Here is a 144,179-nt window from a genome sequence, read left to right as displayed (position 1 = left end):
TGGACAAGGGGGTCACTCCGTCCGCACCCCCTCCTCTCGCCGACTAGCACAGCCGCATCAACGGTGTTCGGTCCGGGGCGAGCCATCTCCCTCAAGTCGCCCCCATCGCGGGTGAGGCCGTGGCGCACGAGCTTCCTCCCGAGCGAGCCAACCAGGCCGCTCCGCTCGACGGAGCCGCCGGTCTTCAAGCAACACCACCGCGCGACCCCGCTACGCCGGTGGTCACCCCACCGCAGCGTGGACGCGCCGCCGTCGCCGCCACTAATACGTCTCCAACGTATCTATAATTTCTGATTGTTCCATGCTACTATATTATCCATCTTGGATGTTTTATATGCTATTTTATATGATTTTGGGGACTAACCTAGAGCGCAGTGCCAGTTTCTGTTTTTTCCTTGTTTTTGAGTTCTACAAGAAAGGAATACCAAATGGAGTCTAATTGACATGCCATTTTTTGATGATTTTTATGGACCAAAAGGAGCCCCTGGAGTAAAATAGTTGTGCCAGAAGAGTCCCGAGCCATCCACGAGGGTGGAGGGCACGCCCCCTGCCTCGTGGATGACTCGGAGAACCCCCCTGACTTGAGACTGACGCCAAAAATTCCTATAAATACAGAAACCCCCAAAAATAAACCTAGATTGGGAGTTCCGCCACCGCAAGCCTTTGTAGCCACCAAACACTAATCGAGACCCTGTTCCGGCAACCTGCCGGAGGGGGGAATCATCACCGCTGGCCATCTTCATCAACCCGACCCTCTCCATGATGAGGAGGGAGTAGTTCACCCTCGGGGCTGAGGTTATGTACCAATAGCTATGTGTTTGATCTCTCTCTCTCTCTCTCTCGTGTTCTTGATGTGGCATGATCTTGATGTAACGCGAGCTTTGCTACTATAGTTGATCTTATGATGTTTCTCCCCCTCTATCTCCTTGTGATGAATTGAGTTTTCCCTTTGAAGTTATCATATCGGATTGAGTATTTAAGGATTTGAGGACACTTGATGTATGTCTTGTGTGGGAACCTGTGGTGACAATGGGGTATTCTATTGGTTCACTTGATGTATGTTTTGGTGACCAACTTGCGGGTTCCGTGACCTTGGAAATTTATGCATTAGGGTTGGCACACGTTTTCGTCTTGACTCTCCGGTAGAAACTTTGGGGAACTCTTTGAAGCTATTTGTGTTTTTTGAATAGATGAATCTGACATTGTGTGATGCATATCGTATAATCATACCCGCAGATACTTGTGGTGACATTGGAGTATCTCAGTGACATTAGGGTTTTGGTTGATTCGTGTCTTAAGGTGTTATTTTACTACGAACTCTAGGGCTGTTTGTGACACTTATAGGAATAGCCCAATGGATTGATCGGAAAGAATAACTTTGAGGTGGTTTCGTACCCTACAATTATCTCTTCGTTTGTTCTCCGCTATTAGTGACTTTGGAGTGACTCTTTGTTGCATGTTGAGGGATTGTTATATGATCTAATTATGTTATTATTATTGAGATAAATTGCACTAGTGAAAGTATGAACCCTAGGCCTTGTTTCAATGCATTGAAATACCGTTTTCACTCACTTTTATCATTAGTTACCTTGTTGTTTTTATAATTTCAGATTATAAAAACCTATATCTACCATCCATATTGCACTTGTATCACCATCTCTTCGCCGAACTAGTGCACCTATACAATTTATCATTGTATTGGGTGTGTTGGGGACACAAGAGACTCTTTGTTATTTGGTTGCAGGGTTGTTTGAGAGAGGCCATCTTCATCCTACGTCTCCCATGGATTGATAAACCTTAGGTCATCCACTTGAGGGAAATTTGCTACTGTCCTACAAACCTCTGCACTTGGAGGCCCAACAACGTCTACAAGAAGAAGGTTGTGTAGTAGATGTCAAGCTCTTTTCTGGCGCCGTTGCCGGGGAGGTTAGTGCTTGAAGGTATATCTTTAGATCTTGCAATTGAATCTTTTAGTTTCTTTTTCTATCACTAGTTTAGTTTATAAAAGACAAGTACAAAAAAATGGAATTGAGGGTGCCTCATATGCTTCATCTTTTTAATATCTTTCGTGAAAATAAGGATTCCAATAATTGTGCCAAAATGTTAGAAGAAGAATGCAATAAAATGTTTGGCATACAATCTTTGAACGATGAGCATGATTACAATGTTGTTATTATGAACTCTTTGAATATCCTTAGTACTAATGATGATAGCACTAGTCATGATGAAAATGCCACTTATAAGCATGTCAATTTTTAGGAGTGCATAGAGTTTGCAAGTACACACCAAATAGGGAAGATAGATATTCCAAGAGGCATAAGTATTTAGAAACTAAATGGTTGCAAGAGAGGCTAGATGCTTGTGCTGAAAATTTAAATTTTTTTGCCATCCTTGTGAACTTTGCAATGAACGTGATCATTTAAATCTCCAATGCAAATTGTTTCATGATCGTATCGTGTCCCAAAATTGTGATGACTTGATTTCCCTTGCGCATCATAATGAACTTAGTTTGCTTGTGGGTTATGAAGAAATGAAACGTTTAACTAAGGATATTCCAGAATTTTTCCTTGATAAAGTTCTTGATTTTGATCTAGAGGAAATTTTTATGTATTATGCAGTGAATTGCATTGAAAATCCTTATATTTCCAATTACATAAAGACAAGAAAACGAATAGAAGATGAAGAGAATACTAATGAAAGGGAAGAGATTTCACAATATACTCCTATTCTTTCTTATGATGAATCATGTAACGAGGAGCCTTCTATTCAACCAATCTCATTAATAATGAGCTCCAAAAACAGGATTAAACCCATACTTAATGTGAAGAAGAAAAAGAAAAGACGGAGAAGCAAAGGTAAAATGGTATCCCTCCCAAATGATGTTGCTCCTATTACTCATTGTGATGATGATAATTGCTATACTACTGGTGCTATCCATACTATTAGTGATGAGAGTGATTATGCTTATGATATGAAAAGGCCCAAGCTTGGGGATGCTATGTTTAATGAAGGTGATATTTTTAGTCTCCCAAGTTTTGATGAGCAAATTTATTATGATGATAGCATGCCTCCTATTTATGATGATTATATTGATGAAAGTGGGTTTGGAAGAGTGTCAACTATAGGAAGTAATGATCCCACTATTTTGGAGGATGTTGAATCTTATTGTGATAATTATAAAAGTGGATTTGGAGAGTTCATGACTTTATTTAGTAATGATTCCACTATCTTGGAAGAGGTTTCAATTGATTATGATGAGAACAAAGTTGCTACATATGATGATTATTGTGATGATACTTATGTTATAAAAAGTAGTGATGATTATATTTACAAAACATGTTGTGATTATGATTACCCTTTTTCTGAACATTACTCTTTTAGTGTGGAAACAATTTATAGTATTCGAATTTCTTATGATACTCCCACTATTCCGAATGAGAAGAATTTTGCTTATGTGGAGAGTAGTAGTTTTCTATGCTTGTAGATCATGAAAAGAATGCTTTATGTGATGGTTATATTGTTGAATTTATTCATGATGCTACTAAAAATTATTATGAGGGAGGAATATATGCTTGTAGGAATTGCAATAATATCAAGTTTCCTCTCGATGTGTTAAAAGTTTTTTGAAGTTATGCTTGTTTTGTCTTCCTATACTAGTTGAGTCTTGTTCCCATAAATTGTTTGCTCATAAAATCCCTATGCATAGGAAGTGGGTTAGGCTTAAATGTGTTAGTCATATTCTTCATGATGCTCTCTTTATGTTTCAATTTTTATCTTTTATGTGAGCATCATTGAAATCGTCATGCCTAGCTAAAAATGCATTAAAGAAAAGCGCTTGTTGGGAGACAACCCAATATTTACCCATACTGTTTTTGTGTGTCCACATGATTAAGCTACTATATTAATCATGTTTTATAGCTTTTGTTTCAATAAAGTGCCATGTAGAACCTTTGGGAAGACTTGGGTGAAAGTTAATGTGATCTTGCTGTAAAAAACAGAAACTTTGCGCTCACGAGATCAGCTGTCATTCTTTACAGAAGAGAGATTTTAAGTTGATTGTTTTTGCATAATATTAATAGAAAAATTCCTCACGTCCACCAATTTATTTAAGAATTTTTGGAGCTACAGCAATATTCGAGAGTTACATATTACTACATACTGTTCTATTTTTGACAGATTCTGTTTTCTATGTGTTGTTTGCTTATTTTGATGAATCTATGAGTAGTATCGGAGGGTATGAACCATAGAGAAGTTGGAATACATTAGATATTACACCAATATAAATAAAGAATGAGTTCACAACAGTACCAAAAGTGGTGATTTTATTTCCTTATACTAACGGAGCTTACGAGTTTTCTGTTGAGTTTTGTGTTGTGAAGTTTTCAAGTTTTGGTTAAAGATTTGATGGACTATGGAATGAGGAGTGGAAAGAGCCTAAGATTGGGGATTCCCAAGGCACCCCAAGGTAATATTCAAGGACAACCAAGAGCCTAAGCTTGGGGATGCCCCAGAAGGCATCCCCTCTTTCGTCTTTGTTCATCGGGCACAAAGGCCCTGGCGTGAGCTCAGTTGTTAATAAGGTTCCCGCTAGTGGCCGAGCAGATGGATGAGTGGCGTGCCACCATCCAGAGTCTGCTCGGTTTCTCCGAGGCTGGGGGCTCACGATGAGCTTGCCCACGGTAATCTTCCCAAGCAACAGCCACCGCCCGCGCTGCTAGTCGTACGAAGGGGGCCGTCCCCACGGTTCAGTTCCCGCCATGGCAGCCGGCGAGGGCGCAGCAGGATCAAGACCCCGACGATGTCTCGATGGCCTCTTTTGACCCTCGAGCATGTCCAGGCAAATGACGAACCTCAAAAGATAGGCAATGGGGGGATGTGCGCGTCCTCGCCGAACGACGCCACAACAACCCCCGCCAGGCCGACGGGTGTGACGGCCTCAACGTCGACGAGCCTGCACTCGGTGTTGGCGGGTGTCTACCCTTCGTGGTTGGCTGCCCTTCCTTTACACGAGAGCTGTGGCAAGTCCGTTGGCCGTCCGTTCGCATGTTTAAGCCAGAGATACCTGAGAAGTACGATGGGAGCCTGAACCCGGCAGAGTTCCTGAGCATCTACACCATCACTGTTCAGGCTGCCGGGGGAAGAGATGAGAAGGTTTCGCCAACTACTTCCTTTTGGCCTCATGTCCAATGTGAGGTCTTGGCTGATGCACCTACCAGAGAACTCCATTTCATCATGGGTGGACCTATGCCATGAGTTCATCGGTGCCTTCACCGGTGGCCACCAAGAGCCCGGCAGACCCAGCGACCTGCAACTTCTCCAGCAGAAGGAAGAAGAAACTCTGCGTAAGTATTTGCAGAGATTCAGTAAAGTTCATAGAAATATTCTGAATATCCATCCGGCTGCTATTATAGCAGCTTCCCAGTCAAATGTGCGCAACTGCCACATTCGTTCCAAAATGAACGTGTGGTTGCCCAAGACTGTGAAAGAACTATATACCCTAGTGGATAAATGTGCCTGCATGGAAGAAGGAAAGAAGATGCCTGGAGAGGAAGGTTGCATTAATGTTGATTTAGAGGATGAGGATGAATCAACCAATCAGAGGAAGGGCAAGAAGGGTAGTTAGAAGCCAAGGGATAAGGCAGTGAAGACTGTGGAAGGTTCGGGCACACCTAGTACCGACAAGAAGGCCAAGGCTGAGGCCCCCGGTAAGGAAGTTGCTGCATGCACTGCCTGCTAGGAGGCTGCTGCCGTGAAAAAAGTTGGGAAAGGTGATGGGTCGTACTGTAAGGTCCATCGGATCAAAGGCCACGACCTTCAGGAGTGTTATCAGGTTGAGCAACTCGTTAAGAGACAAAGGGAAGAATATGATAAGTGTGAGAAGGCGAAAGGTCAAAATGCAGCTGGTGGTAAGTGCTGAGGTGGTGATGCAAATCGCCCCGGCAAGCCCCTTCGAAACCAAGGAAATCCCGCCAGAGGCCGAGAGAAGGAAGCCTATGATGATGCTAGTGATGGAGGGGATGAAGAGAAAACTAGTGAGCAGGAATTTCAGAAAGCCACTGACGCCCTATGCATTGATGGAGGTGCGTCTTTGCACAACTCTCATCGCCAACTCAAGCGATGGGCACGAGAGGTCAATGCGGTGGAAGTAGCGCCAGAGGCCCGGAAGCCGCTCAGGTGGTCCCACACGCCCATCACCTTTGATGAGAAGGATCACCCTTGCCACACCATGGAGGTAAGGTGCTTGCTGTTGTTGGTCTCCCCAACAATCTGCAACCTCAAGGTCACAAAGATGTTAGTGGATGATGGGGCCGGGTTGAATCTAATTTCCCAGCAGTTATATGCAAGCTTCAGATAGGACAAGAGGAGCTAGAAACCACCGGCACGTTTCAAGGAGTTAACCTGGCAGGAGTCGTCCTGAAGGGAAGATCACGTTGCCGGTGATGTTTGGGGGAGAGCTAAACTTTCGGACTTATAAGATTGTGTTTGATGTGGTTGATCTCCCCCTGCCATACACTGGGATTATTGGATGACCAGCGTTGGCCAAGTTCATGGCAGCATCCCACTATGCTTACAACACCCTGAAAATGCCCGGGCCATTGGGAGTCCTCACTATCCCGTCAGATGAGAAGGATGCAATTATCTATGCGGACAAGATGTATCAGGATGCAGTTGCGGCAGAGGCTGCGGCAGCAGTAGTTCCTGCCAAGGAAAGCAGAGGAAAGAAGAGGGACTATAGGACCTCTGGCAAGGAGTTCGGGAAGAGTGGCCCCTCCGAGTGCATGGCACCCGTTGACGACGTGCTAGACTGTTCCAATAGCATGAGATCCAAGGTTGCTGCACCACAAGTGAAGAAGGTCCCGGAAGGGCTGGCTGGCGTTGATGGTACTTTCATTATCGGCACCATCCTCGATGACAAATAGGAAAGCGCGCCCGTTGCCTTCCTGCAGGGGAATGTCGATGTGTTGCTTGGCAACCATCTGATATTCCCGGTGTTCCCAGGGAGGTAATTAAGCACCACCTTGTTGTCTGCCCACATGCCCGACCTGTCAAGCAGAAAGTATGGAAGCAGGCCTTGGAGAGGCAGCAGTTTATTGCCAAAGAGATCAAGAAGTTGGAAGCAGCTGGTTTGGTCAGAGGAGTACTTCATCCTACATGGTTGGCAAATCCAGTAGTGGTCCAAAAAGCTAATGGGAAGTCGAAGCTTTGCATTGACTTCACAGACCTCAACAAAGTTTGCCCGAAGGACCCATTTCCCTTGCCGCACATCGACCAGATCATGGATTCTACTTCGGGATGTGATTTGCTGTCCTTTCTGGATGCATACTCAGGATATCATCAGATCTTCAGGTCCAAGGAAGATGAAGACATCATTCATCACTCCATGTGGTACGTACTGCTTTGCCCGCATGATGTTCGAATTAAAGAGTGCCGGGTCCACTTTTGCAAGGCAGTCCAGATTGGCTTTGAGCCACAATTGCATAGAAATATAGAAGCCTATATGGATGATATTGTGATCAAAACCAAGGATAAGGCCACCCTTATCCAGTATTTCGAAGAGACATTTGCCAATCTGCGCAAGATCAATCAAAAGCTTAACCCGGAGAAATGTGTTTTTGGTGTTCCCTCCGGGAAGCTGCTTGGGTTCTTCGTGGGATCGAAGCCAAACCTGACAAGATCAAGGCCATTGAGCAGATCCAAGCGCCAAGGACAGTTAAGGATGTGAGGCGCTTGACGGGATGTGTTGCCGCGCCAAGAAGATTCATCTCCAAGTCTACCGAGCGTGCCCTACCATTCTTCAAAGTTTTGAAGAAGGCACGACCTATGAAGTGGACCCCAGAAGCGGATGTAGCTCTGCGAGAATTGAAAGCCTACCTATCATCTTTGCCTACCCTGGTTGCACCCAGACCCCAAGAACCATTGTTACTATACTTAGCGGCAACCATTCAAGTGGTCAGTGCAGCTTTGGTAGCGCGGTGAGAGGTGGATAAAGAAGAAAGAGGCCAGGTCACGACAGAGTCAGAAAAGGATCAGGACAGCAGTGAGCACGACAACTAGAACAACCCCAAGGATGCGACAAGGAAGAAAGTGGTGCAACGCCCAGTGTACTTCGTCAGCTCCTTATAGCAGGGGCCTAGATCGAGGTACTCTCGCGTGCAAAAGTTGATCTTTGGTCTCATTATGGCCTCAAGGAAACTGTGCCACTACTTCCAAGCCCATGAGATCACGTTTGTCACTCATTTTCCATTTCAAAGGATACTCCGAAACCCTGAGGCAACTGGCAGAATAGTGGAATGGGCTTTGGAGTTATCCAGTTTTGTTTTGAAGTTTGAGAGCACTTCAACTATTCAGAGCAGGGCATTGGCAGAGTTTATTGCAGAATGGACGCCAACCCCTGATGAGGAAAGGATAGAGACAGCTCTCCCCAGCTAGGAATCCCCCCAAGAATGGATTATGTATTTTGATGGTGCTTTTTCCCTACAAGGTGCAGGGGATGGCGTGCTCCTTGTTGACCCCTCCGGGGAGAAATTGAAGTATGTCATCCAGATGCACTTTTCCCAGGAAGAAGCCACCAACAATACATCAGAGTAAGAAGGGCTCCTTGCCGGGCTCAGGATTGCAACATAATTAGGAATTAAGAAGCTGATCATTTGAGGAGATTCACAGCTCGTGGTGAGACAAGTCTACAAGTATTGCCAAAGCCCATTCATGGAAGCATACATTGAGGAAGTGAGGAGATTGGAGGAGCACTTTGATAGGCTGCGAACAGAGCACGTACCCCGTGCAGAAAACAACATAGATGATCACCTACCAAAGTGTGCTGCGCAGAAGCTTCCTGTGGAACCAGGAACTTTTTTTCTCCATCTCTCTCAACCATCCGTATCACTAGCCACAATGGCCCAGAAAAGGAGAAAGATGGACTATGGTAAGCCTCTGCCGGCAGAGCCATGCGCTCCTGGCAGAGACCCTACGGAAACAAATCCTCACAGCCTGTCAGACCGCCCCCTCCATCCGGGCCTATGGACCCCGCGAACAAGGCTGGTGCTCCCACAGCCGAGGAGGTGCCGCTAGTCCTCCTAGGCGAGCCTCAGGCTCCCACTTGGGCAAGGCACATTGTCTGCTTCCTCCAAACCGAAGAACTCCCTGGCAATCACGATGAAGCTGAAAGAGTAGCCCGGAGGGCCAGTATGTATCATTTTGTCGATGACACTCTGTACAGAAGGAGGCTCAACGGAGTGAAATTGAAGTGTGTTTTCCGGGAGGATGGAAAGGAACTGCTGGCTGAGATTCACAGAGGAATGTGTGGCTCACACATTGGATCAAGGGCATTAGTTGGGAAAGTATTCCGACAAGGATTCTATTGGCCCACAGCCCTCCAAGATGTAGTTGAGCTCATCACGAAATGTAAAGCCTGTCAGTTCCATTCCAAAAGAACACACCTGCCTGCCCCCGATATCCTCGGGCCCTTCCACCTGCCAGTTTCAGACAATCCCTCTATCATGGCCATTTTCGGTGTGGGAGCTCGATATCATCGGCCCCTTCCCCCGAGCAATCGGGGGCTTTGATTCTTGTTCGTTGCCATTGACAAGTTTACAAAGTGACCGGAAGTGACTGCCGTGAGAAAGGTGACTGCTTAGTTAGCTATCAAGTTCTTGAAAGAATTGGTGTGTCGTTTCAGAGTTTCGCCAAGGATCATCACGGACAACGGCACCCAGTTTGTGAGCCATGCCTTCATGCAATATGTTCGCACCCTCGGATGCAAAATCTCATTCGCTTGTGTGGCACACCCCCGGAGCACTAGAAAAGCTGAGAGGGCGAACACTGAAGTGCTTCATGGACTCAAGACAAGAACTTTCGATATGTTGTAGAAGCATGACAGGCGGTGGATCAAGGAGCTGCCGATAGTTCTCTGGTCCCTCAGAACGACACCTAACCGAGCTACCGAGCAGACTCCCTTCTCCCAGGTCTACGGGGCAGAAGCAGTTAGCCCCACGGAACTCATTATGGGTCCCCTCAAGTACTTGCCTACGATGAAGTAGTGCAAGATCAGCACTGGTATGACGACGCTATGCTACTTGAGGAGAACCGTCTCCGAGCTGCTACGCGTGCTCCACGCTACCAGCAAGCCCTGCGTCGCTATCATGGTCGCAGGGTTCATGCCTGGTGTTTTGAGGAAGGTGACCTTGTCCTTAGGCGCGTTCAGTCCACTAAGGGTACAAACAAGTTATCACCGAAGTGGGAAGGCCCTTACCAGATGGTACGAGTCACCAGACCTGGCACAGTCCATCTGGAGACCGGAGATGGCACCCAGTTGCAAAACTCATGGAATATTGTGCATCTCCGTAAGTTCTACTCGTAAGGCACAAAGGCTGTCGGGCCCTGCCCCACAGCCACCCATTGTACATGGCCTTTCCGAAGTTGCATGTAACCCCCTGTACAAGCCAGGGCGATGACCTCGTGCGAGATAAAATAAAGAAGCGCTGTAGGGGCCCCCAACTAAGATTGCATGCATGCACAAGCATACCCAGATCATTGCATAAGCATTTCATGAGCATTTGCATATGCATATAGATAGGACTACATCCTGCATTCATTCTCATCTACATGGAGTTGCAGGTTCCTGCTGTGAACTTGGCTCCGACAAGGGACGATAAGATTGCACGTCACCATGGTCCCCGACAAGCCAAATAGATAAGTTCACCTCTTGTCCATTAGTGTTCTGTAAGCTATAACTTGTGCATAGAGAAACCTCGCCGCTCTCTTGAAACTAGGGTGCTCCCATCCTTGGCTAGAACGTTGCTTCGGCCCGGATGGTCGCAGTGGCCCTTGATGAAAAGGGAGTGAGCGGGGGGCTGGAGCCTCGGTTCCCCGACAGACGAAAAGGGTCCTGGCAGGATATCCTACCGTGAAAACTCGTTTAACTAAAATAAAGAGGCACTTTAGCTCTGCATGGACATATACATGCACGAGTTCTCAGCAAGGTTTATTTCTTTCATTGACATGCAAATACGAGTACAAGCATTATAGAACACAAAGATGGACTCAGGAGATTACATTATTTGAATTAAAATTTGGCAATTGCCTACAAGTTTAAGATTAAAAAAGGATAAGTGCTACGTAAACTCCTCTCCCTGTCCCTCTTATCCAATGTATTGTGGTGGGAAGAGAAGAGGATGGGTGCCGCGCCGGTACCATGCCACCCCAACCCTTGTCAGGAGCTGGCAACCCTATCCTGACAAGGTCGGGAGTGGCGAGGTTGTGAAGGAGGAAGACGTGCGGGGCACTGCGACGGCCCCCAGGTCACCACCCCAGAACCGGGAGGGGGGCTCCAGCACAGGCACTGGCTGAAGAAGACGCCGGCGCCCAGTCAGAAGGCCCCAAAAGGAAGTGGGAGCACCAGGGGAATGAGCCTTTTGCCGGCATCCGGAAGAAATGGTGATGATGGTGCCGGGAAAAGGGGGGAAGAGCCAGGCCGACAAGTAGCAGGTCCCCAGTACGACACGAACACGTCAGTGCGGTCGTGCTCCTACTAGGCGGCCTGCCTCCCGTCTTCTCCTTATCACCATGCTTCTTCTCCATCAACACCGCTCCGGGGGAAGGCCGAGGCCCCAATCTAGCACCCCCGACAGAGAAACAACAAGCAGCCAGGACGGCCAGGGAGCTCGAGGTGTGTCGTGCCCCACCTTGGCGGGCAGGAAGGCACGCCTGCTATCAACATCAACTCCAGGACCTCCGGGAGGGGTGATGCTGGGATTACCAATGATCTCCAGCCCTTCCTCCTGGACGAGCATTAAGGGGACCGAAAGATTCACTGCGCTAAGGACCAGGCTCACTCCTTGGGCATCAGCACAAGCATGGGGATGCCCCGAGCAAGGGCCTGGGGGCTGGCCCCAGGCTTCCTTTCAAGCATGACCATCAAAAGCGGAAGACAGGGAGAAGAGGACCACGGAAATGGATGACTCCGCCCTCCTCCGCTCACCCTTTTTATAGGCCAAGCGGGGAGGGCAGCGACTCCATGCACGGAAGATCACTACCCTCCTCCGCCAATTCAAGGCAGGCGGGCCCTTCCCTAGATACTCTCCTGTGACACGCACCTCCGTTACCTACCCCACACGATGCATCTTGCATACGTGGCTAAGGATAAGGGCCGTTGTGGGAAGAGTAAATTGGCAGTTTCTACCCCGTGCATTAAAGTCATTCACGGGCCATTACTGGAGCAACCCCACCACTATTGGCTTTATGTCGCACGTGGGAAAACCGGAAACTGGCCCGAAATCAAGGCTGAAGAAGCAGCAACGGAAAACTCAAGGGGCCAACCCCTTCAGCAACCTTGCCTATGCACTTATTAGGCCCTACCCCGACGATGCTCAGTAGCGCATTTGGGGCAGGCCCGGTGGCTTCTGTCGGTGCAACAAACCCCTGGGTCTGCTGACCAACCGTGCACATGCACAAGATCAAGATTGAAGCACTAGCTTAAGACACAGATTGGAAGACCAAGAGATTTGAAGAACCAACATGCAGCTCAGGAGAACCAAGACTGAGCCTAGGAAGCAAGATATCGGCAAGAGAAGGGCCTCCCTTGCCGGGCAGGCGAGCCCGACAAGGGGCGAGGCCACCACCAGAAGCAAAACAACCAAGGCTCCCGACAGAGCCTGCCGGGGCTAGTGGGGGCTGAACTGCCCCACCAACCACTCAAGCATGACTCATGTTGTCAATCAATGCGGTGTCAAGCCGCAAGATGATTAAGTGCAAGCCATTCGCCACATGGCCGCCATTTCCTACAGAGAAGCCTACAGATGCCAACCTTCCTATGACATGTCAAGAGAATAGCAGCGGAGATGGCAAGATAGCCCGACAGGCCTTACCAGGCGCCGAGTGATGTGACACTAAGCGGTGCATTTAATGCACCCTGTCAGCCCACAGAGTTAGGTATGATAGCACTGTTTGCTATCATATCAGTGGATAATGACCACTTTGCCACTATGATGACCCCTTAATCTATAAAAGGAGGCCCATGGCAGTCGTAGGAGGGGTTAGAAGGTTGGAAAGTTGACAACCCCAAGCCACCACATACACGTAGTTGCCACTGGCAAACCTTGCCGGGAAAGTGTACTATGCACCACCGCATCCATTCTTCCATTAATCCACTAAAGCAGGAGTAGGGTCTTACGCCTCACGGCGGCCTGAACCTGGGTAAATCTATTGTGTGCTCTCGGCCACGCGGTCGTACACTGGTCTACTCTTTGTGCAACACACCATCCCCCTGCCGAACCAGCAAGGGTCCACCCGGTCCCATATGTGGCCGCGGAAATCCCACGACACAATTAAACATCATGTGCAACGTATGAACTAACATAAACATTGCATATTTCAGATTCTATAATGAAATGCACATGTATTATGTTATGTTATGTATGATGCCTAAATGTACACTATAGAAGGCAGGAGTGATTCATCATTCCACGCACAATTGAATTGCAGGTTAAGGGCTAGTTCTATCCGCCTTTTCAGAGCTTTTTGTCAACATAAGCCATAAAAGATGTAAAGAAGTCATATTTGAGTTATGGGCTTGGACTTAACTTATTTCGCTTTGGAGGGGGGCGCTTCCGGTAGAAGCTCACTAAAAGTTGAAGGGAAGGGCAATAGTGAAATAACTCTGTTGTCTACCTATATTACACTCAAAATGCCACTTCTCACACTCGCGTCACACCTGACCGTCAAGTAAAAATAAACACGCAAGTGTTCATTTCCCTGCCCGCTTGCATCTCCTCTCCCCTTTCTCTCTACCTTGATCCCCTGCCTGTAGCGCTAGGGTTCCTCCAGGGAGCCATCACCACTGGTCCCATCTGGCTTGGTCATCGACGATGCTCTGTCCACATAGGATACATCGCCGGCAGGTAGGACCAAATATCCCTGGTTGCTCCTCCCTCTGGCGCCGCCCCACATTCTCATGGTCTCCAACAGTTGCTCCAATGTGGTACATCCAAGGCACTACTCCGGCGGTCGCCGCACAACTACGGCCAATGCCCCACTCCGGCAGAAGGAACCTTGTTCCCCTCCCCTCCTCCCAGGCCGTGGCCTTGAGGTGCTTTCGAAGGACGAGCTCATCCAATAAGGTGAGGATCTCCTCTGGTTTTTTGCAAAATTTTCATTCTGATCCGCTATACGATGAATTGCTATGAGCTGTTGCGCTTCTGCTTTATGATGCGTTGCTATGAGCTGCTCCTGTTGCAGTTATATGATGAATTGCTATGAGCTGCTGCTGCTATATGATGAATTGCTATGAGCTGCTGCTATATGATGAGTTTCTATAAGCTGCTCCTGTTGCTGCTATTTGATGGATTGCTATGAGCTGCTCCTGCTGCTGCTCTATGATGAATTGCTATGAGCTACTTCTAGTATATGACAAATTGCTAGCTGTTGCTGCTGCTGTATGATGAGTTGCTATGAGCTACTGCTGCTATATGATGCTTTCAGGTGGTGCTGCTATATGATAATAACCAGCCACTTGGAGCATCGAATCTCGATAAATAATGGTTCTTCATTTAAATTTAGGTCATGCATTCTTCATTTAAATTAGGCATTGGGATCTCTATGGAAGACATTGACCAAAGTAGACTGTGCCAAGTAGATGGTATCTTTGTATTTGCATTTTGAACAAATATTGATGGTCTGTTTTGCTATCATATTAATTACTACACTGGGTTTAATTTGTGATGTTTGCAAGTCAAATTAATTTTCATATGGGCAGGAAAATGACAAAAATATAATACAATCTAGACTTTTCACTGATCATACCACAAATAAGCTAAAAAGGCTAGCAATGAAGGAACTGGTTGGCTTATTATCTGGAGCTTATATTCAAAGGTGCTTATTTTCATAGGATAACTCAAAATAACTGTCCCTAAGAAACTTGGCCAACAGCACTGACATACAAATAACATGTCACAATGATTTTAATGGAGGCCCTATTCTTTTGCCAGATTCTCCCAGAATCTGACCCATACCCAGATTCTCCCAGAATCTTTGAGCCCCATTTGTTTTACAATCCCATCTAGTTAGGGTCTAATTAGTTAGGATTGTAAAACAAATGGGGGTAAAAGATTCTGGGAGAAGCTAGAGAGGGGCAGATTCTGGGAGAATCCTGCAAAAGAACTGGGTCGGAGTGACCTACCATAGCACACTATATAGGCCCACCGCCGCCTCTCCTTTTTTGCCATGTTCCATGAAATTGCAACATACATCTTGTACTTTTATTGTGTAATCCTATCTGCAAGTTGACATGGCGAATTTCCGATATCTCTACATGATAATACATTGCATATCCCTTGCGCATATTTAAACCACCAATTAACGATTGTGTGCGTAGCATAAACTAGCCATGACTCTGTGTACTGGACTAGCAGGCACTCTAAGGGAGCCTAATGTAGTGCACTGGAATTCCTACATGCCTCCTACGATTTTGGGTAATGTACAACCTTTGTTCCTAAATATATGTCTTTGTAGAGATTCTAGTATGGACCACATACAGATGTATATAGATGCATTTTCGAGTGTAGATTCACTCATTATGCTCTGTATGTAGTCTATAGTGGAATTTCTAGAAAGACTTATATTTAGGAATGGATGGAGTATCATGTATAGCATTAGCATCTACATCTCAAATTTAGCAGCGAGTAGTAGAAATCATTGTCTGCACAAAGGGATTACTGGTTGAAAATCCTAGCAAAGCACGCTGGCAGGCACACAACAATAAAAGAGAGAGAGAGAGACGTGCTTACAAGATCATAGCAATGCCTCAGTCTAGGATCTCGGTTGGCCAAGCTGTTAGATCCAGAAGAACATCGACCTTGTAGTTTTTGCTAGCTGCGTAACATGTAACAGCTACCTATTAGTATATTGGAAGTACATCAGGTAGGTGCTGATGGATGGGTTTAAAGGTGACAAGTACCTAACCCGTGGCAGGTGCTTGGCATCTTGACAAACAGTGGGAATGAGGTTAGAAACATCAAGGGTGATGATGTTGCGCTGGCTGTCGTGGTCCGGTAAGGAGATCTAGAACCATGGAGTAGCGTGTTTGTGGAGCAGCTCCGGTAGGGTGGACTATGGTGTGGGCGAAGCGGATATGAGGCCGTGGACGAGGGTGTCGGTGAAGTTTCTCCGGTTGTTGGGTTCAGGATGGTGTCGATGATGCGGATCTGCGGCCATGCACTAGGCGTCAGAAGCTGCTCCGATAGGTCTGACGAGGGTGCGACAAAGTGGATGTGAGGCCGTGGACTTGGGCATTGGAAAAGCGGCTCCGGTAGGGTTGAGAATGGTATAGGCGAAGCTATTTCGGTAGGGTAGAGGATGGTGTAGGTGAAGTAGCTCCGGTAGGGTTGAGGAAGGTGTCGGCAAAGAGGATCATAGGCCGTCAACGAGGGCGTCGGTGGGGCGGCTCCGGGGGTGTGGACGAAGCGTCTTCGGTTGGGAGTACAAAGGAGCCGCTGTAGATGCACTACGGTTGACAAGAGTACCGATGCAGCAGATCTGACGCCATAGACAAGGCCGAAGTTGAATGGGTTGTTGTATAGTGGTGAATGAGTAGTCTACTTGTTTCTAGGGGAGGTGGGAGGGGTAGATGCGGCTGTAGAAGCATATCCACCAAGGTGGACGCCCTTGGTAGTGAATGGGCTCTGGTATGCCAGTGGATGAGCAGCCTAGGGTTTCGAGAGGGGAGGGGTAGAAAGGCCAATGAAGTATGGACTACGTGATGTAGGATGCTCTGGTGCTCTGGAGTAGTCATTTTTTGCACGTGCGGGGGGGGGGGGGGTAATGGGGGTGCGTGTGGTTAGGGGAATCGGAAGTTACCCAAGCAGCCTTGATTTATTATGTAAATGAGGTCCATATTGTAACTATTGTTCTCCGTGCATGAAGGACAAAATGGGAATTTCGCATGCTAAAGACAAGGTGGCGGAAATTTTAGAAGGACGCTGGAGATTTTGCCACCCGCGGGATTGTTGGTATCTAGTTTCAACTAATTTTGGACAGTGCTAGTGGGAAGGTCATGCTAGACTGTGTACACGGGGGCACACGTTAGCAGTTAATAACTGGTATAAAGACCACCCCAGAAAAATACAATAACTCTGGATGGTGCACCGATAACTTGGACGTTCACACAAGCACGGCCAATTGTACGAGTGTAGAGGCGCGTTCACAAAAAACGGATCAAATGCTCAACCTATGTATTTCTCGTTAAATATATAATTTAGTGCCATTGGTTATTTTCTTTAAACATAATGCATTGACGTGTTATTGTGCAGGCGCACAAAAAGAAATGGATACTGTAGTCCCACAAAAGAAATGGGTATTGTAGTCCGCTACTTAAAAGTGTTACCACATATGATTACATGGCCTCCATTTCATAAATTGCGTACCAGTTGTATTAATATATGAATATTACATATATTACTTCATAATAGAACCTTAAATCATCCAAGACTAATGAATTTGAATGCAAAACTAACAATGGTGCATGTACATGATAGCTACAATGGTTGTTTGAAGAAACATCACTGTAACTTTGGCCTACACAATTGAAAAGGATTATTTATAAAAATGTGATATGTGAGTGTCCAATCTTTATAGCATTGGTTCGATTTTGTATCTTTGGGCACGATACGAAGTAGATATTGATTTATGTTCAAGCGATGCATGTCCACGATCGCTACATAGTGATATGTGAATGAATTGTGCAATCTCTTTCACACACATACATAATCTCATTTCTCAGCGGGCATCGGAATCACACACATGCACTTCGTGTGTTTCTGTCCCTCCGTCAAGGTTTGAATTTGTCTTTCTACCCCGTCCTACAAGTCTCTCACACAGAAACACACATGTTCTCTTTGTCAAACACGCCCACCCATTTAATGCCGCCAACCCACCACCTCTAATGTTTCAAAGTATAACTATGTCTCGCACACATATGCCTATGGTTAACTCGAGTCTCGAAACCATATGAATACATACAATGGGATTCCAGCGGAGCTCCTTTTATTTTGAGATTTCGCTCACACACACGCGTGCGCGCACGCAGACATTGTTTCTCTCTTCATTTTTTCCGGCACTTGCATCCACACTGCTTGTTTATCTCCGTGATGCTTTAAGTATGTCTCGCACACATGATATCTACATATCCCTTAATATAGATATGTATCACACAAACTCCTTCTCCCTATATCTAAGTGTCATTGCCCAACCCCCCACACACCCACACACACACTTCCCGACACTGAAGGAGTAAGGTGACACCTCGATCTTGAAACTAATCTATCTACTGGCTTCTCTCTCAAACACACACGCACACATTAGCTGACACCGAAGGAGTAGGGTGACAGCTCGATCTTGATACTTATCTATCTACTAGATTCTCTCTCAAACACACACACATGCACACACACACACTCGCTAGTTGTGCCTCTATGCCTACCGCGTCCACACTCTCGATACGCCTTTCTCTCCCCCCCCTCCCCACGCCCCAACAATGACAGCAGAAGAGTGACAACTCGATCTTGATTTTAATCTATCAATTGGCTTCTCTCTCAAACACACACATACACACACTACAAAACAATACACTTCCGTGATGATATGTTTTTGTCACAGTAGGTCACGTTCTCTGTCATGCATGTACATCCATGACGATTTTATGACAGAATCAAGATAGGCATACCTGTGCTGTCGTATAAGTGTTCCATGACATTACCAAAATTATCATCATGGAAGTGTCCACTTCCATGACGATAAATCACACGTCATAGAAGTGCTTTCGTCAAGGGTGACCGACACGTGGCATCCACCGTAAAGGGTCGCCGTTAAGCTATCGGGTTCGGTTTTGGATCTGATAACCCGTTAACGGCCCGGACCAATGAAGATTTTCCATGTGTAAAATTGTCATTGGCTGGAGGAAACACGTGTTGGCTCACCGTTGGGACAGATGTCATCCATTCATTGGACATGAGGCGCCTATGATACTTCGACATGTAGCACGGCCCAACAGAGGCCCATTCCGGTGAAAATGCCGGCCCTTTTGAGTTGCTCAAAATGTAACGGGCTGGCCAATGGAAAGCCTGTTAGTGGTCTTTTCGTATATAGCCCATGTGTGGCCCACTAACTCACGCCCCGTTATGGCCTATCGGAATTAAGCCCAGTAGCTTCTTCTGGGCCGTCCAATACGATTCCATCCCATTGTAACTTCAGGCCCATGTACGGCCCATGATGGCTTTCTGCCCATACAAGGCCATTTGTAACTCTTGCCCATTAACGACCCGTGGAGAATCTGGCCCACAATGAATAGTGTACCGCTTTATACCCATTAACGGCCCATTATTCCATTGGGCCGTTTCCAAACCGTGTTATCTTTTGTCCTTCTCAGGGCCCATTTATTCTTGGGCTTATTTCCAGCATTCAGTTACTTACGACCCGTTACTGGCCTTTTCTACTTGTGGGCCAAACTCAGCCCGTGGTTACAATCAGCCCGTTTGCGGCCCGTTAATCCGTTGGGCCATCTTCATAGCGTCATCAAATACGACCGATTAATGACGGACCGTTATGGTCGGCCCATGAACAGGCGGTTCCAAATCTAGCACGTTTACGGCCCATAATGCGGTATGTTATTGGCCCATGTTTGGCCAATCGATCATACGGCGCGTAGAAGGCCCATTGATGCTATGACCCGTAGAAGGCCCATTTTCTATACGGCGCTTAGAAGGCCCATTGTTTCTATGACCAGTAGGAGGCCCATGGTAACCACAGTAAATATGTAGCCCATGGCTATTGTGGCCTAGTTTTAAAAAATAGGTTATTGTGGCCACTAGCAAACTGCGGAAAAAGAACTGCACTGACTACAAGCAAACAAATAAACAAGACAACAAGGAAATAAATAAGCAAGCAACTTACGCTAGGCTATCACGGCTATTAGACATATTACATCCACTGGGCATCAAAGTTTGCCACTAGTACAAATATAGGTAACAAAGCTGCATATCATATACACTGGTTGTTAAAGTTGCCGACCAGTGCAAATAAATGTCGCAGCAAAACAAGTCTAGAACTGAAAGCACTTCATAAGAGCTCAAGAAACAATATATTCGGTACCCATAATGCTGGCAAGATTCTTAGCAAGATTATTAACTTTCTCTTGTTTGGTGCTTAAATCCTCTAGCGCTTCATGTTGCACCAGAAAGTATGCATCTGAATTCTGCAAGGACTTCCTCAGTCCTTCAGCTTCCTGTCGTAGCACATCTAATCTATGTCTTTAAACTTGAAGTTGAGACTCAAGAAGACGAACTAATTTAGGTAGCAAATTTGAAGAGCTTGTGCCAGCAGTAGTGGCCAGTAACTCGAACACTACATCAAGACATGACTTTTGGGTTTTCTCACTATCGTCAAGATAGTTTTTATCAGCTTTCTTGGAGACCAACAGGGATGCCTCACTATCTTGAACCTTATCTGCATTACTTCCTTTACCATTGCATAATGGGGTACTATTCTCCAATATTTTGTCCACATTCTAAAAGAGAAACAAGCAGACACATCATAGGTTTACCATGTTGTATATGAAACTCATTTTGGTAAATCGGTTCAGTAGTAAAATGGACAGGATTACAACATGAAACAAACATATATCTATGTACCATGGTCACTTTATGGTCTATATCATTCTAGTTTTTGTTGCCAAATCAAGATAGAGACACAGTTCAAATAATATTTGTTCAAGAAAAAGCAGAATAGACAGAACATAAGTGTGGGAAACTATAGAGCAATACCAACACTTGTAATGTGCATGACATGACAACATAACTGTTTATTCAATTGAAACTGAAATCAACATAGAGCAAGCTACAACAACAAACCAGTTAAAGAAACAGGTATAAAACATACATGTTGCACCATTGGAGTTTCAATTCCATCCTTCAAATTTGAAAATAGTTGGCATGAGTAAATACAGTGATGCAAGAGCAAAGGAGTATGAACCATAGCTACAGAACCCGACCTGAGGACAATTCTTCTTCTCCTTTAAGCGTTGAGTTGGGATTCGGAGTGGTGCTCCTCGTGCTTTGGGCACTGCAGTTCCCTTACTAACTGCTTGTGTTTGGGTGCTCTATGGTGGAGATAGTGTTGTGTCAACTGGAACTGGGTTACTATCTGCTAGGGTTGGGGTTAGAAGGGGTGTAGCTGGTTCTCTGTCCAACTGGGTAGGGGTACAATCTGCGGGAGTCTGGGTTATGTCTGGTGGACCTAGTTCTTGGTCAAGTACAACATTGGTTCTATCTGCATCCACTGGTAGCACTATTTTTTTCTGAAGACCGTGTTGTTACTCTCTTAGATACTACCATCACCCTCTCCAATTCAAATGGCTGATAAACAAGATAAGTAATTGAATGTACAGACATTGTATGATAGACAGGTGCAATGGATAGTGGGGAATAAAAGAGGGCATGAAATAATTCACAGTTATGTCGTCTAACCAAACATGATAGCATGACATAATTTCACATATATGATGCCTAACTAAACAGGACATCATGACACAATTGCACATTATGATGGCTAACTAAAAAAGATGAAAAGATATAGTTCAAAATATGAAGACTATGTAAACAGGATGACATGATATAACTATATAATGTGTTTATTAATTAGGTTGGCATGCCATAATTCACATACATGCCGACTATGGAAACATGATAGCATGATATAATTCACGGATAGAATGACATGATTCAAAATATGATGGCTGTAAACACTAAACATGATGACATGATATAACTATATGATGTCTTTATTAAATGGGTTCCCATGCCATAATTCAGATAGATGCTGTGTATGTAAACATGATGGCATGATATAATTCAAATATATGATTTATATAATAAGCAAGTAGGTAGATGGAAATCCATATATGATGTAAAAACTAAGCAATGCAAGAGAACATGCATGACATGGGTAATATAACCCTGCAAAGTTTGAGCATAAAACTCAGGGGGGAAATAGGACTGGTTATCAGTCTCTGAATCGTCCTATGAGGAGCTCTCTGTAACCCGCAAGATGTCTGCTTTAGCAGGTAGCACCGTCTGCTCTTAATACCTTGTTTTCACTCCAGATACTTCCATCACTGCTTCAAATGGCTGATGCACAAGAAGAGTAGTTGAATATACAAACATTGTCGACAAATGGAACACATAATACAAAAAAACTGATAGCATGATATAATTCACATACATGATGATTGGCTAAACAACATGGCATTGCATAATTCACATATTTAATGCATTTGCAACAAGATAGCGTTGCATAATTCACATATATAATGTCTTGCAACAAGATGACAATGCATAATTCACATATATGGTAATTAGACACTAAACTGGTGGCCTTCACATAAAGCATGTCTAAACTGATCAAATGACATAGCAATGCAAGACACCATACGCACGATATGAGCAACATAACCCTGCCAAGTTAGAGCATACACCTGGGGGGGGATAGGACTGGTCATCTATCTTTGAATCCTCCTCTGAGGAGCTATATGTAACCAGCGAGATATGCGCTTCGTCAGATAGCATAGTCTGCTCTGAAGACCTTGTTTTCACTCCAGAATTTTCCATCACCGTGTCAAATAGCTGATGCACATGAAGAGTAGTTGAATGTACTAACATTGTTGACAAATGTAATATGTAACGGAAAAAAGGATGGCCTGATATAATTCACATATAAGATGACTGGCTAAGAAGGATGGCATTGCAAAATTCACATATATGATGCTTGGCTAAACAAGATGGCGTTGCATAATTCAAATAAACGATGAATAAACTAAACAGATGGCATTCACACAAAGCATGTCCAACTAAGCAGATGACATATTTGATGTATAAAGTAAGCAATGCAAGGAACCATATGCATGATATAACCAACATCAGCATGCCAAGTTAGAGTGAAGACCTCAGGGGGTAAATAGGAGTGGTCTTCTCCTTCTGAATCCCCCTCAGAATAGATACCTTCCTCTCGATTACAATCTGAAATGGGTGGAGGGAGGGCTGCCTTTGCGCCTACCATGGAGCGACGTCTGCATGAAATTTTATTGCAGCACAAGGCTCGTCTCTTTTGCTCTACATGTTCAGTTCCATTGTGTACAATAACTGACATGCATAGGAATTAAACATAGAGAGATTATGTAAGGACTGCATGCAGAAATCCGGAGTGATGGTAGCAACCTGTGGATAGACCCAAAACCAATGATAGCAGGCAAATAATGGTTTCAGTAAAAAATACAAATAATGGCTTCTTTACTATTTGTTTCCCACCCAACATGAAACTCATAGTAGACACCAGAGATTAACCAGATAGTAGATAGATACTATTGATTGCGGCCCCGATATGTACCCCACAACCATTTAAAAACTCAAGTTTGACCATTAGTTTGGAGCTGACTCAGATTCTAATCGGTGAACAGGATGATAAAGTAGCATGTAATATTAAGCGATGCATAACGTAAGCAGACACGAAAGAGTGCGACCTCTCTTGCGGACCCGTGTAGTCCTCGAGGTCATCTGCTCGGTTGATGATTGTAATGCAGTTGTCATGGCTGCCAGCGGCGGGGAAGATGATCTAAGGCGGCAAAAGATAGTCTGGAGGCCGGATCCCTACTGTGCGGGACCCTTCTATCATTGGAGCAGCTGAGCAGGGATGGACGACGGCGCAGCAGGAGCGGGACAAACCACACAAGGTTTTCTTTAACAACTATCTATAAGAGAAGTAATTCTGTAAGGGCTCATTTGAATTGGAGGATTCTAACAACGCAGGGATAGGAAATACACAGCAATAGGATAGGAATGCACGTGCAAAATAGAAAATTTGAAAACACAAGATTTCTGCCAATCTGGGTGTTTGGTTGACAAGAATTGGAAAATCACAGGATGCAAAGAAGCATCGTGAGATTAAGTCAAACCACAAGAAAATGTATAGTCATAATGCTATTATTCTACTATCTCTTAGTCTTGTGCTTCATGAATAGGAATTTTAAAAGGAGGACAAGTGGATATTATAATTCCTACGGTTTTTCTTTCAAGGAGAAACTAAAGGAACAAATCCTACAGTTCTCCTTTGCTCCCTTACTTTGAACCAAATGCATGAATAGTAGTACCATAGGAAACCTTCCAATTCCTATGTTTTTCCTTCACTTTTCCTTTCAAGCACTGGTGATTCTAGTAGGCAGGCCTGTGCAAGGAAAAGCCTACACTCAAAAAATATTTTTGTGCAACTTCTACTACTTTGGACCCAGGCCACTGCCCTACTAGCTCAACTCCCAGGCCCATCGAAAAATGCATAGCTCAAAAGCGCAGAGATAAATAATGATGACGTCCAAGAGAGTCCATCACGGATAGCTAAGTTTCCTCGTACCTCACTGCTTGTCTTATAGTAGGAGAAACTAATCGTATTTCACGTTACTACGTGTGCTCAGTGGACAATATATATAACATGTAGTGTAAAAAATAGATGCAACAAGTGTACAACCTCTTTGGCGAAGCCATGTCGATCTCAATGTGATTGGGTTGGTCAATGAGGATGATCCGGCTGACTTGGCTTTCGGAGAAGTGGAAGAAGATCTTATGCATCTTGAGATGGAGCCTGGGGTACTGCTCCACTGTGATGGAGGGTTTCGTCGTTGGAGTAGCTCCGGTGAGTTGTACGACACCGAGGCTGAAGAAGGACAAGAGAGACAACGTTAACCTGAGTAGAATTCTAATAGCATCTCCAATAGAAGACATAAAAAACATAACCACAAAGTGCTAGATGTAAAATACATCAGCCGTGTAACACCCTTGATGCGGCTATATCTCCCACGTGTCGAAGCACGACTTAGAGGTATAACCGCATTGAAAGCAATGTCGCAAATGAGGTAATCTTCACACAACCCATGTAATACATAAGGGAAAGAGATACATAGTTGGCTTACAATCGCCACTTCACACAAATACATGAATAAAACATTACATCATCCAAATACAGTCAAGGTCCGACTACGGAACCAAAATAAAAGAAGAACCCCAAGAGCGACAAAGGTCCCCGATCGACCCGACTGGGCTCCACTACTGATCAACTAGAACAAAACAACACAGAGGACAAAATCTTCATCGAGCTCCTCCTTGAGCTTGGTTGCGTCATCTGCATGGTTCAACGGCACCTGCAAGCTGGTTTTGGAAGTATCTGTGAGCCACGGGGACTCAGCAATCTCGGACCCTCGCGATCAAGACTATTTAAGCTTATGGGTAGGGAAAAAGGTATGAGGTGGAGCTGCAGTAGGCGACTAGCATATATGGTGGCTAACATGTACGCAAAAGAGAGCGAGAAGAGAAGGCAAAGCACGATCGTGAAACTATGATCAAGAAGTGATCCTAGAACAACCTACGTCAAGCATAACTCCAACACTGTGTTCACTTCCCAGACTCCGCCGGAAAGAGACCATCACGGTTACACACGCGGTTGATGTATTTTAATTAAGGTCAACTTCAGGTTTTGTACAACCAGACGTTAACAAAATCCCATCTGCCCATAACCGCTAGCACGGCTTTCGAAAGTTCAAATCCCTGCAGGGGTGTCCCAACTTAGCCCATGATAAGCTCTCACGGTCAACAAAGGAATAGACCTCCTCCCGAGACATTCCGATCAGACTCGGTATCCCGGTTCTACAAGACATCCTCGACAATGGTAAAACAAGTCCAGCAAGACCACCCGATGCGCCGACATCCCGATAGGAGCTGCACATATCTCGTTCTCAGGGTAACACCGGATAAGCAATCCATACAACTAAAACCAGCCCTCGAATTTCCCCGAGGTGGCGCTTCAAGGGGCTCTAGTTTGGACCAACACTTAGACAAGCACTGGCCCAGGGGGGTTAAAATAAAGATGACCCTCGGGATGCGCGACTCCCAAGGGAAAAAGGCTAGGTGGCGAATGGTAAAACCAAGGTTGGGCCTTGCTGGAGGAGTTTTATTCAAAGCGAACTATCAAGGGGTTCCCATTATAACCCAACCGCGTAAGGAACGCAAAATCTGGGAACATAACACCGATATGACGGAAACTAGGGCGGCAAGAGTGGAACAAAACACCAGGCATAAGGCCGAGCCTTCCACCCTTTACCAAGTATATAGATGCATTAATTAAATAAGATATATAGTGATATCCTGACAAGTTAACATGTTCCAACAAGGAACAACATCTCCATGTTCCAACAAGGAACAAACTTCAATCTTCACCTGCATCTAACAACGCTATAAGAGGGGCTGAGCAAAGAGGTAACATAGCCAAACAACGGTTTGTTAGGACAAGGTGGGTTAGAGGCTTGGTTCAACAATATGGGAGGCATGATAAGCAAGTGGTAGGTATCGCAGCATAGGCATAGCAAAAGAGCGAGCAACTAGCAAGCAAAGATAGAAGTGATTTCGAGGGTATGGTCATCTTGCCTGAGATCCCGCAAGGAAGAAGATCGAGTCCATGAATAAGACAAACGGACGAAGAGAACGGGTCCTCACAAACGCGACGTTATCGGAACCAACCCGAAGAAGCAAACACCGGAAAGAAGCACACAACATAGTAAACAACCACCACATAATCATGGCATGATGCACAACCAAGTATGATGCATGTCCGGTTTAAATATGCATGGCATGGCAAAGTGCACAAACAATCCTACAAATTAAGTGGAGCTCAGTATGCAACGGAGTTGCATATTGAAGAAAACACCACATGACTTATTTAGTTATCTCTCATTTATGTACCCAACAAGATTAAATGTTGTTAGCATGGAAAGAGGGTGAAGCAAATGAAAACTACATATCTAGTGAAGTTTAAATGAGGCCGGAACAACATACAATAAGTCCGGAGACAAACCTCATGTGCAATTTAAGGATTTGGTACTGTTCTGCCCTAAACACAATTTTAGAGTTGTTAAACATGCAAAGTAAAACCACCAAGTTAAACTAGGCATTTTTCTACCCCATTTACATATAAATTTTATTAAATTTGGAGCTACGGTTATTTAGTTATGAATTAAAGCATTTTAGCATGGCATAGGATCAAATTTAAACAAACAACATTTTAAACATAGATGAAAGTTGCATATTATTGAACTAGACAATATTCTAAGCAACTTTCATATATAATTCATTTTAATCCGATGCACCAATTGTGAGTTATTATATGCATGATCCACAAGGGCTTTTCTGCAAAACTGTTGTCTCTAGAATAAAAGAGAAATTCGCTGAAGAGGAAAAAACACAATCGGGCTGAATCTGGGATCTGGGCTGGGGAGCTGCTCACATTGGGCCTGCAGGCGCGCGCGGAGCTGGGCCGCGCGGGCGAAGGGAGCTGGGACTGCGCCTTGGTGCTGGGCCGGACTTGCTGGAGGAAGCTCTGGGCCGGGGCGAGGGAAGATGAGGCCCACGCGCGGTCGCTGTGGCATCGTGCCCGGTCAACGCGAGGGCAGCCCGAGCAAACAGAGGCAGAGGCGTTCTCCTCCCTATTCGAGCGAAGCAGAGGTGAGGCCTGGCCAAAGACGGCGCAGCGGCAGGGAATTGGGCGGAGGACGGGGAGCATGGCGTATCCAGTCCAGGACGTGGGCGGCGGATCTGGCAATGCAGTCAACGGCACGACGCTGCTCGTCCTTCTCTGGAGCAGGGACGAGGCGGATGCAGGCGAGCAAGGCAGAGGAGCTTGGTGCGCGGCTTCAATGGCTGGCCGGTGATGCTTGGCACAGAGGAAGGAGGTCCGATGGGGCCCGAGGGCATAGGGTGTCGGGGTGGCCGGGTCAGGTCGCGGGAGATCGCCGGGGTCCCTTTCCCTGCCGGATCAAAGAGGAGGCGAGCCGGTGGACATGGAGCTCCATGGCGCGGGTGCTGAAGATGGCGGGGTTGAGGAGGAACCCGGGCGCCATGGACGCCATGTGAGGGAGCTCGGGGAAGCAGCTGCAACGGGAGGCGGTGACGCGAGGTGGTTGAGAAGGCTGGCGTTGGGGAAGAACTCGAGGCCATCCATGGAGTCGGGTGCTCTCCTGTTCATACCTGGTACAGAGACAAAGAGGGAGTTGACAGAGAGGAGGAGAAGGAAACGGGAAGGAGGAAGGGGAGCAGAAGAGGTCGGTCCTGGCAGGGGTGGTCTCCGACGAAGCCGGCCGGCGACGAGGTAAGGCGGAGGCGCTCGGGAGGAGCTCGTCTCCCTGGTCGACGAAGGAGAGCGAGGAGGAAGAGGATCGATGGGCTTGGGTGGATCGAGGGGAAGCAGAGGCTGGCGCTGGTTGGCTGGATTGGATCGGGGAAAAGAAGCTGGTTGGTGGAAGGATCCCGAGGGGGATTAGGTGGAATGGCGGCGGCGGCTGGGAGGATGGGACATCTCTCCTCAAATTTAGGGTTGGACTATATATATAAACATTAAGTGGATTAGGTTAGGGGCTACCTCATCCCTACGATCGTAATCGGACGGTCGCGAATAAAATAGTTAGGGAGCCCAATTAACAAAACGGAGATGTTTTGTAGATGTTTGGGGATGATCCGGACACAACGGTGGCGACACCTCGGGTCGGGTCCGGGACAACTTTCGGACGCTCACGTGAGGGGTTCGATGCACTGTGCAGAGAGGGTTTCGGACCGTGCGGTCGCATCGGACAACTCCAGAAGCGAAGAGGGGAAGGAGGATGCACTAGGTGGGCTGTGGCGAGACTGCGAGGGGGAGAAGAGAGAGAGAGGGCCCGACGTCTGTTTCCGGAGACCGAAAACGTCCGACGTTAGACAGGCTATAATGCCGCTATAGTTATCCGTTGGGGCATCAAACGATCTCCGAATGCGATGAAACTTGACAGACGGTCTATCTACACTATAATAAGACCACACGTCAACTCTCATCCCATTCCGAGAACATTTTCCGGCCACTTATAAAATAATATTTCGGACATGCCGCGGGCGCGTGCAAGTGTGTCTGGGCTCAGAACAGACAACGAAGAGAACGAGGAGGCCGGGACGGATGCAAGTTTTGAAAACATGATGATGCAATGCACATGATGACATGATGAAATGCAACATGCAAGCAAATGACATGGCAACACCGGCGAACAACTGGAAGACACCTGGCACATCGGTCTCAGGGCGTCACAACACTCCACCACTACGAGAGGATCTCGTCCCGAGATCTAGAATGGCACCGGAGGGACAACGGAAGAGAAAAAGGAGAGGTGAACTAAGTTGCTTCTTTGACAAACGAGTGAGACCAAAGAACCTTGAAAAGGTTAAGCCATATCGAGAAAAGAATACAACGGAGATGACGAAGTTGAAAACACTCCGTTAGAAAAGAGGAACAAGGAAGAACAACTTCGGCCAGCACTCCGATTGTAAAGAAAATGAATTGAATAAGAACTTGGTAAGATGAGAAGATACTTGATGAAATCACAACACACTGCCTCTGGAACTATTGAATGAATGGAACAAGGGGTAAGAAAGATCTCAGACAGCACTCTGGTTGAAAAGAGATGCAAGGCTTGATAAGGCGAAAAGAACTTGAGCAAAAGGGCACAACACTTCGGTTAAATGGATAAGCATGAAAAGAAGATGATCTTTGACAAAACGAGATGATGGGTTGAAAAGAGCAACATGACAATGCCCTGGAACAAAAGAATAGAAGATAGATAATTGAGATAGGAGAATGGAGAAGAAAATGCCAACTTCTGCTACAAAAGAGCTTGAAAAGGTATCCCTAGGAGAAGGGTCGAATGGAGTTGTTGGGAAAACCAACAACAAAGAGAGTAAGCTTGTAGTGGGCTTATGGAGAACAACTCAAAACTATGAGGTGAAATTCTGCCACTCACGAAAAAAAAGAATTGGATTGATATGAACAAGAAGACGGGAAAACTTGTTCACGGAAGGATAAAAGAAGAAATTGGATCATTTATAAGCACCATAGATAGCAAGAATCCTTAGGGAAGGCTTTAGGTGAAATATAACCCCAGATAACTCCAATGACGAGATGATGGATTTAAAATATCCCATTCTTAACAACATGGGAATCATGAGACATGAACTCAAATTATCAAGAATGACAAAATACCACCTCGAATGGTACGGTTGAAAGAATTGCACTCCAGATTGCAAGATGAAGAATGCTTGAGCTCCTCTGAAAATAATCTCGATGGACACTTCGAGAAGGAATTATGTCCCTGATGAACCAACATGTAGAGCCTCCATGACGAACTCCGGTTATAAAAGAAATGATCAAACGGAATGAAAGAGAAGTTGAAACACAAGGTGAAGACTTGCAATGATTGGATGGATCTTCATGATGAGAAAAATTGAGAGAGCCTGGAACTCCGGGAAAAGGAAAGATAAGGCATTTCGAACCGAGAATGTGATAAGATGAACCTCCGGAATAAGGAATTAATCCCTTGGATGAAACAAGAATAAGAATTACATTATGCTTATCCTTCACCAATTAAATTGATGACAGTCAATGGATTTGACATATTACTTATTCTCGTAGAAAAGATTAAGAGAGATATAACATAAACTTGAGAAGGTCTTCAATGAACCACCGGTGGAATCGAAACAACGAATGAATTGGTATGATAAAGAAGAAAGAGAAATCTTGCACGAACCACCGTAAGAATTGGAGATGAACGAAATAAAGGGGTGAATCACCGGGTAAGAATTGACAAATGAACGAAGATACATGAGAGAATTCAGATCCATGAGAACGGAGGGATCACGAACTGATTAGAGATCACTTGAATGAAGCCTCGGTAAGATTTTGAAGAACGAGAGCTGGAGCTGAAATGGATAATCTTCGATGATGGGCTCCAGATAATCAAACTTAACAGAATCTTGAATTGCTCTGGAAGGGTGAAAAGAATTCTCACAACCGAAAAATAATTATGAGAGGATGGTGACAAGATAGAATAATGAATCCTCAAGAGAACGGATAAGGATTTAAGACGAACTCTTCTTCGGTCTTCAAATCCGAGAATGACGACGAGAAACCCCACCATGAATTGTTGAGGCACTCCGGAAGAATCAAAATGAAGAGGTTGAGCCAACGATGAAAAGAATTTGCAAGATCTTGGAGAAGTACATTTGACTGATGATAATTCATTCTTACGTCAAACTTTGAAAAGAAATTTGAGGATATCATCGGGAAAATAAGAAGAGTCAGGTAAGATCCTGGGAAAAGACATGTGGGTTAGGGCCCACTCAAATAAACACCGTTGAAGTGATTTAAAAGAGAGGTTGCACCGGTAGAATTAAATGGCTTGAATGAGATACCAATCTCGAAAGAGCTTGAACGAATGCAGAGTGGAAACACGAATCTTCGAGATATCTTGAGCACTCCGGAACAATTAAATAGCGAGAAGTGAATGAATATGAGGTGCACCGGCATGAGAAGGTATTTGAAACGAGGAAAAAAAAGGATATGATCAACACCAAAGCTTGATTTGCATTCATCAGATAAAAGAGAACAAAGAATGATGAACTAGAAGATCTGTTAGCATCTTCCTGAGAATCACCGGATAAGAACATTGCCGGAAAAGAATAGAGACTTCATATGAATAAAAGGATACTTGATTAAGAATTTTGAGTCCTCGAAGAAAAAGGGGGGGGGGGGGGGGGGGAAAAAAACAAAGGCAGCTTGGGACGAATGAAACAAACAACGTCGAGAAGAAATGATAATTGATCTTGCTGATGGGGAGAAAGATGGGATCATCTCAAAGAGAAGCGCATCGATTGGAAAAAGGATTGACATGACAATCTCGATTATCAAGAAGGATTAGTATTCACATAGAAGTATGAGAACACCACTTGGAAAAGGTATGGAATCAACATTTGACTTCGAAGCAACTCGAATACCACAACTCAAAACAAAACAGAGGATTGGCTTGCAAAATAAGCCAGAACAAACATATGATAGAGATTTCGTCCGAAGTTTTCGTGGTGGGGCCTACACGGGCTCGACCGTACAACACCATCATGTACAAGGCAGTGCACATGACATACGAAGCGTCCCCGAGTCGGCATAGCCAAGGACTCTTTAAGACACAATGAGACCACTGTAAAACCAACCATGGATAGGCGGACCACTAGACGTCGAACCCCAATTTCATATCATACATCTATCGGAAAGATATCCTAAGAGCTACCTGAATTCCCACCTATGAAACTCCCGAATCTTTCCAGTTATGCAATCAGGTGTTGGGGATACAGGGGAAGCATAATATCTCACCCAAAACTAACAAATCCTACATCCAGCTGTATCCATCCTTCAACACATAACAAAGAAACCTTCGGAAATCATCTACCTCAACCTTCGAAAAGCATCTGTTATACAAGTTATGGCGATACTCCCGAACTCCCGCCCCAGTACTGGGTGGTGTCGAGGTTATCTCACCAACGAACTGCATAAAAGAGATTTTCGATGTCGGCGTACTAAACTCAGGTATTCCAGAACTGCAACGATAAAATTATGACGACAAAACCTCGGAGTTCAACTCCCTGGGACACTGCCACAGAACCCCTGACAGGAGGCACCAAGACAATGTTCTCGTCACAAAACCATCGAAACGATTCCAAGATACCCGCGTGATCCTAAATTTTTTTTAGTGAAATTTGAGAAGAGAAGAGTCAAAACTCTACGTCAGGATGCCTTACCAGAGCGATGAAGGGACTGGGGAGTAAAAAGAATTCCTAAACTCTCCGATATATAATTCCTAAATGATTCAAAACATTTTTCTAGACTCAACAACGGCTGCTAAAAACGATCAAGCAATGGGGGCTCCTAAGGTCGGGGAAGGCTCTGATTACCAACTTGTAACGCCCTCGATGCGGCTATATCTCCCACGTGTCGAAGCACGACTTAGAGGCATAACCGCATTGAAAGCAATGTCGCAAATGAGGTAATCTTCACACAACCCATGTAATACATAAGGGAAAGAGATACATAGTTGGCTTACAATCGCCACTTCACACAAATACATGAATAAAACATTACATCATCCAAATACAGTCAAGGTCCGACTACGGAACCAAAATAAAAGAAGAACCCCAAGAGCGACAAAGGTCCCCGATCGACCCGACTGGGCTCCACTACTGATCAACTAGAACGAAACAACACAGAGGACAAGATCTTCATCAAGCTCCTCCTTGAGCTTGGTTGCATCATCTGCACGGTTCAACGGCACCTGCAAGCTGGTTTTGGAAGTATCTGTGAGCCACAGGGACTCAGCAATCTCGCACCCTCGCGATCAAGACTATTTAAGCTTATGGGTAGGTTAAAAGTTATGAGGTGGAGCTGCGGCAGGCGACTAGCATATATGGTGGCTAACATGTACGCAAAGAGAGCGAGAAGATAAGGCAAAGCACGGTCGTGAAACTATGATCAAGAAGTGATCCTAGAACAACCTACGTCAAGCATAACTCCAACACCATGTTCACTTCCCGGACTCCGCCGGAAAGAGACCATCACGGTTACACACGTGGTTGATGTATTTTAATTAAGGTCAAGTTCAGGTTTTCTACAACCGGACGTTAACAAAATCCCATCTGCCCATAACCGCAGGCACGGCTTTCGAAAGTTCAAATCCCTGCAGGGGTGTCCCAACTTAGCCCATGACAAGCTCTCACGGTCAACGAAGGAATAGACCTCCTCCCGAGACATTCCAATCAGACTCGGTATCCCGGTTCTACAAGACATCCTCGACAATGGTAAAACAAGTCCAGCAAGACCACCCGATGCGCCGACATCCCGATAGGAGCTGCACATATCTTGTTCTCAAGGCAACACCGGATAAGCAATCCGTACAACTAAAACCAGCCCTCGAGTTTCCCCGAGGTGGCGCTGCAAGGGGCTCTAGTTTGGACCAACACTTAGACAAGTACTGGCCCAGGGGGGTTAAAATAAAGATGACACTCGGGATGCGCGACTCCCAAGGGAAAAAGGCTAGGTGGCGAATGGTAAAACCAAGGTTGGGCCTTGCTGGAGGAGTTTTATTCAAAGCAAACTGTCAAGGGGTTCCCATTATAACCCAACCGCGTAAGGAACGCAAAATCTGGGAACATAACACCGATATGACAGAAACTAGGGCGGCAAGAGTGGAACAAAACACCAGGCATAAGGCCGAGCCTTCCACCCTTTACCAAGTATATAGATGCATTAATTAAATAAGATATATAGTGATATCCCGACAATTTAACATGTTCCAACAAGGAACAACATCTCCATGTTCCAACAAGGAACAAACTTCAATCTTCACCTGCATCTAACAACGCTATAAGAGCGGCTGAGCAAAGAGGTAACATAGCCAAACAACAGTTTGCTAGGACAAGGTGGGTTAGAGGCTTGGTTCAACAATATGGGAGGCATGATAAGCAAGTGGTAGGTATCGCAGCATAGGCATAGCAAAAGAGCGAGCAACTAGCAAGCAAAGATAGAAGTGATTTCGAGGGTATGGTCATCTTGCCTGAGATCCCGCAAGGAAGAAGATCGAGTCCATGAAGAAGACAAACGGACGAAGACGAACGGGTCCTCACAAAGGCGACGTTACCGGAACCAACCCGAAGAAGCAAACACCGAAAAGAAGCACACAACATAGTAAACAACCACCACATAATCATGGCATGATGCACAACCAAGTATGATGCAGGTCCGGTTTAAATATGCTTGGCATGGCAAAGTGCACAAACAATCCTACAAATTAAGTGGAGCTCATGAAAACACCACATGACTTATTTAGTTCTCTCTCATTTATGTACCCAACAAGATTAAATGTTGTTAGCATGGAAAGAGGGTGAAGCAAATGAAAACTACATATCTAGTGAAGTTTAAATGAGGCCAGAACAACATACTACAAGTCCGGAGACAAACCTCATGTGCAATTTAAGGATTTGGTACTGTTCTGCCCTAAACACAATTTTAGAGTTGTTAAACATGCAAAGTAAAACTACCATGTTAAACTAGGCATTTTTCTACCCCATTTACATATAAAGTTCATTAAATTTGGAGCTACGGTTATTTAGTTATGAATTAAAGCATTTTAGCATGGCATAGGATCAAATTTAAACAAACAACATTTTAAACATAGACGAAAGTTGCATATTATTAAACTAGACAAAATTCTAAGCTACTTTCATATATAATTCATTTTAATCCGATGCACCAATTGTGAGTTATTATATGCATGATCCACTAGGGCTTTTTTGCAAAACTGTTGTCTCTAGAATAAAAGAGAAATTCGCTGAAGAGGAAAAAACACAATCGGGCTGAATCTGGGATCTGGGCTGGGGAGCTGCTCACATTGGGCCTGCAGGCGCGCGCAGAGCTGGGCCTCGCGGGCGAAGGGAGCTGGGACTGCGCCTTGGTGCTGGGCCGGACTTGCTGGAGGAAGCTCTGGGCCGGGGCGAGGGAAGATGAGGCCCACACGCGGTCGCTGTGGCATCGTGCCCGGTCAACGCGAGGGCGGCCCGAGCGAACAGAGGCAGAGGCGTTCTCCTCCCTGTTCGAGCGAAGCAGAGGTGAGGCCCGGCCAACGGCGGTGCAGCGGCAGGGAATTGGGCGGAGGACGGGGAGCATGCCGTATCCAGTCGAGGACGTGGGCGGCGGATCTGGCGACGCAGTCAACGGCACGGCGCTGCTCGTCCTTCTCTGGAGCAGGGACGAGGCGGATGCAGGTGAGCGAGGCAGAGGAGCTTGGCTCGCGGCTTCGATGGCTGGCCGGCGATGCTTGGCATAGAGGAAGGAGGTCCGATGGGGCCCGAGGGCATAGGGCGTCGGGGTGGCCGGGTCCGGTCGCGGGAGATCGCCGGGGTCCCTTTCCCTGCCGGATCGAAGCAGAGGCGAGCCGGTGGACATGGAGCTCCATGGCGTGGGTGTTGAAGATGGCGGGGTTGAGGAGGAACCTGGGCGCCATGGACGCCATGTGAGGGAGATCAAGGAAGCAACTGCAACGGGAGGCGGTGACGCGAGGTGGTTGAGAAGGCTGGTGTTGGGGAAGAACTCGAGGCCATCCATGGAGTCGGGTGCTCTCCTGTTCATACCTGGTACAGAGACGGAGAGGGAGTTGAGAGAGAGGAGGAGAAGGAAATGGGAAGGAGGAAGGGGAGTAGAAGAGGTCGGTCCTGGCAGGGGTGGTCTCCGACGAAGCCGGCCGACGACGAGGTAATGCGGAGGCGCTCGGGAGGAGCTCGTCTCCTTGGTCGACGAAGGAGAGCAAGGAGGAAGAGGATCGATGGGCTTGGGTGGATCGAGGGGAAGCAGAGGCTGGCGCTGGTTGGCTGGATTGGATTGGGGAAAAGAAGCTGGTTGGTGGAAGGATCCTGAGGGGGATTTGGTGGAATGGCGGCGGCGGCTGGGAGGATGGGACATCTCTCCTCAGATTTAGGGTTGGACTATATATATAAACATTAAGTGGATTAGGTTAGGGGCTACCTCATCCCTACAATCGTAATCGGACGGTCGCGAATAAAATAGTTAGGGAGCCCAATTAACAAAACGGAGATGTTTTGTAGATGTTTGGGGATGATCCGGACACAACGGTGGCGACACCTCGTGTCGGGTCCGGGACAACTTTCGGACGCTCACGTGAGGGGTTCGATGCACTTTGCAGAGAGGGTTTCGGACCGTGGGGTCGCATCGGACAACTCCGGAAGCGAAGAGGGGAAGGAGGATGGACTAGGTGGGCTGTGGCGAGACTGCGAGGGGGAGAAGAGAGAGAGGGCCCGGCGTCTATTTCCGGAGACCGAAAACGTCCGACGTTAGACCGGCTATAATGCCGCTATAGTTATCCGTTGGGGCATCAAACGATCTCCGAATGCGATGAAACTTGGCAGATGGTCTATCTACACTATAATAAGACCACACGTCAACTCTCATCCCATTCCGAGAACATTTTCTGGCCACTTATAAAATAATATTTCGGACATGCCGCGGAAGCGTGCAAGTGTGTCTGGGCTCAGAACGGACAACGGAGAGAACGAGGAAGCCGGGACGGATGCAAGTTTTGAAAACATGATGATGCAATGCACATGATGACATGATGAAATGCAACATGCAAGCAAATGACATGGCAACACCGGCGAACAATTAGAAGACACCTGGCACATTGGTCTCGGGGCATCACAAGCCGCTCATCTCTGAACTTAACTGTAGAAACTGAATTTAACTGTTGAAACTAAACTTAACTGTCGAAACTGAATTTTGCTGTCGAAACTGAACACACTAGTAGCAGAAAAGTAGCAGCAGGAGCGCGTGCGAGAGCCGGGGCAGCTAGTCGTGTAGCAGTTCATCTTCAACCTCCACCCCCCTGAGCCGCCAGCCACCACGGGCCAAACCGCCGCCCCCCGCCGCCCGCGGCCGGTGGTGCGCCGCCCCACCCGCCCTGAAACCAATCCCCACCACTGGTCCGCCGCCGCCCCTGCCATCCCTCTAGCCCCCCATGCCGAGCTTTTTCTCTGTTGATCCCCATGCCACCGCCCCACCACCGCCCCCACCCTGAACCCTAAGATAGATAGTGGGGTACCTCTCCGGTGAGCCCCTCCTGTGGCTGGTTCTTCCTTAACTCCGGCGAGCCCCCCACCCCCTGAAAATCGACTGACCCAAAAGTCGATTCAGTCAACTGAAGTGTAGCCAAATCGGAGTAGCATCGCAAGCAAGAGCAAGAGCCGCAGCGCAAGCAAGAGCAAGACTAAGAGCAATAGCAAGAGCGGACCAGGCAGGGGACCGAGAGAAAGAGTAGAGCCACGGTGCGAGAGAGAGCTAAAGCAGCAGCAGCTCCTACTGATGTGGATGTCGCTGCCGAGGGAGTGACGATGTGGAGGAAGTGGCTAGCGACGCCACCATGGATGGAGCCACGCCATGTCAGCTCGGGACCGAGCACCGGCAGCACCGTGAGATCGAATCAAGAAGAAAATGCAGTGATTAGTGTACAACCTCTATGGTGGCGCCGATTAGGCCTCAGGTTCATCCGAGGAATGGTGCAGGTGAATACGGCGGTGTGGGAATGGAGGTGGCGCGAAAGACGAGGGGAACATCGAGGCAGCTCCTTGGAGGTGGATGACAGGGTGGCTGAACCGGCGGGACGACGTGATCGACGATGGATCCTCATCCGGTACGGTTTATGAGGGACGCCGAGTGTTTTTGTGGATGACGTCGTCGGGGAAGAGGCTCCGGTTGGGTAGCGGCCGGAGGAGGGTATGGGGCTTCGCCAGTTTTCACAGCCTCAGTGTACGAATGGGTGGGCGGATGGGATGGGAGTGGGGAACCATGGCTTAGGGACGCCCTTGTCCGAAATGTGGGGTAAGTTATGAAAGTACCCCCACCGATTTGAGCTAGGTGGTTCTTTTGGTTCAGGGGTATCATGGGCATTTCGCGTGTCGGGATTTCGCAGGAGATGGGAGTTTTCGCGCGCATTGTAATTTTGGGATAGCAAGGTGCGGGTTGTGATGGAGGGAGTTTTCGGAGCACAACGAGACAAAGATATATCTCTAATATTTTAGGGTAACAAGGCGCGGGTTGAAATTTCCGAACAAGCCTAACGTGTACTGTACCAAATCAATTCGCACTTCCATCGACGAAAAAACAAAAAGAAATCAATTTGCACCACACAAGAGAGTCTAGTCCCGTGTACTGTACCAAATTAATTCGCAAATGCCATTCAAAACCTTGAATTCATGTTATGTTCAATTTAAATATTTCTCTACGTGCATAATGCATGCGACCTGCTACTCAAATGAACGTTTTAGTTCATGCCAAACGTATATACTACCACTTCAATATGAACTAAATTTGAATTCGGTTCTCTATTTGAATAAGATCTACAATAATTATTGTTGTGAAGTCAAACCATTTGAATTCGTTTCTCTATTTTAGTAAGATCTAAAATCATCATTATTGTCAAGTTAAACCATCGTTTGTGTATTATCTTCACAGCACACCACATGATTACTGTTGAGCTTGATATGAACTATGTGTACTATATGAACTCAAACTTGATTTTTTGAATCCACTTTATGTTTATTTCAAATCACAGTACATTTCAAGATCTATCTAGATCTTCATAATCTAAACCATGTCTCACATGTATAATGTTTTTGTCACATAATGTATGGTGCCCCGCCCCCTACGCCTACAAGTATTTAGATGTGAGTTGCAAACGCCACACATTACCACAAATTCAAATAAAATTTGAAATTTTTTGATATATAGTATTATTTGGATTGTTCGATATTTAGTTGTAAGCTGCAAACGCCACACATTATCACAAATTCAAATAAAATTTGAGATGGTTCGATGTATAGTGTGGTTTAGATTGTTCGACATCTAGCTGTGAGTTGCAAACGCCATGCATTATCACATTATTGTATAACGTGTGCAAAACCACAACACGCGTATCACCGCTATATTGATGCATGCATGTCTTTATAACACTATGATCTCCTATTGAAATATATGAATCCACTTTCATATCAAATTATGATCTTTATTAGTCTCTTACACCCACACAATCCTCTAACCTTTGTAGCTAGCACTAACTTTCTATCATGCATGCACACGCCCTCCTCGCCCTACCCCTCCCTCAGCATTCTATCCATCGCGCACATTCATTTTTTTCTTTAGGTTGTTCTCCCACAGTCTCCACAACTAATTTCTGACACACACCGATTGATAACCTCTCCAGCGATGTCTGCCTACAACATACACATGCACCTTCCATCTCTTCCTTTATGTGTCCATGCCCCATGTCTCTCATATGGTCCCACACACGTGTAAACTCTCACCCCTCTTTTCATCGATCTCACAATCGCACACTCCTCCCCCTATCTAGCTAGTAGCTCGGCCTCTCGCACCACCTCCTAGCTCCATTCTCTCTGTCTATCCGTCTAGCTGGGCCTTATTTGCCTCTAACAAATGGACGTACACCGACCAATCTCCCGCTATGCATATATCTAGCTAGGTCCTTATAACTCGTTTTCCCCTATGCGTCGATCGATCTACCTCATTAGTTATGTCTCTCCCATCCTCCGACAAACAACAATTGATCTACCGTTCTAGTTAGGTTTGCTTACCAAACACATGGTTCCCCTTCATCATCCATGCATGTGTCCCGACACATCTATCACGCACAGGCACGCACAAAAACACATTCCCAATCTTATTGATAATATTGCAGTTCTACCCTCAGTTTGTCTAGTAGGCCTCTCCCACCATCTTCGAGAAGCAACTCCATCACCCATCCAACACTCTGCCCCTCTCGCTCCCTCCCTCCCTCTCTCTCCTCTCTCTCTCTCTGTCCCAACCTATTTCTCGTCCTTTAGTTATCCATGGATGTCGACCGATCTCCCTCAAAACATAGCTAGGTCTCTCCTTCTCAACAGATATACAAGTCGTTCTACCTCTCTAGTTAGGCCTCTGCCTCCCACCTCCCACCTCCCACACACAAAAACACATTCCCAATCTTATTGATAATATTGCAGTTCTACCCTCAGTTTGTCTAGTAGGCCTCTCCCAAAATCTTCAAGAAGCAACTCCATCACCCATCCCGCACTCTACCCCTCTCCCTCCCTCCCTCCCCCTCTCTCTCCTCTCTCTCTCTCTCTCTCGCTGTCCCAACCTATTTCTCGTCCTTTAGTTATGTATGGATGTCGACCGATCTCCCTCAAGACATAGCTAGGTCTCTCCTTCTCAACACATATACGAGTCGTTCTACCTCTCTAGTTAGGCTTCTGCCTCCGACCTCCCCGCCCACACACCGATACATTGAGCGCTCTAGTCATGTCTCCCTATCACACACAAACTAGCCATGTGCCCTCTGACGTTCCGGTAGGTCAGTCGCCCTATATCTTTGACTTGCTCACACACAATTTCGATGGCTCTCTTCACCGATCTCGCACCCACCCACTTGATCCTCTTTGCGACTCTATCGATATCTATGACCCCTCCCTCTCTTCTCGTGGATCGCCCCGTCTATATATGATATAGATAGGCCTCTATTTCACACACATTGCATGTGTGGAATTTTTGTTTGAGATGTCATCAACACATATTCCCACAAATACATTCATGAAATCACCCCCAACAAAAAACACTCACAAATGCACATGCCATCTATCTTTGTATCTGTCTCACAAACACCCACGTAGGTGGGGTACGTGCACAAAGAGAAGAGGTGCATGCACGATGCACGTACTCCCGTCTCTTTCCCAACCACACCCGCGCGGTTACACGGTGGAGCTCATTTCTGTACGAAAAGGCAGCCCATGTGGTAATTTGACACGTGCACTAGTTATCCACTTGATGGAGGATCGTCTACCATGGGTGAATAAACAAATTGCAACTTGATGTGTTATGTTAAAAAAGAGGCAAACCATGTGGGGCCTACCTTAGAGGCAAGGCTCTATACACTCGAGATGCTCTGTATGTATTAATTTTGATGTGTCTTGTCAACTCGCAAAATGAGGAGAAGCTTGCTTAGTACACCGTCTCCCCCGCCCATGGGCATGGTGGCTCGCAGGACGAGGTGAAGCTTGCTTACTACGCCTTACGCCTGCTCCCTCGCCCACACGCACGGTGGCTCGTAGGACGAGGAGAAAATTTTACTACTCCCTCCGTTTACTCCTCGTCCCTACCTTGGTTAGCGAGATTATCATATTGTTTGGAATATATGTCCTTTAGTAGATTTCAATATGAAGTAGTACTCCAATAGTACATACTCCAAACACTTATGTATATAGACGTATTTTAGAGTGTAGATTCACTCATTTTGCTCCGTATGTAGTCCATATTGAAACGGACGTAATAGTACGCACTCTCCCTCGCGCCCTAACCCTCGCCCATGTGGTGGAAGTGCAGCAATTCATTAGGTCTCACATAGCCAGAACGATATATATCATAGTACCATTATTGCTCGACTTCCCGAAGAGGAGAAGAGACAATCGCAAGGTTAATATTTTGGAGATGCCAAGCGCAAGGTTTATAGGAGAACGAGTAGTAGTAGTAGTACTAGTAGTACGTACCAGTGGTATGTACTATACGAGGAAGAAGGCAACAAGATGTATGTTTTGCGTGATAGTCTCTTCTTACAGGACGTGCTAGACCTAGTGGACCTCATTGTTGCAATGGGACTACTCCCTATCATAGATGGCACGATCCAGAGTGGTGGGCAGCGGGCATAATTCGGAGCTGTTACTATTAAATTCCCATCAAAAGGAATAGCCATCCTCTACACGTGCTCCTAAGTAAAATGAGTAAATGAGACAAAATGAGAGAGAGACAAAGTAAAAAAATCACCAGCCTTAGATCTAGCCCTATTGTATCAGTGAATGATATTTCTACGTCGTGATTGACATGGCTATATTATTAACCATGCTACGGAGGTAGAAGCGTTTTTTTATTTATTCACAGAAGTAGCAGCGGATGGATATTCAACGAGGAGTGAAATGATGGCTGCTTCCTCGGTCAAACATAGAGAAAGGTCGGCCTCGTGATTTCACGGCTTATTAGTCATTATTACTACCCATACTCTTTGCCCATATATAATAACTGCATGGTAGTATAGTAGTGGGCTATACTTTTAATAACCATGGTCGAAGAGAAGAGGTGCATGAACCCACGCACGTAGTGTACTAGTAGTAGCACTCTTTGCGTCTTTAGCGTCTTCCCCAACCACACACGTGACACATTGGAGCTCATTTCTGTAAGATGATACAGCCCACGTGATAATTTGACGCGTCTAGTAGTAGTTATTCACTTATAAATAATGGAGGGTCGGGAACCACACATGAATGGTGCCGCGTCATTTATAAATAAAGTTTTTTCTTCAGTGGCATGTACGCAATATAAATAGGTTCATATCGAGAGAAAAGGAAACCGCTCCACCATATACATAGCCAGGATGAGCCTACACGGTTGCTTGGTGGGGTTGCTCTCTTCACACTCTCTCGCACAAAATGGCTGTGGCCACATCTCTAACATCCGGGCGGATCACGTCCGCTGGGGGAAGGGGTGGATGCTTAGTGTACATGCGGTCGTTGTCACTCACGGAGAAAACCCACTGTCAGCTCGTCCTGGTCAAGTTGCCTTTGTCCCTTTCTCACTACCGTGACGTGGGCACTTGCCACCTCCCTCTGCCATTCTCTAGGTTGAGCTATGTCCCGATATCCCTCAGGTACAACTTCCTTTATAGCCGGCTAGCACCACTTCTCCAGCTTCCCACATCACTCCATGTGGATATTTCTCTACTTCTTTGCCCCGCACATACCTCTACTGGCTTCTACGTACTGTATTTGTGATGAGTTTGTCTCATCAACTAGTGTTAGTAATCTTATTCTAATCACGCTTCTTCAATTTCTTTCCCACAGGGATGCTCATCTTGATTTTGGTGAAACTGCACAAAATGATCCAATGGTGAAAGGGTTGCAAACTTCATTTTTTCGGAAGCTCCAACATTGCCAGAAAATTAAAGCCTGGTTAGGGTTTATGGTTGCTGGGCTAGGGACTGCATGGATCATTTTTTTTATTTAGTTGTCTTTGTTCCAAAATAAGTGTCAACTTTAGTAGTAGTACAACTTCGTACTAAATTTTGCATAAAGATGAGACACTTATTTTGGAACGGAGGGAGTACATATTGGCTATGATCTATCAATCACTGAGATACAATAGCATGCACGTTAGTCTCCTTTGTATTTGATGAAATGATGCAGCGGGCAACCTTGGATGCAAGATACATGAAACAGAAGCTGGAAGCTTCATAGCATTGTACAAATTTATCTTGCTCAAAAATTATAGTACGTACTATACTAGTACTATGTAAAAAGTTAGGTGTCGCATGGTGTCCAGAAAATATGGTGATAGTGTGAGGTGAGCCATGTAATCCCTGAGCCTGCGTGTTTTCACTGCTTTCGCACTCCTCCGCTGTAAGAATGGAGAAAATTGTAATGTAGTAGTACATCATTTCGCCGAAAGCGCGGGACATCCAGCAGTCGTACCACTTCAGTAGTAATGACCAATGAGCCGTCAAATCACATAGACCCAACAGTAAGTTGGACGGACAAAGCAACCATCACTCTTGAATCCGCTTCTCCCTTCAACGCAGGCACCAATGAGAGGTCGCGTCCGCTCTGCCCGGGCATGAATGCGGCCCCGATTTTTTGGAGTGGCGCTGACCGTTTCGAGCGGGAAGCACGCGCGGGCGATCTAGGGGCTTTGGGTGGGCCGGGCTGGTCAGGAGCGGGCGTGGCAGCTGGCCGCCTGTCTCGACCGGACGCCCGGAAACGAGAGGATGCACCGATTCTTGCGGCTAAATCGTACACTACTCACCATCTCTCTGTAGGAGTAGGTCAATGTGTCGCTCTCTCTAACACACACATGCTATTAAACACACACACAAACACACACACACACACACGCACACGCACACACAGGTTCATAGAATAGGAATATCCTGCGAGTGCGAAGCCACAAGAAGTGAGATACAAATGGAGTATGTACAAGAATCAGATATTCCCAAAATGTTTAGGCATCGTCCATTAACTACGCATCTCAATCCCCTCCTGGCCTAGCGAGCGTTGTTACTTAGGGAGAGTCTGGATCCTTAGCAAGAACAATTTATAGCCTAGCAGGGCAAGGTTAGGCATTTGGAATTGTTAAAATATGTTAGCTTTTGTGGGCCAGCTAGCTTGGGTGGGCTAGAAAAACCTTGCTAGCTCAGGAGAGCCAGATCGGCTCGCTTCCGATGGCAAACTTCGTGCACGGAAAAATCGGCGACCCAGTCATGACAATGATTTTCACGGGGGAAGGCTGGTAAGAAAAAGAACTAAACCGTTTGACCAGGCAAGGTTGGCAAAGCAAAAGCTGGCTACCTGGGCTAGCCATAGTGGGAGTAACTTAGGTACTAGTAACATAGCACATTCCGCGAAAAAATTGCTTATGTGGCATGGAGTTAATGAGGAAATAGATGCTTCTGGTAACATAATATGTTACTGTAACATAACACACGCTGAGGTAAAATGAGTCTATATCTCAATTAATGAAGACTTGCATGTTACCATCCATATGTTACTACCCACTATGAAGGTAGTAACATAGACTAGTAACATGCCCACTATGACCAGCCTAAGAAATGTAACCAAACGCTCCTTACTCTGCCTTGTTATCTCCCCCGGAAATCCAATGCATGGAGCGCAACTACGCGTTGATCAGTCAAGAAATCAAAGTTGGCTTTCATGCGAGTTAATACGTGACCCTGCATGGTAGCTAAAACGGTGTTGCGTTTAGAGACAGAAATCAGGGCTTTGATTGGAGGAAGGACCGGTCAAGTTTCTCCTCCTCCAATCTGCTTGCACCTTGGTCCCGCTAGACTTTCTAACGTGACTTACACCTAGACAGAGGGAGTAGTACAAGATATGGTGGCGCACTGACTTAGGTCGAATACAAGTGCCCAAAATTATTGGAAGAGATCAAAGTGTCAAACTAAATAATTAAAAGAGTAAAATGCATTGTTGGTCAATGAACTCATCGTATAAGTTCACTTTGGTCACTGTACTCAAGAATACGGTTGATATGGTCACTATATACGTGATGAGGTGATTATATGGTCATTGCGAGATCGTATAGCTCTGTATTCATCCATTTTGACCACACAAACCTCCAATTGTGATTAACTAGTGGCAAATATAGTTTTCTACCTTTAGTAGCGGCACACGCATGTAGCGTGCAGCTTGCAGTGCATGCACATGCACTAGCACGGACTCAAGTCGCACGCTGGCCTCTATTGTCGCAAGTTCATGCAGTACCTCGCATGTTGTCCACTGTTCCCGTTGTTGACCCTGCCACCTGAGGTCGTCAACCCGTTGCTCCACCCCTATGCTAAGTCCAAGATCTCACTTCTAGTGGCGCAACGCATATGAAATCCATCTCCGTGAGATGACATGGCCATCAATGATGATTATGATGACACCCACACTAGGTCGCTCTACTCGCCTTGTGCGCACGATTTTCGTGCGGCTGCCGAAGTACGACCCTATGGCCTCAACTTCACCGTCGGTCGCCCATGTGTGTGTGTGCTGTGTGCTAACTAGTTTGTGTGTGCCCGCTGCGTGCTAGTGTGCGAGTGCATGCATGCATATTGTGTGCATGTTATAATAAGGATTCACTTAAAATAGTACGTGAGCGAACAGAGGGATCAATTGGACTATGTTCATGAGCAGTAGCGAGATGTGTGAGGTAAGATACACCACTGGCGCTTTTAGTTTTTCTTATTAATTTATTTGTTTCACCCTCTGACTGGTGGGACCCAACATACTACATGGAGAGAGGTAAGGTGACTAAGGCTGCATTATTTCTATACTACAAACACTGCTTTAAATCCCAAAATACCTTACCACCAAAGCCACATGACACGATTATGATTTAAATCCTAATGACTCCCACGCAAAAAAACACATCATGCTTTTTCACACGCATGCAGGAATGTATAAAAGGGTATTTTCCTCTCGTTAATCATAACATGAGGGTGGTGTAGCTGGGTAGCCTGTTCCCTCATCAAACCTGAGGTCTCGGGTTCAATAACCGCAGTTGAGCATAATTTTGTTTTTGTTCGACTTCTTTCTTCTACCCAATCACAGGTAGGCCCCACATGAGAGAGACAAAAAGTGATCTGGGGCGGTGCCAGGAGGATTCTTTGACTGGTCAAAATGGATGGATACGGAGCTATACGATCTCGTAGTGACCGTACAATTACCTCATCACGTATATAGTGACCCTATTCTTGAGTAAAATTACCAAAGTGCACTTAGCAATTACTCTCAATACGCCCTAGTTTCTTAGCACCCGTTGTAACCCTTAGTATATACGGTGGCACACTTACTTAGGCCGAATACAAGTATCCAAAATATTTAAAATTGGAGGATGGTGCAGCCCACCTTTCCAATATTTTGACCATGTGTGGTTCAGTTGTTGTTCACTTCGGAGGGTCGTGTACCACACGTGAACGTTAGTAAGCACGACTAGGAGGCGTGCACTATTAATTGCGAGTTGACTCCTTCGAGCGTTAAATTTTCTTCACGTATTAGCATTGCCCCTAGCATTTTTCTTCAGTACGTTAAATAAAGAGTTCTGTTTCGTGCATAATTTAAAATGATTTTTATGGAGAGAAAAATAAAACAACTCCATCTATATACGCTGCAGCCTTGGTCCTTGTTTTCTAGGGTTTGCACTCTTCACACTCTCTCTACTATATATAGACACGCTGGAGCCTCAGCGCTTGTAGTTTCTCTCTTCACACTCTCTCACCCTCTCCTGATCTAAACAAGAATTCATTGGCCTCTCTCCCTCCCACTCTCGCCCCTCACTACTGGTCAAAGAGCCGGCAGGATCCGTCCGCCAGGAAAGGAAGGAGGCTTAACGCTGTCGCCGTCGGCGAGGGAAGGAATCCACTACTGGCGCAGCTGTTCACTTTCACCCAGCGGCGGCGTGGGAGGGCCTCCGACCTTGTAACACCCACAATGTGGCTATATCTCTGTAACGCCCCGAGACTGGAGCTTCAGATGCCTTCCGTGGTTTCCGGGTTTCGTCGTGTGATTTGTTTGGTTCTTTGCATTCATCATTGCATCATGTTGCATTTCATCATGTCATCATGTGCATTGTGTGTTTTTCATACATATTAAGTTGTTGCATGTTCCATGCATGAATCTTGCTTCATCACCTTCTCCTTCCCTCTACTTCCGTCTTTTGGCAAGTGTCACGTTCCCTTCTCTTTTAATGTTCATCTTTGCCTCAATATTCTAACACCATGCACCTAGCCTCTCTGTCAAATTTCATCTCTTTTGAAATTGTTTTGGTTAGGGTTTAAAATGGTTCAAGTTTGAATTTAATTCAAACTTGAATTATTTTTATTTCCTTTAAAATCTCCAAACCAATTTTGTTCAATAGAGCACATTTTCAGGATCATGAATATATTTTTATATTTCTCTAGCTCCTCTCCTTTTCCCCCTGCTTTTCCTTTTTGTATTTCTGTCTGAAGAAATAGAAAAGCAGCAGCAGCAGCTACCTGGGCTTCGGCCACCCGGCCGGCCCATTAGCTCAGCCAGCGCCGGCCCATCCCTCTCCTAAGGCCCGGCCTCCCTCGCCCTATCTCTCCTAACCCTAGATGGCCCAAAGCCCAGCTCCTGCACCTCACCCCATCTCGACCTCGCGCCGCCAGGAGAGGATTGATCCCTCTTTTTCCTTCTTGCATCGCTCCAGAGAAACCTTCCCCCTCTCGATCCCTCGCGTTCTCCTAGCGTCGAAGCACGCAGAAGGATAGCGCCGCGCTCGAGACCTCTCTCTCCCTCGAGCCTGATCCCCTCGCTCGCCTCCCTCCTCCTCCATCTCGCTCCTCTGCACGACCTCGCCCCCTGCTCTCTTCCACAATCGCCAGGAAGCTGCCGCATCGCCAGGAGGCCGCCGCATCGCCGGGGACGCCGAGCGCCACCTACCCCACTGACGACCAAAGCCACCGGAGTGCCGCACACCTCGCCCTCGCGTCTTCGACCTCCTTGTCGTACTGCTGTGGCGCCCACATCTCCCGCCGTGCTGCGCCAACGACGCCTCCTGTGACCCCTTCCTCTACCGGTCACCGCCGCCGACTAGCGCCAGCAATTGGCAGCAGCGCCGCCCCGGTGCACCTCGTTGCCGGAGAACCACCAACGACACCAACAGCGAGCCCATCTCCTCTGTCCATCCCCGTTGCTTCTCCTCGTGCCTCGTTCTAACGTTGTCCGCGATGTCCGACCCCCTGCATCACCTCCTGGCCCATCTCGTTCATATCCACCATGGCCACTTTGGCCTTGCTGGCTGTTCTGCTCGGTCGCATCAGCCGTAGTTGCCTCCATGTTCTGTTCCTTGCGGGTGGAAGACCCATGCACTTTCGATCGCAGCATGCCTTCGCTGGGTTGTCTCCGCAAGGCCCCTTTGCGAATCACTGCCAAGGCCAAGACCATCTCCGAGCACGAAGCCTCAAGTCCAAGGACTATCACATTCGTGGATCCCTTTCGCCAGGTACCACGACCGGTGAAGACCAAGACAGAGACCTCCTCGAGCAGGAGCATTTTTGGGATTGTCAGGATCACCTCAAGTTCGACTACGTTTTGCCGCCCGACCGAGACCGACAAGTACCACTACGACCAGAGACCTCGGACCCGCCAAGTACCCCTTCGAGGCGTGTACCCCTACCGCACGGTTACGCCAAGTTCATCTACGGAACGTGTATGTCTCCAATGTGTACCACTACTGGCGTAGACGCCAAGACCGTTTCGGGATTCACCAAGTACCACTACCACCATTGTAATTTTGACAAGAAATGTGTACCACTACCGTTGCCAGTACCTCTACCGTCGTCATGTACCCCTACTTCCACTACCGTCGCGAGAACAACTACTTCCTCTACGAACTCGAACCGCTTGGAGAATGCTCCCTTATAAGGTATAACCGCCGAAACGACGCCCGTGGACAAATGCTTGTGATGTGTTGTATGATATGCTCCTATTTGGCCATGTTCGCACCGTGTCCGTTTTGTCACTCGTTTCCTTGCCACCGATACATGGGAAACCCGGTATCCGGGATCACTCCCCGTACCTCTTTCACATTCCGCACATCTCACATTTGTTTCTTGCACCGGCATCTCAACTAGTTGTCGGATCATCGGAACATTGCCGTGGCACCGTTTCCGTTTTCGCCGCCAAGACACCCTTTTATTTCCGTCGTGGCGACCAAATGCCTCATATCTTATCATGTCGACTTTTTCATAAATTTTGCATATAAACTTGCAATGTCATCTGCATCATCATAACAACATCAAGAATGTTTAAAATTGTTGTTTACATTAAATTACTAATGCTCATGAGGAGTTTCCGGAATTGTTGTTCGTTGCTTCCGGCCTCTTTTAACCTTGACTAGATAGGTAGTTTTCTTTTGCTTCACCTCTTGCCATGCTAACAACATTTAATCTTGTTGGGTACATAAACGAGAGAGAACTAAATAAGTCATGTGGTTTTTCGTCAATATGCAACTCGTTGCATATTGAGCTCCACTTAACTTGTAGTGTTGTTTGTGCATTTTGCCATGCCATGTTTCATTAAACCGGACATGCATCATACTTGATTGTGCATCATACCATGTTCATGTGTTGGTTGTTTACTATGTTGTGTGCTTCTTTTCCGGTGTTTGCTTCTTCGGGTTGGTTCCGTTAACGTCGTGTTGTGAGGATTCGTTCGACTACATCCGTTTGTCTTCTTCATGGACTCGTTCTTCTTCCTTGCGGGATTTCAGGCAAGATGATCATACCCTCGAAATCACTTCTATCTTTGCTTGCTTAGTTGCTCGCTCTTTTGCTATGCCTATGCTGCGATACCTACCACTTGCTTATCATGCCTCCTATATTGTTGAACCAAGCCTCTAACCCACCTTGTCCTAGCAAACCGTTGATTGGCTATGTTACCGCTTTGCTCAGCCCCTCTTATAGCGTTGTTAGTTGCAGGTGAAGATTGAAGTTTGTTCCTTGTTGGAACATGGAGTTGTTGTTCCTTGTTGGAACATGTTTACTTGTTGGGATATCACTATATATCTTATTTAATTAATGCATCTATATACTTGGTAAAGGGTGGAAGGCTCGGCCTTATGCCTGGTGTTTTGTTCCACTCTTGCCACCCTAGTTTCCGTCATATCGGTGTTATGTTCCCGGATTTTGCGTTCCTTACGCGGCTGGGCTATAATGGGAACCCCTTGACAGTTCGCCTTAAGTAAAGCTCTTCCAGCAATGCCCAACATTGGTTTTACCATTCGCCACCTAGCCTTTTTTCCCTTGGGTTTCGCGGACTCAAGGGTCATCATTATTTTACCCCCCCGGGCCAGTGCTCCTATGAGTGTTGGTCCAACCTGTCAGCTGCCGGTGACCACCAGGGGAAACTCTGGGCTGGCCTACCCGTACCTAGGACAATCTGAGTGTGCCCTGAGAAAGAGATATGTGCAGCTCCTATCGGGATTTGTCGGCACATTCGGGCGGTGTTGCTGGTTTAGTTTTACCCTGTCGAAATGTCTTGTTGTACCGGGATACCGAGTCTGATCGGAATGTCTCGGGAGGAGGTCTATTCCTTCGTTAACCGCGAGAGCTTGTGATGGGCTAAGTTGGGACACCCCTGGAGGGATTTGAACTTTCGAAAGCCGTGCCCACGGTTATGGGCAGATGGGAATTTGTTAATGTCTGGTTGTAGATAACTTGAACCTTAACTGAATTAAAATGAATCAACTGCGTGTGTAACCTTGATGGTCTCTTTCCGGCGGAGTCCGGGAAGTGAACACGGTGTTGGAGTTATGTTTGACGTAGGTTGTTTAGGATCACTTCTTGATCATAGTTTCATTGACCGTGCTTTACCTTCTCTTCTCGCTCTCATTTGCGTATGTTTGCCACCATATATGCTAGTCGCTTGCTGCAGCTCCACCTCATACTTTTACCTTACCCATAAGCTTAAATAGTCTTGATCGCGAGGGTGCGAGATTGCTGAGTCCCTATGGTTCACAGATACTTCCAAAACCAGTTTGCAGGTGCCGATGAGTCCTTGCAGATGACGCAACCAAGCTCGGGAGGAGCTCGATGAAGATCTTGTCCTTTGTGTTGTTTCGTTCTAGTTGGTCAGTAGTGGAGCCCAGTTGGGGTCGTTCGGGGACCTTTGTCGCATTTGGGGTTCTTCTTTTATTTTGGTTCCGTAGACGGACCTTGATTGTATTTGTATGTTGTAATGCTTTATTCATGTAATTGTGTGAAGTGGCGATTGTAAGCCAACTATGTATCTCTTTCCCTTATGTATTACATGGGTTGTGTGAAGATTACCTCACTTGCGACATTGCTTTCAATGCGGTTATGCCTCTAAGTCGTGCTTCGACACGTGGGAGATATAGCTGCATCGAGGGCGTTACAAGTTGGTAATCAGAGCCTTCCCCGACCTTAGGAGCCCCCACTGCTTGATCGAATTAGCGGACGAGTTGAGTCTAGAAAAATGTTTTGAGTCATTTAGGAATTATATATCAGAGAGTTTAGGAATTCTTTTTACTCCCCAGTCCCTTCATCGCTCTGGTAAGGCATCCTGACGTAGAGTTTTGACTCTTCTCTTCTCAAATTTCACTAAAAAAAATTTAGGATCACGCGGGTATCTTGGAATCGTTCCGATGGTTTTATGACGAGAACATTGTCTTGGTGCCTCCTGTCAGGGGTTTTGTGGAAGTGTCCCGGGGAGTTGAGCTCTGAGGTGTTGTCGTCATAATTTTATTGTTGCAGTTCTGGAATACCTGAGTTTAGTACGCCGACATCGAAAATCTCTTTTATGCAGTCCATTGGTGAGATAACCTCGACGCCACCCAGTACTGGGGTAGGAGTTCGGGAGTATCGCCATAACTTGTATAACGGATGCTTTTCGAAGGTTGAGGTAGACGATTTTCGAAGGTTTCTTGGTTATGTGTTGAAGGATGGATACATCTGGATGTAGGATTTGCTAGATTTGGATGAGATATTATGCTTCCCCTGTATCCCCAACACCTGATTGCATAACCGGAAAGGTTCGGGAGTTTCATAGGTGGGAATTCAAGTAGCTCTTAGGATATCTTTCCAATAGATGTATGATTTGAAATTGGGGTTCGACGTCTAGTGGTCCGCCTATTCACGGTCGGTTTTATAGTGGTCTCGTTGTGTCTTAAAGAGTCCTTGGCTATGCCGACTCGGGGACGCTTTGTATGTCATGTGCACTGCCTTGTACATGATGGTGCTGTACGATCGAGCCCGTGTAGGCCCCACCACGAAAACTTCGGACGAAATCTCTATCATATGTCTGTTCCGGCTTATTCCACAAGCCAATCCTTTGTTTTTGTTTTGAGTTGTGGTATTCGAGTTGCTTCGAAGTCAAATGTGGATTCCATACCTTTCCTAAGCGGTGTTCTCATATTTCTTTGAGAATACAAATCCTTCTCGTTTATTGAGATTGTCATGTCAATCCTTTTTCACCGGTGTTTTTCTCTTCATGTGGATTCGATCACTTCAACATTTGCAAGATCCAACCTCAGCTCTTCTCAACGGTGTTCGTTTCATTCTCAACGGTGCTTTCCCACCCTCCCTCCCTTGTTTTCTTCAAGGACTCAGATTTCTTAATCGAGTATCTATCTTATTGATGTGAAGCCTCTCCATTCTTTTGCTTCAATATTCTTATCCGGTGATTCTCATGAAGATACTAACGGAGCTTCTAGTTCATCATTCTTCTTTCTTTTATCTTCTCCGGTGGTTTGAAGTCAAGCTTTGTTGACCTTACCCTTTCCTCATTTCAATGTTTTCTCATGCCGGTGCAATTCTTAATCGTTCACCTCTCGCTATTCTATTGTCCCGGAGTGCTCAAGATATCTCAGAAGGCTCGTTTTGTTCATTCAAGATCAGTTCAAACTATTCCGAGGTTGTTATCTCATTCAAGCCATTTAACTCAACCGGTGCATTCTCTCTTTTAAATCATTCTATGGTGTTTCTTTTCAGTGGGCCCTAACCCACAGGTCTTTCCCCAGGATCTTACCTGACTCTTCTTATTTCCCGGAGATATCCTCAAATTTCTTGTCAAAGTTTGACGTAAGAATGATTCATCATCAGTCAAATGTCTTCTCCAAGATCTTTCAAATTCTTTTCATCATTGGCTTAACCTCTTCGTTTTGATTCTTCTGGAGTGTCTCAATAATTCATGGTGGTGTTTCTTGTCATCATTCTTAACATTTAAAGACCAAGGAATAATTTTCTCTTCAATCATATCCATTCTCGTGAAGATTCGTGATTCTAGCTTGTTGCCTTCCTCTCATAATTGCTTTCGATTGTGAGAATTCTTTTCACCCAGCCGGAGTAATTCAAGAGTCTTTCTAGTTTGTTTCTCCGAAGCCCATCATTTTAGAAGATTTATTAATTCTCAGCTTTCAGTTATCATTCTCCAATCCTACCGGTGCATCGTTCAAGTGATCTCTAATCAGTTCATGATCCTTTTGTTCTCTGGTCTCTAAATTCTCTCAGGCATCTTCGTTCATTTGAAATTTTACCCGGTGTTTCCTTATTTATTTTCGTTCATTTCAAATTCCTACCGGTGGTTCGTTGAAGACCTTCCCAAGTTTATGTTATATCTCTCTTAATCGTTGCTACGAGAATAAGTTGTATGCAATCTGTTGCTTGTCATCAATTTAAATTGGTGAAGGATAAGCATAATATAATTCTTATTCTTGTTTCATCCTAATGATTAATTCTTTATTCCGAAGGCCCTTCAAATTCTCGCTTTCATTTGTTTCATTTTATATTTTTCCCGGGGTTCCAACCTCTTTCAACTATGTAATCACGGAGATCTATCTAAATCTTTACAAGGCTCCACCTTGTGTTTTCAACTACCCTTTCTTTCCGTTTGATCATTCTTTTGTTTAACAGAGTTCTTCGTGGAGGTTCTACATAATGGTCCATCAAGGATTTAATTCCTTCTCCAAATTTTTATCGAGATTCTTTCCTAAGAAGCTCACGCTTTTCTTCATATTGTAATTCGGAGTGCAATTCTTTCTTTCGTATCATTGGAGGTGGTATTATGTCATTCTTGATAATTTGAGTTCATGTTTCATGATTCACATGTTGTTAAGAATGAGATATTTTAAATCCATTAATCTCGTCATTGGAGTTATCTTGGGTTATATTTCACCTTAAAGCCTTCCCTAAGGAGTGTTGCTAATTATGGTGATTATAAGTGACCCAAGTTCTTCATTTATCCTCCTGGTGAAATAGCGTTCTCGTCTCCTTGTTCATTCCAATTCATTTTCCGTGAGTGGCAGGCTGTCACCTCATAATTTGAGTTGTATTCCATAAGACCATATCAAGCTTATTATTTTCGTTGTTGGTTTTCCAACAACTCCGTTCAACCCTTCTCCTAAAGATGCCTTTTCAGGCTCTTTTGTAGCAGAAGTTGGCATTGTCTTCTACATTCGTTTGTCTCAATTATCTTTACTCTACTCTTTCGTTCCGGAGGCATTGTGTTGTTGCTCTCTGCAACCCATCTTCTTGTTTTGTCAGGATCGTGTTCTTTTCGTCCTTATCCTTTTAACCGGAGTGTCGTGCCTGCTTTTCGAATTTTTCCCATTCTGCCAAGTTTTGCCTCCCTTCTCAGACGGAGTGCTGCTCAAATTATATCATTCTTAATCCTTCTCTATCTTGTTTTAACCGGAGTGGTTTCAATATACATCTTGCCCTTCAACCTCAAGGTTTTTCGCAATGTTCTTTGTCCCTCTTTTCTAACAGAGTGTTTTCAAATTTGTCATCTCCGTTATTCTTTTTCTCGAAATGTCTTAACCTTTTCAAGGTTCTTTGGTCTCACTTGTTTGTCAAAGGAGCAACTTAGTTTTACCTTTTCTCTTTCTCTTCCGTTTTTCCCTCCGGTGCTACTCTAGATCTCGGGACGATATCCTCTCGCAGTGGTGGAGTGTTGTAACGCCCCAAGACCGGACCTTCAGATGCCTTCCATGGTTTCCGAGTTTCGTTGTGTGATTTGTTTGGTTCTTTGCATTCATCATTGCATCATGTTGCATTTCATCATGTCATCATGTGCATTGTGTGTTTTTCATACATATTAAGTTGTTACATCTTCCATGCATGAATCTTGCTTCATCACCTTCTCCTTCCCTCTACATCCTTCTTTTGGCAAGTGTCACGTTCCCTTCTCTTTTAATGTTCATCTTTGCCTCAATATTCTAACACCATGCACCTAGCCTCTCTGTCAAATTTCATCTCTTTCGAAATTGTTTTGGTTAGGGTTTAAAATGGTTCAAGTTTGAATTTAATTCAAACTTGAATTATTTTTATTTCCTTTAAAATCTCCAAACCAATTTTGTTCAATAGAGCACATTTTCAGGATCATGAATATATTTTTATATTTCTCTAGCTCCTCTCCTTTTCCCCTGCTTTTCCTTGTTGTATTTCTGTCTGAAGAAATAGAAAAGCAGCAGCAGCAGCTACCTGGGCTTCGGCCACCCGGCCGGCCCATTAGCTCAGCCAGCGCCGGCCCATCCCTCTCCTAAGGCCCGGCCTCCCTCGCCCTATCTCTCCTAACCCTAGATGGCACAAAGCCCAGCTCCTGCACCTCACCCCATCTCCACCTCGCGCCGCCAGGAGAGGATTGATCCCTCTTTTTCCTTCTTGCATCGCTCCAGAGAAACCTTCTCCCTCTCAATCCCTCGCGTTCTCCTAGTGTCGAAGCACGCAGAAGGACAGCGCCGCGCTCGAGACCTCTCTCTCCCTCGAGCCTGATCCCCTCGCTCGCCTCCCTCCTCCTCCCTCTCGCTCCTCTGCACGACCTCGTCCCCTGCTCTCTTCCACAATCGCCAGGAAGCTGCCGCATCGCCAGGAGGCCGCCGCATCGCCGGGGACGCCGAGCGCCACCTACCCCACTGACGACCAAAGCCACCGGAGTGCCGCACACCTCGCCCTCGCGTCTCCGACCTCCTCGTCGTACTGCTGTGGCGCCCGCATCTCCCGCCGTTCTGCGCCAACGACGCCTCCGGTGACCCCTTCCTCTACAGGTCGCCGCCGCCGACTAGCGCCAGCAATTGGCAGCAGCGCCGCCCCGGTGCACCTCGTTGCCGGAGAACCACCAACGACACCAACAGCGAGCCCATCTCCTCTGTCCATCCCCGTTGCTTCTCCTCGTGCCTCGTTCTAACGTTGTCCGCGATGTCCGACCCCCTGCATCACCTCCTGGCCCATCTCGTTCATATCCACCATGGCCACTTTGGCCTTGCTGGCTGTTCTGCTCGGTCGCATCAGCCGTAGTCGCCTCCATGTTCTGTTCCTTGCGGGCGGAAGACCCATGCCCTTTCGATCGCAGCATGCCTTCACTGGGTTGTCTCCGCAAGGCCCCTTTGCGAATCACTGCCAAGCCCAAGACCATCTCCGAGCACGAAGCCTCAAGTCCAAGGACTATCACATTCGTGGATCCCTTTCGCCAAGTACCACGACCGGTGAAGACCAAGACAGAGACCTCCTCGAGCAGGAGCATTTTTGGGATTGTCAGGACCACCTCAAGTTCGACTACGTTTTGCCGCCCGACCGAGACCGACAAGTACCACTATGACCGGAGACCTCGGACCCGCCAAGTACCCCTTCGACGCGTGTACCCCTACCGCACGGTTATGCCAAGTTCATCTACGGAACGTGTATGTCTCCAATGTGTACCACTACGGGCGTAGACGCCAAGACTATTTCGGGATTCACCAAGTACCACTACCGCCGTTGTAATTTTGACAAGAAATGTGTACCACTACCGTCGCCAGTACCTCTACCGTCGTCATGTACCCCTACTTCCACTACCGTCGCGAGAACAACTACTTCCTCTACGAACTCGAACCGCTCAGAGAATGCTCCCTTGTAAGGTATAACCGCCGAAACGACGCCCGTGGACAAATGCTTGTGATGTGTTGTATGATATGCTCCTATTTGGCCATGTTCGCACCGTGTCTGTTTTGTCACTCGTTTCCTTGCCACCGATACGTGGGAAACCCGGTATCCGGGATCACTCCCCGTACCTCTTTCACATTCCGCACATCTCACATTTGTTTCTTGCACCGGCATCTCAACTAGTTGTCGGATCATCAGAACATTGCCGTGGCACCGTTTCCGTTTTCGCCGCCAAGCCACCCTTTTATTTCCGTCGTGGTGACCAAATGCCTCATATCTTATCATGTCGACTTTTTCATAAATTTTGCATATAAACTTGCAATGTCATCTGCATCATGATAACAACATCAAGAATGTTTAAAATTGATGTTTACATTAAATTACTAATGCTCATGAGGAGTTTCCGGAATTATTGTTCGTTGCTTCCGGCCTCTTTTAACCTTTACTAGATAGGTAGTTTTCTTTTGCTTCACCTCTTGCCATGCTAACAACATTTAATCTTGTTGGGTACATAAACGAGAGAGAACTAAATAAGTCATGTGGTTTTTCGTCAATATGCAACTCGTTGCATATTGAGCTCCACTTAACTTGTAGTGTTGTTTGTGCATTTTGCCATGCCATGTTTCATTAAACCGGACATGCATCATACTTGATTGTGCATCATACCATGTTCATGTGTTGGTTGTTTACTATGTTGTGTGCTTCTTTTCCGGTGTTTGCTTCTTCGAGTTGGTTCCGTTAACGTCGTGTTGTGAGGGTTCGGTCGACTACATCCGTTTGTCTTCTTCATGGACTCATTCTTCTTCCTTGCGGGATTTCAGGCAAGATGATCATACCCTCGAAATCACTTCTATCTTTGCTTGCTTAGTTGCTCGCGCTTTTGCTATGCCTATGCAGCGATACCTACCACTTGCTTATCATGCCTCCTATATTGTTGAACCAAGCCTCTAACCCACCTTGTCCTAGTAAACCATTGATTGGCTATGTTACCGCTTTGCTCAGCCCCTCTTATAGCGTTGTTAGTTGCAGGTGAAGATTGAAGTTTGTTCCTTGTTGGAACATGAAGATGTTGTTCCTTGTTGGAACTTGTTTACTTGTTGGGATATCACTATATATCTTATTTAATTAATGCATCTATATACTTGGTAAAGGGTGGAAGGCTCGGCCTTTGTCCTGGTGTTTTGTTCCACTCTTGCCGCCCTAGTTTCCGTCATATCGGTGTTATGTTCCCGGATTTTGCGTTCCTTACGCGGTTGGGCTATAATGGGAACCCCTTGACAGTTCGCCTTAAGTAAGCTCTTCCAGCAATGCCCAACATTGGTTTTACCATTCGCCACCTAGCCTTTTTTTCCCTTGGGTTTCGCGGACTCAAGGGTCATCATTTTTTTCCCCCCCCCCCCCGGGCCAGTGCTCCTCTGAGTGTTGGTCCAACCTGTCAGCTGCCGGTGACCACCAGGGGCAACTCTGGGCTGGCCTACCCATACCTAGGACAATCTGAGTGTGCCCTGAGAAAGAGATATGTGCAGCTCCTATCGGGATTTGTCGGCACATTCGGGCAGTGTTGCTGGTTTAGTTTTACCCTGTTGAAATGTCTTGTTGTACCGGGATACCGAGTCTGATCGGAATGTCTCGGGAGGAGGTCTATTCCTTCGTTGACCGTGAGAGCTTGTGATGGGCTAAGTTGGGACACCCCTGCAGGGATTTGAACTTTCGAAAGCCGTGCCCACGGTTATGGGCAGATGGGAATTTGTTAATGTCCGGTTGTAGATAACTTGAACCTTAACTTAATTAAAATGAACCAACCGCGTGTGTAACCGTGATGGTCTCTTTCCGGCGGTGTCTGGGAAGTGAACACGGTGTTGGAGTTATGTTTGACGTAGGTTTTTTAGGATCACTTCTTGATCATAGTTTCATCGACCGTGCTTTGCCTTCTCTTCTCGCTCTCATTTGCATATGTTAGCCACCATATATGCTAGTCGCTTGCTGCAGCTCCACCTCATACTTTTACCTTACCCATAAGCTTAAATAGTCTTGATCACGAGGGTGCGAGATTGCTGAGTCCCTGTGGCTCACAGATACTTCCAAAACCAGTTTGCAGGTGCCGGTGAGTCCTTGTAGATGACACAACCAAGCTCGGGAGGAGCTCGATGAAGATCTTGTCCTTTGTGTTGTTTCGTTTTAGTTGGTCAGTAGTGGAGCCCAGTTGGGGTCGATCGGGGACCTTTGTCGCATTTGGGGTTCTTATTTTATTTTGGTTCCATAGACGGACCTTGATTGTATTTGGATGTTGTAATGCTTTATTCATGTAATTGTGTGAAGTGGCGATTGTAAGCCAACTATGTATCTCTTTCCCTTATGTATTACATGGGTCGTTTGAAGATTACCTCACTTGCGACATTGCTTTCAATGCGGTTATGCCTCTAAGTCGTGCTTTGACACGTGAGAGATATAGCCGCATCGAGGGCGTTACAATCTCCCACATGTCAGGGCACAACTTAGAGGCATAGCCGCATGGTAGTTTTGTCGTAAGAGGGGTAATCTTCACACAATCCCATGTACTAAATAAGAAAGGGATAAAGAGTTGGCTTACCATCGCCACTTCACACAATATATAAATAATTCATACAACATCCAAATACACTCATAGACCGACTACGGTCAAATCCAAAAGAAAAGGAAGATATACCCCAAATGCTAGATCCCCGATCGTCCCAACTGGGCTCCACTACTGATCAACTGGAAAAGACACAAAACAACGATCAAGATCTTCATCGAGCTCCCACTTGGGATCCGTTGCGCCACCTACACTGGTATCATCGGCAGCTGCAACTGTTTGGAAGTATCTGTGAGTCTCGAGGACTCAACAATCTCACACCCGCGAGATCAAGACTATTTAATCTTATGGGTAGGAAAGGGGTAATGGGGTGGAGATGCAGCAAGCACTAAGCATATATGGTGGCTAACATACGCAAATAAGAGCGAGAAGAGAAACAACATAGCGGTCAAGAAGCTAGAAGTGATCAAGAAGTGATCCTGCAACTACTTACACACAACCATAACACAAGAACCGTGTTCACTTCCCGGACTCCGTCGGAAAGAGACCATCATGGCTACACACGCAGTTGATGCATTTTAATTAAGTTAAGTGTCTAGTTCTCTACAACCGGACATTAACAAATTTCCATCTGCCACATAACCGCGGGCACGACTCTCGAAAGTTTATACCCTGCAGGGGTGTCCCAACTTAGCCCATCACAAGCTCTCATGGCCAACGAAGGATATTCCTTCTCCCGGAAAGACCCGACCAGTCTCGGAATCCCGGTTACAAGACATTTCGACAATGGTTAAACAAGACTAGCAAAGCTGCCCGATGTGCCAACAATCCCAATAGGAGTCGCACGTATCTCATTCTCAGGGCACACCGGATAGGTCAAGCTACGAGTAAAACTGGACCTCAGGTTGCCCCAAGGTGGCCCCGCAGGTTGCCCAGTTCGGACCAACATTTAGAGAAGCACGGGGCGGGGGGGGGGGGTTAAAATAAAGATGACCCTCGGGTTGGCCGACCCAAGGGAAGGGTAATAGGTTGTTAGGCAAATGTAAAACCAAGGTTGGACCTTGCTGGAGGAATTTTATTGAAAATGAATTGTCAAGGGGTTCCCATAACACCCAACCGCGTAAGGAATGCAAAATCAAGGAACATAACACCGGTATGACGGAAACTAGGGCGGCAAGAGTGGAACAAAACACCAGGCATAAGGCCAAGCCTTCCGCCCTTTACCAAGTATATAGATGCACTAATTAAATAAGAGATATTGTGATATCCCAAGATATCCATGTTCCAACATGGAACAAACTTCAGCTTCACCTGCAACTAACGACGCTATAAGAGGGGCTGAGCAAAAGTGGTAACTTAGCCAAACAACGGTTTGCTAGGAAGGAGGGTTAGAGGTTTGACATCGCAATATGGGAGGCATGATATAACAAGTGGTAGGTAGCGCGACATAATGATAGAGCAAACAACTAGCAAGCAAAGATAGAAGTGATTTCAAGGTTATGGTCATCTTGCCTGAGATCCCGCAAGGAAGAAGAATGAGTCCATGAAGAAAGCAAACGGACGTAGTTGAACGAATCCTCACAACTCCGGATCAGAATCAAAGCTAACGAGAGAAACAACCCGGAAAGAAGCAAGCAGTATAGTAAACAACCATCACATGAATGTGGCATGATGCACAATCAAGCATGATGCATGTCCGGTTTAAAGAGGCATGGCATGGCAAAGTGCAACAAACAATACTACAAATTAAGTGGAGTTCAATATGCAACGAGTTGCGTGTTGACGAAACACCACATGACTTATTTAGTTCTCTCTTGGTTATGTACCCAATAATACTAAATGTTGTTAAACATGGCAAGAGGTGAAGCATATGAAAACTACACATTTAAGCAAGTTTAAATGAGGCCGGAACGACAAGCAACAAGTCCGGAAAATTCCTCATATGCATATTATGAATTTGGTACTGTTCTTCCCAAAACCATATTTTAGAGTTGTTAAACATGCAAGATGAGTGCACCATGTTAAACTAGGCATTTTAATACCCCATTTACATATAAAGTTTATTAAATTTGGAGCTACGGTTATTTAGTTATGAAATAAAGCATTTTTACATGGCATTAGAGCAAAATTAATCAAACCACATTTTAAACGTTTTAAACATGCATGATAGTTGGATATTGTGAAACTAGATGAAATTGTAGTCATTTTACATATATAAATTATTTACATGCGATGCACGGTTTGTGAGTTTCTATATGAATGAAGTTTGAGGGCTTTTTTCAAAAAACAGACGTTCACTGGATAATGCTAAATTCGCAGATGTGAAAAAAATACTACACTGGGCCGAATCTGCTGGCCCAACAGCAGGAAAAAAATAGAGGGGCGTCGGCGGGGTGGACTCACCATGGGCCAAGCCCAGGCGGTGGAGAGGTAGGTCGGGGTGGACTGGACCGGCTCGCATGTTGGGCTGGCAGAGGCAAGGTGGAGCGCGCTGGGCCTAGCGAGGAGGAAGACGTGGTCAATGCTCGAGGCGTTCGTCGTCTCATGACGAATAGGAGGCGGTCGAGGCAGGGGGCCATGGGCGCAGGAACTTGGCGCTGGCCTCATCCTCGAATGAGAGTAAGCAGGTGCGCGACGGCGCCGGGGACAGCAAGGAGGTGGGCTCTGGCCGGTGGGTCGAGGGACTTGGCCGGCGGCGCAGCTTGGAGCAGATTTGGTGCGGGGATGAAGCTGCAGCGGCGCATCATGGGCTCCATGGAGGGTAGTGGCTGACACTGTTGCCTGAAGAAAGAAAATGCAGAAGTGGATTCAGAGAGGAAACACGGGGAGGAAAGGAAAGAGATACGGTGGGCAAGCGAGAAAGGCGACTCATCTGCTCGGTTTCGACGGCGACGGTTGGCCGGAAGGAGGCGGAGATGAAGGGACACGGGGCCATGGGAGGAGCTCTTACTATTCCCTCTCGAGAAGCTCGAGGGTTGCAGGGACGAAGATGACCGCATCTTGAGGCGCGTGCAGACGACGGGGACGGGGCCGAGATGGCGGGATCCGGGGAAGCTCGAGCAGGAGGCATGCTCGAGGGTAAGGAGTTCAGGTGGCTGCGGCTGGACGGGTGTATCGAGCCGAGGTCGGGTGATGGTTGGGTGGATGAGGAAGGAGGAGGCTTCTGCTTTGCAATGGTTGGGCGGCAGTGCAAATCGAGGGAGATGGTCGGAGCGAGGTGATTGGCCTGGTGGAGAAAAACAAGGAGGGTGGAGACGGCGCTGGTTGGGCAGGTGGATCGGGAGGAGATCCCAAGGAAGAGCGGTCAGTGGGTGGCTGCGGCCGCGGCTAGGGTAGGATCCCTAGAAATTATGTGGTTTGTCTAGATATATATAGTAGGTGGGTTTGACTTAGGGGTATATCATCCCTCCGATCGTAACCGGACGGGCGAGAAAAATAGGCTAGGGAGCCCAATTAAGAAAACGAAGATGTTTTACAGATGTTAGTGGATGATCCGAATGCAACGGTGATGACTGAGCGGTTCGGGTTCGGGGCAGTTTCGGACATGCGCGAGGGGTCAATTCACTGTGCAAAGAGGGGTTAGGTGAACGAGGTCAAGTGTGTTGTTGGGCTGAGAAGAAAGAGGAGGAATGCAACCCGGCAACCGTTTCCGGAGACCGAAAACGTCCGACGTTAGACCGGCTATAATGCTGCCATAGTTAACCGTTGGGGCCTCAAACGAACTCCGAATGCGATGAAACTTGGCAGGTGACCTACTAACAACATAACAACACCACACGCCAACTTTCACCCCAATCCGAGAACATTTTCCGGCCACTTATAAAATACTATTTCGGAGGTGCCGCGGGCGCGTGCAAGTGTGTCTGGGCTCAGAACGGACAACAGAAGGAACTAGGGAAACCCGGACAGATGCAAGTTTCAAAAACATGCAAATGCAATGCAGATGATGACATGGCAAGATGCAACATGCAAGCGAATGACAAGGCAACAACACGAATAACTGGAAGACACCTGGCGCAATGGTCTCGGGGTATTACAACACTCCACCACTACAAGAGGATCTCGTCCCAAGATCTCAGGATGGCACCGGAGGAAACGGAAGAGGATGGGAAGAGGTAAGACTAAGTTGCTTCTTTGACAAATGAGTGAAACCAAAGAACCTTGCGAGGTTGAATAAATTGAAAGAAATAAAATAACGAAGATGAACGAAGTTGAAAACACTCCGTTAGAAAAGAGGAACAAGGAACATTACTAGAACCTTGTAGGTTGAAAGACATAAGAAAAAAGGGTTGCAATGGACAAAAGGTACATTCAAGCACTCCGGTAGAAACAATATGTACAAGGAACGATAAAGATCAATTATGACAACACTTCAGTCAAAACAAGATAGAGAAGGAATAAGAATGATATAATTTGGACAGCACTCCGGTCAAGAAGGGAGACAAAACTTGATAGAATGGGAAGAACTTGAAAAGAGGGCACGCCACTCCGGTTGGAAATGGATAAGCATGAAAAGAACACGGTCCTCACAATCCGAGATGATGAGTGAAGAGAGCAACATCACAATGCCTCCGGAAGGAAGAATAGAAGATATATCATTGGAATCACAGAATGGAGAAGAAAAAGCCAGCTTCTGCCACAATTGAGCTTGGAAAGCACCCTTCCAAGAAGGTTAATACGGAGTTGCTGGAAAATGAACAATGAAAAGAATAAACTTGTTGTGGGCTTATGGAAAACACGTCGATATCTTGAGGTGAAATTCTGCCACTAACAAAAAACAATAGATTAGATTGATATGAACAAGGAGACGAGAACTTGGGTCCTTTATGAGCACCATAAATAGCAACAATCCCTAGGGAAAGCTTTAGGTGAAATATAACCCAATATAACTCCAACAAAAAGATTGATTAGTTGAAAAGATCTCTTGAACGAAGCAAAAATGATGGATTTAGAATATCTCCTTCTTGGTATTTGAGAATTATGAAACACGAAGGGAAATTATCAAGAATGACATAACACCACCTCACAAGATAAGAGAGAAAGAATTGCACTTCGGAATGCAAGATGAAGAATGCTTGAACTTCTCAAAGAAAGACATGTGTCGAACATCACGTTTATTTCAGAGTATAGCTTGGCGGATCTTAACTTCAAGAGAAATCTTGAAGAACAATTGGAGAATGAAAAGAATCCTTGACGAAGCACCATGTAGAGCCTCCATGAAGAACTCCGGTAATAAAAGGATGATAAAAAGAAAGAGAAGTTGAAAACACAAGGTGAAAACCTTGCGATGATTTAGATGGAGCTTTGCGACGGGATAAAGCGAAAAACTTGGAACTCCAGAAAATAAAAGATGAAGAGCTTGGAATAAGAGGGAATTAATTCATCTCGAGGAAATAAGAATAAGAATTATGTTATGCACATCCTCCACCAATTAAATTGATGGTACACAATGGATTTGACATACTACTCACTCTCATTGGAAAGGATAAAGGAGAGATATAGCGTAATCTTGGTAAGGTCTTCAACGTACCACCGGTAGGACATGAAAAGAAAAAATGAATTGATATGCTAACAAGAGGAAAGGAATCTTGAATGAACCACCGTAAGAATTGAAAATGAAAGTAGCAAGGCACAATTCAACGGAAAGAATTAGAAAATAAGAGAAAGATACTTGAGTGAATTTAGTTCCATGAGAACAAAGAGATCACAAACTGATTAAAGAGTACTTGAATAATGCACTGGAAGAAATTGAATATGAATGAAGAAATAACAATTTAGGAGAATTGGTGAACAAGAGATGAACGTAGAGGATGATTAAATTTTGGAATGATGGCCTTTGAATGATCAAGAAACAAAAACAACTCATGAAATGCTCCGGATGGGTATGAAAAAACATTCTCACAATTGAAAACAATTATGAGGATGGCATCAAGCTAGAACCATGAATCTTTGGAAGAACGGGTAAGGATTTAAGAGGAACTCTTCTTCAGTCTTCAAATGCAGAGAATGACGATGAGAAACACCACCACGAATTGTTGAGATACTCCAGGAGAATTAAAAACAAGGAGGTTGAGCCAACAATGAAAATAATTTGGAAGATCTTGGAGAAATACATTTGACTGATGAAATTAATTCTTACGTCAAACTTCGAAAGGATTTGGGAATAGCTCCGGATAAATTAGAAGAGTCAGGTAAGATCCGGGGAAAAACCTGTGGGTTAGGGCTCACTCAAAAGAAACACCGTTGAACGAATTTGAAGAGAGATTGCACCGGTTGATTTAAATGGCTTGAATGAGGTAATAACCTCAAAAGAACTTGAGAGAATTGAGAATGTAAACTTGAATCTTCTCAGATATCTTCAACACTCCGGAACAATTGAATAGCAAGCAGGGAATGATTATGAGGTGCACCGACATGGAATCGCATTTTAAACGAGGACAAGGATATGATCAACAACGCTTGAATTGAATCCACCGGAGAAGAAAACGAGTGAAGAGTGACGAACTTGAAGCTCCCTTAGCATCTTCATAAGAAACACCGGGTAAAACATTGAATGAAAAGGCTGAAGAGAATTCTCACAAATAAAACGATACATGATTAAGAAATCTGAATCCTTGAAGAAAAGGGTGGGAGGGCAGGAAAAACAAAGACAACTTGGACAGATGGAATGGATACCGTTGGGAAAACTTCGAATTGATCTCGCGAATGGGAAAAAAAGATAGGATCATCTTGAATAGAATCAGACCGGTTGGGAAGAATTGACATGACAATCTTGATGATCACGAAGGATTAGCATCCACATAGAAATATGAGAACACCGCTTAAGGAAGGTATGGAATCAACACTTGACATTGAAGCAACTCTAATACCACAACTCAAAACAAAACAAAGGATTGGCTTGCAGAATAAGCCAGAACAAACATATGATAGAGATTTCATCCGAAGTTTTCATGGTGGGGCCCCTACGGGCTCGATCGTATAGCGCCATCATGTACAAGGAAGTGCACATGACATACGAAACATCCCCGAGTCAGCATAGCCATGGACTCTTTAAGACACAACGAGACCACTGTAAAACCAACCGTGGATAGGCGGACCACTAGACGTCGAACCCCAATCTCATATCATGCATTTGTAGGAAAGATATCCTAGGAGCTACTTGAATTCCCACTTATAAACTCCCGAAACTTTCTGGTTATGCAATCAGGTGTTGGGGAGCAATATATCTCACCCAATTCTAAAGATCCCTACATCGAGCTGTATTCATCCTTCAACATATAACCAAGAAACCTTCGGAAATCGTGTACCTCAACCTTCGAAAAGCATCTGTTATACAAGTTATGGAAATACTCCCGAACTCCCGCCCTAGTTGTCACAGCCCTAGCTTTACCCTGGCCTTGGACTAGTTTGGTTGCTGCATCATGTTTAAATTCAATTGAAATTTGAATTGAGGAATTTTCCAAGCCTCAGAAAACCTCTAAAAATAACCAACATTTAAATCTCATCAAATGAGTCCAAGAAAAATGTTCCTGTTATTCTGTGAAAATATTGGCATGAGGTGAAATTCAAGCCAATATTTTGGGAGTCACAGAAATAATTTATTTGGGCCTTTGATTTAAATCAATAATATATTTGGGTTGGAATTATTTCTGTTATATAAGAAATAATGTCCAAATAATCCCAAACTGAGATGTTTCATGTTGGGTTTATTCCATATAGTGAGCATGAGCAGTTTGGTGATTTTTGGAAGTGTCTAAGTATTTTTAATAAAGCCACAAAGTTGCAGAATAATAGAAAACAGGAAATATAAAAAAAGAGAGGAACCTTACCGTGCAGCCCACCACTGTAGTGGCCTACTGGCCAAAGCCAGCCCGGCCCACCAGGGGCAGCACTGTCTTTTTCCTCCTGCCAGGAGAAGAAGCAGCTGCGTGCCCGATGGCCGGCGAGCCGCGCTGGCTCCTCTGTGCCTGCGTGCCCCCCCTCGACTGCCTGGTCGCCGCCACGCACACCCCCCGACCCCCTCGTCCTCTCCCCTCTCTCCCTGGACCTCTTTCCCCTCCTCTGTCTCCCTCTCCCTCTCTTCCCGAGCACACCAGAGGGCGCCGCCGTGCTCTACCACGGCCACTGGCCACCCCACGCCTCGCCGACGCGCCAAGAAGCCCTGCCTCATTTCCCTCTTCCTCCTCACCAAGGCGGAGGGCGCCGGAAGCCCTGTGATGCCGCCAACATCATCTTCTTCCTCGCCGGTCGCCGGAGATCCTCCTTGCCGCCCGATTGCTCCGGACCGTCTCCGAGCTCGCTGACCTCCCCGTCCGACTCTCCGTGAGCCTCCGACCCTGCCATCCCTCTCTTCTTCCCCTTAGGTCTCCGTAGCCACCAGACCGCCTACGCCCGAACCCGCCGCCGCCTACGCTCACCGCCGACGCGACTCCGGCGACCAAATGGTCCGCCCGACGCGTCCAACGCACTCACCGCGTCGTGTAGATCACGTAGGAGCTGGCCCCGTTCTTCCAGAGCCACCGCAATGATGAGTTCGGCCTCGCCCGAACTCCCGCAGCCGCAAGGCTCGTCGCTGGCGTCGATTCCGACCGTCCCAGGCCCGACAACCACCACCACTCGACACACCGTCGCGCCAGCTTTCCAGAGAGCCCAGCCAAGCTTCGAACGAAGCACCACAGCTCGACTCCGAGCACCTTCGCCGCGCCTGGCCAACGCCGGCGGCCTAACTCCGGCGAAGCCGACATGGCGATGTCATTAGCCTCTAATGACACCTTAACTAACACCCTAGTGCCACTGCCGTGTGGGCCCCGACGCCAAAAATTAATTAGTTTAATTTCTGTTTAGATTAGTGCTAATCGGTGTGGACCCCACATGTCAGCTTTGACTTGGTTAAGTCAACGTTGACCGGTCCCACCTGTCATAGACCCAAACCATCCTGAGACACTGACCAGTGGGTCCTAGTGTCAGGTTTGACCTGGGCTGATGCTTATGACTTGATGACATCATTCTGACGTTAGGCTGACGCAGTAATGCTTTCTGGATTTTAAATAAATCAGAAATGATTTATTTAATTCAAAAAATGTCCGAAACTTCAAAAAATCATAGAAATTCAACCGTAACTCCAAATGAAATAATTTATATATGAAAAATTATCAGAAAAATCCAATCTATCCATTTATACTACGTTCATGCATGTTCAACCAACTTATACCCACTGTATAAGTGAAAACATGATAATGGCATTTTAAATGCTAAATATGGAGTTTGCATATGAACCCTTGGTCCATATGGACTTCATTTAAATTGTTGCTAGATGCATTAGTGCAAAACACATTCATACTGCCATGTCATAGCATGCATCATATTGTTGCATATCGTCATGTGATGATTGAGTTCTTTCTCTGTTGCCGGTGTTTGTCCCCTCTCGATAGACGTTGTACCGACGCTGTGATCGTTGACACTGATGAAGACCCAATGATATCTTCAGAAGTGCCAGGCAAGCAAAACCCCCTTGTTCATTCTGATACAAACCACTCTCTCACTCCTGCTCTCTTTTACTGCATTAGGACAACAACGATTCAACTGTTACATGTTACGGTAGTTGAACCCCTTTCCTCTGCATGACCTGTCATTGCCACAGTAAATAGATGAAACCCACTAGCATGAGTAGGAGTTGTTTGAGCCCTGATGTGCCTACTCATTCATGCTTGTTTGTCATGCCTGCTATTGCATAGAGTTGTGTCAGGTCTGATTCATCGGGAATGAATCGGAGGTGTGTGAACATGTCCTACTGTGTGTGAGCTAAGTGTGTGAACATGTTTCGGTAAAGGTAGCGGTGAGAGGCCATGTAGGAGTACATGGTGGGTTGTCTCATTGAAACCGTCCTCAGGAACTGAGTTTTGTGTCTGTGATCCATGAACAACTACTACCACTCATTGGGATCCTTAATTGACCCTCTTGGCTTCTTAATCACCCTAGTACTCTGTCCAGGAGTTGCAACTAGTTTCTGGTGTTTGTAGGATATGTGTTGGCGGTCGTGCGTAGCACTGACCCCAGGGGTGGGCTATGTTGCGGTAGATACACCGTGGCACGGTGTACCGGGCGCCCGTTTGGTGTCTCGGGAACCCTGTTCACATCGTTCGGGGCCGTATGTGGAAACCTCAGCCGGACTCCCTGCGGATGGAACCTGGATAGGCGATAAACCTGGACTAGAGACTTAAGTGTTTAGGTAGCCCATGGCCGACACCCTTGTTGGGCTTCCACTTGAAGGTTGCCGAGTACATGTCGTGTAAACGATGGTAAGTGGTGGGAGCATGTGTGAATAAGTACACCCCTGTATGGTTATCATTACCTATTAGAATAGCCGGATTCCTCGGATATGGAAACTTGGACCACTTGCATAGTTCATAGACAAGTGAAAGTGGATACCCTAAAACTCGCAAGATAAGCGTGAGTGCTATGGATGGCCTTCTCGTAGGGAGACGGGAGCGGATCCATAGTGGTGTATTGAATGGTGAATATGTGGACTCGTGTGCGCCACCTCAAAAGAGTTGCTTGCAGTCGTAGTTCAGGTTAGCCACTGAGTCAAAGCTGGCTTGCTGCAGTTAAACTCCACCACCCCCCTTGTTGATACCGATGCATATGTAGCTAGTTCTAATGTAAGTCTTGCTGAGTACCTTTGTACTCACATTTGCTTAATTTATGTTTTGCAGAGAGAGACTTCAGTCTCGCTAGTTGTTCCGCGTGGACTTCAACATTTAGCTTGATACCTCAGCTACGATCTTGTGCCCTCGGCAGGATCTGGTAGATAGTCAGGCTTCTTACCTTTTTTCCATCTGTAGATGTCTGTACTCAGACATGTTAAGCTTCCGCATGTGATTGATTTGTATGCTGTGATTGTTGGGTCATGAGACCCATGTTTGTAATATCTCGCTCCTCGGAGCCTAAGGAATAAATACTTGAGTTGTAGAGTTATGTTGTGATGCCATGTTGTATTTACACATATCGAGCATATTGTGTGTATGATTGAAATACTTGGTATGTGTGGGATCCGACAATCTAGTTGTTTATCCTTGGCAGCCTCTCTTATGGGGAAATGTAGCCTAGTGCTTCCATGAGCCATAGTAGTCCGCTACAGCCCGGTTCACCGGAGTCTTGCTAGCCTAGCACTACTGCTCAGGACACTTGACTAGCCGGCACGTGTTTCACTTTGGTGTCTGTCCCTTTGGGGAAATGTCACGCGGTGACATCCGGAGTCCTGCCTAGCCTGCTACAGCCCGGGTTCCCAGAGTCCTGTTAGCCCAATGCTACAGCCCGGATTCACACGCTGCTAACCGACATGCTCGATGTGATTCATGTATGCCTGTCCCCATAGGTTGGTGCCGCTTTGGGTTCACGACTAGCCATGTCGGCTCGGGTTCTCTGTCATATGGATGCTAGCGACACTATCATATACGTGAGCCAAAAGGCGCAAACGGTCCCGGGCCATGGTAAGGCGACACCCGTGGGGATACCGTGCGTGAGGCCGCAAAGTGATATGAGGTGTTACCGGCTAGATCGATCTGACTTGGAATCGGGGTCCTGACACCAGTACTGGGTGGCTTCGAGGTTATCTCACTAACAAGTGCATAAAAGAGATTTTCGATGTCGGCAAACTCAGGTATTCTAGAACTGCAATGATAAAATTGTGACGACAACACCTCGGAGCTCAACTCCTCGGGACACTGCCACAACCCCTAAATGTCAGGAGGCACCAAGAACAATGTTCTCGTCACAAGACTATCGGAACGATTCCAAGATACCCGCGTGATCCTAATTTTTTTCGTGAAATTTGAGGAGGGAAAAGTCAAAACTTCTACATCAGGAGGCCTCACCAGAGCGACGAAGGGACTGAGGAGTAAAAGAATCCTACTCTCCAATATGTATAATCCTACGTGATACTTGAATTCCCATATTGTATCATGTGTCTGTTGGAAACATATCCTACGTGATACTTGAATTCCCACTTATAAACTCCTAAAACTTTCTGGTTATGCAATCGGGTGTTGGGGATACAGGGGAAGCATAATATCTCACCCAAACTAACAATCCCTACATCCAGCTGTATCCATCCTTCAACACATAACCAAGAAACCTTCAGAAATCATGTACCTCAACCTTCAAAAAGCATTCGTTATACAAGATATGCCAATACTCCTGAACTCCCGCCCCCGTACTGGGTGGCGTCGAGGTTATCTCACCAACAACTACATAAAAGAGATTTTCAATGTTGGCGAACTCAGGTATTCCAGAACTGCAACGATAAAATTATGACGACAACACCTCGGAGCTCAACTCCCCGGGACACGGCCATAACCCCTAAATGTTAGGAGGCACCAAGAACAATGCTCTTGTCACAAGACTATCGAAACGATTCCAAGATACCCACATGATCCTAAAAAAATCGTGGAATTTGAGGAGAGAAAAGTCAAAACTTCTACGTCAGGAGGCCTCACCAGAGCGATGAAGGGACTAAGGAGTAAAAAATAATCCTACTCTCCGATATATATAATCCTAAGACTCAAAATATTTTGTTCTAGACTCAACAACGTCAGCGATTCGATCAAGCAGGGGGCTCCTAAGTCGGGGATGGCTCTGATTACCAACTTGTAACACCCACAATGCAGCTATATCTCCCACGTGTCGGGGCACAACTTAGAGGCATAGCCTCATGGTAGTTTTGTCGCAAGCGGGGTAATCTTCACACAATCCCATGTACTGAATAAGAAAGGGATAAAGAGTTGGCTTAAAATCGCCACTTCACACAATGCATAAATAATTCATACAACATCCAAATACACTCATAGACCGACTATGGTCAAATCCAACAGAAAAGGAAGATAAACCCCAAATGCTAGATCGCCAATCGTCCCAACTGGGCTCCACTACTGATCAACCGTAAAAGACACAAAACTTTGATCTAGATCTTCATCGAGATCCCACATGAGCTCGGTTGCGCCACCAGCACTGGTATCATCGGCAACTGTAACTCTTTGGAAGTATCAGTGAGTCACGAGGACTCGGCAATCTCACACCCACGAGATCAATACTATTTAAGCTTATGGGTAGGAAAGGGGTAATGGGGTGGAGCTGCAGCAAGCACTAAGCATATATGGTGGCTAACATATGCAAATAAGAGCGAGAAGAGAAGCAACGCAGCGGTCGAGAAGTTAGAAGTGATCCTGCAACTACTTACGCACAACCATAACACAAGAACCGTGTTCACTTCCCGAACTCCGCCGGAAAGAGACCATCATCGCTACACACGCGGTTGATGCATTTTAATTAAGTTAAGTGTCAATTTCTCTACAACCGGACATTAACAAATTCCCATCTGCCACATAACCATGGGCACGGCTCTCGAAAATTTATACCCTACAGGGGTGTCCCAACTTAGCCGATCACAAGCTCTCACGGTCAACGAAGGATATTCCTTCTCTAGGAAAGACCCGATCAGTCACGGAATCCCGGTTACAAGACATTTAGACAATGGTAAAATAAGACCAGCAAAGCCGCCTGATGTGCCAACAATCCTGATAGGAGTCGCACGTATCTCGTTCTCAGGACACACCAGATAGGTCAAGATATGAGTAAAACCAGCCCTCGGGTTGCCCCGAGGTGGCCCCGCAGGTTGCCCGGTTCGGACCAACACTTAGAGAAGCACTGGCTCGGGGGGGTTAAAATAAATATGACCCTCGGGTTGGACGACCCAAGGGAAGGTTAATAGGTTGTGAGGCAAATGTAAAACCAAGGTTGGGCCTTGCTGGAGGAGTTTTATTCAAAGCGAACTGTCAAGGGGTTCCCATAACACCCAACCACGTAAGGAACGCAAAATCAAGGAACATAACACCGGTATGACGGAAACTAGGGCGACAAGAGTGGAATAAAACACCAGGCATAAGGCCGAGCCTTCCACCCTTTACCAAGTATATAGATGCATTAATTAAATAAGAGATATTGTGATATCCCAACATATCCATGTTCCAACACGAAACAATCATCTGCTTCACCTGCAACTAACAACGCTATAAGAGGGGCTGAGCAAAAGTGGTAACTTAGCCAAACAACGATTTGCTAGGAAGGAAGGCTAGAGGCTTGACATGGCAATATGGGAGGCATGATATAACAAGTGGTAGGTAGCGCGACATAATGATAGAGCGAACAACTAGCAAGCAAAGATAGAAGTGATTTCGAGGGTATGGTCATCTTGCCTGAGATCCCGCAAGGAAGAAGAACGAGTCCATGAAGAAGACAAACGGACGTAGTCAAACGAATCTTCACAACTCCGGAACGGAACCGAAGCTAACAAGAGAAGCAACCCAGAAAGAAGCAAGCAATATAGTAGACAACCATCACATGAACATGGCATGACGCACAATCAAGCATGATGCATGTCCGGTTTAAAGAGGCATCGCATGGCAAAGTGCAACAAACAATACTACAAATTAAGTGAAGTTCAATATGCAACAAGTTGCATATTGATGAAACACCACATGATTTATTTAGTTCTCTCTCGGTTATGTACCCAACAATATTAAATGTTGTTAAACATGGCAAGAGGTGAAGCATATGAAAACTACACATTTAAGCAAGTTTAAATGAGGCCAGAACAACAAGCAACAAGTCCGGAAAATTCCTCATATGCATATTATGAATTTGGTACTGTTCTACCCTAAACCATATTTTATAGTTGTTAAACATGCAAGATGAGTGCACCATGTTAAACTAGACATTTTTCTACCACATTTACATATAAAGTTTATTAAATTTGGAGCTACGGTTATTTAGTTATGAAATAAAGCATTTTAACATGGCATTAGAGCAAAATAAATCAAACAACATTTTGACGATTTAAACATGCATGAAAGTTGGATGTTATGAAACTAGATGGAATTCTTGTCATTTTACATATATAAATTATTTACATGCGATGCACGTTTTGTGAGTTACTATATGCATGAAGTTTGAGGGCTTTTCTAAAAAATAGACGTTCACTGGATAATGCTAAATTCGAACATCGGAAAAAAATTACTACACTGGGCCAAATCTGCTAGCCCAACAGTAGGAAAAAAATAGAGGGGCATCGGCGGGGTGACCTCACCATGGGCCAAGCCCAGGCGGTGGATAGGTAGGCCGGGGTGGACTGGGCCGCCTCGCATGTTGGGCTGGCAGAGGCAAGGTGGAGCGCGTTGGGCTTAGCAAGGAGGAAGACGCGGTCAACGCTCAAGGTGTTCGTCGTCTCCTGATGAATAGGAGGCAGTCGAGGTAGGGGGCCGCGGGGGCAGGAACTTGGCGCTGGCCTCGTCCTCGAAGTAGAGGAAGCAGGTGCGCGACGGCGCCAGGGACAGCAAGGAGGTGGGCTCTGGTTGGTGGTTGAGGGACTTGGCCGGCGGTGTCGTGGATCTAAGACTGACAGTAGAATGGGGGGTAAGTATGAGGAGGCAAGATCTTAGCTATGGAGGAGTTGTACGCACGAGTTTATGAGTTCAGGCCCTTCTCGGAGGAAGTAAGAGCCCTACGTCTTGGAGCCCAGAGGCAGTCGACTGAATATATGTGTGTGAATTACAGAAACTACGAACCCCTGTCCCAGAGGAGGGGGGTGGCATATATAGAGAGCACCAGGACCCCAGCTCCCCTCCGTTACACATGATTCAATGTTCATAAAGGAAGGCGTTACTGGTAACATCTACAGTAAAGCATCATAAATTCTCATAATGCTATGGTTTAAGTCCTGACCGTTGCAGAGTGGAGGGTTCCTCATCTTCTGGTGGTCGAGTGTCTTCAAAGTGGTCGAGTGAGTGCATCTCCACGGTCGAGTGGTTGATGGTTTCTCTTTGGCTGTTTCTGATTCTTTGTAGAGATGTCCTTGGGGAGGGGAAGTTGGACAGGTCCATGACCCTACCCTAGGTACATAGCTTCATCACTAGCCCCCGATTGGATCATGGTTGGAGTGAGGAAGGGGTTGAGAATACTTCCGACCCACTCTTTGTGCTATGAATATGCCTTTTCTGGAACAATGAGTTGAGGTGACGGCGTCGACTCCTTTCTCAATCGCCTTGGTCAATTCTTGGTTGTTGTCGAGTGAACTTTCATGGTAAAATTCCGAATGATGATGTAGAGGGTGTTTGTCTTCAATCTGACAGGTTGTTCTGCTCTCCACGAATCTCGCGTGATTCGAATTTTGGGAAGTGCGCCAGACGGGCGGAACCGAAGTTATCGGGGCGGATTGGGCAAGTCTCCTCGATCCCCGCACCACCTTTTTCGCCACGTACTATCCGCGCGACTATTGTGGGATTTGTTTAGATCGCTTGGGTCCACCAGTCAGCCACTCAGTGAAAAGCCTTATAAAAGGTCTCGGGCCAGGCCTCTGCTCCGCGTGCTCCCATTCTCTCTTCTCTTTCCCTCGATCTCTCGCCACTCTCGCTTCCGCTTCGTCGCCGAACCTCTGTTCGAGCTTGACTTGTCACCATGGGGAAGGAGAAGAAGGCCGCGCTGGAATGCGCAAAGAAGGCGACCGCGAAGGCGAAGGGCAAGCGGACCAGCCGGGGCGGATCCTCGTCGAGGTCCGGCCTGCTGGCGGGCTGGATCCAGGGCGACTGGATCCGCTCGGCAATCACGCAGGACGACCTTGACGACCTGGTGGAGGGGGGATTGATCCCTCACAAGTCGGCTCGGCTCCCGGGGGACGAAACCGAGCCGCATCCTAGGGAGGGTGAGTGTGTCCTCCTCGCAACCCACATAGATCGCGGATTCTCACTGCCTCCCCACCCTTTCTTCCGGGGTTTTTTGAACTTCTTTGGGGCTCAGCTCCACTATTTCACTCCGAACACCATAGTCTATCTGGACGCTTTCGTGTCCATGTGCGAAAACTTCTTGGGCTGTCGACCGCACTGGGGGCTTTTCAAACACATCTTCACTTGCCGTTCCCAGTCGATCAAAAAGGCCAAGTCGAGTGATGAGAGGACGCGGGTGATCCAGATGTGCGGTGGTCTGGGGATCCGGATGAGGAGCAAGAGTACTTTCCCAGCCATGATCCTTCCTGACTCGGTCCGGGGCTGGCAGTCGACTTGGTTTTACTGCAAGGATTAGCCAACCCCTGGCCAGTCGACTGGACTTCCTCCTTTTTCCTTGGCTCGAGTGGAGAAGCCTGCTCCCCTGAAGGTAGTTCCAGAAGAGAAGGTGCAGGTCAAGGAGCTGGTTGAACGGGTCGTCTAGCTTGTCCGCGACGGAGTGACGGAGTGACCGGGATGGATCTGCTGGAGGTATTTCTTGGTCGACGCATCCAACCTCTTCAGGCGCGCGATCATCCGATGTGGATGTACTCCGGGCTCGAGGATACCACTCGGATCCACCCGGAGGAGGTTAGCGAGGATATCTTGGAGAACTGGTTGAGGTGAATCACTGGCAACAAAGACAACCCTCGGGGATCTAGGAGGTGTTGGAAATATGCCCTAGAGGAAATAATAAAATGATTATTATATTTCCTTGTTCATGATAATTGTCTGTTGTTCATGCTTTAATTGTATTATCCGGAAATCGTAATACATGTGTGAATACATAGACCACAATGTGTCCCTAGTGAGCCTCTAGTTGACTAGCTCGTTGATCAACAGATAGTCATGGTTTCCTAGCTATGGACATGGGGATGTCATTGATAACGGGATCACATCATTAGGAGAATGATGTGATGGACAAGACCCAATCCTAAACATAGCACATGATCTTATAGTTCGTTTGCTACAGTTTTTACAATGTCAAGTATCTTTTCCTTAGACCATGAGATCGTGTAACTCCCGGATACCGTAGGAGTGCTCTGGGTATACCAAACGTCACAACGTAACTGGGTGACTATAAAGGTATACTACGGGTATCTCCGAAAGTGTCTGTTGGGTTGACACGGATCAAGACTGGGATTTGTCACTCCGTATGACGGAGAGGTATCTCTGGGCCCACTCGGTAATGCATCATCATAATGAGCTCAAAGTGACCAAGTGTCTGGTCACGGGATCATGCATTACGGTACGAGTAAAGTGACTTGCCGGTAACGAGATTGAACGAGGTATTGGGATACCGACGATCGAATCTCGGGCAAGTAACGTACCGATTAACAAAGGGAATTGTATACGGGGTTGGTTGAATCCTCGACATCGTGGTTCATCCGATGAGATCATCGTGGAGAATGTGGGAGCCAACATGGGTATCCAGATCCCGCTGTTGGTTATTGACCGGAGAGCCGTCTCGGTCATGTCTACATGTCTCCCGAATCCGTAGGGTCTACACACTTAAGGTTCGGTGATGCTAGGGTTGTAGAGATATGAATATGCAGTAACCCGAAAGTTGTTCGGAGTCCTGGATGAGATCCTGGACGTCACGAGGAGTTCCGGAATGGTCCGGAGGTGAAAAATTATATATAGGAAGTGCAGTTTCGGCCATCGGGAGAGTTTCGGGTTCACCGGTATTGTACCGGGACCACCGGAAGGGTCCCGGGGGTCCACCGGGTGGGGCCATCCATCCCGGAGGGCCCCATGGGACAAAGTGGGGAGGGGAACCAGCCCATAGTGGGCTGGTGCACCCCCCTAGGCCCACCCCATGCGCCTAGGGTTGGGAACCCTAGGGTCGGGGGGCGCCCCACCTGGCTTGGGGGGCACTCCACCCCTTGGCCGCCGCCCCCCTGGGAGTTCCCATCTCCTAGGGCCGGCGCACCCCCTAGGGGGCCTATATAAAGTGGGGGAGGGAGGGGGCAGCGGCACCCTTGTGTCTTGGCGCCTCCCTCTCCCCTGCTACACCTCTCCCTCTCGCAGTATAACGGCGAAGCCCTGCTGCAGTGACGCCATGCATCCACCACCACGCCGTCGTGCTGCTGGATCTTCATCAACCTCTCCTCCCCCCTTGCTGGATCAAGAAGGAGGAGACGTCACGCTGACCGTACGTGTGTTGAACACGGAGGTGCCGTCCGTTCGGCGCTAGGATCTCCGGTGATTTGGATCATGTCGAGTACGACTTCCTCATCCCCATCCTTGAACGCTTCCACGCGTGATCTACAAAGGTATGTAGACGCAATCCGATCACTCGTTGCTAGATGAACTCATAGATGGATCTTGGTGAAACCATGGGAATTTTTTTTGTTTTCTGCAACGTTCCCCAACAGTGGCATCATGAGCTAGGTCTATGCGTAGTTCTCCTTGCACGAGTAGAACACAATTTGTTGTGGGCGTAGATGTTGTCAACTTTCTTGCCGCTACTAGTCTTATCTTTCTTCAGCGGTATTGTGGGATGAAGCGGCCCGGACCGACCTTACACGTACGCTTACGTGAGACTGGTTCTACCGACTGACATGCACTAGTTGCATAAGGTGGCTAGCGGGTGTCTGTCTCTCCCACTTTAGTTGGAGCGGATTCGATGAAAAGGGTCCTTATGAAGGGTAAATAGAAGTTGACAAATCACGTTGTGGCTATTACGTAGGTAAGAAAACGTTCTTGCTAGAATCCTTTTGCAGCCACGTAAAACTTGCAACAACAATTAGAGGACGTCTAACTTGTTTTTGCAGCAAGTGATTTGTGACGTGATATGGCCAAAGTTGTGATGAATGATGAATGATATATATGTGATGTATGATATCATGTTCTTGTAATAGGAATCACGACTTGCATGTCGATGAGTATGACAACCGGCAGGAGCCATAGGAGTTGTCTTTATTTTTGTATGACCTGCGTGTCATTGAGAAACGCCATGTAAATTACTTTACTTTATTGCTAAACGCGTTAGCCATAGTAGTAGAAGTAATAGTTGGCAAGCAACTTCATGGAGACACGATGATGGAGATCATGATGATGGATATCATGGTGTCATGCCAGTGACAAGATGATCATGGAGCCCCAAGATGGAGATCAAAGGAGCTATGTGATATTGGCCATATCATGTCACTATTATTATTTGATTGCATGTGATGTTTATCATGTTTTTGCATCTTGTTTACTTAGAACGGCGGTAGTAAATAAGATGATCCCTCATAATAATTTCAAGAAAGTGTTCCCCCTAACTGTGCACCGTTGCGACAGTTTGTTGTTTCGAAGCACCACGTGATGATCGGGTGTGATAGATTCCAACGTTCACATACAATGGGTGTAAGACAGATTTACACATGCAAACACTTAGGTTGACTTGACGAGCCTAGCATGTACAGACATGGCCTCGGAACACAGAAGACCGAAAGGTCGAGCATGAGTCGTATAGAAGATACGATCAACATGAAGATGTTCACTGATGTTGACTAGTCCGTCTCACGTGATGATCGGACACGGCCTAGTTAACTCGGATCATGTTATACTTAGATGACTGGAGGGATGTCTATCTAAGTGGGAGTTCATTATATAATTTGATTAGATGAACTTAATTATCATGAACTTAGTCTAAAATCTTTACAATATGTCTTGTAGATCAAATGACCAACGTTGTCCTCAACTTCAATGCGTTCCTAGAGAAAACCAAGCTGAAAGACGATGGCAGCAACTATACGGACTGGGTTCAGAACCTGAGGATCATCCTCATAGCTGCCAAGAAAGATTATGTCCTACTAGCACAGCTAGGTGACGCACCCGTCCCACGGAACCAAGACGTTATGAACGCTTGGCAGACACGTGCTGATGATTACCCCCTCGTTCAGTGCGGCATGCTTTACAGCTTAGAACCGGGGCTCCAAAAGTGTTTTGAGCGACACGGAGCATATGAGATGTTCGAAGAGCTGAAAATGGTTTTCCAAGCTCATGCCCGGGTTGAGAGATATGAAGTCTCCGACAAGTTCTTCAGCTGTAAGATGGAGGAAAATAGTTCTGTCAGTGAGCACATACTCACTATGTCTGGGTTACATAACTGCTTGACTCAGCTGGGAGTTAATCTCCCGGATGACACGGTCATTGACAGAATCCTCCAGTCGCTTCCACCAAGCTACAAGAGCTTTGTGATGAACTTCAATATGCAGGGGATGGAAAAGACCATTCCTGAAGTATTTGCAATGCTGAAATCAGCAGAGGTAGAAGTCAAAAAGTACCATCAAGTGTTGATGGTGAATAAAACAACTAAGTTCAAGAAAGGCAAGGGTAAGAAGAACTTCAAGAAGGACAGCAAGGGAGTTGCCGCGCCCGGTAAGCAAGCTACCGGGAAGAAGCCAAAGAATGGACCCAAGCCCGAGACTGAGTGTTTTTATTGCAAGGGAAGTGGTCACTGGAAGCGGAACTGCCCCAAATACTTAGCGGACAAGAAGGCCGGCAAAATGAAAGGTATATGTGATGTACATGTAATTGATGTGTACCTTACCAGTACTCGTACTAGCTCCTGGGTATTTGATACCGGTGCAGTTGCTCACATTTGTAACTCAAAGCAGGAGCTACGAAATAAACGGAGACTGGCGAAGGACGAGGTGACGATGCGCGTCAGGAATGGTTCCAAGGTCGATGTGATCGCCGTCGGCATGCTACCTCTACATTTACCCACGGGATTAGTTTTAAACCTCAATAATTGTTATTTAGTACCAGCTTTGAGGATGAACATTGTATCAGGATCTCGTTTAATTCGACATGGCTACTCATTTAAATCCGAGAATAATGGTTGTTCTATTTATATGAGAGATATGTTTTATGGTCATGCTCCTATGGTGAATGGTTTATTCTTAATGAATCTCGAGCGTAATGCTACACATATTCATAGTGTGAATACCAAAAGATGTAAGGTTGACAATGATAGTCCCACATACTTGTGGCACTGCCGCCTTGGTCACATAGGTGTCAAAACGCATGAAGAAGCTCCATGCAGATGGACTTTTAGAGTCTCTTGATTACGAATCATTTGACACGTGCGAACCATGCCTCATGGGTAAGATGACCAAGACTCCGTTCTCAGGAACAATGGAGCGAGCAACCAACCTATTGGAAATCATACATACTGATGTGTGCGGTCCAATGAGTGTTGAGGCTCGTGGTGGCTATCGTTATGTTCTCACCCTCACTGATGACTTGAGTAAATATGGGTATATCTACTTAATGAAACACAAGTCTGAAACCTTTGAAAAGTTCAAGGAATTTCAGAGTGAGGTTGAGAATCAACGTGACAGAAAAATCAAGTTTTTGCGATCAGATCGTGGAGGAGAATACTTGAGTCACGAATTTGGCGCACACTTAAGAAAATGTGGAATAGTTTCACAACTCACGCCGCCTGGAACACCTCAGCGTAATGGTGTGTCCGAACGTCGTAATCGCACTCTATTGGATATGGTGCGATCTATGATGTCTCTTACCGATTTACCGCTGTCATTTTGGGGCTATGCTTTAGAGACTGCCGCATTCACTTTAAATAGGGCTCCGTCGAAATCCGTTGAGACGACACCGTATGAATTATGGTTTGGGAAGAAGCCTAAGCTATCGTTTCTAAAAGTTTGGGGATGCGATGCTTATGTCAAGAAACTTCAACCTGAAAAGCTCGAACCCGAGCCGGAAAAATGCGTCTTCATAGGATACCCTAAAGAAACTATTGGGTATACCTTCTACCTCAGATCCGAAGGCAAGATCTTTGTTGCCAAGAATGGATCCTTTCTAGAGAAGGAGTTTCTCTCGAAAGAAGTAAGTGGGAGGAAAGTAGAACTTGATGAAGTATTACCTCTTGAACCGGAAAGTGGCGCAACTCAGGAAAATGTTCCTGTGGTGCCTGCACCAATTAGAGAGGAAGTTAATGATGATGATCAAGATACTTCTGATCAAGCTCCTACTGAACTTCGAAGGTCCACAAGGACACGTTCCGCACCAGAGTGGTACGGCAACCCTGTCTTGGAAATCATGTTGTTAGACAACGATGAACCTTCGAACTATGAAGAAGCGATGGCGGGCCCGGATTCCGACAAATGGCAGGAAGCCATGAAATCCGAGATAGGATCCATGTATGAAAACGAAGTATGGACTTTGACTGACTTGCCCGATGATCGGCGAGCCATAGAAAATAAATGGATCTTTAAGAAGAAGACAGACGCGGATGGTAATGTGACCATCTATAAAGCTAGGCTTGTCGCTAAGGGTTATCGACAAGTTCAAGGGGTTGACTACGATGAGACATTCTCTCCCGTAGCAAAGCTGAAGTCCGTCCGAATCATGTTAGCTATTGCCGCATACTATGATTATGAGATATGGCAAATGGACGTCAAAATGGCATTCCTTAACGGTCATCTTAAGGAAGAACTGTATATGATGCAGCCGGAAGGTTTTGTCGATCCTAAGAATGCGGACAAGGTGTGCAAGCTCCAACGCTCGATTTATGGGCTGGTGCAAGCATCTCGGAGTTGGAACATTCGCTTTGATGAGATGATCAAAGCGTTTGGGTTTATGCAGACTTATGGAGCAGCCTGCGTTTACAAGAAAGTGAGTGGGAGCTCTGTAGCATTTCTCATATTATATGTAGATGACATACTTTGGATGGTAAATGATATAGAGCTTTTGGACAGCATTAAGGCCTACTTGAATAAGAGTTTTTCAATGAAGGACCTTGGAGAAGCTGCTTATATATTAGGCATCAAGATCTATAGAGATAGATCAAGATGCCTCATAGGTCTTTCACAAAGCACATACCTTGATAAGATATTGAAGAAGTTCAATATGGATCAGTCTAAGAAGGGGTTCTTGCCTGTGTTGCAAGGTGTGAAATTGAGCTCGGCTCAATGTCCGACCACGGCAGAAGAAATAGAAAGAGATGAGTGTCATCCCCTATGCCTCAGCCATAGGTTCTATTATGTATGCCATGCTGTGTACCAGACCTGATGTAAACCTTGCCGTAAGTTTGGTAGGTATGTACCAAAGTAATCCCGGCAAGGAACACTGGACAGCGGTCAAGAATATCCTGAAGTACCTGAAAAGGACTAAGGAAATGTTTCTCGTCTATGGAGGTGACGAAGAGCTCGTCGTAAAGGGTTATGTCGATGCTAGCTTCGACACAGATCTGGATGACTCTAAGTCACAAACCGGATACGTGTATATTTTGAATGGTGAGGCAGTAAGCTGGTGCAGTTGCAAGCAAAGAGTTGTGGCGGGATCTACATGTGAAGCGGAGTACATGGCAGCCTCGGAGGCAACACACGAAGCAGTCTGGGTGAAGGAGTTCATTACCGACCTAGGAGTCATACCCAATGCGTCGGGCCCGATGACTCTCTTCTGTGACAACACTGGAGCTATTGCCCTTGCCAAGGAGCCCAGGTTTCACAGGAAGACCAGGCATATCAAGCGTCGCTTCAACTCCATTCGTGAAATTGTTCAAAATGGAGACATAGAGATTCGTAAAGTACATATGGACCTGAATGTAGCAGATCCGTTGACTAAACCTCTCCCTAGAGCAAAACATGATCAACACCAGAATTCCATGGGTGTTCGATTCATCACAATGTAACTAGATGATTGACTCTAGTGCAAGTGGGAGACTGTTGGAAATATGCCCTAGAGGCAATAATAAAATGATTATTATATTTCCTTGTTCATGATAATTGTCTATTGTTCATGCTTTAATTGTATTATCCGGAAATCGTAATACATGTGTGAATACATAGACCACAATGTGTCCCTAGTGAGCCTCTAGTTGACTAGCTCGTTGATCAACAGATAGTCATGGTTTCCTAGCTATGGACATGGGGATGTCATTGATAACGGGATCACATCATTAGGAGAATGATGTGATGGACAAGACCCAATCGTAAACATAGCACAAGATCGTATAGTTCGTTTGCTACAGTTTTTACAATGTCAAGTATCTTTTCCTTAGACCATGAGATCGTGTAACTTCCGGATACCGTAGGAGTGCTCTGGGTATACCAAAAGTCACAACGTAACTGGGTGACTATAAAGGTATACTACGGGTATCTCCGAAAGTGTCTGTTGGGTTGACACGGATCAAGACTGGGATTTGCCACTCCGTATGATGGAGAGGTATCTCTGGGCCCACTCGGTAATGCATCATCATAATGAGCTCAAAGTAACCAAGTGTCTGGTCACGGGATCATGCATTATGGTACGAGTAAAGTGACTTGTCGGTAACGAGATTGAACGAGGTATTGGGATACCGACGATCGAATCTCGGGCAAGTAACGTACTGATTGACAAAGGGAATTGTATATGGGGTTGCTTGAATCCTCGACATCGTGGTTCATCCGATGAGATCATCGAGGAGCATGTGGGAGCCAACATGGGTATCCAGATCCCTCTGTTGGTTATTGACCAGAGAGCCGTCTCGGTCATGTCTACATGTCTCCCGAACCCGTAGGGTCTACACACTTAAGGTTCGGTGACGCTAGGGTTGTAGAGATATGAATATGCAGTAACCCGAAAGTTGTTAGGAGTCCCGGATGAGATCCTGGATGTCACGAGGAGTTCCGGAATGGTCCGGAGGTGAAAAATTATATATAGAAAGTGCAGTTTCGGCCATCGGGAGAGTTTCGAGGTCACCGGTATTGTACTGGGACCACCGGAAGGGTCCCGGGGGTCCACCCGTCCCGGAGGGCCCCATGGGCCAAAGTGGGGAGGGGAACCAGGCCATAGTGGGCTGGTGCGCCCCCTAGGCCCACCCCATGCGCCTAGGGTTGGGAACCCTAGGGTGGGGGGGCGCCCCACCTGGCTTGGGGGGCACTCCACCCCTTGGCCGCCGCCCCCCTAGGAGTTCCCATCTCCTAGGGCCGGTGCACCTCCCTAGGGGGCCTATATAAAGGGGGGAGGGAGGGGGCAGCGGCACCCTTGTGTCTTGGCGCCTCCCTCTCCCCTGCTACACCTCTCCCTCTCGCAGTATAACGGAGAAGCCCTGCTGCAGTGACGCCCTGCATCCACCACCACGCCGTCGTGCTGCTGGATCTTCATCAACCTCTCCTCCCCCCTTGCTGGATCAAGAAGGAGGAGACGTCACACTGACCATACGTGTGTTGAACACGGAGGTGCCGTCCGTTCGGCGCTAGGATCTCCGGTGATTTGGATCACGTCGAGTACGACGTCCTCATCCCCGTCCTTGAACGCTTCCACGCGTGATCTACAAAGGTATGTAGATGCAATCCGATCACTCGTTGCTAGATGAACTCATAGATGGATCTTGGTGAAACCGTAGGAATTTTTTTTGTTTTCTGCAACGTTCCCCAACAGGAGGGTGATTCCATTCGACAACTCGCACCAGCCGGAGCAGGTATATTTCTGTTTTATCAAGTATCTTTCCGATTCACCATGTGATGTCCTGTTTGTGGTCGACTGAATGTCCTTTGATTGTTATCCTTTCAGGCCCTCATTGAAATGTACTCGATGCCCAACGGAGTGCAGGACCCGGGCGCTGAAGAAGAGGGGAGCGGGGGCGAGAGCGGCGAGGAGCATTCCGAAGCCGAGGAGGACGAGGAAAGCAATGAATCGACTGATGAGGAAGAAGTCGACTCGCCTCCTCGCAGGGAGAGGAGGTCCAACCACACTCATGACCCGGCAAGCGCTCCGGACTTGGTGGCTGCGCCAATCGGGCAGTCCTCGAAGCGCCCCAGGACGTCTTCCCCGACGCCGACTGAGAAGGCTCCAAAGCAATCTAAGGTCGCGCCGCCCCCAGCGCCGAAAGTGCCGAAATCCATCTCCTCCAAACTGCCAAAAGCTTTGCCCAGGATCAAAGTGACCGTTCCTACTATCTCCGGGTAACCATCTGACTTGTCCTTTATGTGGATTCGATTAACTTGGTGTAACCGATTGAATGCTGGCTTTTGCAGTGCTGCTACGTCAGGGACCTCTTCGTACCAGCACTGGGACGAGGAAATGGAGGATGCGGTAACCTCCAACCCAGGTATAAACTCTTGCGATTTCGATTCTTGATCCTTTTAGGGTCGAGTGGTTCACTTGGGGTCGAATGTTCTGTCTTGCAGCTCCACCCAACATCATTGATCTTCCGGATGACGACGAAGATATGGCTCCTAAGCCTAGGAAGAGCAAGAAGGTAACAGCTGGCAGGGTGACTCGGCAAGAACCTATTGCAACGCCTCCCGTCCGTCAAGCTGAAGACGCGGGCAGGGCCACTATGACATTCACTGCACCCTTGCCGAGTGGGCATCCCACGCGGTCGACCGCGCCTATGGTTCCTTCAACTATCCAGCTCCACACCATGGAGCTTCAAGCAGGCGCACCTGGGTCGTCTGCACACTTTTTCACCAGCTACCCCGTCCCAAACAACCAGTCAGAAGCGGCTGCAGAAGCCATCCAAAAGGCTGATATGATAGTGCATGAGAGCAGTCAGGCTGCCTACGACGCTAGTGCTGCCCTTCGGGCCAATGTCCAGGTGAGTAGACTTTCCGACAGTTTTTGTTCTCGAAAAATCTTCTTCTGCACAATCTCCTATTGTTAGCATCGAATTAGAGCACCCACTGGGTGTCGCTGTCGTTTTTGGTAGTTTTGCTCTTCCACTCGGTCTAGGTGAGTGGGATCAGAACTGGTGGGGGCACGCTAAGTGCACCCACTGGGTGTAGTCCCCGAGACCGCGGCCGACTACTGGTAGTCGACTGTGGTCTGAGTTCTTCTTTCTTGATGACGCAATTGTTCTTTCCGTCTCTTTTTTTACTCCTTGCACTCGACTCCGGCGGGCCGGTCGAGTCGGATTAGAACCGGTGGGGGCACGCCAAGTGCACCCACGGGGTGTAGTCCCCGAGACCGCGGTCGACTGCTGGCAGTCGTCTAGGGTCTAAACAGCTTGTTGCCCACTTCTTTAAGTTTTATTCACTCGGAAATGAACTGCCTTCGAAACTATCGAATGATCTATCTCTTGCCTCCTGCAGAAGTCTTGTACTCTTATCTCCAAGTTTGCCGAACTCGACGAGAAGCAGAGGCAACTCAACTTAGACTAGGAATTGGCTCAGCAAAATCTGAAAAAAGCTCAAGACGAGGCCGCTGGTATGGAAGGTAACTGATTGCCGACTGAATTTCAATATATCTCTTTGATCTCTTCTTTGATTCGATTATTCCTTTTGCAGAGAAAATGAAGATGGCTCTGGAAAAGAAGGACTCGAACCTCGCCGCTGCGCAAAAAGAAGCCCAAGACAAAACCGCTCTCGTAGACAAGAAGCTTGCTTCAGTCGGAACGCTTGAAGGAGAGGTGAATAGACTGAAATCTTGTCTTAATGAAGCTAACCGCGAAGTGACCAGCCTGAAGAAGGACAAGGTCGTCCTGAACAAAAAGTTGGAGTCTGCGATCCGCAAGAGGAATGACACAGAAGCTTATCTGAGGACCCTCGCCAAGAAGCTTTGTCTCATGCTGGAAGGTATTTCTTTTAATCCGACTATGTCGATGCTTGCAATTGGGTCCTGCTCGGTTCATGGACTGGCTTTTGGCTGCAGAACTCTGCCAAGACTTCGACGAAGAAACTGGAAGGGTCGAGACGGGTCTGGACCCGATCGCTTCTCCAGTCTGCGAAGAAACTGCGATGAACATGCTCCGACTGGAGTCCCGTATCGCCAGCACCACAAGCTACCTCGCACGCCTGAAGGAGGTTGTCTCTCAAATCGACTCGATGCTTTGGCCGGGGGCGACGCTTCAGAATGATCTGGAATCTCTGATGACTCGTCTGAACGAGATCCCTAACCAAGTGCAAGAATGGAAGAAATCCTCCACCCGGTGTGGTGCTGATGTGGCGCTGTCCTTGGTGCGAGTCCATTGCAAGGAGGCTCGTGAAGACAAGCTGGCTGCAATCAAAGTTGCTAACACCAAAAAGCATGACTTCCAGTCCTTCATGGAGACTTTCGTCGCTGCCGCCACTCGGATCGCTGATGGGATCGATCTGGACTAATTCGTGGAGCCTACCAGCCCTCCTCCGGCCGAGTGAACAATCTTATGAAACTTGGATATGCTTTAAATTTGCCTCGGAATGCCGGGTGGTTTCTGTAACTGTTAAACTCCTTCGGGCTTGGTGCCCAAGTACTTTTTATTCGCTGCTGGGAACCTTTTAGGATTTATTTGAATTTGGTTTATCTCCGAATGTGCTTGTGTTTGCGTCCGGATGGACTTTGCTCACTGCACCTCGTCGCCTTTGTGGATAGGGATGGAGCGGACGTTGTATTTGTGCATGAAGGAAATATGCCCTAGAGGCAATAATAAAGTTATTATTTATTTCCTTATATCATGATAAATTTTTATTATTCATGCTAGAATTGTATTAACCGGAAAGGTAATACTTGTGTGAATACATAGACAAACAAAGTGTCACTAGTATGCCTCTACTTGACTAGCTCGTTAATCGAAGATGGTTATGTTTCCTAACCATAGACATGAGTTGTCATTAGATTAACGGGATCACATCATTAGGAGAATGATGTGATTGACATGACCCATTCCATTAGCTTAGCACCCGATCGTTTAGTATGTTGCTATTGCTTTCTTCATGACTTATACATCTTCCTATGACTATGAGATTATGCAACTCCCATTTACCGGAGGAACACTTTGTATGCTACCAAACATCACAATGTAACAGGGTGATTATAAAGGTGCTCTACAGGTGTCTCCAAAGGTACATGTTGGGTTGGTGTATTTCGAGATTAGGATTTGTCGCTCCGATTGTCGGAGAGGTATCTCTGGGCCCTCTCGGTAATACACATCACTTAAGCCTTGCAAGCAATGCAACTAATAAGTTAGTTGCAAGATGATGTATTACGGAACGAGTAAAGACACTTGCCGGTAACGAGATTGAACTAGGTATTGAGATACCGACAATCGAATCTCAAGCAAGTAACATATCGATGACAAAGGGAACAACGTATGTTGTTATGCGGTCTGACCAATAAAGATCTTCGTAGAATATGTAGGAGCCAATGTGAGCATCCAGGTTCCGCTATTGGTTATTGACCGGAGATGTGTCTCGGTCATGTCTACATTGTTCTCGAACCCGTAGGGTCTGCACGCTTAATGTTACGATGACAGTTTCATTATGAGTTTATATATTTTGATGTACCGAAGGTTGTTCGGAGTCCTGGATGTGATCACGGACTTGACGAGGAGTCTCGAAATGGTCGAGACATAAAGATCGATATATTGGACGACTATATTTGGACACCGGAAAGGTTCCGGGTAAGATTGGGACAATACCGGATCACCGGGAGGTTATCGAAACCCCCCGGGAGGTATATGGGCCTTATTGGGCCTTAGTGGAAAGGAGGGGAAAGGAGCAAGGGAGGGGGCGCCCCCCCCAAGCCCAATCCGAAATGGGAAGGGGGCCGGCCCCCCTTTCCTTCCTCCCTCCTTCCTCTTCCTTCCCTCTCCTACTCCTAATAGGAAAGAGAAGATTTCAACTCGGGGTGCATTGTGGAGCAAGTCACTTGGCAGAACAGCCTCGGCTCCATAAACTAAGAAGAAAGGAGTTCTTCCAGTCGACCGATTAGGAATTGTCCTTAAGCCCCACAGAACTGACGAAAGTTCATCGACCCGAGCACCTGCTGCGTGTTAGAGATCACGCATCAGTCGGGGTTTTAGTCCTTTGAGAATTAGGCCATTGGCTCTTTCTGCTTGTCCGTTCGACTGCAGGTGAGCGACAGAAGCATAGTCGACTCGAGTGCCCTGAGAGGCGCAGAAAGCTCTGAACCCATCAGAATTGAAGTTCGACCTGTTGTCAGTGATGATGCTGTGTGGGACTCCATATCTGAATGTCAATTCCCTGATAAAACTGACAGCGGTGCTAACATCAAGGTTCTTGATAGGTTTGGCTTCGATCCATTTGGTAAACTTGTCGACTGCAACGAGCACGTCAGTGAAGCCGCTTTTGCCGGTTCTCAGCGGTCCAACCATATCCAGGCCCCAAATAGCGAAGGGCCAGATGAGGGGGATGGTCTTCAGGGCTGACTCTAGCTTGTGAGACATATCGGAGTAAAATTGACAGCCTTCACATCTGTCGACTATATCTTTCGCCATCTCATTTGCTCGTGGGCAATAGAATCCAGCTTGGTATGCTTTAGCCACGATGGCCCGAGAGGACGCATGGTGACAACAGGTCCCCGAGTGGATGTCATTGAGGATCATTCGACCTTCTTCTAGTGTTATGCACTTCTGACCGACTCCAGTCACACTTTCCCTGAACAGCTGCCCTCTTATCACAGTAAAAGCTTTGGATCGACAGACGATCTGTCGAGCTTCTTCTTCATCCTCTGGGAGCTCTTTCCTGAGGATGTACGCATTGTAGGGCACCGTCCAGTCGGGAGTAATGGCCAGAACCTCCATGATCAGGTCGACCACAGGTGGGACCTCGGCTTCAGTCGGATCCGTGGCGCTCGTGGGTTGCGGGGGCTCTTCAGTGAAAGGGTCTTCCTGAACTGTCGGTGTGTGAATATGCTCCAACAACACATTGCTGGGAATGGCTTCTCTCTTGGAACCTATCTTTGCCAATTCATCGGCTGCTTGATTTTTCAATCGGGGGACGTGGTGGAGTTCTAACCCCTCGAACTTCTTCTCAAGCTTTCTCACCACGTTGCAGTAACCAGTCATGGCTGGACTTCTAACGTCCCACTCCTTCATCACTTGATTAACTACCAAATCTGAGTCGCCATAGACCATGAGGCGACGGACGCCGAGTGAGATGTCCATGTGCAACCCATACAGGAGTGCTTCATATTCTGCTCATCGTTGGAGGAATCAAAGTGAATCTGGAGGACATATCCGAGCTTGTCTCTTCGGGGGGATACCAGAACCCCGTTAAACATTTTCAAAATCCCCAAAAACCTAACACAAAAAAGTTACGGCGCTTTCAAGATCTAGAGGCAAAAAAATTCAAAAAAAAGGTTTTGAAATTTTTTTTATTTTTTTTTTCAAAAAATGATACGTAATATGACCGGGAAGTTTGAAATATTTTTCAAAATTTCATCATAGTCATGAACATGAACAAAGTCCTAGACATCAACAAGGTATAATAGGATTGATATGCTAGATATACCAACAAGTGCCTGTGAAGTGAGCTGTTGCTGGGGTTGGATAGACCTCTGAAGTTAAGCGTGCTTGGGCTGGATTAGTGTGAGGATGGGTGACCTTTTGGGAAGTTTGACCACGGAGTGCGATTTGACCTGAGATTAAGCATATTGACCTGAGATTAAGACATAATGACCTGAGAATAAGAAAAAAATGAAAAAAAATTGAAATTTTTTGAAAAAAAATTAAAAAAAAGATCAGAAAAAAAGTTTGAAAAAAATTGTTACTAATGGCGCACTTCTACGTGGTGCGCCATTAGTATAGTAGATACTAATGGCGCATCGTGGGCCATACTAATGGCGCACCAGCGGTGCGCCATTAGAAAAATATTCTAATGACGTGATGCTAGTGGCGCACCAGTAGTGCGCCATTAGTAGCGAAAATAGGTGCGCCACTAGCAGCCCTTTTTCTAGTAGTGGCGGATCCTAAGGAGAAGGTTGCAGTCGACTTGCACCTCGTCGTCCTTGCGGATGGGGGTGGGTCTCAAACTTAGGCGAGTGTTGGACTGCCTTTAAGCCTCTTATTGAGAGAACTTAGGCGAGTGCTTGACTGCAGCTAAGCCCCTCGAGTGGGAGGATTGCTCTCCACTCGGTAGGATTTTTTCAAACTTAGACGAGTGCTGGACTGCTGTTAAGTCTCTTAGTGAGAGAACTTAGGCGAGTGCTCGACTGCAGCTAAGCCCCCGAGTGGGAGGATTGCTCTCCACTCGGTAGGATTTTTCCAAACTAGGCGAGTGCTGGACTGCCGTTAAGTCTCTTAGTGAGAGACTTTAGGCCAGTGCTCGACTGCAGCTAAGCCCCCGAGTGGGAGGATTGCTCTCCACTCGGTAGGATTTTTCCAAACTTAGGCGAGTGCTGGACTGCCGTTAAGTCCCTTAGTGAGAGAACTTAGGCGAGTGTTCGACTGCAGCTAAGCCCCCCGAGTGGGAGGATTGCACTCCACTAGGTGTGATTTTTCAAACTTAGGCGAGTGCTGGACTGCCGTTAAGTCTCTTAATGAGAGAACTTAGGCGAGTGCTCGACTGCAGCTAAGCCCCTGAGTGGGAGGGTTGCTCTCCACTCGGTGGGATTTTTCAAACTTAGGCGAGTGTTGGACAGCCGTTAAGTCTCTTAGTGAGAGAACTTAGGCGAGTGCTCGACTATAGCTAACCCCCGAGTGGGAGGATTGCTCTCCACTCGGTGGGATTTTTCAAACTTACGCGAGTGTTGGACTGCCGTTAAGTCTCTTATTGAGAGAACTTAGGCGAGTGCTCGACTGTAGCTAAGCCCCCGAGTGGGAGGATTGCTCTCCACTCGGTGGGATTTTTTCAAACTTAGGTGAGTGCTCGACTGCCTTTAAGTCTCTAAGTGAGAGAACTTAGGCGAGTGCTCGAATGCAGCTAAGCCCCCGAGTGGGAGGATTGCTCTCCACTCGGTAGGATTTTTTCGAAATTAGGCGGACCGGACTCGCGACTAAGCCCACCCACTGGGGGATTTCAAAAGTTAATAAGAACAACACAATCGAATGAGAGAACCGTAAGCTCTTGTCTTGGATAAACAAATTACAAAAGGTGTTGCTTATTACATTTTATTCAAGCGAGTGTTTAAGTATAAAAGGGGCGGAGCAGCTCCGCGTTCCAAGCCCGTGGCTCGTCTTTCTGATGCTTGATTCTGTAAAGATGATATGCTCCATTGTGGAGAACTTTGGTGATGATGAAGGGGCCTTCCCAAGTTGGAGTGAGCTTGTGTGGTTTCTGCTGATCCACTCGAAGAACCAAGTCTCCTTCTTGAAAGGCCCGACCCCTCACATTCCTGGCGTGGAATCGATGCAAGTCTTGCTGATAAATGGTCGAGCGGATCAAGGCCATCTCTCTTTCCTCCTCTAGGAGATCGACTGAATTTTGTCGGGCCTGCTCTGCTTCTGCTTCGGAGAAGATTTCAACTCGGGGTCCATTGTGGAGCAAGTCACTTGGCAGAACAGCCTCGGCTCCATAAACTAAGAAGAAAGGAGTTCTTCCAGTCGACTGATTAGGAGTTGTCCTTAAGCCCCACAGAACTGACGAAAGTTCATCGACCCAAGGACCTGCCGTGTGTTAGAGATCACGCACCAGTCGGGGTTTCAGTCCTTTGAGAATTAGGCCATTGGCTCTTTCTGCTTGTCCGTTTGACTGCGGGTGAGCGACAGAAGCATAGTCGACTCGAGTGCCCTGAGAGGCGCAGAAAGCTCTGAACTCATCAGAATTGAAGTTCGACCCGTTGTCAGTGATGATGCTGTGTGGGACTGCATATCTGAATGTCAATTCCCTGATAAAACTGACAGCGGTGCTAACATCAAGGTTCTTGATAGGTTTGGCTTCGATCCATTTGGTAAACTTGTCGACTGCAACGAGCACGTGAGTGAAGCTGCTTTTGCCGGTTCTCAGCGGTCCAACCATATCCAGTCCCCAAACAGCGAAGTGCCAGACGAGGAGGGTGGTCTTCAGGGCTGACGCTAGCTTGTGAGACATATCGGAGTAAAATTGACAGCCTTCACATCTGTCGACTATATCTTTCGCCATCTCATTTGCTTGTGGCCAATAGAATCCAGCTTGGTATGCTTTAGCCACGATGGCCCGAGAGGACGCATGGTGACCACAGGTCCCCGAGTGGATGTCATTGAGGATCATTCAACCTTCTTCTAGTGTTATGCACTTCTGACCGACTCCAGTCACACCTTCCCTGAACAGCTGCCCTCTTATCACAGTAAAAGCTTTGGATCGACAGATGATCTGTCGAGCTTCTTCTTCATCCTCTGGGCGCTCTTTCCTGAGGATGTGCGCAATGTAGGGCACCGTCCAGTCGGGAGTAATGGCCAGAACCTCCATGATCAGGTCGACCACAGCTGGGACCTCGAATTCAGTCGGATCCATGGCGCTCGTGGGTTGCGGGGGCTCTTCAGTGAAAGGGTCTTCCTGAACTGTCGGTGTGTGAATATGCTCCAAGAACACATTTCTGGGAATGGCTTCTCTCTTGGAACCTATCTTTGCCAATTCATCGGCTGCTTGATTTTTCAATCGAGGGACGTGGTGGAGTTCTAACCCCTCGAACTTCTTCTCAAGCTTTCTCACCGCGTTGCAGTAACCAGTCATGGCTAGACTTCTAACGTCCCACTCCTTCATCACTTGATTAACTACCAAATCTGAGTCGCCATAGACCATGAGGCGACGGACGCCGTGTGAGATGGCCATGTGCAACCCATACAGGAGTGCTTCATATTCTGCTCATCGTTGGAGGAATCAAAGTGAATCTGGAGGACATATCCGAGCTTGTCTCTTCTGGGGGATACCAGAACCCCGTTAAACATTTTCAAAATCCCCAAAAACCTAACACAAAAAAAGGTACGGGGCTTTCAAGATCTAGAGGAAAACCTAACTCATCAGAATTGAAGTTTGACCCGTTGTCAGTGATGATGCTGTGTGGGACTCCATATCTGAATGTCAATTCCCTGATAAAACTAACAGTGGTGCTAACATCAAGGTTCTTGATAGGTTTGGCTTCGATCCATTTGGTAAACTTGTCGACTGCAACGAGCACGTGAGTGAAGCCGCTTTTGCCGGTTCTCAGCGGTCCAACCATATCCAGTCCCCAAACAGCGAAGGGCCAGACGAGGGGGATGGTCTTCAGGGCTGACGCTAGCTTGTGAGACATATCGGAGTAAAATTGACAGCCTTCACATCTGTCGACTATATCTTTCGCCATCTCATTTGCTCATGGCCAATTGATTCCAGCTTGGTATGCTTTAGCCACGATGGCCCGAGAGGACGCATGGTGACCACAGGTCCCCGAGTGGATGTCATTGAGGATCATTCGACCTTCTTCTAGTGTTATGCACTTCTGACCGACTCCAGTCACACTTTCCCTGAACAGCTGCCCTCTTATCACAGTAAAAGCTTTGCATCGACAGACGATCTGTTGAGCTTCTTCTTCATCCTCTGGTAGCTCTTTCTTGAGGATGTACGCAATGTAGGGCACAGTCCAGTCGGGAGTAATGGCCAGAACCTCCATGATCAGGTCGACCATAGCTGGGACCTCGACTTCAGTCGGATCTGTGGCGCTCGTGGGTTGTGGGGGCTCTTCAGTGAAAGGGTCTTCCTGAACTGTCGGTGTGTGAATATGCTCCAAGAACACATTTCTGGGAATGGCTTCTCTCTTGGAACCTATCTTTGCCAATTCATCGGCTGCTTGATTTTTCAATCGGGGCACGTGGTGGAGTTCTAACCCCTCGAACTTCTTCTCAAGCTTTCTCACTGCGTTGCAGTAACCAGTCTTGGCTGGACTTCTGACGTCCCACTCCGTCATCACTTAATTAGCTACCAAATCTGAGTTGCCATAGACCATGAGGCGACGGACGCCGAGTGAGATGGCCATGTGCAACCCATATAGGAATGCATCATATTCTGCTCATCGTTGGAAGGAATCAAAGTGAATCTGGAGGACATATCGAGCTTGTCTCTTCGGGGGGATACCAGAACCCCGTTAAACATTTTCAAAATCCCCAAAAACCTAACACAAAAAAAGTTACGGGGCTTTCAAGATGTAGAGGCAAAAAAATTCAAAAAAAAAGGTTTTGAATTTTTTTCAAAAAATGATACGTAATATGACCGGGAAGTTTGAAATATTTTTCAAAATTTCATCATAGTCATGAACATGAACAAAGTCCTAGACATCAACAAGGTATAATAGGATTGATATGCTAGATATATCAACAAGTGCATGTGAAGTGAGCTGGTCCTGGGGTTGGATAGAACTCTGAAGTTAAGCGTGCTTGGGCTGTAGTAGTGTGAGGATGGGTGACCTTTTGGGAAGTTTGACCACGGAGTGCGATTTGACTTGAGGTTAAACATATTGACCTGAGATTAAGACATAATGACCTGAGATTAAGAAAAAAACGTAAAAAAAAATTGAAATTTTTTGAAAAAAATTTAAAACAAATCTGAATTTTTTTTTGAAAAAAAGTTGTTACTAATGGCGCACTTCTATGTGGTGCACCATTAGTATACCAGATACTAATGGCGCACTGTGGGCCATACTAATGGCGCACCAGCGGTGCGCCATTAGAAAAAAATTCTAATGGCATGATGCTAGTGGCGCACCAGTAGTGCGCCATTAGTAGCGAAAATAGGTGTGCCACTAGCAGCCCTTTTTCTAGTAGTGGCAGATCCTAAGAAGAAGGTTGCAGTCGACTTGCACCTCATCGTCCTTGCGGATGGGGGTGGGTCTCAAACTAGGCGAGTGCTGGACTGCCGTTAAGCCCCCTCTTATTGAGAGAACTTAGGCGAGTGCTGACTGCAGCTAAGCCCCTCGAGTGGGAGGATTGCTCTCCACTCGGTAGGATTTTTTCAAACTTAGGCGAGTGCTGGACTGCCGTTAAGTCTCTTAGTGAGAGAACTTAGGCGAGTGCTCGACTGCAGCTAAGCCCCCGAGTGGGAGGATTGCTCTCGCACTCGGTAGGATTTTTTCAAACTAGGCGAGTGCTGGACTGCCGTTAAGTCTCTTAGTGAGAGAACTTTAGGCCGAGTGCTCGACTGCAGCTAAGCCCCGAGTGGGAGGATTGCTCTCCACTCGGTAGGATTTTTCCAAACTTAGGCGAGTGCTGGACTGCCGTTAAGTCTCTTAGTGAGAGAACTTAGGCGAGTGCTCGGACTGCAGCTAAGCCCCCGAGTGGGAGGATTTGCTCTCCACTCGGTAGGATTTTTTCAAACTTAGGCGAGTGCTGGACTGCCGTTAAGTCTCTTAGTGAGAGAACTTAGGCGAGTGCTGACTGCAGCTAAGCCCCCGAGTGGGAGGATTGCTCTCCACTCGGTAGGATTTTTCAAACTTAGGCGAGTGCTGGACTGCCGTTAAGTCTCTTAGTGAGAGAACTTAGGCGAGTGCTCGACTGCAGCTAAGCCCCCGAGTGGGAGGATTGCTCTCCACTCGTGGGATTTTTTCAAACTTAGGCGAGTGCTGGACTGCCGTTAAGTCTCTTAGTGAGAGAACTTAGGCGAGTGCTCGACTGCAGCTAAGCCCCCGAGTGGGAGGATTGCTCTCCACTCGTGGGATTTTTTCAAACTTAGGCGAGTGCTCGACTGCCGTTAAGTCTCTCTTAGTGAGAGAACTTAGGCGAGTGCTCGACTGCAGCTAAGCCCCGAGTGGGAGGATTGCTCTCCACTCGGTAGGATTTTTTCGAACTTAGGCGGAACGGATTCGCGACTAAGCCCACCCACTGGGGGATTTCAGGAGTAAATAAGAACAACACAATCGAATGAGAGAACCGTAAGCTCTTGTCTTTGATAAACGAATTACAAAAGGTGTTGCTTATTACATTTTATTCGAACGAGTGTTTAAGTATAAAAGGGGCGGAGCAGCTCCGCGTTCCAAGCCCGTGGCTCGTCTTTCTGATGCTCGATACTGTAAAGATGGTATGCTCCGTTGTGGAGAACTTTGGTGACGATGAAGGGGCCTTCCCAAGTTGGAGCGAGCTTGTGTGGTTTCTGCTGATCCACTCGAAGAACCAAGTCTCCTTCTTGAAAGGCCCGACCCCTCACATTCCTGGCGTGGAATCGACGCAAATCTTGCTGATAAATGGTCGAGCGGATCAAGGCCATCTCTCTTTCCTCCTCTAAGAGATCGACTGAATCTTGCGGGCCTGCTCTGCTTCTGCTTCGGAGAAGAGTTCAACTCGGGGTGCATTGTGGAGCAAGTCACTTGGCAGAACAGCTTCGGCTCCATAGACTAAGAAGAAAGGAGTTCTTCCAGTCGACCGATTAGGAGTTGTCCTTAACCCCACAGAACTGACGGAAGTTCATCAACCCAAGCACCTGCCGTGTTTGAGATCACGCATCAGTCGGGGTTTCAGTCCTTTGAGAATTAGGCCATTGGCTCTTTCTGCTTGTCCGTTCGACTGCGGGTGAGCGACAGAAGCATAGTCGACTCGAGTGCCCTGAGAGGCGCAGAAAGCTCTGAACTCATCGGAATCGAAGTTCGACCCGTTGTCCGTGATGATGCTGTGTGGGACTCCATATCTGAATGTCAATTCCCTGATAAAACTGACAGCGGTGCTAGCATCAAGGTTCTTGATAGGTTTGGCTTCGATCCATTTGGTAAACTTGTCGACTGCAACGAGCACGTGAGTGAAGCCGCTTTTGCCGGTTCTCAGCGGTCCAACCATATCCAGTCCCCAAACAGCGAAGGGCCAGACGAGGGGGATGGTCTTCAGGGCTGACGCTGGCTTGTGAGACATATCGGAGTAAAATTGACAGCCTTCACATCTGTCGACTATATCTTTCGCCATCTCATTTGCTCGTGGCCAATAGAATCCAGCTCGGTATGCTTTAGCCACGATGGCCCGAGAGGACGCATGGTGACCACAGGTCCCCGAGTGGATGTCATTGAGGATCATTCGACCTTCTTCTGGTGTTATGCACTTCTGACCGACTCCAGTCACACTTTCTCTGAACAGCTGCCCTCTTATCACAGTAAAAGCTTTTGGATCGACGGACGATCTGTCGAGCTTCTTCTTCATCCTCTGGGAGCTCTTTCCTGAGGATGTACGCAATGTAGGGCACCGTCCAGTCGGGAGTAATGGCCAGAACCTCCATGATCAGGTCGACCACAGCTGGGACCTCGACTTCAGTCGGATCCGTGGCGCTCTTGGGTTGTGGGGGCTCTTCAGTGAAAGGGTCTTCCTGAACTGTCGGCGTGTGAATATGCTCCAAGAACACATTGCTGGGAATGGCTTCTCTCTTGGAACCTATCTTTGCCAATTCATCGGCTGCTTGATTTTTCAATCGGGGGATGTGGTGGAGTTCTAACCCCTCGAACTTCTTCTCAAGCTTTCTCACCGCGTTGCAGTAACCAGTCATGGCTGGACTTCTGACGTCCCACTCCTTCATCACTTGATTAACTACCAAATCTGAGTCGCCATAGACCATGAGGCGACGGACGCCGAGTGAGATGGCCATGCGCAACCCATACAGGAGTGCTTCATATTCTGCTTCATTCGTTGGAGGAATCAAAGTGAATCTGGAGGACATATCCGAGCTTGTCTCTTCGGGGGGATACCAGAACTACTCCAGCACCAGAACCGTTCAACATCTTGGATCCATCAAAGAACATGGTCCAGTTCTTAGAGTGAACTTGAGTCGGCAGTTGTTGTTCGATCCACTCGGCGAGGAAATCTGCTATTGCTTGGGACTTGATAGATTTCTTTGCCTCAAACTTGATATCCAAGGGAAGGAGTTCAATCGCCCATTCTGCCACTCGACCAGTTGCGTCTCTGCTGTGTAGAATCTCTGACAATGGAGCGTCGCAGACGACTGTAACAAAGTGATCTGAGAAGTAGTGTGCAACCTTCTTTGTGGTCATGTAAATTCCATAGACAAGCTTCTGATAGTGAGGATATCTCTGCTTTTACGGGGTCAAGACTTCAGAAATATAATAAACTGGGTGTTGCACTTTGTACGCTTTTCCTCCTTCTTCCCGCTCGACCGTAAGTACTGTACTGACGACTTGTCGAGTGGCTGCTATATAAAGCGGTAGAGGCTCTTTGCTGACTGGAGCAGCAAGCACTAGCTGGGTGGAAAGCAGGGCTTTTAGCTCTGCGAATGTTGTATCAGCTTCTGGAGTCCACTCGAACTTATCTGATTTCTTCATCAGTAGGTAAAGAGGCAGTGCCTTTTCGCCGAGGCGAGAAATGAATCGACTTAGGGCGGCCAAGCAACCCGTGAGCTTCTGGACATCATGCACACGCACAGGCCATTTCATTCGGAGTATAGCGCCTACTTTCTCTGGGTTAGCATCGATTCCTCGTTCGGAAACAAGAAAACCGAGTAACTTGCCGCCTAGAACTCCAAACATTCACTTTGATGGATTGAGCTTGATATCATACCTTCCGAGGTTGGCAAAGGTTTCAGCGAGGTCGGTCAGCAGGTCGGAACCTTTACATGACTTGACCACAATGTCATCCATGTATGCTTCCACATTCCGACTGATCAGAGTGAGAAGGCACTTCTGAATCATCCGCATAAATGTGGCTCCGGCATTCTTCAAGCCAAATTGCGTTGTGACATAACAGAAGCACCCAAACTGGGTGATAAAAGCTGTCTTTATTTTGTCGGGTCCGTACAGACGGATCTGGTGGTACCCGGATTAGGCATCCAAAAATGACAAACACTCGCACCCAGCAGTCGAATCGACTATCTGATCGATGCGAGGGAGAGGGAAGTGATCTTTCAAGCAGGCCCGATTGATATGCTTTAAATCAATGCACATGCGGAGTGAGTCATCTTTCTTTGCGACCATGACAACATTGGCTAACCACTCGGAGTGGTAAATCTCTCGGATAAACTCAGCTCCCAAAAGCCGAGCCACTTCTTCGCCGATTGCTTTTCTTTTCTGGACGGTGGACCATCGAAGATGCTCTTTGACTGGTTTCACTTTTGGGTCGACTCGCAAATGATGCTCAGCCAGTCCCCTGGGAACACCTGGCATGTTAGAAGGCTTCCATGCAAAGATGTCCCAGTTCTCACGGAGGAACTGGATGAGCGCTTCTTCCTATTTTGTGTCGAGTGTGGTCGAAATGTGGGTCGGAGCTGCATTGGGGTCCGTTGGGTGAATGTGAACAGACTTCGTCTCGCCAGATGACTGGAATGCTGAATCCGTGGATGGCTTCCTGGCTCGCAGCAAGTCACTCGGGTCTGCATTTTTCTGGTATTCTTGCAATTCTACCACGGCCATCTGGGCATCGGCGATCTTTGAGCCCTTCTGGAAACACTCTTCCGCCTTTTTCCGATTACCAGAGATAGTGATCACTCCTTTGGGACCAGGCATCTTCAGTTTGAGGTACACATAACAAGGTCGAGCCATGAATCGTGCATAAGCTGGCCTGCCCAGAATTGCATGATACGCACTCTGAAAATCCACGACTTCAAATGTCAACTTTTCTTTGCGGTAATTTTTGGCATCACCGAAAACCACGCCGAGTGCAATCTGACCGAGGGACGCAGCCTTCTTGCCTGGGATGACCCCGTGGAAACTCATATGGCTTTCACTGAGTCTGGACATCGGAATGCCCATTCCGTTCAACGTTTCTGCATACAGAATGTTCTGCCCACTGCCACCGTCCATCAGGACCTTTGTCAGTCGAGTGCCTTCGACCACCGGGTCGACCACCAGCGCTTGCCTCCCAGGGCTGGCGATGTGCGTTGGATGATCAGACTGGTTGAACATAGTGGCATTTTGCGACCATTTCAAGTAACTGGGTGTCACCGGAGCGACCATGTTCACTTCTCTATTGATGACTTTCAATCAACCTTGTTTTCAACATCAGCAAAAATCATCAGAGTGGAATTCACGTGAGGATAACCATCATCATCTTCTCCTTCACTCTCAGCCTTGTCTGCCTCCTTCTCCTTTTCCTTGGGCTGTTTCTCTTGGAATTGCTAGATCAGGAGCCAACATTGTCGAGTAGTATGCTTTGGGTAAATGAAATTACCTTCTTCGTCTCTTTTGGTGTGGATATGGCACGGCAGATCCAACACGTCATTTCCATCTTGATCTTTTACTTTCTTGGGGGTCCACGGCCCTTTGGGCTTCCCCTTGAACTTTCCTTGAACCACAGCCAAGGCCTCACTCGGAGTAGCTAGTTCGGCCTTGCGTTTTTGTTTCCGACTGGAGTTTCCTCCTCCGGTTTCATGGGCGACTGCTTTGTGCTTGCCGCTCTGCAGTCGCTCTTCTTCTTCACCATTGGCATACTTGGTGGCAATTTCCATCATCCGAGTCAGAGTCATGTTTCCTGTCCGACCAAATTTCAGATTCAACTCCCGGTACCTGACGCCTTCCTTGAAAGCACAAATTGCCTGATGATCATACACATCTTCCACCGTGTGGTGCAGGGTGATCCACCTCTGGATATAATCTCTCGAAGTTTCATTCGGTTTCTGGATGCAACACTGTAATTCTGTCAAACCTGCTGGCCGTATGAAAGTACCCTCAAACGTTGTAACAAACACTCGGGCGAGATCTTCCCAAGTATAGATGCTGCCAGGCACCAACTGATTCAGCCACGCTCTAGCCGAGCCCTCCAACATCAGAGGAAGGTGTTTCATGGCCACCTCATCATTGCCGCCACCAATGTGGACAGCCACTCGGTAGTCTTCGAGCCAGGTGTCAGGCTTGGACTCTACGGTGAACTTACTGACTCCATTCGCCAACCTGAAGTTGGGGGGAATCACTGCAGCTCTGATAGCTCTGCTGAAGCACTCTGGGCCAGAGACATGCACTCTATTGCTGGTTTGCGGGCCTCTGTCATGACCATCTCGGTGAGCTCTGTTCCTGTCGACCAAGCCCTGCATGAGAATAGATCTCGCATCAAAGCCTGGCTCCCTGGGGTTGACTGGAATACCTCTTCTGACGCTGTTAGGGCGTCTGTCTTCATGTGGCCGCGACACGTATGACCCACTCCTTGGAGGAGGCGTGGGCACTCGACGGCGACCATCGCGATCGGCTCGACGATCATACTGCTCCTGGTTTCTGTACTGATCACGCCGCTCTCCACGTCCCTCACGCCTTGGGGGCGATCTCGGGCTATGGGCCGACTGTACCGTATCTGCGACCACAGATTTGCTATGGATCCTATCCCGCGACTGAGACACGACCGTATTCTGCTCTCCCGCTGCCCGGAGCAAGGCCCTGATCTGCGCCAGACCTCGGCCAGCTTCTGACTGGGAAGGTTGAATCAACTCTGCTATACGGGCAGCAGCTGCTAGGTTTTGGATCGGTGTTTGGTATACCTGAGACGGAGGTGGAAAAAGTTGGCGTCGGCTGGAATCAGGAGCACGTTGACGAGCGTGATCGTCGAGTGCGCGCTGGAGGTTCTCCAGCCGAGTGCGCTCAGCCAGATTGGCCAGGCGAGCCTGCTCCACACTACTAGGGAAAAGCCTACCAGCAGCGAGGGTTTTGGGCCTCTCAGTAGCGCGGGCACCGGCGCTACTAATAAGGCGCTACAGCTAACGTATAGCAGTAGTGCCGGTTGTCCCACGCTACTGCTATACATGAATAGCTGTAGCGCTCTTTGGTAAAGGGCTCTACTGATATTATCTGGAGCACTGTTTGCTGGGACGCGCTACTGACAATGCGGCGCTAATGCTAAATTTCCCCCCTCGCTACTACTAGTTTATTTATTAGTTTTTTTGCTGCATATCTGTTTTGTATTTGTTTTGTATTTGAATAGGCTTTATACAATAATCTTTAGCATATCATACACATACAAATGTAATCATAGCATATACATACAATTAGTCTCATCGAATCAGGTCATCATCATAATCATCATCCAACACAAAGTGGTCTCTCTTCATCATCTCGAAAATAGCGATACAAGTCTCGAATGATATGCAAATACATCGTCATCCATCTAAACAATGATATACGCGAGAAGAGCTATCACTTTGAGAACATGAGTTCGTATCCCTCTTTCGCATTAGCGTGAACCTCTAAACTAACTACTGTCTGTCGCTCGGAAACCGGAAGGGCCTGACACTCCGGCCACTTGTCGTATATATACTCCTGGCATAGCACTTCTTCGCCATCTATGATCTATGCACCTGCATCATCACATGAGTCGATGATATGCAACATATATAGTTGAGCAACAGAAAGAGACATACTTGGCAAAAATAAAAACAACATATCATAAGCATAAATAACAAAGTTCATCGTACCCCAAAATGCCCTAACTAGAGTGATTTTCGCTAGTCGAGGAGGAGGACGGTTTAATTACATCACAAATAAAGTTTCACCGTGCATAACTCAAAGTTTTGTCATACAGAAAGTATGGACTAAACGGACACATTGTCGTTCCATCCATCCAAGTCAGGGAGATAGTCCCCGAGCCTAGTGAAAGGCTTCAGGTCGAGACGCTGAGAGGCTATCCATGTTCGGACGTCTTCCCGCGACATTTTTCCTTCTCCGTAGAACATCCCTGTTTTTCCGACGACCTCCTTCATCATGATTTGGGCAAGTTTGTGCTGGATGTTATAGAACTCAGCTCGAAGTCAATGATCCTCGATATCTCCTATGTCCTTTGCCCATTGAAGAATATGGGCATCGCCGGATCTAGGTGACATGCGAAGGTTCTGGTGATCCCGTCGGTACTCCAGCATGTGGTGTAGGACATAGAATTCATCATTAAGAGAATCGTTCGGTTGCTGAATGCAGCAGAAGTCGATCTTATGGCCGAAGGCGACCCTGCCGCCCCTTCTCTTCTTGTCCCTGACCTCTCCACCCTTTTCTTGGTAGTAAAACATAGCACTGTCGAGAACATCCTTGATGTGGGTGTAATCCTTTTCGTGAATGTTCTTCGACGAGTCCAAGTAAAGAGCGTGGGAGAATCGGGGATAGAGGATGATGAGGACGGCGCGCCCGCCGCTGCGCAAAATAAGTCCTCAAATTAATTAGCCTCCACCGTGCAAATGAATGATTGAAATCGAAGGAAGGATAGCAGCACAGATGACTTACACAGGATGATAAGGCACGAGAATCGCCTCCTTGTCCTTATTAGCGAGCATGAAATTGACGATGTAATCCCTCACGTATTCACGGTGATTTGCGCAGACTCCCAAGAAGCCCTCGTGCATGTAGTACGGGTCAGCGACACAGATATGAGATATCTTGTTATCCCCGATGATGTAGTTCATGTGCAAGGCATAAAGGCAGACAAACATAAAATCCAGCTTCTTCACGTGAAACATGTCGAATATGTAATCGAATCGGAGGAAGAACTTATCCGCGGGGAAGCTGTCGACGTAAGACATTTGCCGCGGAACGTTAACCACGTAGAGTGGGTATCCTGGATCTTTCGAGGCGATGAGGTCTTTCTCTACCCGCAGCACATCGTCATGAAGTCTGTTTAGATCGCCGAATCTGGCCCATAGCGCTGTTGCAGGTAGGATTGGTTGACCAGGGATATGCCATTTATCCGCACCGGGGATATCTATACGGTCCTGAAGCCGAGGCTGCTGAGGCGGCTGGATCATAGAAACAGCTATTTTGCCTTTCCTCGCTCTCTTCCTAAACTTCTTTACTACCGGAAGGTCGTCCATAATATGTGGAGACGGCAATTCAGGCACCGACTCATGACACTCAAACCCTGAGGAGGCGCCAGTAGAGACATACTATTCAGCAGCGGCATCGTCGTCCTCATCCTCATCCATGGCGACGTCATCAGCGACTAATGGAGCCTCCTCCTTACCCCGTCCGCTATCACCCAACCCGACACCCCACGATAATTGGGTAGGTGGGGTGTTGATGTTCATACCTTGCTGAGGCTGCATGCTCGTGGGTGTGCTCTCGGCCGCCTCCAGACGAAGCAGACTCTTTGGCCACAACAGGACCCACCCAGCATTGCAACAATCACCAAGCCGCCGCGGTGTCTCGTCGTCATCCCCCAGTAGTACTGGAGGAGGCAAATTCTCGTGGCCCGGTTTGACACTGGCAACGGAAACCTTGAAGACGTTCGGGGGGATCGGCTGGCTGTGGAACAATGGTTCCTTCGGCTCCATTATCGTCGCCTTCCCCACGTCCACTTTCTGTTCGCCGATGGTGTACAATATGGTGCACGGGGTTTCATCGGCCTGCAAAGAAAAGTCTGCGACGTGAGACATCCGAAAGGCAACGAAAACGGGAGACTATACATTTATATTGAAGGGGGCTGGTGTGACAGATACCGTGAGGGCGTCGAGCTCAGCCAAAGACGAAGCACCGCCTAGCACGTCCGGTGCGGGAGCCGGTGCGGGAGCAGGTGCAGCTGCAGGTGCTGGTGCAATGCTAGTCGAGCTACTCCCCGCCAAGAAGTCAGCAAGGGGAAAGTCCGCTGCATCTTTTTTTGGATTTTGCCTGGTCCAATTGAAAATGGCCGGAACCAAGGTAGTAGAAATATCTAAAGCCACCTGTTTTGCGGCAGCTACCGCTGTTGCGACTGTCTCAGTTGATTTCTTCTCAACCGCAATCTCAACCCTCTTGTCGATGTTTTCTTCATTTAACCTTTGTCTTTCCTTTCTCTCCTCCGTGGTCTCACGGTAGTACTTCTTCCACATGGCGCCGTCTCCGACACCGTGCACACATCCATACGACGGTCGAGTATCCATCGGTTGTTGTTTCAATATGTTCAATGCCCGGTTGAATGGAGTGTCCCACTTGGGCCTCGCCAATGCCTCAGACGGCGAGTCGCTTTCGGCCGCAATCCTGTGCTGCTCTCTTTGCAAAAGGCACAACGATCGTTTACAAATATGACTAACGTGTGCAGTCGAATTGATCAGAAACTAAAATTACCAGCAGTCTCATGAACTCCGTAATTACCGGTGTTGTCTCGTAAAACTTTTTCACTGGGTCCCAACGGTGCCGGGCCCTGAGGACGTCACGCTCCTGCGGGACGATGAACTCCGCCAAGGGGTCTGGGATGCCCAGACTCGTGGCTTCCGCGTCCTCCTTGGCCCATTTGGACCTCTTTCCGCCGTAACCACGACTTCCGAGGTGGTGGCTCCCAATGTTCCTCTCTTGAAGCCCCTTCATGTACTTAGACCTTTTTTTGGCATCTTCGGCCTCGCAAGCCTCCTTGAATATTTGAAACTGCTCTTCCGTGATTGTTGGATTATCCTTTACAATCTCGGAGTAGGGTTCCTTCTTGTCGATGATCCTTGCTTTCACTCGATTTTTCCAGGCGGCCAACACGTCGCTAAACTTGGTCATGGCGTGTTTGTTTATCTTCTTCATTGCCGGGTCCTCATATGGATCTTTATAATCCTTCTCATTCCGGCCCGTGAACAAGAATATCTGGTGAAACTTCTTTAGGAGGGAGCTCCTCATATTTTCTATCTTCTGTAGTTTCTCATCGTTGATGGTGGCGGTTGTCTGTACGATGCAGCCTATTTGATTGCCGTAGCATCGACGCGCTTCCTCGGGCGCCGTTGGCTCAAAATTGCCGTCGTCCACCTCCGTCACCACCACTCTAGTAGTCCTGAGTTTGTTAGAAACCCGTTGCCTCTTTGCTTTCGATTCTACACCGGCTCCGCTCCCCGAGGCAGCGCCAGTCTCGATGCCTGTCTGAGTTTGAGCATCGGTCTCAGTCTCAGCACTGGTCTGCATGTCGGTCTCAGTCCCCGATGCCACCGGTGGGCCCAACAATAACATCGGTTGATCATCGGTAAGGCTAAAAAATTCGTCTGCCACCCGGTAGGCGTCGTCGCAATCACCAGAACCCTGTCCTTCATCGTTGCTAGCCATGTTTCCTATGATTAAATCTAGTCAATTAATTCTAGACCTAATAAAATGAATAATGACATAAAAAAGGCCTATTGTTTTGCAGGAACGTTGACTCCTTCATGGTGCGGCAAATCACACGGGCACTTGATATGTCCTAGTTTGTAGCACAAGTCATGCCGAAATTCACGAAAAATTTCGGCATGACCTTTGCTAAAAAGTGGACAAATCGAGAACCTGAAATTTGCCGGAATGGAAATGAATCAACATTCCCGCAAAATATATATAGGCCACTCAGCTTCATTGAAACAACAAAGCCACTTGGGCACAAACAACATGACCACTTCAATGAAAAGATATAATCAACAATAAAAGTCTAGGAAGGGATCATCTTTAAAATAAAACTTGCCTAAATAACCTAGATAATTAACCTAATCAAACTAGTTAACCTGACTAGTTCTCTGTCAAAGCCCTAACTAAATTTTTGCACTAATCTAGGTAATTAACCTAATTAAACTAGTTAACCTAACTACTTCTCTGTCAAAGCCCTAACTAAATTTTTGCCCTAACTTAGATAATTAACATAATTAAACTAGCTAACCTATGCATGAGAGAGAGAGAGAGGAGGGGTGGGGGCTTACAGAGGATGGCTCCGGTGGTGGCGAGGGAGGCAGTGGTGGCGAGGGAGGCAGGGGCGTCTCCGGTGACGGCGAGGGAGGTAGTTCTGGCGAGGGAGGATCCGGTGGCCGACGGCGGCTCCGGTGGCGTTGATGAGGCCGCGCGGCTCTGTGGCGTTGGGGGCGGCTCCGATGGCGTCGACGGCGCACGGCTCTGGTCGCTCCGGGGGCGTCGACGTCGGAAGGAGACGGCGGCGAAGTGAAGCGACGACGAATCGGGGAGATGGCGGTGGGGTGGGTCGAGAGATTTGGGGGGCAAGTGGTGGCCGGGGGGAAACGGTTTTTTGGTTAAGTCAAAACTAACAGCAGCGCGTTTCGCAGAACGCGCTATAGCTAAGGTAGCGATAGTGCTTCTTCCAAAACGCGCTACTGCTATACATATGTAAGTTTCTCTCTTTTTTATTTCCTTTTCTGTTTCTATAGCGGGGGTCCTCGAAACGCGCTGCAGCTGCATTAGCTACAACGCCTCTTACTAACACACGCTACAGCTAAGCCTTTCTCTGTTTTTTCGCTTTTTCATTTATTTTGCTTTACATTTTATTTTTTTCTTTCTCCTTTTTCTGTTTCTTTCATTTTCATTTACTTTTCTATTTGTTTTTCATTTTATTTTATTTCCATTAGCAGTAGCGCTGTTACAGGGAAACGCGCTGCTACTCATGCCCTAGCGGTAGCGCGCTTCCTGCAAGGCCGCTGCTGCTATGCGTAGCCCATCGTTCCAGCAATGGGAATATTAGTAGTTGCGCTTTTACGGGCACATGCGCTACTGCTAGAATCATATCTGCAGCGCGGTTTATTTTGAACCGCTACTGCTATCTAGCACTAGCGCCCTTTTTTAACCCGCGTTGTTGCTAAATGTCTGTGTATAAGCTTTTCCCTAGTAGTGCCAAGGCCTGGGCCTCGGGTGTATCTCCAACTATAGGAGTATGCAAGGCATCCATGTTGCGGCGATGAAGTTCTTCTCTTTGCTGCAAGGGGAGAGGCTCGGGGCGGTACTCCTCATGAACGCGCGACGGATCGCCGTTCCCGTTGCCTTCGTCTTCACGATCGAAGCCAGGAGGGCTGCGTAGTCCATTGACCACCAGGACTTCTGTCGCCGAGTCATTGCTACCGCACTCGGATGCAGTCTCTACGAAGCCAGTCGACAGATCGAACAGGCCGTAGAGAGACTCGTCGGGCTCGATCGCCGCGACTTGAGGGGTGGCGGACTGGCGGGCCGCCGCATGCTTCACCCACCGTTGAAGCCTCGACCAGCCGGTGCGCTTGCTCCGGCGGGTCGTAGGGAGGGGGAAAGCCGTTGGAGTCGACTGGCACTGGGTCGACGGTTGCCGTAGGAGGACGCCGCAGACGCACGCATGAAAGTGCGTCGCCCCGCGGGCGGGGAGCACGTCGACGTCGAGTGGTGCCTCCTGAAGCCAACCGGAGTCGTCAGCGGCAAACACGAGCGCGCCGAGACGGATCTCGCGGCCATCAGCCAAACCTCCACCTGGAATCATGATGATGGGGATTGGAAAAATTGCAACTTCTCCAATAAGTCGCTAAGACACCTGCCCCACGATGGGCGCCAGCTGTCGTGGGTCTAAGACTGACAGTAGAATGGGGGGTAAGTATGAGGAGGCAAGATCTTAGCTATGGAGGAGTTGTATGCACGAGTTTACGAGTTCAGGCCCTTCTCGGAGGAAGTAACAGCCCTACGTCTTGGAGCCCTGAGGCGGTCGACTGAATATATGTGTGTGAATTACAGAAAGTACGAACCCCTGTCCCTGAGGAGGGGGTGGCTTATATAGAGTGCGCCAGGACCCCAGCTCCCCTCCGTTACACAGGATTCAATGTTCATAAAGGAAAGGCGTTACTGGTAACGTCTACAGTAAAGCATCATAAATGCTCATAATGCTATGGTTTATGTCCTGACCGTTGCAGAGTGGAGGGTTCCTCATCTTATGGTGGTCGAGTGTCTTCAAGGTGGTCGAGTGAGTGCATCTCCACGGTCGAGTGGTTGATGGTTTCTCTTCGACTGTTTCTGATTCTTTGTAGAGATGTCCATGGGGCTGGTAAGTTGGACAGGTCCATGACCCTACCCTAGGTACATAGCTTCATCAGGCGGCGTGGCTTGGAGCAGATCGAGCACAGGGATGGAGCTCTAGTGGCACGTCTCGGGCTCCATGGATGGCAGTGGCCGACGCTGTTGCCTGAAGAAAGAAAATGCAGAAGAGGATTCAAAGAGGAAACATGGGGACGAAAGCAAAGGGAGACGGAGGGCATGCAAGCGAGGCGACTCATCTGCTCGGTTCCGATAGCGACGGTTGGCCAGAAGGAGGCGGAGATGAAGGGACACGGGGCCACGGGAGGAGCTCGAACGATTCCCTCTCGAGAAGCACGAGAGTTGAAGGGACGAAGACGACCGTGGCTTGAGGTGCGTGCGGACGACGGGGACGCGGCCTAGACGGCGGGATCTGGTGAAGCTCGGGCAGGAGACGTGCTCGAGGCTGAGGAGTTCAGGTGGCTGCAACTGGACGGGTGTATCGAGCCGAGGTCGGGTGATGGTTGGGTGGATCGGGAAGGAGGAGGCTTCGGCTTTGCAGTGGTTGGGCGGCGGCACAAATCGAGGGAGATGGTCGGAGTGAGGGGATTGGCCTGGTGGAGAAAAACAAGGAGGGTGGAGACGGCACTCGTTGGGCCCGAAGGAGGCCGGAACAAACAGATGATAGATCCCATATCGTATCATGTGTGTGTTGGAAACGTATCCTACGTGATACTTGAATTCCCACTTATCAACTCCTAAAACTTTCTGGTTATGCAATCAGGTGTTGGGGATACAGGGGAAGCATAATATCTCACCCAAACTAACAATCCCTACATCCAGCTGTATCCATCCTTCAACACATAACTAAGAAACCTTCGGAAATCGTGTACCTCAACCTTCGAAAAGCATCCGTTATACAAGTTATGGCAATACTCATGAACTCCCGCCCCAGTACTGGGTGGCGTCGAGGTTATCTCACCAACAACTGTATAAAAGAGATTTTCGATGTCGGCGAACTCAGGTATTCCAGAACTGCAATGGTAAAATTTTGATGACAACACCTCGGAGCTCAACTCCCCGGGACACTGCCACAACCCCTAAATGTCAGGAGGCACCAAGAATAATGCTCTCGTCAGAAGACTATCGAAACGATTCCAAGATATCCGCGTGATCCTAAAAAAATTCATGAAATTTGAGGAGAGAAAATTCAAAACTTCTACTTCAGGAGGCCTCACCAGAGCGACGAAGGGACTGAGGAGTAAAAGGAATCTTACTCTCCGATATATATAATCCTAAGACTCAAAACATTTTGTTCTAGACTCAACAATGTCAGCGATTTGATCAAGCAGGGGGCTCCTAAGTCGGGGATGGCTCTGATTACCAACTTGTAACACCCACAATGCGGCTATATCTCCCACGTGTCGGGGCACGACTTAGAGGCATAGCTGCATGGAAGTTTTGTCGCAAGAGGGGTAATCTTCACACAATCCCATGTACTGAATAAGAAAGGGATAAAGAGTTGGCTTACAATCGCCACTTCACACAATAAATAAATAATTCATACAACATCCAAATACACTCATAGACCGACTACGGTTAAATCCAACAGAAAAGGAAGATAAACCACAAATGCTAGATCCCCGATCGTCCCAACTGGGCTCCACTACTGATCAACATCCAAATACACTCCTAGACTGACTACGGTCAAATCCAACAGAAAAGGAAGATAAACCCCAAATGCAGAGGCAAGGTTGAGCGCGCTGGGCCTAGCGAGGAGGAAGACGCGATCAATGCTCGAGGCATTCGTCGTCACCTGAAGAACAGGAGGCAGTCGAGGCAGGGGGCCATGTGGGCAGGAACTTGGCGCCGGCCTCGTCCTCGAAGCAGAGGAAGCAGGTGCGTGACGTCGCCGGGGACAGCAAGGAGGTGGGCTCCGGTCGGTGGGTCGAGGGACTTGGCCGGCGGCGCGGCTTGGAGCAGATCGGGCACAGGGATGGAGCTCCAGTGGTGCGTCTCGGGCTCCATGGATGGCAGTGGCCGACGTTGCTGCCTGAAGAAATAAAATACAGAAGTGGATTCGGAGAGGAAACACGGGGAGGAAAGCAAAGGGAGACGGCAGGCATGCAAGCGAGGCGACGCATCTTCTCGGTTTCGATGGCGACGGTTGGCCGGAAGGAGAAGGAGATGAAGGGACACGGGGCGACGGGAGGAGTTTGAACGATTACCTCTCGAGAAGCATGAGCGTTGCAGGGACGAAGACGACCGTGGCGTGAGGCGCGTGTGGACGACGGGGATGGGGCCGAGACAGCGGGATCCGACAAAGCTCGAGCAGGAGACGTGCTCGGGACTAAGGAGTTCAGGTGGCTGCAGCTGGACGGGTGTATCGAGCCGAGGTCGGGTGATGGTTGGGTGGATCGGGAAGGAGGAGGCTTCGGCTTTGCAGTGGTTGGGCGGCGGAGCAAATCGAGGGAGATGGTCGGAGCAAGGTGATTGGCCTGGTGGAGAAAAACGAGGAGGGTGGAGACGGCGCTGGTTGGGCCGGAAGGAGGCCGGAACAAACATATGATAGATCCTGAAAGTGCTAGTGATCGACTAGAGGGGGGTGAATAGGCGATTTTTATGAAAGTCTTCAAAACATGGAAGTTTCGAAGACAATCGATAGAAATGAACCTATTAACATGCAGCGGAAGGTAGACTACACTAGGCAAGCCATAGTCAAGTATTCAATGAAGTGAAAGCACAAAGATTAATAGCAGCTAGGCAGTATGGATCAGGATGGAAGATAGTATGAAGCCAATCAGAACAAGCAGTCACACAGTGAAGACAAATAGATAATGCAAAGAGGCACTGACTTCACAAGGACCAACTGTAAATAAAGAGATGGAAAGGATAGAACCAGTTGCTCGTTGAAGACAATGGTTTGTTGGACCAATTCCAATTGCTCTGACAACTGTACGTCTGGTTAGGGAGGCTGAGATTTAACTCAGAAGACCGTGTCTTCACCTTATTCCCCTTGAGCTAAGGACACCCAGTCCTCGCCCAATCACTCTCGTAAGTCTTCAAGGGAGACTTCCAAACCTTCACAGACTTCGTTCACCGGCGATCCACAATGACTCTTGGATGCTTAGAATGCTACGCCTAACAGGCTGGAGGATTCACAGTCCTCAAGTGTAACAAGTCTTCAGATCACACAGACAGGAAGACTTCAGTGATGCCTAACACTCTTTGGCTCTGGGTTTTTAGGGCTTTTTCCTCGCAAGGATTTCTCTCTCAAAGGCTTCGAGGTAGGTTGCTTTCAAACGACAAAAGTCGTGCACTAACTCTGACATGTGTTCCAACGGTCAGATTTCAAACACACGCGACAACTTTACTTGGGCTACAAGTAAAGCTGACTCATCCAGCTCTGGATAAGATTTTCTCTCATTGTCTTCGCTCGAAGACATAGGATTTTGGTTAAGCATCACTTCAGTCACTCTGACTTTGTTCACTGGGACCCCACTTAACAGTACGGTGGTTCCTATGACTCAACAAAGAAGAAAAGGAAACGACGAAATAGCTAAGTCTTCGCGCTCCATAGTCTTCACTCAATGTCTTCTCTTGTCATAGTCCTCAATGTGAATATCTGCACATACCACCTTTGTCTTCAACGTCTTCATACATTTGTAGGGGTCATCTCCGGTAGGAAAACTGAATCAATGAGGGACTACTACCTGTGTTATCCTACAATTCTCACAAGCACATTAGTCCCTCAACCAGGTTTGTCGTCAATACTCAAAAACCTACTAGGGGTGGCACTAGACGCACTTACAATATCCCCCTTTTTGGTGATTGATGACAAACTGGTTGAAGTTTTCAACGGGGATAAAAGTATGTGAATGTCACATCCCTAGCTTAGCCTTTGCTTGTCCTTGCATGATCATCATGTTAGATTTTCTCAGAAAGTTGAAATGGGGATGACAGAACCCTCGGCACCCCCTTGGAAACAACTAGGCTTTACTAAAATCTTTTTCAATGAATCTGAAATGCCCTTCTAAAAAGTCCACCCTTTTTGTCTTGGGTTAGAACCTCTGACAAAATGGGTTCACATTTTTCTAGGACAGATAAGTCATTGGATTAAAACTTTATATATTTGCATTCGGGCATTTAAATGCTATAAAATAATTTAAAGGCCGAAATAATTCTGGAAATAAGTGTGGGTTGTTGGAAATAATCTAAACAGAGCCCCTAATTATTTTCAGGATTTTTGAAGATGCCTAAGTATTTTTAATAAAGCCACAAAGTTACAGAAAAATAGAAAATAGAAATTAAAAGAGAGGGAGGGAACTTACCTAGACGCAGCCCACCAGTCGGCCCACCTGACGGCCCAGCGCTATGCTGGCCCATGCCAGCCAGCTGCTTCGTCCCCGCCAAGCAGGCAAAGAGGTGACGCTGGCGAGCACGAGCTCGCCACGGCGCCACCTGCTTGCCGCCCACGCCCCTGGACACCTGGGCGAGCCCCATGTCGCTGCCACGACCGTACAGACACCTCACTCGCTCCCCTGCCTCTCTCCCTCGCTCTCCCGCACCATGGCCGACGATGCCGTGCCCGCGCCACCATGAAACTCGTGTCCGCCGTTGTCCCCGTGCCGCGCTGCCGTGTCCAACAGCTTCGCCATCGTCGTCTCCGTCAAGAAGCCCGAGCCCCGAGCGCTCGCATGCCCTGCTTCGTCCTCTTCGAGCTCGACTTCACCAAGCACCGCCGCAGATCCTCTTCGACGTCACCGCCGCAACAGTTCATCCCCGGCCGCGCCGTCTGCTCCTACGTGATCGCCGGAGCACGAAACCTGCACTGCCCCGCCGCGTCTGGCCTTGCCGACGGCTAAACACCGGCGAGTTTGACCCCGTTTGACCCTGTTTGACTCCGTGTGGGCCCAGGTTGATTCCTCCCTGAGTCCATGACAGGTGGGGCCCGTCTGCTAATTAAGCTAGGCTTAGTGCTAACTAGAAATTAGTTAGGCTAATTACACTGACACGGGGGTCCCACTGGTCAGGTTTGACCTGGACCAGCTCCGTTGACCGCTGATGTCACCATGACGCACTGCTAGCGCAATAACTATTTTCTGGAGTTACTTTTACACAGGAAATTCTAGAAAATACTACAAACTTCGAAAATTCATAACTTTTAATCTGTAACTCAAAATGCAAAGATTTATATATGAAATTTGATCAGAAAAATTCAATCTTCCCATCTGTAATGGTTTCATGCATGACAGAACACTTTAACCTTGCTGTTTAGGTGATATAAGCTAATGCACTTATATGACTTCATAACATGAGCTTCCATTTGAATCCTTGATTCAAATAGACTCAACCAACATGTTTTACAATGTATTAGCCAGGACACATCATATTGCCATGTCATAGCATGCATCATACTGTTGCATATCGCCATGTGATGGTTGTGTTCTGTGGTGTCTTTCGTGGTAGGTTCTGCCTCCGAGGATACCTTTGATTATCCGACTGAAGGGAAGTACCCTACTACTACTCCATTAGGCAAGCAGCCCCATTGATCTTATCGATACAATCCCATGTTGTCGCTCCTGCTCTCATTTACTACATTAAGACAACAACATTTCAAACTGCTTTGTGCTGCGGTAGTTGAACCCTTATCCTCTGCATGACCTGTCATTGCCACAGTAACTAGATGAAACCCACTAGCATGTGTAGGAGTTGATTGAGCCATGTATGTGTTTCCTACCTTGCTATGCCTGTTATGCTTAGAGTTGTGTCAGGTCTGGTTCATATGGGTCATGGGCTAGAGTGAAATGATTACGTCGGTAATGTGAGGGTTGTGTTGAACATGATTTGGTAGAGGTATAGATGAGAGGCCATGTAGGAGTACATGGTGGGTTGTTTCATTGAGGCCGTCCTTAAGAACAGAGATCTATATTTGTGATTCAAGAATCAGTTACTACCATACATTGGGCCCGAAACCAATGGACCCTCTCGGCTTCTTAACCACCCTAGCTCTTTGTCCAGGAGTTGCAACTAGTTTCTGGTGTTTATAGGTTATGTCTTGGCGGCCGTGCGTAGCGCTGACCCTAGGGGTGGGCTATGATGCGATAGATACACCGTGGCATAGTGTACCGAGTCGCCCGTTTGGTGTCTCGGGAACCCTGTACACATCGTTCGGGGCCGTATGTGGAAACCTCGGCCGGCTCCCTGTGGATGGAACCTGGATAGGTGATAAACCTGGACTAGAGACTTGAGTGTTTAGGTAGGCCGTGGCCGACACCCTCGTTGGGCTTCCGCTTGAAGGTTGCCAAGTACATGTTGTGTAAACGACGATACGTAGTGAGAGCGTGTATGAAGGAGCACACCCCTTCAGGGTTAACATCATGTATTCGAATAGCCGCGTCCGCGGTAAAGGACTACTTGGTTGCCTATACAGTTCATAGACAAGTTAATGGTTACTACTAAAAGACTCAAGATAAGTGTGAGTACCGCGGATGGCCCTCTCGTAGGATGACGAGGCAGGATCCATAGTGGTGTATTGATATGGTGAATATGTGCACTCTGTGTGCCACATCAAAAGAGTTACTTGCAGTCATAATTTAGGATAGCCACTGAGTCAAAGCTGGCTTGCTGTAGTCAAACTCCACCACCCCCTTTGTTGATATTGATGCATATGTAGCTAGTTCTGGTGTAAGTCTTCTTGGGTACATTTGTACTCATGTTTGCCTATTTTATGTTTTGTAGAGAGATGTCAGTCTCGCTAGTAGTTCCGTGTGGACTTCGATGTTTAGCTTGATACGTCGGCTACAATCTTGTGCCCTCGGCAGGGTCTTGTAGATAGTCAGGCTTCTCAGCCTTCTTCACTTGTAGTTGTCTGTACTTAGGCAAGTTAAGCTTCCGCATGTGCTTGTTGCTTGCATTCTCTGTATGTTGGGGTCATGAGACCCATGTTTGTAATGCCTGGCTCCTCGGATCCTAATGAATAAATACTTGAGTCGTAGAGTTATGTTGTGATGCCATGTTGTATTTACACATATCGAGCATATTGTGTGTATGATTGAAATGCTTGGTATGTGTGGGATCCGACAACCTAGTTGTTTATCCTTGGTAGCCTCTCTTATGGGGAAATGTAGTCTTGTGCTTCAATGAGCCATAGTAGTCCGCTACAGCCCGGTTCACCGGAGTCCTGCTAGCCCAGCAGTACTGCTCCGGAACACTTGACTGGCCGGCATGTGATTCACTTCGTTCCTGTGTCTGTCCCTTCGGGGAAATGTCACGCGGTGACCTCCGGAGTCCTGTCTAGCCTGCTACAGCCCAGGTTCCCGGAGTCCTATTAGCCTAGTGCTACAGCCCGGATTCGTACACTGCTGACCGACATGCTCGATGTTGATTCATGTATGCTTGTCCCCGTAAGTTAGTGCCACTTTGGGTTCATGACTAGTAATGTCGGCCCGGGTTCTCTGTCATATGGATGCTAGAGACATTATCATATACGTGAGCCAAAAGGCGCAAACGGTCCCGGGCCATGGTAAGGCGACATCCGTGGGAATACCGTGCGTGAGGCCGCAAAGTGATATGAGGTGTTACAGGCTAGATCGTTGTGACTTAGAATCGGGGTCCTGACAGTGAAATTGTAAAGGATTTAGGTATTGTCTTCATAAGTAGTAGGAAGGCTCCCCCTGAAGATGTTCATATAAGTATTTTGCTTTTGAATGCAAATGCACATGGCAGGTTGTACTTGCCGAGCTCCTCTTCTACTTATGAAGACAATTCATCATGCATGAAAGAATATAACGAAGATAATGATATGCATAATGAGAAATGGACGACTGCAAAATGACTTCATGCGGAATTTATCGTCGCACATGCGGAATTTATCATCGCATCACATAGTGTCGAAAAGGTAGCAGACGACCATCAAGTTTAAGTGTAACAACTCAAAACGAACCAAATGTTTCAAAAGCGAGAGTTGTAAGCACTTGGCAAATGTAGCAAAAGTAAAGCAACCACCCATATGGACCCACTTGAAGACTATCAACTCATATGCTTCTCCCCCTTTTGTCAGTAATGACCAAAAAGGTTTGAAGACATAGAGCTTCTACTCGTTCCCATGAGGAGTAGGTGAAGCAACAGGGTCGTCGTTGAGGTTCGGTGGTGCAGAAGAACTTGGTGCAGTGTCGACACGCGCTGAAGTTGGAGGTGGTGAAGTAGCGTCATCTTGATCATCTATGACTCTGGCATTCACCGTTGCAGCTGAGGAGGAATAATCAGAATCTTCGAGTGAGGGAGTCCGACGTAAGTGAGCATTCCTTGGAGGAGTTGAGTCAAACTTGAATCTCTCTGTGAAGCCATCGTCTTGTAGATCAGCTTCAGCACTAATCAATGTCAAGCTCTTCCAAGACCTCTGACAGGTTTGATGTGCAACAAAGGCATTCTTGGTGGCAAGATTTCGAATGCGATTGACGTCCACCAAGAGGCTTTGCATCTGACGCTTAAGCCAGTCATGATGCTTATCATGTTTCTGATGTAGAGCGACGAGAAGCTCTCGGTCATTGAGAACACGAGATCGCTTCCGAGGCTATAAGTGCATCTAGTACCCCTTAGTGATTTTGGTGTATTGAAGACTTATAGGTTGAGGGACTAATGTGTTTGTGAGTATACACAGGTCGATAAGTCTATAAGGAGTTTGATATTTACAGAGAAAGTCGACCCCTAAAAATGAAGTTCTTCGACTGAAGACTTTGGTATTCTGAAGAGTTTGTGAAGACTTTGAAAGTGAAGAAATTGGTGTGACCTTCAAGACTTGGTATTCGTTCGAGGAACATGAAGCGTGAAGACTTTTGTTTTCATAGTTTCATTTTATCTTTTTTGAGTCATAGGAAACACCGTACTGTTAAAGGGGGTCGAGGAAATACTAAGGAAAAATTTCCATGTGATGCTCAACTCAAAATCCTACACCTACCAATCCCTTCGAGTGAAGCCATTGGAAATCTCATACAGTTCAGTCAATTTCTTCAGTGACAGAGACGAAGTTCTTCTGGTCTCTAAGGAATTTGTTCTGACTGAGGAGTTAGGAATTCGCTAGTGCGGATTGCCTACATAGTGAGGAACATGATAGCCCTGAGGATTTTGCTACTTAAAATTCCGACCGTTGCTGTGATATCCGCCAGCTGTCCCAAAATATCTATCCACCTAATGGTCATATCATTGAAGGGCATTTATGTCTTATCATGTCGGGCTGCTCCCTAGGCTATAAATAGCCGCCCCCTATAGCCACTAGCTGGTTGGCTGCTCCAAGAGAAACTGACACTTGTCATTTGAGAGCAACCCATCCTCCGAGGACTTTGAGAGAAAATCATCAGGTGAGGAAAAACGAAAAACCCAAAATCCAAACACCTACAAACCCCAAGTGATTGAGCATCACTGAAGAGATTGATCATGCATGGATCCGACGCTTGTTACCTTTGAAGACTGTGCTTCTTCCAGATGGTTAGGCATCATGGTCTAGAGCATCCAAGAGGAATTGTTGATCGCCGAGTGACCAAGTTTGTGAAGGTTTGGAGGTCGCCTGAAGACTTACCACGAGTGATAGGGCGAGGTCTGTGTGACCTTAGCTCAAGGAGAATACGGTGATGACCGGGTGTCCTGAGCTGCGTGTTCAAGACTAGGTGTCCGGGACTGTGTGTCCTCGAGTTAAATACTCAGCCGCTCCAACCAGACGTACAACTGAGACAACAGTTGGAATTGGTCTACCAAATCATTGTTCCTTGGCAGTCACAAAGTTGAGCAGACCCGCATCAGGGAAGCAGTCAAGAGCTTCTTCAAGGCCAGGTAATCTAGCAATGGCTTCGCAGTCTAGACGCATATGGGGGAAGATGCGCCCCTAATTGTACAAGATGGAAGAATAGTAGCTGCGCTGCTGATAACTCCATAATCGATCTGAGGAGATTCTTGGCCTTGTGTAGGGGTTCTTGTCACTGTCAAAGAATGTGTTGTGTGCCTTGAATCCATTCAGATTAAACGATCCTGGTGACATTGCAGTACCTGGAAACCGTGGTAGCCTTGGCTTTGGCTTCTGGAGCTGAGGCCCGTGCTCCACATGATAGTCAAATTGAGGTCTAGGATTAGGCGGAGGAACCAGAATTGGCCAGCAGACGGTAACAAGCTGACCACGATCATATGCTTGCTCGATGGTGTCTGGCCTAGGAAGTGGTACATGAGCAGAGGCATTGGCTTCAAGCTGCAGATTTGCATCAGGTGCAGCATTAGCTTCAGGTGCAGTGACATTTGGCACCACATTAGCATCAGGCGCCACATTAGCTTCAGCCATGACAACATCATTGGCTTCAGTGTTGATGTTGGTGGCCATCTCAGTATTGGTAACCGCCACTTCTGGAGCTGGAGGGTCAGTCACATTCTCCTCGAGTATAACTTCAGGGTTGGACGGGGGTGTAGCAACATGTTCTTCTTCTCTTGGTTCTTCTTCTTGGTCATCGGCTGATGCAGCCGGAATATCTTCAGCCGTTTTGGCTTCAGATTCAGGGATGTTCGCAGTAGGAGAGGCTTCATGCAAGACTTCGCGTGAAACGGATTGGCGCTCTTCTCCTTCTGGAACACTTGACAAAGTGACCTGTGGCCTTGGTCCTTTGCGAAGCCTGCGAAACGCTGGCGACGCCTGTGGAAATGGAGTTGGATGGACCTCAAGGTCTTCATTGTCAATCACCGGAGTGGTGACCTGGGTTGGGGGAGTAACTGGTGTTTCTTCATCACGAGGGGATTCTTGAGGGTGATTAGCCCATGAGTCATCCTGAGCAATTGGTGTCAATGGACGACCAATGCTGATGAGTTTGCTGTTCGTGAGAACAGGCGATGATACCAAATTATGCTCGATCTGAGGAAGGACTTCATCATCTTCAACATTATCTTGATGACCAATGTCTTCAGCTGCGGTGGGGTCAACAGCTAGAATGTCTTCAACTACTGGAGCCTCTGTGGAAGAAGGCTCATGAATGATCAACTGGTGCTCACGATGTTCATACGCAGGACGAGCCACTGAGATTGGCTCGACAACAAGGGGCTCTGTGGGAGCAGACCGGTCTCTCTTCTTTGTCTTTCGCTTCTTGATCGGTCGAGCATCATCAGTGGTGGCTTTGGACTTGCACTTTCTGGCTTTGACTTCAGCTGCTCTAGTTTTTTGGTACTCTGAAGCCACTGTGGGGACCTTAGGCTTCGAGCCTGTCATATTGGCCGGGAAGACAATGTGAGGTTCTTCCTGCCTTGATGCTTCTGGTTGGGCCATAGTAGGCTTCTTCTTATTCTTGGCAGCCATTCTGGGGTCGATGCCTGGTCACCCCAAAGCCTTGCGCTTTTCAGCTTCATTGTAGCCTTGAACACATTTGGCAGCAAGATTCTTCATGCGCTCACGAGAACCTTTTGCTTCTTCTCGTTTCTTGTGGAATGCCTCCTTGAGCTCATGCATCATGACCTTGAAGTTTTGAATGTCTTCAACATTGAGCTTGGCCATGTGCTTCTTGAACTAAGCCTTTTCATAATCAATCTTGTGCTTCAGCTCAACAATCTTCTGTGCAAGAGCCAGCTCAGGAGCAATGGCTCCATGGAAAGAGACGCTAAGGCCAATTGGGAGTTGAAGGTCATCAAAACTGAGATCTGGGCTGTCAAACCACTCATCAATAAAATTGTACAGGATTTCCACATCAAAGAGGGGAAGATCATTGAAGATTTCCGCCTCTTGCTTACTCTTTATCAATTGCTCAAGAGCATCATCACCAAGATCGTCGTCGCTACATAGATCAATGGCGTCATTCTCGTTTCTCAAAACAGCAGCAGCGGTCAATGCTTGACCAGTTGGTTGCATGGGCTTCTTCAACTTGTCAGACTTGGAGATGCGAGAGAGATCTTCGGACTGCACACTGGCTTCAGGAGGTGCAGTGGCCAGAGCCTTCGCCCGTGAGACCTTTGGTGCGGAGGAGGGCTTTGAAGCCTTTGGTTTCTTTTGCTTCACTGGCTTCGCTGGTGCAGGCGCTTCGTCAGATTCAGCGTCATCTGCAGAGTGATCCACAGCTGCCCCTTGAACCTGAATGTGAGTGATGAGACCTTCTAAGTTGTAGAAGGGCCCAACAAGATTGGCGTCAGCTTCGCGTGTGCCATCGGCACATGGCGCAGAGGGGCCTGGGTTGAAGTCTAATCCCAAAGACTTCTTGTTCTCCTTGGCCGAGTTCTTTGCAAACTGATAGTTGCGCTTGAACAGATTGTGTTCTCGACACCATAGCAATGATGATGGGTCGGCATCAGTAGGTTGTGGCCCTCGGACCATGCAAGGGTAAAATCCTTGAGAAATGGCTTCAGTTCAGGTCATGGGTTGAAGATTTTTATAGAGAATATCTCCCCAAGGACGCGTGATAGCATTCTTTTCAACATACTCCTTGGTGACGAATCTGTACTTGAACCATTGCTCGGCCCAGTATCTTTGAATCCATTGGATTTGTGTCTTGCGCTAACCATAGCTTTCTTCGGGGTCAGTTTTGTATAGTTCATAGAGATCTTCGGGCAGGTCCATTGATGTACCTCCACGGCGCTGTTTGCACCCTTCCTTGCTGATTTCTCTGTTGCCATGAAGTTTAGACTGAAAGCCTTCAACACTGTCAAAGTCTTCTTTCTGCTGGTCTGACAGGAACTGGCTTCAGGAGAATTTATGTGATGCTGTAAGAACTCACTTGAGGAACTGCTAGACGGAGTAGGAGATGAGGCCGAGCAGTTTGATCTTCCGTGCCCTAACTTGGCGACGGAGGACACCTACGGCGACGGCGAAGAAGACGATGTCCCCGGACGGCGTGATGATGGCGTCAATGAGGTCGTGGCAGCCAAGTGCTTTGTTGCCGGCGTCGTCGAGGGCTAGGGGTGGCGCTAGGGTTTGTGCGAGGAAGAGAAGTGGAAGAATAGATAATGACTGGGGTGTGGTGAGTATTTATAAGGACAGGGACGGTGCAACATTATTACGCAGGTGCCCCTGGCAGTTCACATCTGAAGGACACATGGCGATCATGCAACTTATTGCAGGTTGTTCCATGTTCCCACGTACGCCTGGGTTGTCGGGTGGTCGTTCCCGCTTCTCCGGGTTTTAGGCAAAAATGATTGAGCATTTAAAACAGATTTGATGTTTATTTCTGTATCTTTTGCTGACAAGGATGCAGCGAAGACATTCGGCAGTTTCAATAGAATGCATATGATTTTGGATAGATAGATTTGAGACGGGAGCATAGAAAGGTTAGGGTCCGATCACATTCACTTAGTTCAAAAGATTCAACGAGAAGACATAGCTATAAGTGAATGCTGTAGAGGACAGAACGCAATCATATGAGTATATCCGAATAAGACCAAATCAATATAGTGAAGGTAAACATGAAACCATGTTAATATTGAAGACACTCCAAATGCGAAGACTTCGCAAATGTAACGCCAATAGAAAATACTCCAAAGAAAGGTTTGGTGGTGGCGTTACCCACCGTATAGGAAGTATTAGACCCAGACACAGCGCACAATTATCGTGGCGCTCTGAAGTCAAATTCCGCATTAATGTATTCACACTTAGAGTGTAAGTCTTCATTAGTTGAAGATATATGTTGCTTCGTGTGTTGCACATCTAAGACATCAACATGCATAAGTGTTAGGATGTGTGCATGATCACATGACATTTGAGGATTCCAAGATATTTAGCTCACACCGCAACTTGCAAAACCTTTTCTCATCCAAGGGCTTTGTGAAGATATCTGCCAGATGCTCTTCAGTGTTGACGTGAATGATATCAATATCTTCCTTCATGACATGATCTCTGAGAAGGTGATGAAGGATTTGAATGTGCTTTGTCTTCGAGTGCTGAACTGGGTTGTTGGCGATCTTGATGGCGCTTTCATTGTCGCAGTAGAGTGGCACTTGCTTCAGATGAATGCCATAGTCTTTGAATGTTTGCTTCATCCATAGAAGCTGAGCGCAGCAAGATCCAGGAGCAATGTATTCAGATTCATCAGTGGAGAGAGATACAAAGTTCTGCTTCTTTGAAGACCAACACACAAGTGATCGTCCTAGAAAGTGACATGTGCCTGATGTAGACTTGTGATCCACTTTGTCACCAGCATAATCAGCATCTGAGAATCCAACTAGATCAAACTTTGAGCCCTTTGGACACCATAATCCTAGTGTTGGGGTGTAAGCCAAATATCGAAGAATTCGCTTCACAGCTAAGTGATGCGATTCCTTTGGTGTCGCTTGGAATCGGGCACACATGCAAACACTAAGCATGATATCTGGCCTAGATGCACATAAATAAAGTAAAGAACCAATCATGGAGCGGTATATCTTTTGATCAAACTCTTTACCATTGGCGTCAGAATCCAGATGACTCTTGGTAGGCATTGGCGTCGTATAACCTTTTGCAGTCTTGCATTCCAAACTTCTTCAAGCAATCTTTGAGGTATTTCTCTTGAGATATGAAGATGCCATTTCGTTGCTGTCGTATTTGAAGACTAAGGAAGAACTTCAGCTTACCCATCATGGACATCTCATATTGCTCTTGCATCATGTATCCAAACTCATCACTGTATTTCTGATTAGTGCAGCCGAAGATAATGTCATCCACATATATTTGGCACACAAACAGTTCACCATCATATGTCTTCACGAGAGTGTGGGATCCAAGGAACCAGGTTTGAAGCCTTTGCTCTCGAGGAAGACTTTGAGTGTGTCATACCAAGCACGAGGGGCTTGTTTGAGGCCATACAGTGCCTTGTTGAGCTTGTAAACCATGTCAAGATGTTTTGGATCTTCAAAACTAGGCGGTTGTGCAACATACACTTCTTCTTTAATCTTGCCATTGAGAAAGGCGCTCTTCACAACCATTTGATACAGAAGGATGTTATGATGATTTGCATAGGCTAGAAATATGCGTATAGCTTCAAGCCTAGCCACAGGAGCAAATGTTTCATCGAAGTCAATTCCTTCAACTTGAGTGTTTCCTTGAGCAACGAGACGAGCCTTGTTTCTGACAACTTGACCATGCTCATCTTGCTTGTTGCGATATATCCATTTAGTGCCTATGATATTGTGTTTACGAGGATCAGGACGCTTGACCAGTTCCCATACATTATTCAGCTCGAACTGTTGAAGCTCTTCTTGCATAGCTTGAATCCATTCAGGTTCCATGAAGGCTTCATCAACTTTCTTGGGTTTAGATATTGAGACGAATGCAAAATGCCCACAGAAATTTGCTAGTTGTATTGCCCTTGAACGAGTGAGTGGACCAGGTGCATTGATGCTATCAATTATCTTCTCAATATGTACTTCATTTGCAACACGAGGATGAACTGGACGAAGATGTTGCTCTTGCTGATCATTGTCATCGTGTGAAGGATTGTCTTCAGGCTGAGCATTGTCTTCAGGTTGATTAGGTGCAGAGATGATAAGTTCCTCTTCAGGTTGTACTTCAGACGGTATGATTTCTCTAGTTCCCATAAGCTTGATGGATTCACTGGGTGGAGTTTCATCTAGCACATTTGGCAGGTGCTCTCTTTGTGAGCCGTTAGTCTCATCGAACCGCACATCCACAGTTTCAACCACTTTATAGTGAAAGATGTTGAAGACTGTGTAGGAGTGCGAATCCTTTCCTTAACCAAGCATAAAACCTTCATGTGCTTTTGGTGCAAATTTTGAAGTGTGATGTGGATCCTTGATCCAGCACCTAGCACCAAATACTCTGAAATAACTCACATTTGGCTTCTTACCAGTGAGGAGTTCCTGGGATGTTTTTTTCAGAAGCTTGTGAAGATAAACACGGTTGATGACATGGCATGTAGTATCAATAGCTTCAGGCCACAACTTTCTTGGTGTCTTGTATTCATCGAGCATCGTCCGAGCCATCTCAATGAGTGTTCTGTTCTTGCGTTCCACGATGCCATTCTGCTGCGGCGTGTACGGAGCTGAGAACTCATGAGTGATGCCCAATTATCGAGATAAGTGTCGAGGCCGGTGTTCTTGAATTATGTGCCATTGTCACTTCTGATGTGCTTGATCTTGACGCCATATTTGTTCATGGCTCGATTGGCGAAGCGTCTGAAGACATCCTGCACTTCAGTCTTGTAGAGGATTATATGCACCCATGTATATCTTGAATAATCATCAACAATGACGAAGCCATAGAGACAAGCAGTAGTAGTAAGGGTAGAGTAGTGAGTAGGGCCGAAGAGGTCCACGTGCACCAGTTCGAAGGGTTGAGTCATTGCCATGATTGTCTTCGAGGGATGCTTGGCCCTCGTCATCTTTCCAACTTCGTAGGCATCGCATAAGTGATCCTTCTTGAACTTGACGCCCTCGATTCCTATGACGTGCTTCTTCTTTGCAAGAGTATGCAAGTTCCTCATGCCAGCATGCCCTAGCCTCCGATGCCAGAGCCAGCATTCTGAAGCTTTTGCAAGAAGACATACGGCAAGCTGTGGTCCTGCTGAGAAATCTACCATGTACAAATCATCTTTCCGATACCCTTCAAAGACTAGAGACTTGTCAGATTCCATTATAACAAGGCAACAATATTTTCCAAATATCACAATCATGTTCAAATCGCAAAGCATTGAGACAGACATTAAGTTGAAACCAAGGGATTCAACAAGCATCACTTTATCCATGTGCTGATCCTTTGAGATTGCAACTCTACCTAGACCCAATACCTTGCTTTTACCAGTATCAGCAAATGTGATGTGACTTTTATCAGATGTACGTAGGGTTGAGTCCATGAGAAGACTTCGTTTGCCAGTCATGTGATTAGTACATCCACTGTCAATAATCCATTATGAAGCAGCTGGTGTCATACCCTACAATGCAATTAGAGGGATAGGCTTCACGAAGAGCATTGTGAAGCATAAACATTTGACGAGCAAGGGGATTATTAAAGCTTAGATCGAGGTTAGTGCTGATAGGACAAGTAGAAAACGACTTAGGAACAAAATACATAATAAGACCATTTGGGCATTTGATCTTGCGCCCTACAAGATGTTTTAGGTCCCCAACAATAGCTTCAGACGCATTTGATTTTCGGCTGGAGACCTTTCCCTGCAAAAGAGAGTTAAGCTTTCTTAGCCACCCACGTCTTCAAGGGTGGCTTCGAAGCAATGAGTCTAAGTGTAGCATTTGAGAACTTTGGCTTTGGAGCCCTAGCAAATAGTCTTGCAGGTGGAGAATAGTACTCATAAGAATAAGCAGAGTAGTTCTGGGTCTCATTGAAGGAAATATGCCCTAGAGGCAATAATAAAGTTATTATTTATTTCCTTATTTCATGATAAATGTTTATTATTCATGCTAGAATTGTATTAACCGGAAACATAATACATGTGTGAATACATAGACAAACAAAGTGTCACTAGTATGCCTCTACTTGACTAGCTCGTTAATCGAAGATGGTTATGTTTCCTAACCATAGACATGTGTTGTCATTTGATTAACGGGATCACATCATTAGGAGAATGATGTGATTGACATGACCCATTCCATTAGCTTAGCACCCGATCATTTAGTATGTTGCTATTGCTTTCTTCATGACTTATACATGTTCCTATGACTATAAGATTATGCAACTCCCGTTTGCCGGAGGAACACTTTGTGTGCTACCAAACGTCACAACATAACTGGGTGATTATAAAGGAGCTCTACAGGTGTCTCCAAAGGTACATGTTGGGTTGGCGTATTTCGAGATTAGGATTTGTCACTCCGATTGTCGAAGAGGTATCTCTGGGCCCTCTCGGTAATGCACATCACATCAGCCTTGCAAGCATTGCAACTAATGAGTTAGTTGCGAGATAATGTATTACGAAACGAGTAAAGAGACTTGCCAGTAACGAGATTGAACTAGGTATTGAGATACCGACGATCGAATCTCGGGCAACTAACATACCGATGACAAAGGGAACAACGTATGTTGTTATGCGGTCTGACCGATAAAGATCTTCGTAGAATATGTAGGAGCCAATATGAGCATCCAGGTTCCTCTATTGGTTATTGACCGGAGACGTGTCTCGGTCATGTCTACATTGTTCTTGAACCCGTAGGGTCCGCACGCTTAAGGTTTCGATGACAGTTATATTATGAGTTTATGAGTTTTGATGTACCGAAGTTAGTTAGGAGTCCCGGATGTGATCACGGACATAACGAGGAGTCTCGAAATGGTCGAGACATAAAGATTGATATATTGGACAGCTATATTTGGACACCGGAAGTGTTCCGGGTGATTTCGGAGAAAACCGGAGAGCCAGAGGGTTACCGGAACCCTACCGGGAGAAGTAATGGGCCATATGGGCCTTAGTGGAGAGAGAGAGGGGCAGCCAGGGTGCGCCGCGTGCCTCCTCCCCCTGGTCCGAATTGGACTAGGAGAGGGGGGCGGCGCCCCCCTTTCCTTCTCTCTCCCCACTTCCCTCCCCCTCCTAGTAGGAGTCCTACTCCTACTAGGAGCAGGACTCCTCCTTGGCGCGCCTATAGGGCCAGCCGGCCTCCTCCCCTTGCTCCTTTATATACAGGGGCAGGGGGCACCCCTAGACACACAAGTTGATCCACGTGATCATATTCTTAGCCGTCTGCGGTGCCCCCTTCCACCACAATGCTTGATAATATTGTAGCGGTGCTTAGGCGAAGCCCTGCGATGGTAGTACATCAAGATCGTCACCACGCCGTCATGCTGACAGAACTCTTCCCCGACACTTTGCTGGATCAGAGTCCGGGGATCATCATCGAGCTGAACGTGTGCTAAAACTCAGAGGTGCCGTAGTTTCAGTGCTTGATCGGTTGGGCCATGAAGACGTACGACTACATCAACCGCATTGTGCTAACGCTTCCGCTGTCGGTCTACAAGGGTACGTAGATCACACTCTCCCCTCTTGTTGCTATGCATCACCATAATCTTACGTGTGCGTAGGAATTTTTTTGAAATTACTATGTTCCCCAACAGTGGCATCCGAGCCTAGGTTTTATGTGTTGATGTTATATGCACAAGTAGAACACAAGTGAGTTGTGGGCGATATAAGTCATACTGCTTACCAGCATGTCATACTTTGGTTCGGCAGTATTGTTGGATGAAGCGGTCCGGACCGACATTACGCGTACGCTTACGCGAGACCGGTTCTCCCGATGTGCTTTGCACATAGGTGGCTAGCGGGTGACAGTTTCTCCAACTTTAGTTGAACCGAGTATGGCTACGCCCGGTCCATGCGAAGGTTAAAACAGCACCAACTTGACAAACAATCGTTGTGGTTTTGATGCGTAGGTAAGATTGGTTCTTGCTTAAGCCCGTAGCAGCCACGTAAAACTTGCAACAACAAAGTAGAGGACGTCTAACTTGTTTTTGCAGGGCATGTTGTGATGTGATATGGTCAAGAAATGATGCTAAAATTTTATTGTATGAGATGATCATGTTTTGTAACCAAGTTATCGGCAACTGGCAGGAGCCATATGGTTGTCGCTTTATTGTATGCAATGCAATTGCGCTGTAATGCTTTACTTTATCACTAAGCGGTAGCGATAGTCATGGAAGCATAAGATTGGGGAGACGACAACGATGCAATGATGGTGATCAAGGTGTCGCGCCGGTGACGATGGTGATCATGACGGTGCTTCGAAGATGGAGATCACAAGCACAAGATGATGATGGCCATATCATATCACTTATATTGATTGCATGTGATGTTTATCTTTTATGCATCTTATCTTGCTTTGATTGACGGTAGCATTTTAAGATGATCTCTCACTAATTATCAAGAAGTGTTCTCCCTGAGTATGCACCGTTGCGAAAGTTCTTCGTGCTGAGAAACCACGTGATGATCGGGTGTGATAGGCTCTACGTTCAAATACAACGGGTGCAAAACAGTTGCACACGTAGAATACTCAGGTTATACTTGACGAGCCAAGAATATACAGATATGGCCTCGGAACACGGAGGCCGAAAGGTCGAGCGTGAATCATATAGTAGATATGATCAACATAGTGATGTTCACCATTGAAACTACTCCATCTCACGTGATGCTCATACATGGTTTAGTTGATTTGGATCACGTGATCACTTAGAGGATTAGAGGGATGTCTATCTAAGTGGGAGTTCTTAAGTAATATGATTAATTGAACTTTAATTTATCATGAACTTAGTCCTGGTAATATTTTGCAAATTATGTTGTAGATCAATAGCTCGCGTTGTTGCTTTCATATGTTTATTTTGATATGTTCCTAGAGAAAATTGTGTTGAAAGATGTTAGTAGCAATGATGCAGATTGGATCCATGATCTGAGGTTTATCCTCATTGCTGCATAGAAGAATTATGTCCTTGATGCACCGCTAGGTGACAGACCTATTGCAGGAGCAGATGCAGACGTTATGAATGTTTGGCTAGCTCAATATGATGATTACTTGATAGTTTAGTGCACCATGCTTAACGGCTTAGAATCGGGACTTCAAAGACATTTTGAACGTCATGGACCATATGAGATGTTCCAGGAGTTAAAGTTAATATTTCACGCAAATACCCGAGTTGAGAGATATGAAGTCTCCAACAAGTTCTATAGCTAAAAGATGGAGGAGAATCGCTCAACTAGTGAGCATGTGCTCAGATTGTTTGGGTACTACAATCGCTTGAATCAAGTGGGAGTTAATCTTCCAGATAAAATAGTGATTGACAGAATTCTCTAGTCACCATCACCAAGTTAGTAGAACTTCGTGATGAACTATAATATGCAAGGGATAACGGAAACGATTCCCAAGCTCTTCGTGATGCTAAAATCGACGAAGGTAGAAATCAAGAAAAACATCAAGTGTTGATGGTAGACAAGACCACTAGTTTCAATAGAAGGGCAAAAGGAAGAAGGGGAACTTCAAGAAGAACGGCAAGCAAGTTGCTGCTCAAGTGAAGAAGCCCAAGTCTGGTCCTAAGCCTGAGACTAAGTGCTTCTACTGCAAAGGGACTGGTCACTGGAAGCGGAACTACCCCAAGTGATTGGCGAATAAGAAGGATGGCAAAGTGAACATAAGTATATTTGATATACATGTTATTGATGTGTGCTTTACTAGTGTTTATAGAAACCCCTCAGTATTTGATACTAGTTCACTTGCTAAGATTACTAACTCGAAACAGGAGTTGCAGAATAAACAGAGACTAGTTAAGGGTGAAGTGACAATGTGTGTTGGAAGTGGTTCCAAGATTGATATGATCATCATCGCACACTCCCTATACTTTTGGGATTTGTGTTGAACCTAAATAAGTGTTATTTGGTGTATGCATTGAGCATGAATATGAATTGATCATGTTTATTGTAATACAGTTATTCATTTAAGTAAGAGAATAAATTGTTGTTCTATTTAGATGAATAAAACCTTATATGGTTAGACACCCAATGAAAATAGTTCGTTGGATCTCGATTGTAGTGATACACATAATCATTATATTGAAACCAAAAGATGCAAAGTTAATAATGATAGTGCAACTTATTTGTGGCACTACCGTTTAGGTCATATTGGTGTAAAGCGCATGAAGAAACTCCATGCTGATGGGCTTTTGGAATCACTTGATTATGAATCAGTTGATGCTTGCGAACCATGCCTCATGGGCAAGATGACTAAGTCTCCGTTCTCTGGAACAATGGAGCGAGCAACATATTTGTTGGAAATCATACATACTGATGTATGTGGTCTGATGAATATTGAGGCTCGAGGCAGGTATCATTATTTTCTGATCTTCACAGATGATTTGAGCAGATATGAGTATATCTACTTGATGAAACATAAGTCTGAAACATTTGAAAAGTTCAAAGAATTTCAGAGTGAAGTGGAAAATCATCATGACAAGAAAATGAAGTTTCTACGATTTGATCGCGGAGACAAATATTTGAGTTACGAGTTTGGCCTTCAGTTAAAAAACAATGTGAAATAGTTTCACTACTCACGCCACCTGGAACACCACAGTGTAATGGTGTGTCCAAACGTCATAACCGTACTTTATTAGATATGGTGCGATCTATGATGTCTCTTACCGATCTACCACTATCGTTTTGGGGTTATGCATTAGAGACAGCTACATTCATGTTAAATAGGGCACCATCTAAATCCATTGAGATGACACCATATGAACTATGGTTTAGCAAGAAACCTAAGCTGTAGTTTCTTAAAGTTTGGGACTGCGATGCTTATGTGAAAAAGTTTCAACTTGATAAGCTCGAACCCAAATCGGAGAAGTAAATCTTCATAGGATACCGAAAAGAAAATGTTGGGTACACCTTCTATCACAGATTCGAAGGCAAGTTATTCATTGCTGAGAATGGATCCTTTCTAGAGAAGGAGTTTCTCTCGAAAGAAGTGAGTGGGAGGAAAGTAGAACTTGATGAGGTAACTGCACCTGCTCCCTTATTGGAAAGTAGTTCATCACAGAAATCTGTTCCTGTGACTACTACACCGATTAGTGAGGAAGCTAATGATGATGATCATGTAACTTCAGATCAAGTTACTACCGAACCTCGTAGGTAAACCAGAGTGTGATCCGCACCAGAGTGGTACGGTAATCCTGTTCTGGAGGTCATGTTACTTGACCATGATGAGCCTAAGAACTATGAGGAAGCGATGATGAGCCCAGATTCCGCGAAATGGCTTAAGGCCATGAAATATGAGATGGGATCCATGTATGAGAACAAAGTATGGACTTTGGTTGACTTGCACGATGATCGGCAAGCCATTGAGATTAAATGGATCTTCAAGAGGAAGATGGACGCTGATAGTAGTGTTACTATCTACAAAGCTAGACTTGTCGAAAAAGGTTTTTGACAAAGTTCAAGGTGTTGACTACGATGAGATTTTCTCACTCGTGTCGATGCTTAAAGTCTGTCTGAATCATGTTAGCAATTGCCGCATTTTATGAAATCTGGCAAATGGATAACAAAACTGCAATCCTTAATGGATTTCTTAAAGAAGAGTTGTATATGATGCAACCAAAAGGTTTTGTCAATCCTAAAGGTGTTAACAAAATGTGCAAGCTCCAGCGATCCATCTATGGACTAGTACAAGCATCTCGGAGTTGGAATATATGCTTTGATGAGTTGATCAAAGCATATAGTTTTATACAGACTTGCGGTGAAGCCTGTATTTACAAGAAAGTGAGTGGGAGCACTACAGCATTTCTGATAAGTATATGTGAGTGACATATTGTTGATCGGAAATAATGTAGAATTATTCTGTAAAGCATAAAGAAGTGTTTGAAAGGAATTTTTCAAAGAAAGACCTCGGTGAAGCTGCTTACATATTGAGCATCAAGATCTATAGAGATAGATCAAGACGCTTGATAAGTTTTCAATGAGTACATACCTTGACAAGTTTTTGAACTAGTTCAAAATGGAACAGTCAAAGAAAGAGTTCTTGCCTGTGTTACAAGGTGTGAAATTGAGTAAGACTCAAAGCCCGACCACGACAGAAGATAGAAAGAGAATGAAAGTCATTCCCTATGCCTCAGCCATAGGTTCTATAAAGTATGCCATGCTGTGTACCAGACCTATTGTATGCCCTGCCCTGTGTTTGGCAAGGGAGTACAATAGTGATCTAGGAGTAGATCACTGGACATTGGTCAAAATTATCCTTTGTGGAACAAGGATATGTTTCTCGATTATGGAGGTGAAAAAAGGTTCGTCGTAAAGGGTTACGTCGATGCAAGTTTTGACACTGATCCAGATGACTCTAAGTCTCAATCTGGATACATATTGAAAGTGGGAGCAATTAGCTAAAGTAGCTCCGTGCAGAGCATTGTAGACATAGAAATTTGCAAAATACATACGGATCTGAATTTTGGCAGACTCGTTGACTAAGCTTCTCTCACAAGCAAAACATGATCACACCTTAGTACTCTTTGGGTGTTAATCACATATAGATGTGAACTAGATTACTGACTCTAGTAAACCCTTTGAGTGTTGGTCACATGACGATGTGAAGTATGGGTGTTAATCACATGGTCATGTGAACTATTGATGTTAAATCACATGACGATGTGATCTAGATTATTGACTCTAGTGCAAGTGGGAGACTGAAGGAAATATGCCCTAGAGGCAATAATAAAGTTATTATTTATTCCCTTATTTCATGATAAATGTTTATTATTCATGCTAGAATTGTATTAACCGGAAACATAATACATGTGTGAATACATAGACAAACAAAGTGTCACTAGTATGCCTTGCCTCTAGTTGACTAGCTCGTTAATCGAAGATGGTTATGTTCCCTAACCATAGACATGTGTTGTCATTTGATTAACGGGATCACATCATTAGGAGAATGATGTGATTGACATGACCCATTCCATTAGCTCAGCACCCGATCGTTTAGTATGTTGCTATTGCTTTCTTCATGACTTATACATGTTCCTATGACTATGAGATTATGCAACTCCCGTTTGCCAGAGGAACACTTTGTGTGCTACCAAACGTCACAACGTAACTGGGTGATTATAAAGGAGCTCTACAGGTGTCTCCAAAGGTACATGTTGGGTTGGCGTATTTCGAGATTAGGATTTGTCACTCCGATTGTCGGAGAGGTATCTCTGGGCCCTCTCGGTAATGCACATCACATAAGCCTTGCAAGCATTGCAACTAATGAGTTAGTTGCGAGATAATGTATTACGAAACGAGTAAAGAGACTTGCCGGTAACGAGATTGAAATAGGTATTGAGATACCGACGAACGAATCTCGGGCAAGTAACATACTGATGACAAATGGAACAACGTATGTTGCTATGCGGTCTGACCAATAAAGATCTTCGTAGAATATGTAGGAGCCAATATGAGCATCCAGGTTCCGCTATTGGTTATTGACCGCAGACGTGTCTTGGTCATGTCTACATTGTTCTCGAACCCGTAGGGTCCGCACGCTTAAGGTTTTGATGACAGTTATATTATGAGTTTATGAGTTTTGATGTACCGAAGTTAGTTCGGAGTCCCGGATGTGATCACGGACATAACGAGGAGTCTCGAAATGGTCTTGATATATTGGGCGGCTATATTCGGACACCGGAAGTGTTCCGGGTGATTTCGGAGAAAATCGGAGAGCTAGAGGGTTACCGGAACCCTACCGGGAGAAGTAATGGGCCATATCGGCCTTAGTGGAGAGAGAGAGGGGCAGCCAGGGTGGGCTGCGCGCCTCCTCCCCCCTGGTCCGAATTGGACTAGGAGAGGGGGGCGACGCCCCCCTTTCCTTCTCCCTCCCCACTTCCTTCCCCCTCCTAGTAGGAGTCCTACTCCTACTAGGAGGAGGACTCCTCCTTGGCGCGCCTATAGGGCCGGCCGGCCTCCTCCCCTTGCTCATTTATATACAGGGGTAGGGGGCACCCCTAGACACACAAGTTGATCCACGTGATCATATTCTTAGCCGTGTGCGGTGCCCCCTTCCACCATAATCCTCGATAATATTGTAGCAGTGCTTAGGCGAAGCCCTGCGACGGTAGTACATCAAGATCGTCACCACGCCGTCGTGCCGACAGAACTCTTCCCTGAAACTTTGCTGGATCGGGGTCCGGGGATCGTCATCAAGCTGAACATGTGCTAAAACTCGGAGGTGCCGTAGTTTTGGTGCTTGATCGGTCGGGCCGTGAAGACGTATGACTACATCAACCGCGTTGTGCTAACGCTTCTGCTGTCGGTCTACAAGGGTACGTAGATCACACTCTCCCCTCTCGTTGCTATGCATCACCATGATCTTGCGTGTGCGTAGGAATTTTTTTGAAATTACTACGTTCCCCAACACTTATGAACATGGCGGTTTTATGAAACACGCTCATATTTATAGGCCCGAGTATGGTTTCCCTGCAAAACATTTGTGTTAGTGCGATTCAGGTAAGTCCTCTGTCTGTATGTAGCCTTTGGACCAAATGAAGCCTGTGGTCTGGGGTTTGTCTTCTTCCCTTGTGGTGTCATGATGACATTCACAGGAAGATTCTCCAGACACCTTTTCGGCACCCAGACTTTCTTCATAGGTGGCCCATTCATGTAGTTAGTACCAATATACTTGGCAAACACTTCACCGTTCTGATTATTAAACAGTTTATAGTTTGCATCAAAGGATTCATTAATGATGATGGGATTAGCACAAGTGAAGCCAGATAGGGTGGATCGATCCACTGAAGGTTCCTTTGCAGCAACCCTTGTGGTTTTGGGGTACTACTCAGGTTTCCAGTAAGATCCATCAACATTCATTTTCCTTTCGAACCCAACACCCTCTTTCCTAGGGTTTCGGTTCAGAATCTGCCTTTTGAGGACATCACATAGTGTCTAATGCCCTTTGAGACTTTTGTACATCCCTGTTTCAAGAAATGTCTTCAACCTAGCATTTTCATCAGCAATAGCAGTGGCATCCTCAGCAAAGGGGTTAGTTACCACATCAACAGTTGAAGATATTGCAACAGTAGCAGCACTAGAACATCCAGCAACAGAAGTAGCATTATCACGCTCAAGGCATTTAAGACATGGTGGTTCAAATCCTTCCTGAGCGGGACTGATCTGTTCGGCGTGAAGTGACTCGTATTCCTTTTGAAGATCTTCATGGGCCGCTCTCAATTTCTCAAGTTATTGCTTCCTTTGAAGATAATCATAGGAAAGCTTTTCATGAGTTGTTGAGAGCGTTTCATGACGACTTTCAAGTTCCTCATACTTAACATGAAGATTTTTATGTCTTCAATTAAGGACTGAGATCGAGTCATTTCAGCGTCCAACAGGTCATCACTTTTGTCTAACAGTTTTTGAATATGTTCCATAGCTTTTTGTTGTTTAGTTGCAATTTTAGCAAGTGTTTTGTAGCTGGGTTTGGAATTATAATCAGAGTCATCTTCACTGGATGTTTGATAGTGAGTATTGTGTGAGTTTACCGTGGCACCGCGTGCCATGAAGCAATAGGTGGGAGCGTGGTTGTCCTTGTCATTAGCATCGGCATTGGTGACGAAGTCATTGTCTTCAGTATTGAAGATGGACTTGGCAACGTAGGCTGTAGCCAGACTTGCAACGCCAGAATCGGACTCCTCCTCAGACTCCACCTCTGCCTCCTCAGAAGCAGACTCCTCCTCTGAATCCATTTCCTTGCCAACAAACGCACGTGCCTTGCCAGATAAGCTCTTCTTGTGTGATGAAGACTTTCAGGAAGACTTGGAAGAAGACTTTAAGTATTTCTTCTTCTTCTTCTTGTCATCAGAATCATATTCTTTGCTCTTCTTGTTCTTGTTGTTCTCATTGTTCCACTGCGGACACTCCGAGATGTAGTGACCAGGTTTCTTGTACTTGTGGCATGTTCTCTTCTTGTAGTCATGAGCATAAGCTTCACCATTCCTTGAGCTGGATCGTGAAGACTTTCTGAAGCCTTTCTTCTTGGTGATATTTTGGAACTTCTTCACAAGCATAGCAAGCTCCTTTCCAATGTCTTCAGGATCATCAGAACTGCAGTCAGATTCTTCTTCAGATGAGGAAACAGCTTTTTGCCTTCAAGGCACGAGTTTGGCCATAGTTGGGACCGTAGATATCTCTTTTCTCAGAAAGCTGGAACTCATGTGTGTTGAGCCTTTCAAGTATGTCAGACGGATCGAGTGTCTTGAAGTCAGGGCATTCTTGAATCATCAGGGCTAGGGTGTCAAATGAGCTGTCAAGTGATCTCAGGAGTGTCTTGATGATTTCATTCTTGGTGATCTCAGTAGCGCCGAGAGCTTGGAGGTCATTTGTGATGTCAGTGAGGCGATCAAACGTAAGCTAAACATTCTCATTGTTGTTTCTCTTGAAGCGGTTGAAGAGGTTGCGAAGGACACTGATCCTTTGATCTCTCTGCGTTGAGACGCCTTCGTTGACCTTGGAGAGCCAGTCCCAGACTAGCTTAGATGTTTCCAAAGCACTCACACGGCCATACTGCCCTTTGGTCAGATGACCACAGATGATGTCCTTGGTAGTGGAATCCAGTTGAATGAACTTATTGACATCAGCAGCAGTGACACCTTCACCAGCCTTGGGGACGCCATTCTTGACGACATACCAAAGGTCGACATCAATGGCTTCAAGATGCATGCGCATCTTATTCTTCCAGTAGGGATATTCAGTTCCATCAAAGACGGGGCACGCAGCAGAGACTTTATTATCCCTGTAGTCGACATAGCTAAAACTCCAGGTGGTTAAACCGAATCACACAGAACAAGGGAGTACCTTGCTCTGGTACCAATTGAAAGTGCTAGTGATCGACTAGATGGGGGTGAATAGGTGATTTTTATGGAAGTATTCCAAACATGGAAGTTTCAAAGACAATCGATAGAAATGAACCTATTAACATGCAGTGGAAGGTAGACTACACTAGGCAAGCCATAGTCAAGTATTCAATGGAGTGAAAGCACAAAGACTAATAGCATCTAGGAAGTATGGATCAGGATGGAAGACAATATGAAGCTAATCAGAAAAAGCAGTCACACAGTGAAGACAAATAGATAATGCAAACTAGCACTGCCTTCACAAGGACCAACTATAAATAAAGAGATGGAAAGGATAGAACCAGTTGCTCGTTGTAGACAATGATTTGTTGGACCAGTTCCAGTTGCTGTGACAACTGTATGTCTGGTTAGGGAGGCCGAGATTTAACTCAGAAGACCGTGTCTTCACCTTATTCCCCTTGAGCTAAGGACACCCAGTCCTCGCCCAATCACTCTGGTAAGTCTTCAAGGGAGACTTCCAAACCTTCACAGACTTCGTTCACCGGCGATCCACAATGACTCTTGGATGCTCAGAACGCGACGCCTAACCGGCTGGAGGATTCACAGTCCTCAAGTGTAACAAGTCTTCAGATCACACAGATAGGAAGACTTCAGTGATGCCTAACACTCTTTGGCTCTGGGTGTTTAGGGCTTTGCCCTCGCAAGGATTTCTCTCTCAAAGGCTTCGAGGTGGGTTGCTCTCAAACGACAAAAGTCGTGCACTAACTCTGAGCAACCAACCAATTTATGGTGTAGGGGGTGGGCTATTTATAGCCACTAGGCAACCCGACCTGATTTGTCCGAAATGACCCTAGGTCACTAGGGAACTGACACGTTTTCCAACGGTCAGATTTCAAACACACGCGGCAACTTTACTTGGGCTACAAGTAAAGGTGACTCATCCAGCTCTGGATAAGATTTGCTCTCATTGCCTTCGCTCAAAGACATAGGATTTGGTTAAGCATCACTTCAGTCACTCTGACTTTGTTAACTGGGACCCCACTTAATAGTACGGTGGTTCCTATGACTCAACAAAGAATAAAAGGAAACGACGAAACAACTAAGTCTTAGCGCTCCATAGTCTTCACTCAATGTCTTCTCTTGTCATAGTCTTCAATGTGAATATCTTCACATACCACCTTTGTCTTCAATGTCTTCATACACTTTTACGGGTCATCTCCGGTAGGAAAACCAAATCAATGAGGGACTACTACCTGTGTTATCCTACAATTCTCACAAACACATTAGTCCCTCAACCAGTTTTGTCGTCAATACTCCAAAATCAACTAGGGGTGGCACTAGATGCACTTACAGATCCCATATCGTATCATGTGTCTATTGGAAAGATATCCTACGTGATACTTGAATTCCCGCTTATAAACTCCTGAAACTTTCTGGTTATGCAATCAGGTGTTGGGGATACAGGGGAAGCATAATATCTCACCCAAACTAACAATCCCAACATCCAGCTGTATCCATCCTTCAACACATAACTAAGAAACCTTCGGAAATCGTGTACCTCAACCTTCGAAAAGCATCAGTTATACAAGTTATGGCAATACTCCCGAACTCCCACCCATTACTGGGTGGCGTCGAGGTTATCTCACCAACAACTTCATAAAAGAGATTTTCGATGTCGGCGAACTCATGTATTCTAGAACTGCAACGATAAAATTGTGACGACAACACCTAGGAGCTCAACTCCCCGGGACACTGCCACAATCCCTAAATGTCAGGACGCACCAAGAATAATGCTCTCGTCACAAGACTATCGAAACGATTCCAAGATACCGACGTGATCCTAAAAAAAATTCGTGAAATTTGAGGAGAGAAAATTCAAAACTTCTACATCAGGAGGCCTCACCAGAGCAACGAAGGGACTGAGGAGTAAAAAGAATCCTACCCTCTGATATATATAATCCTAAGACTCAAAACATTTTGTTCTAGACTCAACAACGTCAGCGATTCGATCAAGCAGGGGGGTCCTAAGTCGGGGATGGCTCTGATTACCAACTTGTAACACCCACAATGCGGCTATATCTCCCATGTGTCGGGGCACGACTTAGAGGCATAGCCGCATGTTAGTTTTGTCGCAAGAGGGGTAATCTTGACACAATCCCATTTACTGAATAAGAAAGGGATAGAGAGTTGGCTTACAATCGCCACTTCACACAATACATAAATAATTCATACAACATCCAAATACACTCATTGACTAACTACGGTCAAATCCAACAGAAAAGGAAGATAAACCCTAAATGCTAGATCCCCGATCGTCCCAACTGGGCTCCACTACTGATCAACATCCAAATACACTCATAGACCGACTACGGTCAAATCCAACAGAAAAGGAAGATAAACCCCAAATGCAGAGGCAAGGTGGAGCGCGCTGGGCCTAGTGAGGAGGAAGACGCGGTCAACTCTCGAGGCGTTCGTCATCTCCTAATGAACAGGAGGCGGTCGAGGCAGGGGGCCGTGGGCGCAGGAACTTGGCGCTGGCCTCGTCCTTGAAGCAGAGGAAGTAGGTGCGCGATGTCGCCGGGGACAGTAAGGAGGTGGGCTCCGGTCGGTGGGTCGAGGGACTTGGCCGGCGGCGCGGCTTGGAGCAGATCGGGCGCAGGGATGGAGCTCCAGTGGCGCGTCTCAGGCACCATGGATGGCAGTGGCCGATGCTATTGCCTGAAGAAAGAAAATGCAGAAGAGGATTCAGAGAGGAAACACGGGGAGGAAAGCAGAGGGAGACGGCGGGAATGCGAGCAAGGGGACTCATCTTCTCGGTTTCGACGACGACGGTTGGCCGGAAGAAGGCGGAGATGAAGGGACACGAGGCCACGGGAGGAGCTCGAACCATTCCCTCTCGAGAAGCTCGAGGGTTGCAGGAACGAAGACGACTGTGGCTTGAGGCGCATGCGAACGACGGGGACTGGGCCGAGATGGCGGGATCCGGCGAAGCTCGAGTAGGAGACGTGCTCGGGGCTGAGGAGTTCAGGTGGCTGCAGCTGGACAGGTGTATCGAGCCGAGGTCGGGTGATGGTTGGGTGGATCGGGAAGGAGGAGGCTTCGGCTTTGTAGTGGTTGGGCGGTGGCGCAAAACGAGGGAGATGGTCGAAGCGAGGTGATTGGCCTGGTGGAGAAAAACGAGGAGGGTGGAGACGGCGCTAGTTGGGCAAGTGGATTGGGAGGGGATCCCGAGGATGAGAGGTCAATGGGTGGTTGCGGCGGCGGCTAAGGTAGGATCCATAGAAATTAGGTGGTTTGTCTAGATATATGTAGTAGGTGGGTTTGACTTAGGGGTGTATCATCCCTCCGATCGTGTAACGCCCTCGAAGCGGCTATATCTCCCACGTGTCGAAGCATGACTTAGAGGCATAACCGCATTGAAAGCAATGTCGCAAGTGAGGTAATCTTCACACAACCCATGTAATACATAAGGGAAAGAGATACATAGTTGGCTTACACTCGCCACTTCACACAATACATGAATAAAGCATTACATCAACCAATACATACAAGGTCCGACTACGGAACCAAAATAAAAGAAGACTAGCCCAAAAGCTACAAAGATCCCCAATCGACCCCAACTGGGCTCCACTACTGATCAACTAGAACGAAACAACACAAAGGACAAGATTTTCATCGAGCTCCTCCTGAGCTTGGTTGCGTCATCTGCACGGACTCATCGGCACCTGCAAGCTGGTTTTGGAAGTATCTGTGAGTCACGGGGACTCAACAATCTCGCACCCTCGTGATCAAGACTATTTAAGCTTATGGGTAAGGTAAAGGTATGAGGTGGAGCTGCAGCAAGCGACTAGCATATATGGTGGCTAACATACGCAAATGAGAGCGAGGAGAGAAGGCAAAGCACGGTCGAACAACTATGATCAAGAAGTGATCCTAGAACAACCTACGTCAAGCATAACTCCAACACCGTGTTCACTTCCCGGACACCGCCGGAAAGAGACCATCAGGGTAACACACACGGTTGATGTATTTTAATTAAGTTAAACTTCAAGTTTTCTACAACTGGACATTAACAAATTCTCATCTGCCCATAACCACGGGCACGGCTTTTGAAAGTTCAAATCCCTGCAGTGGTGTCCCAACTTAGCCCATCACAAGCTCTCACGGTCAACGAAGGATATTCCTTCTAGCGGGAAGACCCGATCAGACTCGGAATCCCGGTTACAAGAAATCCTCGACAATGGTAAAACAAGTCCAGCAACACCACTCAAATGTGCCGACAAATCCCGATAGGAGCTGCACATATCTCATTCTCAGGGCACACTCAGATGAGACTAGCTACGAGTAAAACCAACCCTCAACTTTCCCCGAGGTGGCCCCGCAGCCAGCTCGGTTCAGACCAACACTCAGAGGAGCACTGGCCCGGGGGGGTTAAAATAAAGATGACCCTCGAGAGAGTGACTCCCAAGGGAAAAGTAGGTGGTGGTGAGGCAAATGGTAAAACCATGGTTGGGCATTGCTGGAGGAGTTTTATTCAAGGCGAACTGTCAAGGGGTTCCCATTATAACCCAACTGTGTAAGGAACGCAAAATCCGGGAACATAACACCGATATGACGGAAAGTAGGGCGGTAAGAGTGGAACAAAACACCAGGCATAAGGACGAGCCTTCCACCCTTTACCAAGTATATAGATGCATTAATTATATAAGAGATATTGTGATATCCCAACCAGCAAACATGTTCCAACAAGGAACATCATCTCCATGTTCCAACAAGGAACAAACTTCAATCTTCACGTGCAACTAACAACGCTATAAGAGGGGCTGAGCAAAGCGGTAACATAGCCAAACAACGGTTTGCTAGGACGAGGTGGGTTAGAGGATTGGTTCAACAATATGGGAGGCATGATAA

Source organism: Triticum urartu, chromosome 3, assembly GCF_003073215.2.
Source record: "Triticum urartu cultivar G1812 chromosome 3, Tu2.1, whole genome shotgun sequence".
Lineage (NCBI taxonomy): Eukaryota > Viridiplantae > Streptophyta > Magnoliopsida > Poales > Poaceae > Triticum > Triticum urartu.
The sequence above is the reverse complement of the archived record's forward strand: the minus strand, read 5'-3'. Positions refer to the sequence as shown.